Source organism: Dermacentor albipictus, chromosome 7 (assembly GCF_038994185.2).
Source record: "Dermacentor albipictus isolate Rhodes 1998 colony chromosome 7, USDA_Dalb.pri_finalv2, whole genome shotgun sequence".
Taxonomy (NCBI): Eukaryota; Metazoa; Arthropoda; class Arachnida; order Ixodida; family Ixodidae; genus Dermacentor; species Dermacentor albipictus.
The window spans coordinates 2,528,949-2,641,220 of NC_091827.1; the positions used below are offsets into that span (position 1 = coordinate 2,528,949).

Sequence of the window (112,272 nt, forward strand, 5' to 3'; positions counted from 1 at the left end):
GAATAATACAGGTCTTCGATATCTATACTAAAAGCTGCACAATCACCAGGATTTTCCTCTCTCAAATACTGAACTGAACATGCGGACTGAACAAAAACTGAACAAATACTGAACATGCGGACTTCCTATGGAGGATGAAACTTCCGGAGCTTCAACAAAGTAAGAGGAAACACCTTTCTAATAATTCACCGTCAAACAATGTACTGGTTCTTGGAGACGCCATCGTAAGTGATAACCATAGAAGAACCCTTGCTTTAGGTCCTAAGCACTGTTTTAAGCCTAACATAAAACCCGTTGACGTTTTAAGCATACCGCGCTGCATAACCAGGTTCGTCCCAAAAAAAGAACGCTCGCGCTATATTTCGGATTGCATTGCTAGCATTAAGCAATCAAATTCTCAATTTAAGACGTCTGACTGTCCGACCGTTATTTGATTACCTTGTGGAGCATAAACTTAGACCAGTAATATCTGACAAGGAAGGTCATTTCGTAATTATGCCAGATGACATGTTTTCGGAAAAAGCTATTTCAGCCATAGAAAAGAATTTGCAGCCAGTAAAACTCAAGCCTTCGGTAGTTAAGCAACGTGCGGTTGACCTCTTGTCAAGGCATAATCTTGATAGGCTTGTCTGTAATGTCAAGAAAGCTAAATACCTCACCTTAGAACTGTTTTTCGCGGCCAAGACCCATAAACAAGAAATTCCTTTTCGTGCAATAGTGTCAGAGAAAGGGACGTGGCAGGTTTGTGTCGCTAGTTACCTACAGAACTGCCTAGCTTCACTAGTTTTTTCAGACCCCTTTTGCTTACGTAATTCTCAGGCACTAGTTAAGTATTTGAGAGAGGAAAATCCTGGTGATTGTACAGCTTTTAGTATGGATATCGAAGACCTGTATTATTCCTTGCCGCATGACGGGTTGCTAAATTCCGTAAATGAGTGCATTACAGAACAAGTGCAAGAGTCGGCTTTTATTGACAGGTGCGGTGTTTCCACGGGAGCTTTTCTAGAAATTCTTTCAATGAACTTGTAGTCGACGCTGATTGGGTGGAGAGATGGCGTTTTTCTGCAGAAATCAGGCATTTGTATTGGTTCAAAGGTTGCCCCTATTCTTAGCAACATTTACCTGGGTAAGGTTGACAACTGCTTAGAGAAAGCCTTAGGTGATAGCGTTATCAAGATATTTAGTTACGTTGATGATTACCTGATTTTCTGCAATAGGGAATAATTAGATTCCGCTGCTACCTTAGTAAGTGAGCAATTTAAACTTTATGGGGGAGGATTAAAGTTTACCACGGAATTTCCTCAGCAACGCGTAATTCAGTTTCTTGACATTTCCTTGATCTTGGAACAAAATCATGTTTGTTGGCAGTACTCCCCAAGATCTTCGAAGCCATTGCTAAACTTTCAATCCAAGCATTCTAAATTAGTAAAAAACAGAATTGCCATGTCGTGCCTTAAGTCTTCCCTCACCAGATCCTGCATGCTCAAAATGAGCGCCAGTTTTAATGCGCAGGTCCGGCGCCTATTAGAAGCAGGTTATCCTAGTGTAGAGGTGGCCACTGTGGCTGAGCGCCTAAAGAAGTCAGTTTCGAGAGGGACGGACGTGATTACAGAAAGCAGTAATAGCAAAAAAAGAGTAGTGGCTATTCCGTATATTCATTCAGTGTCACACAGGCTTAAAAAAGTTGCTAGTAGATATGATGTTAATGTTGCTTTCACTGCTCCCAATAAGCGCTAGGTAAGATATGCGCTGCCGTACAGAATAGAAAGGAGCGGGTAAAAGGCAAAAAACGAACAGATATTTGTCCAGTGAAGCACAATAAGAACAACAGTTTTACTGACTGTCGTATGGGTGTGGTTTATAAGATTCCCCTTAGCTGTGGCCAGTTCTACGTAGGGCAAACGGGACGGTGAATCAATCAGAGGCTAATGGAACATAAAAGGTCGTTAACCAGTGGATCGCCTTCTAATCTTTCGCTACATTGCCGAGATTGTAACTGCACGCCAGAGTTAGATGAATGCGCGATATTGTACAGGCATAAGAATAAAGATACGCGTCTTATGGTAGAGGCATGGCATATCTATAATGGTGGAAGTGCGTGCGTGAGTCAGCCTTCGATTACTTTACATAAAGAAGAGATTAAGTGCCTTAACAGTTATCTCTCACGTAGACCGGCACGTGTACCCGATTGACACGTGGTGTTATCATTCCTGAGCATCCGCAGATGAGTTTTGTGTCTTCTTTCTTTTTTCGCCTCAGTGCTCCCTTCAGTTGATAGTCGGCGTTCGTGTTGTCCAATTCTCTACCCTTATGTCCTGTCTGCACGCCTCGCTTCTATTTTGTACAATAAACTTTCAAATGTGCCAGTTTCTCGCAAACGATTTTGACATGCAACACGCTAGCCAATCCCTGCCCAAAGGTGATACAGCCAGTCAAGCGGAATTAAGTAAATACTTTTAGGCACCACACGTTGCAATTACAGAAAGTTTAACTTGTCCAAATGTGGCCTGAATAATTACGGGCTATCATACACACTTAGTAGCATTCTAACAGATACGTGGTCAGAACGCGTAGTGAATAAATATACAATCCAGCCATGCTCTCGCTGATTAAAACAGTGCTGCCCCCTCACAGCGGCACCTGTCAATACCTACAGAAGCACAAAGATCAAACTTTCTTTTAATTGACGTTTAGGACGTAAACTACAAAGGAACCTTTTTTCTGTGCCTGACAATTTTTTCGCCATTGTAGTTTGCGCCCTAAACATCAATAAAAGCTTAAACCAACTACCCCAGCAACAGGTAGCGATAATATAAAACATGAGTAGGTTTTAAGTATCTTCGTCTCGTGAAAGCCTTTTTACCAGCCATTTCTGGAGTGCATTGTTCTTCTCTGGGAAGCCAGAAAGCATGATTAGTTGAAAGTCTCCTTAAATTTTAGGCCCAGAATGCTTTGAAGATGTTGTGGGCGAAGCAAAATTTTGGACATTTACCCAATTTAATGGGGATTCCGATTTATGTAAGCTTGAATTGCCCGAGCCAACAGTGCCATTTTTCCTGCTGAGTACACCAAAGTTTGGATATTTACCCGATTTAACAGGGATTCTGATTTACGTGAGCTTGAATTGTCCAGAGCCAACAGTGACATTTTTCTTAGTGAGTACACCACTTAGGAGATGTGCTGCAATGTCTTCAAAAGGCGAAGACTACAGAAAAAGGCTGATGAACTCTAAGGCCTTGCTTGTGATTGGTTATCTGTACCATTCATGTTTCTCTGGCGAATGATGTAGACAACCAATCCATCCATTGAACCTGACAAATCAAACTGATGTGCCATGTACCTGGACTACCAGCGCATGTGAGGCTATCGGCTTCTCTGGCAACAGGCAGAAAGTATTCCTAATTTCTAAAGCAGACTTCACGCATAGTGGACCCATTTCAGTCAGCTAGATACAAGCACAAACCGCTCTGAAAGCAGCCAGAAGACCGTCAGTATACAAGGTCTTCTCTGAATAGGCGAAAATGTGAATATGATGTAACAAGAAAGATTGAACAGTAGACATACTGCCGCCAATGAGACTTGAAAGCCAACTGCAATGAAAAGTGTATAAAAAGCCTAGTTGAATATATAGAGCAGACTCCGTGTAAAATTTAACGTTTGAATTAGGAGTGAATGCATTACAAAAAGTCTGCAAAATTTAAAAAGCCACCACTATCGCTTGGCAGAAGTGATGCACAACCCAGAACATTGGGTAGCAGCACAGCTCTTCACCACGACCTTGGAGATTAGGTGGTGCCTGCAACACACCGAAAATCTAAAAAATGATGTGCATGAATTTGCGTCACAACCACGAGATGTGCACACAATCTGCTTAGGTGCTACAGAAAAGCTGTTAACCCTTTGAGGGCTTTTGCCTTACATGTATGGCGCCACTGATTTGTCCTACATGATTTATCCTGCATGGCACTCACATGTACGGCACCAATCTTATGCTTGACATTTCACGCACATATGGCATTCCTGGTTGCTGCGAGGTGCTCTATGAAGTTGTTAAAGTAATTTGAAATTGCGTTCCTGCTCGCTGGGGCGTACAACTCAGCTTGTTTATTGATCATTCCCTGCTACTGGAAACTAAACTGCAATTAAGAACATTTACAATGGAGGAACGGTTCTTTTGAAAAAAATTATACCTTTAAAGGTTTAATGACACAATCACCAGCCCTAGAGTTCTGCCAAGATTGCAGCAATATAGCATGCACTATTCATTCAAAATGGCACATTGTATGCTAGCACCCTAACCTGAATGCACAAGCACACAGCCTCGTGTAGTCGCAAGCGGCCACTTCTCTGCAGTGTGGGGAGCTGTGTGTGCCACTTTCAGACTCACAAAGCACACTCTTGCATTAGAAACCACCGGATGTTACTCAGTCAGGAGTGGCTAAATGTTACGTTGGCCATACAAGAGCGTTTCCGAAATTTTTTCGATTATGGGGTTTTACATGCCAAAACAACGATCTGATTATGAGGATTGCCATAGTGGGAAACTCCGGAAATTTGGATTAGCTGGAATTATGTAATGTGTACCTAAATCTAAGTACACAGGTGTTTTTCACATTTCGCCCCTATCGAAATGCGGCCACCGTGGCAAGGATATAAGAGCACTTTTGTCCTCTTGATCAATGCTCAGTGGTGCCCAACAATGGAGGCTATTCCACAATACCGAGGTGCTGTTCTTTGAAATCGCAATGTAAAATGAGAATTGAAGATCTTGCGCTGGATCTCTGCAAGGCGACACTAAACAGGAAGCAAATGCTGGTGTAGTTACAAGTTACGTGCCTTTCCACATTGCCCTCATTTATGCTCTGATTTAGGTAAATCCAAGAGCACAATTTCCTCAGAAGTGGCTGATTACGGAAACACCAGAATGCTGTGAACAAGTGTGTGGTATTATGAGTCCACCAACACCCATTCACTGAGGCGGCCCATGGTGGTGAGGTAGCTGCCGGTAGCCTCCGAGAGATGGCGGTTGCAGCTGGCGTAGCAGAGACGCGCGTGGTGGGCCGTCACCCGTGACGGCAACGTTTTCCGCGAAAGCCGAGTTGTCGTAGGCTCCTGCAGCCGGCAGGGAGGCCCCCACCAGGATGCCCTTGGAAGGCAGGAGAGCTGCAGGCAAGCCGGCACGATGGCCTGTGTGTACAACAAGGGAGCAGTCCAAACATTACTAAGAGAAGGTGATTAAGAGGAAGCTTTAGCTTGGCTATCTAAATACATAGAAACAGAGAACTTCATGAGGCTTGTTGCATTTAAACGAAAAACTTAGAATATAGCCAAAAAAAAAAAATACTCAACAGGAAAACGCGCGATCCTAAATAACTAAAAAGTTTGGCAGGTTCAACTGTAGCTGACATGCACATAATGGGAAGCTTTGTGCAAATCGTTAGAGCACGACATGCACAGCGAGTGTGGCATGAGCGGCACGAGACGCATGTCGTCATTTCTGTGGCTTCCACAACCTTACGTTTGGGCTTTTTAAATTCAGCCCGGGTCAGCAGTTTCTCCGGGCGAAGCATTCTGGCAGGAAGTTTTGACTTGGGTGAGAATCGTTGCGGCACGAGATGCCGATGCATGTCAAGATGACGTGACAGCCCGAGCAGCCAAGACCCGCTTTTTTGTTTGCCTATTGTGTAGACAGTGATGACAGGAAACAGAAATGAAATTGAGTTGGTGGGAAACCCTGGAACACGATGTCACCAGAGTGAAACGTGACACACACTTTGCACCGTCTGCAGCCAAGAACAGCGATGCATTAGGGTTATTAAAAGCGTACAGTATGTTTCCAACGGCACTTCACCGCACGCACTGTGGAACAGATAGGTGAAGATGCTTATCGCGATAGGGTGGGCAGTGACAGCTGTGTACGAGACGTGCGATAACCTGTGAGGGTACATGCTCGTGGCGGAAGAGGAAACTGATCGCATACCAGCATACGCATGTGACACGGGCGGCTACTGCCGAGAAGCTCCCGAGAAGCACGTGCCTTGCACCTTTTCCTGTTTACGCATTATCTAGTGGCCATAAAACATATCATACAATCGCACTTTGACTAAGTATTGAACGTTGGTGCCAAAAGATTGCATTTTTCAGGAACTTGCGGACACTTTGAGGGTCAATATCACTCGCAAAATGCGACCCCCCCCCCTACCAGAATCGATTTCATTTATTGCAGATTTAAAATTTTCAGAGTGATCTATTTTGCAAAATATCAAAATATTTTTTGAGTGACCGTAAAGTGACACATTTTTTTTCTTCCATATGTAAACATGCATTGTTTATTCATGAATACACATGGGCTAGCATAAATACTTATAGTCAGAATAAAAAGGTAGACACACTGGAATAGACATACTTGAGTCTGCATTGAAGAAATAGCTGCTTGACTCGGGCGCAGAAGAACTGGCACACATGTCCATAGCGTAATTGAGCTGTCTATGTGAGCGCAAACGAAAAAGCTCGATGGCAGTGCGCCCACCAGAAAAACCAAACAATTCAGAAACTTGTAATCCTTTGTCTCACTGCCAACAAGGCGCGATCAGTTTTTGCGAGTCCCAAGAAAAGAAATGTAGCCATGGCAGCGTCATTCGTGTATGGCGGCTTCCATTTATATGCACTAGCGCACGCATGTGAACAGATGTGATTGCACCCCTGTGAGCAATAAACGAGCGGGCATTTAGCGCTGAATTTTTCACATTATAAACCAGATAAACACCAATATCTGCAAGCACAACCAATGGAAAGAGCCCGCAAGATGAAACCAAAACTGACTACTGTGCGCCTGCACACGCGCGAGTGCTTGAGCGGTTGTCAGCATAAAGATGTGCCAAGAAAAACCAAGAGGCTAAGGAGTGAAAAAGAGAATTCCTTGTATCCACACAGGATGGCAGCATTTGCTGATCAACAGACAGTTGAAAAATTGGCATGGTTTTCAAACATACAGACGGCGTCGTAAACATAAGGCATCAACCATTTGGAACTTGTTCACGGCACCATATTTAAAGGGTCCTGAAATGGAATGGACACATTTTGTAGATACGTATGGTACAGCTACATAAAAAGTCATTCAGGGCACTAAGTTGGACTAGTTGGTTATGAGCATTATGAGACATGGCATATGTAGGAGATTAGCAGACGACGAAGAAAAAGAATGGAATGTTGGCTGCTGCCTCCGTGCCTGGCACCAAGAAGTGTGCGCACCTTTATTACCATCATGATACCTTTTGTGTTCATCTCTCGCCATTAAGAGGCTTTGTTGGGAGTCTCGCAGTTCCGTTTTTACTGGCGACACGACCTGTAAGTGGCCGGCGTTCTACAACATATGGTGCCGAAACTCGGGACAACGAGCGGATGCCAACGACGTGGACAACGAGCTATGGCACCAACGAGTTTCTTCTAGAAACTGTAGCTGGAGCATCCTGATCCTAATTGGAACCAGCTACCTTACGAGCAAGTAAGCCGCAATCATCATGAAACATGGACCGCCTGAAAGCGGAATGCTCTGCTAGACGAACCCAATGAACGAAAATCATGAATGAGGCGATGACGCTGTTGGAGAGCGGCTGCAACGACCGCACGGCGTTCACCAAGGTTATAGGCAAGCTTGTCGCCAGCCGTGACGAGCGTCGGAAGATGAATGCCGAGCTTGAGGACGCGATTCCCGTCAAGGGTCTTGAAAGAGAGTACAAGTCTGCAGCACATTATGATGACCAGATGCTTGAGACCCTGATACGCCTCCGGGGCCAGCTAGCAGATCTCAGCGATGGAGGCACGGTGCAGACTCTTGCCTTGATGACGCTCAATATGCCACCTGCCCCAATGACAGTTGCATCACACAGCTTTGGACCTCGTCTCCCAATGCTGACCAGCAAGCCTTTCCATGGGGACGTGTGTCAATGGACGTTGTTTTGGGAGCAATTCAATAGCGCGGTCCACGTGAATACAACTCTGCGCACGACTGATAAATTCCATTACCTCCGCAACTACCTGGTATGGGAAACAGCAGTGGCCATTGCCAGAATGCCAACGACTGAAGTGTGTTATGAGTGCCATCCAGCTGCTAAAGCAAAGGTTCTGGGACAGGAGCCGGATTGTACAGCATCATTTCAGAGCACTCCGCAAACTGCAGCCCGTGACGTCTCCATCGGATACGAGGGAGTTGTGCAGGCTGTACAACGGAGTCCAGCTGAATGTGCGCGGCCTCAATGTCCTAGAAGTTCCAACTAGCAGCGTCGCGGTGTTCCATCGCCTTAGCTTTCTCTAGAATGACGCACAAGGCACGGCATCTTCTGCTTCAGGGGAGGCAACCACAACGTCTTGCAAGAAAACTCGAGCAGCTCTTGCGATATACACAGGTAGAGCTCGAAACAAGAGAGCAGTGTGCTCCATCGGCATCCTCCTTCAAAGGCGGCGGGTCCCACAGTAAGAATGTGCCATCGTCATCAGACCTCTATGCATCGGAAGAATCGAAACAAATGTGCAACGAATGTTTCTTTTGCAAATCTACAAGACGTGCACCCAAGGCATGCAGCGCTACCTTGACCATATCAGAGAAAAAGAACTGGCTGGCTCAAACTATGCGGTGCTACCAATGTACTATAAAGGGTCACTGCGCAAACGAGTGCCAGCGGAAGTTCGTGTGCGCGGCATGCAAAGCCAGGCATGCTTCAACAATGTGCGCCCAGTTTATTGAGCGACAAGGGGCTAGAAGTGACATAACGTCATATCTGATTCTACCAAGCCAATGAAGGCAGAGAGTCCGCGGTCGATTGCCGTTACAAGCTTCAATTTGACGAGGCCATTAATCTACAGACTTTTCGTTCTTGGATCATCAGTTTCAACGAGATGTCTTATATCAGAGGCATCTTCGACGGAGGCAGTCAATGCATGTCCATTAAGGAGGACCTGGTGGCGCGGTTGGGACTAAAAATAATTAGAGAGACATGCCTAGAGGTGAACACGCTTGCGTCAGACGCTCCCTCTCGTGTGAGAAATTGCAATGTCGTCAAAGTTCGTCTACATAGTCAATTTGATGACAGCGAGCGCATCATTGAAGCGATAGCCTTGCCAGTAATTTACCACGACATCCCTGCCACGGCTATGGAATGTTCCTTCGCAGCAAAATTACGCGAGCAAAGTTACCGGCTGGTAGACGATCAAACTGTACCTCGAGGATGTGGCGAGAAAGGCATTAGCCTGCTCATAGGATCTGATCAACTGTGGAACATCTTGAGCGGTGACATCATACTCAGCACGGAAGTACGAGGATTAGTTGTGGTCAAAACTACTCTTGGCTGGACGCTACAAGGTCCCATCATGAAAACGAGCTTCATCAACGAAACATCCGAAGTGATGATCTGCGTCCTTTAAGTGCAAGCTGGAGAAACTAAAGAATTAGACCAAAGCACACTGAAGTCCTTTTGGACGTTGGATGCTATGAGAATTGCACCAAAGGAAGCAACTCATAAGCACGCAGACATGTTGGATGTTTTCCAACGCAAAATTGCAAAGATTGGAAAGCAGTACCAAGTAGCTGTGCCGTGTAAAGAACCGAATATTGAGCTGCTACAAGACAACTACAGCATCGCACTTAATCGTTTACGAAATCTGGTTAAGCGCATCTCGAAGCCCGAACGATTGCTTGAGAGACAGAATACGGCGATTCTTCAGTACATTGTTTCCAGCCATGCTGAAGATGTACTTGACAAGGAATCGATAGATGGCCCAGCGTACTACATGCCACACAGGGAGGTTATTCGTGAGGACTCACTCACAACCAAGCTCCGTGTTGTTTTTGATGCGTCATCTCACGCCAAAAAAGAGAGACGTCTGAACAGTTGCCTTGAAATTGGCCCGAACCTAAACCCGGACTTACTGCAGGTTCTCCTCCAGTTCAGATGGTACCTAGTGCCCAAGACAGCAGACATCGAGAAGGCGTTCCTGCAAGTGGAGATACGAAAAGAGGACTGTGACCTGTTCAGATTTTTGTGGTTTGACAAAAGGCCTGCTGTTCCTTTCAAGGAAGAAGCGGTAGAGGTTTGGCATACGATCAGAGTACCCTTTGGATCTACAGCAAGTTCATTCATGCTTACGGCTACTATACAGCATCACTTGAAGACACAAGTTCATCCCGAAAAAAGGGCCGTAGCACAGCTACTTCTGAAACCCATCTACGTCGATGACCTCATATTCGGAGCAAATGACTTAGAAGCAGCGGCAACTCTTTACAAGTGCACGAAAGAGCTGATGGATGATGCTGGCATGCCTTTAAGAAACTAAAGCTCAAGCCTATGAGAACGCCGGACATCAAGAGAGAGTGTTAGGGATGGGTTGGTCGAAAGCAACTGACGCCTTCATCTACAACCCAGAGACCACCTTTACTTTCTTGGAGAAGGCGAAGGACACTAAGCATTTTGTTCTCCAGACAGTGTTGAGGATCTACGACCCATTAGGATTTCTCGCACCATACGTAGTGTGAGAAAAAATTCTGTTTCAGCGGTAATGGGTTTCGAAAGTCGACTGGAATGAAGATCTTCCTAATCACATTGTGGAAAAATGGCACGACTGGAGGAACGAGTTCATCCATTTATCGAAAGTCAACGTTCCCCGTCACCTCATGAGCAGAGTTGCAGAACCGCGTGACCTCCAGCTACACATTTTCATCGACGCAAGCACAAAAGCTTACGGAGCTTGGGCATACCTTCGTGTAGAAGATGTGAATGGGAGCGTGGCTAGCCATCTGATTGTAGCCAAGTCAAGGATAGCCCCACTGAAAGCTCTATCCTTGCCGACATTAGAGCTAATGGTTGCATTAACAGGAAGCAGGCTGTTAAAATATATAGTGGAAACCTGCGGAGATGTAATGCCAAGACCGCAATGTTTTCTTTGGACTGATGCAAGCATAATGCTTGGCTGGTTACAGCAAGCGCCTTTGACTTTAGACGTCTTTGTGAAGAACCGAATCATAGAAATGCTGTCTATTACTTCGGAGTGTAGCTGGCGGCATTGTCCAGGAGAAACCGATTCTGCTGATATGCTGACCCGAGGTGTTTCCTTAGACGCACTGGCTACCGAGGTAGACTGCTGGCAAGGACCAGCTTGGCTGAGTAAGGACTTGGAAAAATGCTAGACACTGCTAGACACCACGAAGTTCAGTTCACTGCACAAGCTTCTCCGTGTCACAGCATGGGTGCAGCGCTTTGTCTCCAACGTTAAGTGCAAGATTAAAAAAGCGGGAGTTATCTCTGCTGAAGAAATATTGGCAGCTGAGAGATATTGGATCCGGCAAGTTCAAACTGAATCGTTTCCTGAAGAGAGGAGTTGGCTGCTGGAAAGGCAAGGTCTGCCCAGTAATTCATGGGTAGCACAACTACACCCATTTCTCTACAAGAACGGGCTTCTACATGTCGGGGGAAGATTACAGAACCTCACACACAGCTGAGACGTCAAGCATCCATTGCTACTTCCAAGTCGACAACGTTTCACCGAGCTGGTATTTGCGGATGCCCATCGTCAAGTCATGCATGGAGGAGTAACGACGACGATACACAATGTACGTGAACTATTCTGGTTCCCAAAAGCATGACAAGCGGCAAAGAAAGCAATTAATCGATGCCTGCTATGCGTCCGTTTTCGTACGAAACCCACTGTGACGCCATACCCGCCGCTTCCAGTCTACCAGGTCGAAAGTACAAAATCTTACAACACTATAGGACTTGATTTTGTCGGGCCATTGTACGTGAAGTCATCCGAGAGCTCCGACAGGAAAATGTACATTGTACTTTTCACACGTGCAGTAACAAGAGCATCGTATTTGGAACTGGCCTCGGAGATGTCTTCACTAGCGTTCCTGTTGGCATTCCGGCGTTTCATTGCAAGAAGGGGACTCCGAAGTACCATTTATTCCAACAATACCTTAACCTTTAAGAGAATGTCGCGGGACCTACAAAAAATATGTGAAGTACTACGACTACTTCCAGGCTTACACTGCGAACCAAATAATTCAGTGGAAGTTCATTGTCGAAGCAGCCCCATGGTGGGGAGGCTGTTGGGAACGGTTGGTTGGAACCTTCGCAAGGTTTTAGGTCAAGTTGTCTGTGCGTAGAACTATTATTACTGAAGTTGAAGCGGCGCTCAATTCACGGCCTCTAACGTATTTTGATAATCAGGCAGGTGAGCCTGTAGCCCTCAGGCCAGCCTATTTCCTAGTGGGCCAGCAACTTAAGACATTATTAGAAGGAAAGATATTGTGAGACCTAGTAATCAGCCATGATCGCAATGACTATCAGCAACGCTTTCAACATCGACAAAAAATGATGAATGACTTCTTGAAGCAATGGAAACGTAAATATTTGCTGCGACTACCATCAACTCATCGCTCACCCACGCATCAATCAAGAAATTTAAAGGTCAGTGACATCGTAATAGTCAACATTCCTAACACGCCCAAAGTTATTCTGGCCACTAGCCCCGGTTCAAACCACCTCAAGCAACGTCCATTGCAAGCGTTCTATTGCAGAGCCAAGCGTGTCCGGCATTACGGTAAATGTAGGCGAGCTGGACATTTTGACGGATGGTCGGAGGCGTTAACTAAAGCCCCTCTGTGCTACTATTGCTGTGATGAAGGGGCTTTGGTGGCGCAAAGCTTCACCAGCCAAACTCAGAACAAATATTGCTGTAAGCAAGTGTAAAACATTTTAAACGTATAGAAAGGCAGTGTTCACAATGATGCTGCTGCCAAAAATTTACACGAGCAGCGAAGTAGAATACGCTTGCCTACTGCTATATTCTGGTTGGGCTCTGTGCAGCCAGGTAGCTGCATCCTACAAGCCTCTTTTGCATTTTTTGCCCATCTGGCAGAATGACCAGTTTCGCCCCGCATTTACTGAAATATCTGACATGCTACAACTGTGGTGGTAATCCATCGGCGTGAAGTGACTGCTGCAAACGCGTAATGCTGCCTCCGATTGGAAACCGACAGCCTGATGCGCTGCAGCCACTCCACTTGCCTGTGACCCTGCACAGGGAAAAGATGTTGCAGCTTGACATGTCGCCAATTGCTAGGTATGCAGCCCACAGCGCCACAAAGGCGATTCATGGTCTTCATGAAAAGAAACCCCAAAACCAACACTGACCGTGCAGGTCACGTCAAAACGAAGCGTGTTGTGACAAAAGCAGACGACACTTGCTGTGTGCCAAAAGTGCTTGAGTGTAGTGATAAAGTGTCACTGTGTATTCTCTTTCTGTTACTTTTCTTTATAGAAACAAATTCTAACATTCCAGCAATTACGAACATTTGTTCACCATAAAGTAGGAAAAAATTATCGATGGTGCTTCCTGGATAACTAATCAAATAGCTTGCCCAATTGACACCGATTGCACCAACTATGTAAATTGTAAGGGAGCGGCTGAAAACTCAGGGGAGTGGCACCGCAGTGACTGGTAACAACATACATTTTTAAAACCTTACAATAAATTAGACGCTTTAAGCACAGCACTTGAAGGGACACTAAAAGCAAATACTAAGTCGATGTGGACTGTTTAAATACCCCTCCAGGAACTTTGCAATGTTTGTTTCATGCCAAGAAGAGGTTTAGTTTATGAGAAAATTGCATCTGAAGGGTCCGAATACCTTTATCGCAATTCAGATCTCCCGCCACTCAGATGAAGAGTGGCAATGTTGCATACGCCATCCCCGCCCTTTGCTGCCGTCGGCAAGTAAGACAACGCAAGACAGATGGCGGTACGGTTCCTTGCGCAAAATGCAAGTGCGGGGCGCCATAAAGAAACCACGCTAAGACAGAGTGGTGGGTCAACTGGCGTAGACTGTTCGGGCATCCCGTGACATCATATGGAAGTGGAATTCTCTGCTAATTGCAGTTTGTGTTTTGCGAGCCAGCAAAACCAGTGCAGCACTATGTGATAATGAAACTGCTGAAACGAGAAAGCGTGGGCGGCGTAGAGTTGAGCAAAAACAAAACCTTTCGACTGCCCGCGTCGCTGTCAAGGGTAATATCAAATAGTTCTTCTTTTCTAAAAATAAAATAGAACTGGACAAGTAGTATTTTCTTTCGTCTTATAATGCAATACAATGATGTTATTATAATGAGTGGTTGAAAACTAGTGACAGAACTTATGTGAAGAGTGCTTTCATCATCATCAGTACTTGAATGTACCGGGGAGGTCTAATTGTGTCCTGCATTTACCTCAATTTCTGAGTTACTAAGGCTCTGTTAGCGATAATATTGATGCCCTAGATATTCTCGAGCACTAATCTATTACTTTAGCTTGACTTTACATTTGCCTTTAGTGTCCCTTTAAATGTGTCACTTAAGGTGGCGGTCCCATTCCGGCAGCATGCGCTCCGCATTTTAGTGATTGTTTGCGGACGCACCGTGCTTTCTGCGCTCATTGAACGGATGTGAATTATACTGCGTTAGAAAGTTTCCTTTCTGCACTTTACAATGACACCAAGTATCATCACTTGGCCTGAAGCGTTACCTGATGGCACTCAAAACAGTGCGATCAGAAAACGGTGTTTTTGTTGTACTAGCCTCTGTTGCACCGTATTTCCGGCAAAACTGTGCAACATAACAAAATTAAGTTTGCTGTTCCTTTAAATGAAAGGTTATACAAGGTTTCTATTAAGAGATATTGTGTGTAAAGCAATTAGAAATTTATATAGGCCCTAATAAAAATTGGCAAAACAATAGAAGCTTATGAATGAATATCTTTTTTCCTTTTCAATGCAGAACAACAAAATTTAGTGATTTTCTTAGGTTACAGTGCATTTATCTATGTGAAGTTGTTTTGTGTTCTGATGAGCAGTTCATGAGTTATTACTTCAAATTGGCAATTTGTGGCTATACTTGGTCATGCATTACAGAAGAAGAGGCAAAACTATTCAAGCTTAAAATCCACAATTCTATAAAGAGAAAGTTGTCTTATGTTGATTAAGGAATCTACTACAAGACAGCAAGCAGTGATTTAACTAATTTTTCTGCTAGCCAGGTATGTGCAAACTGACATTCTTTTTCATGTACATGCTAATTCACAAGTGCTGCACATTAGTAGAGCCATACAATGTCTTGTAATTAGTAGCACTTACTACTTTTACTGAGCAGACCTCGAAATAAAAGATTTTCAATAAATAATAAATCTCATGGGCATTTCTTGCTGGTGGCGCCATCTGTGCAAAAAAAAATATCAAGCTCTTTCACATCAGTTCCAACATTTGTCAAATGTGGCGCCCCTAAACATTACAAAGCGGGCAAAATGCGGGTGGATTTTTTCTCCAGATTTGAGTGTTTGGTTCAGTCTAGTTGCTATGCCTACCCCACATTCCTTCAAGCACACGTGTCCGCAACCAGGCCTTCAACATGGTCCTAAGGCAGCTCACTCAATCGTGGCTGTTGGGAGAAAAAGAAACAAAGAAAGTGCCGTACACGTATGACGCGTCATGACAGCTGCCAGCTAGCCAGTAGGTTAGGCTATTGTGCCATTGAATCCAGGAGAATTGCAGATAAAGAAAGATTCCAGAAATTTCATGGGAGCTTAATTTTGTCCACAATTGACTGTGGAAAGGTTTTTGAAGTGCACACAGAACTTGCAATCGCCTCCTCTTAGTTCCCAGGCTCATACGGTGATACCTGGAAACTTGTTTTCCCCACGGGGTGAAGTGCGATGTGTTTGGTAGAGTATCTGTTTACCTTGTTCTAAGCGATGCTGGTTGAACGATAGAATTAACACCAAACAATGAGCGAGCCTTTATTTCCCCAACTGCAGCGAAAAGTGCAGATGGCTGTGTGACTTGTAGCCTTACAAGCTGCGTACAACAAACCGAATGTCACTCGTTCCAAAGCTGTCGCGGCGCCAGTTGCCACGACAACTGGTGCACCGATGCTGTAATCAGAACACTCACCTGTTCGGCCTGTCATTTATTTCAGGTTTAAAAGCAGAAAAGTGACTAAGGCCATACTGCGCCAGCCACAATATATTAAAAGATCAAATTTTAAAGCAGCGAAAGCTACGTTACTTCAAAGTCTGTGCAAAAAGCCAGCTTCATCTAAAAAGTTCAACAAGTCAGTGAAAGACACTAGCGGATCATCTCCCAATATTGAGGCAAGGTGTAAAGGTATGTGTACGTTATAGAGATTCTGTAAACGCTTCCGTCTCTGCATTTCAATATGTGGACATGTCATAATAGTGCGCATTACTGTAGGTTCATGGCACTTCTCGCAGGTTGGCAGGTTTTCGTTTCGACGTACAAAATTGTGCGTCAGGTGTGAATGCCCAATTCAAAGATGACATAGGATCACCTCATAGTAGCGTTGCTGGTGACTGCATGACTTCCATTTGCCAAGCAGAGGTTTCGTTGCGTGTAACTTGTTATTTGTACAAGAATCCCAATCTAGTTACCACTTTGATACCAGGGCCTTACGAATCGCTTGAATACTTTTATGGAAGTGTTGTGTGCGTTATGCCTTTGTGCGCTGCCACGGACGCACACATACCTGTTACTTCGTTCCCTGGTATCCCAATATGGCTGGGACCCAGCAGAATCATATGGTTCTTCCGTATTTATTATAGGCCACCATGTTTAGGATATTGCTAAGCAGAGGTTCATAGGCGGAGTTTAAGTTTAGAGGTCTAAGTGCACTTAATGAGTCAGTATAAATGATAGCATTCTTCTATTTGTCGGTGGTAATTTATTTAACTGCCGTCCATATCGCATAAACTTTGACAGTAAAGACTGAAGCAAAATCATTTATTCGAATGCTATTTTCTCAATTTTTTGTTACAGTTTCGATACCCACGTATTCTTGTGTTTTAGAACCATCTGTATAAAATTATGCCCGATTTTCACATTTGTCTTGAATGGCACAGAACTCGCATGATATTGTTACGTACGAAGACGCAGACGAAAAGCTATATATGAGCATATTTACAAGGGAATACGCCGCATTTGGCCAAGAGGCAACAGCCCGCGCTAGCCTCTAATCGTCGTCGTCGTCTTCTCACTGCTCGGCTCTTCGTCATTGTAAACACTAATCCGTAGCACTACCCCCGGCGGCAAAAGCGCCGTCCCGGAGCGACTACAGGCCGGACTCGGAAGCAGTGTAGTAGGCCTTGAGCCTACTGACGTGCAAGACATCACTAGATGCCAGAGTAGAGGACGAGGTTGAACACACAGGAGCAATTTCGTACGTCACAGGTGTCACCTGGCGCAGCACGCGGTAGGGCCCTTTGTATTGCGAAAGGAGCTTTTCTGAAAGTCCGACGTGACGAGAGGGTGACCGCAAGAGCACGAGCGCACCAGGCAAACACTGTACGTCACGGTGGCGGGCGTTGTACTGACGCTGCTGAGTGGTTTGCAAGGCCGTCAGTTGAGCACGGGCAAGCTGGCGTGCATGGTCAGCGAGGGCGATGGCGTCGCGCGCATACTCGCTTGTTGAGATCGCAGCAGGAAGTGCCGTGTCAAGGGGCAAGGTCAGTTCGCGACCGTACGGTAGGTAAAATGGAGAAAATCCGGTGGTGTCGTACTGGGAAGAACTGTGCACAAATGTGACGTAATGAAGGGCAATGTTCCAGTCGTGGTGGTCCTTGGAAACGTACTTGGACAGCGTATCGGTAAGAGTACGGTTTAACCGCTCTGTCAGGCCACTGATTTGAGGATGGTATGAGGTAGTCAGCTTGTGTTGAGCTGACAATGTCGGTGATAACTTTCGAGAGGAAGTTATGACCACGGTCAGTAAGCAGCTGTCGCGGGGCGCCATGAAGTAAGATAATGTCACGCAAGAGAAAGTCCGCGACGTCAGTGGCACAACTGGTAGGGAGAGCCTGCGTGAGAGAACATCGGGTGGCGTAATCAGTTGCGACGGAGAGTGATGTAGGTCGTCGAAGTGGCAGCAGGTGTCGGAGCCGGCGGAGTCGAGTTGTCGTCGCCGGAAGCCATGAAGGAAGGCTCGACGTACCGTCCACTGCGAAGCTCCGTGACGAGGTACAGGAATCGTCCACCTCCACCAGATATGTTACGTAGGAAGATGCAGACAAAAAGCTATATATGAGTATATTTACAAGGGAATATGCTGCACTTGGCCAAGAGGCAACAGCCCGCGCTAGCCTCTAATCGTCGTCGTCGTCTTCTCACTGCTCGCCTCTTCGTCATTATAAACACTGTTCCTTAGCAATATGTTCTTGTGGGCTCTTTTTTTCTTTAGATGAGTTAGTGTCCAGTCAAATAATGTGTAGAATCGCACCATGGGGCCATTGTTCGTGGCCTCTCAGCAACCTGCAGGACCTCATGAGGAATTTCATAGGTCTGAAAATATTCCTTGTGCCTAGGATAAGTGGCCGAATCATGTTCGGTTTGTTCGTGTAGTGTACGCATAATTTACACTGTGTTACGATGTTGTAGCATATATGTTGTGGTGATTAATGAATTCTCAGTACATCGGAAAGTGTAAGTAGTGCCCTACGGTCCTGTAAGGAAGGCTCATTGCAGTCGACGTATACTTTGACAGGCAATGTTCTGTAAGCACCGCTTGCCCATCGTAGACCGATTATGAACTGGATCAAGTCGCTTAATGTAGGACTGCCTAGCTGCACCATAAGCTACATTACCGTAGTCGAGGATGCTACGTACAAGGGACCGGTATATATATAGTAGACATGTTCGGTAAGATCCCCAGTGCAAGTGCTATAACACCTTAATTAAAGATACTTAGTGCTTTATTTGCTTTAATTTTGGTTGTGTTAATGTGGTCCAGGAAGTTCAGTTTTGTGTCAAAAGTTACGCCTAAAGATAGTGCTACGGGGTAGTATTCCCAATGACGAAGAGCCGAGAAGGAAGAAGACGAAGACGACGTTTGGAAGCTAGCGCGGGCTGTTGCCTCTTGGTCAACTGCGGCGTATTGCCTTGTAAATATACTTGTAAATAGCTTTTTGTCGGTGTCTTCCTACGTAACATATTTGGTGGAGGTGCGGGGTAAGAAGGTGCGGGACGGGGTGGAATCGAAGATGCCGGGTGGGGATCAGGGCGATGGGTGGTTTGTGTAACCAAATGGCACATAACAGAACGAAGCCTCAATGCATGCAGCAATCGCACAGATTCGCAGTGACCAACTGCGCGTCTGCATGCATGTTCACGCATAATGTTTCACTTTCACTGGGAGCATTTTCGTAGTGTGCTGTGAGCTTTAGGCCGCAGAATATGAGCATTTGACAGTCCACAAGCAACCATTGTTGCGTGGACGTTATCAGAGCTGTTCAAAAACAATTTCGTTTTAACAAGGGACTTCAACGCCTACGCAGCGACTGTGATATGCTGTCGCGGTGATTCAATAATTAATTTTTTTTTTTTCTGCTAAACTCTTGGATGTTTCAATATTATTTCTAAAGTTGCATCGCACTGTATGCACTCAGCAGGCGATTTCGCGCTGCTGTTTTTTCGTAATCCAGTGCATTAATTCATAACACAAACATGACCATATGCCATGTCTTTGTTTAATGTGTTTCTTACCACTCCATTTCGATTCCAGTAAACTCGCCAGTGCCTAGCATCAACAGGTTCATAGACCAAACCATCGTGACATTAGCCAGGCAGGGAGCGCGGGAGAATGTCTCAGTGCGTGTTTTCTGCTACTCGCCAAACATCGCGCACTCCCGGCGCCGTAGCAGAAATATTCATGGTAGGCGTTGTAACAGCGCACCCAAGACAAGGACAACAGAAGGAATAAAACGACGACACAGTGCTGACTCTCAACTGATTTTTATTGAAGATATGTCTAACATATATATATAGGAGCTATTTGATAACCATGACATGCACAAGATACAGATATGCGTCTAGGCAACTGTGACAAACTGACACATAATCAAAATTGACATAGGTAATGCAGTTCCTTGCCATAAAAAGTTATAGACGGTTCACTGATACACACTTTGTCCCTTATCTTTATGTTGTGAGCTTCGGCGATTTCCCTTGTCAATTGGCTTGCGTGTTTAAAAATGACACTAGTTTCTTTTTAAATTAAGGGCGACAACCACACGACTTGCAATGCTCTGGGAGATGAATTGGCGCAACCCCTGCTTTTTCCGATCAGGTAACTTGTTTACTGGATGCTGGTTACTTCGAAGCGATCATTTCATCTTTGAGTGAAAGTATGGTTTGCGGCGTCAACAGCATAAATGACCAAGATATTCAAACTAAATTATAAGAAAAAAGAATAAACGCAGTTGTATCGTATGAACACAAGCTAGCGCACGGGCTTAAGAATGTTGGTTCAAGGTACAAAATTGATGTTCGTTTTTCTGTGAAACATAAGATAGGTCGCATATGCCCATTACTTGATAATTTGCTGAAGGAAAAGCAAGTGAAGGGAAAATGCACTGTCAAACATGTGAACAGATACATCAATTGTGCTAAGCAGGTTGCCTATGACATTCCATTATCTTGTGGTTGAGAGTACGTGGGAAAACGAAGCGATGTGTGAATGTTCGACTTCGGGAGCATGAGCTACCTCTTCAAGGGGTTGCGCCAATTTATCTCCCGGAGCATTGCTAGTCGCGCGGTTGTCGCCTTGAATTTTAAAAAACTAGTGTCATTTTTAAACACGCAAGCCAATTGACAAGGGAAATCGCCGAAGCTCACAATATAAAGATTAGGGAGAAAGCGTGTATCAGTGAACCGTCTATCACTCTTTATGACAAGGAACTGCATTACCTATGTCAATTTTGATTATGTGTCAGTTTGTCACAGTTGCCTCGATGCATATCTGTAACTTGTGCATGTCATGGTTATCAAATGGCTCCTATATATATATGTTAGACATATCTTCAATAAAAATCAGTTGGGAGTCAGCGCTGCGCCGTCGTTTTATCCCTTCTGTAGCCCTTGTCTTGGGTGCGCTGTTACAACCCTTACCGTGAATCCCAACCAACTGGCCCAACTTGCTGTTGTGATGCAGAAATATTCCTTGCGTATGCGCCTGCTGCATACCCGAGTTGTAGCCGATGGCTGTTTGCCGGTTCTAGGTTTCACGAGCCAAGCTTCATGCAGCTTCTTGTCCTGGGACTACGTGTGAATAAGGCTGACACCAGGCTCCGTTGTGTACGTCGAGCACTGCGGCACCGAGCAGTAGCCTACCATGCTGCACGCCTCCAAAGGCAGCCACTACCTATTATAGTACTTTCACATGTTGTCAAGCAGACACCTCAGGGTGTCTACCAAGTTGACATTTTCAAATTCCCTGAGTTTTCCAGGTTTTCCCTGAGTGCCTTTGCAAAATTCCTTGAGTGACGTAGAACTATGTTTTATGTCAAGACGGGCTGAAACCATATCGCCCAATGCTGTCGCTTTCTAGTAAGCATATAAAAAAATTAAAAAAAGAACGACTTAGTCGAATTTGAATACTAAGCAGTAGTGTTTATGTTATTCAAAAAGAGAATAGAAGGGAGGTGTTAGCAAAATGCACAGCAAATAACGTCTTCGAATAAAAATGCAAATCGACTTGGAGATTCTCAAGTACGAATAAAAAGGAGAGGCATAAGGAAGCAAATATTTTCGAATATGAGCTATTTCTATCAACTGATAGCAATCTCACTGGTATGAGGTCGAACGTTGTCACAATTGAGATTCCCTCTCAACAGCTTGTAAGTCAACCTCAACTGTCCTGACATACTCTCAGCCCGCGCACGACGCCTCAGTGTTTTGTTTCACTGCGTTAAAGAGTTTATATTGGTTTGGATGAGGGACACCTGCATCTCGGCAGCAGCCAACACTTTGTTTTGTTGAGCTCAAGCTCCTTCAAAACAGCAGCAGCGCGCTTCCTTTCCCGTTCATTCCTCAATGTGTAGGTCCTTTTTGTTCTTATCCTCCTTCCACCATTCGTTCGCCCCACGGACCATTCGAAGCACCTTCTTGGTCAGGTGCACAGTCCACGTCCAATTTTTCGAACTCCCTAGGGCGGCGAAAACGTCCGAAAAATCGGCCAGTTGGAAAAAATAAATGCGTGTCATTTACTGCTGTTAAGGTCTCAAACCGCAACATGCACATTTGAAAATGCTCTGAAGGCCTGTCGGTAAACGTACTAGGTATATCGGTGCTTGTACTGTGACAGGAAATACCGGGTGCACGCGTGTATAATTACGGAATACATACTGTTTCCCATGGCAATAGCCCCTTCCCTCGCTTGTTATGCTTCACTGCAATACTTTTTCGTATGCTTCACCAAGTAATATTTCTGTAGAGAGGCGAAGCTGACTTTCGGGAACCAGCATTATAATACGCCCCGTGCTTACGAAGCTTCTAAGCCAATCGTGAGGACCACAAAGGCAGAGTCCGTGCCACTGCTGACAGCAGCGAATAATTTCAATAAAAAACACGACACCCAACGGCAAGAAGCTTTATAGCGAACATCGAAGCAGCTAGGCGTCGCGTTGCCGCAGTGATGGCTACGGCTGCCAGTGGATCTGCATGCGAGAGCGCCGGTTCGAGGCGGGGAGGTAATCAAAATGGCAGAAGTGGTGGCTTTGACTAATGCCGTTTCGGACATGCAGTCACGGTAAAACGACCGGAAAATCGGACGGCGAAGAGTTCTTGCGTCCGAAATTTCAGACGTTCTGATACATTGACTCTATGGGGTACGTGGTGGCGCCGTGAAGCCATCCAAATTATTGGGACTCTGGGAAATCGGACTTTGACTGTACACTGGTAACTCCTCCAGCCGACAACAGGGCGTCAAGGACGATAAATTACAATTCCTGTCTGTTACACGAGCCAGCATTATCGCAAATTTTGACCCTTTCAATAAAATTGCAGCTAATTTTCCCTTAGAGAAGCACAAATTCCCTGAGTTTTCCCTGAGTTTTTCCAGACTACTCAAAGTCCCTGAGAATTCCCGGTTTTCCCGGTTGGTAGACACCCTGCACCTAAGGCGGGAGAGCCTCGCCACTTAATCAGAACCGCAGCGCAGGTGGAACTTTAAAATTTTGTTTTCAGATCACTTCGGCGCTTCCGAAGCAGCCGACGCGGCCGCTGTGTCCACATGATCTCTCGTGCCACGTCATGCCGATCGTGGCACCAGCTTTTCCAGTGGTGGAGCTCGGCCCCACTGATGCTTGAGATAGGTGTGCCAGCATTGTGTAGTGGATACGGTCAAGACCTGTTCCTGTTTTTTTACTGGCAGAAAGAACTCTGTTCAATTCCTGTATTGTGAGGAGGTTGTAATACAATTCATTTGAAGCCCCAGTGGTAGGCAGGCCCTGTTTCTCCGCTGACTCTTTATAATTGAACAATATATTTGAGTAGTTTGCTGAGCTGGAGATGTTGTAGAAGTGTTCGCCTAATAGGTTGGCCTAGTCTTGTAGTATTGTTTGTATGCCTGGACATATAAGTAGTTGTATCGTGTACGATGAGTACGCTCCTTTAAATTTCTTCGCCTGGTCCCACATTTGTTTTGATGCGACTGTACTATTAACTGAAGATATGTGTTTTTGCCATGATGATTTCTTCGCCTGTCTTCAAATAAATCATGCTTTGTTCTTGGCCTGTCTAAAGTTTAAAAGGTTGCTATAGGTGGGGTACCGCCCTAGGATTCCCCAGGACTTATTTTGTTTGTTTTTAGCTTCAGTACGCTCGTATGTTCACCAGGGATTTAGCTTTTTGTGCACAATACCGGATGACAGGGGTATTGCCTTTTCTGCAGCTGAGATTATGACCTCAGTGAATTTCAGTTTCGCATTCTCCATAAAAACCGACCAGTCAGCGAGCCGTAATTTCCACCAGCATGGCCTAGTGACTAAGGTTGATGGTGATTTTATTTACTTTATTTGAAATACTGCCAGTCTCTGGTTGAGACCTGAGCAGTGGTGATGATAAGAGTTTAATGGCTGTGGGTAAATGATCACTGTCATATGACGTGTCGAGGTCTTCCCATTTAACATCATTAAAAGAGATGGCAAGCAAAAAGCTAAATCTAAACAACTAAAAGTGCGGGAAATTGGTGAAAAGTAGGTCGGTGCACCTGAATTTAAAGAGCACATATCATTTGACAGAATAAAATCTTCAACAAGTTGCTCTCTTTGGTCAGGTTTGACGCTGCTCCAAAGAGTACAATGAGCATTAAAATCCCCTACTAAAACAAATGGCTCTTACAATTGACATGTTAAATTTTCTAAGTGTTTAGTAGTAAAATGGGTGTGAGGTGGAATATACAGTGAGCAAATGGTGGTGGTATTGTGAGACAGAATGGTGACGGCTAAGGCCTCGAAAGATGTATTCAATTAGACATTTCAGGTGGGAATGTTGCCCTGCACGACTATAGCAGCTCCTCCTGACAAATGGCTCGAACATTCGCGGTCCCTTTGGACAACAGTGAAACTTTTGAGAATGGGACTATATTTTTAAACCGAGATTCGTTTCCTGAAGACATACTACAACTGGCGAAAATATGTTGATGATGTCTTTGATGTCACCTATATTGTTTATGAGACCTCTGCTATTCCAGTGTACAATGAAAGCCATGATTATGAAATTACAAATGTACTGATGCGTGTGAACTTAAAAATTAAAGGTGACATGCGATAGGGAAAAATACAAGTTTGATGGACAATAACCATTCAGGTTACCTGCCCCCTTTTCGGCACAGTTACAAGGAGCTCGTCCTTCTTAGTGCACTCAGAAGAATGCTGTTCCTTTGGTGTCAATGACGCCGGGATTTTGGGATCGACCTCCATCGCCTTCTCTAAGGCGCTGTATGGTCGAGAGCCAGGCGCCGAGACATGTGTCTCGGGCCTTGGCGTTTGGTTTAGTCTTGGAACTTGTGGAATAGCTGCCTGCAGGGCCGTCTTGGATGATGGTGGAGCAGCACTAGCTGCTGCCACCAAGGGTGTGGATGGAATTGCTATGGGACCACTGACTGTGACTCCCGTAGACTCCCAAGATGAATGTGGTACTGCCCCCTGCCGTGCCACATTGGCATAACTTGTTTGAGGCAAGAATGAAAGCTTCTTCCTCATTTCGAAAAATGAGGTCTTCTTTTTTACTGGGAGGGCAATCTTCACAGTAAATCCTCCTTCTTCCTAGAGGGACATGATTGTGAATATGCTGGATGATCCCTTTTGCAGATTACACAGCGTGGGGGAGCGTTACAGTTTTCAGACGGGTGGTCGTTGGCACTGCACTTTGCGCATGTTTCTTTGCCTCTACATGACTGTGATGCATGGCCGAACCTCTGGCACTTGAAGCATCGCCTTGGGTTTGGTATGTATGGTGTCACGTTGATTTTCAAATATCCTACGTCAAGTGAACTGGGCACAGTACTCGTACCAAAAGTGAGTATTGCATGTTTTGTGGGGATCTGTTGGTCATTTTGCTGGAGTGTTATTCTGTGTATCTTAATGATGTTTTGCTCTTGGAAACCTTCAAGAAGCTTTTCGTCACTAAGGTTCAGGAAATCTTCAGATATTACTCCCCTGCTTGTGTTGAGTGAGCAATGTGCAGAGATCGTCACATTAATGTCACTGATACTGGTGCGTTCAGCGAGCTTTTCAAACTGATCTTTCTTTGTCAGTTCGAGGAGGAGGTCTCTGCTTGCCATCTTTGAGGCTTTGTACTTAGGTCCAATCGTGTCTACTAGGCGTTTGGATACTAGGAAAGGTGACAACCTTTTAACAATCCACCTTTTGCGATGCCAAACTGCGCATGTGCAGCGCCATAGCGGCTGAGGGCCGAAGCAATTTGGCAGGCGCACGGGCACGCGGCCGGACTCGGCTCTCCTCCAAGTGAGTGGAGTACGGCCGTGGCAGGCGCTGCACTTGCCAGTAAAATAGGGCGCCAGCCGTTTCTCTTAGACTCTTACAGACTGGCACATATCTGTGTCTTACTGTTCTACATGGTTTACCACGACGTATATCGTGACGACGCCTGCCCGTCCAGCGGGCAGGCCTCCGCTCTAGCACATATGCTCCGGGAGTGCGGGTCAAAATACCCCAAGTTCAGCAAAGAGGAGCGGTAACATGATCTTGGCTTCTAGCGCGAAGTAAAAGACAGACACAGGAAGGAGCAGACAGGGCCGTGTTTACCGTGTCCGTGACCGTGTCCGTGTTTTACTTCGCGCTAGAAGCCAAGATCATGTTACCATACCAATTCGCCCAACTGTCTATCCTTTTGCAAGGAGGAGCGGGACTCGCTTCTGCGTCCCCCGCTTGCCTTTACGTAGCCCCGCTCTAGACAAGCAAATCCTGGCTGTCCGTGACCAGGCTGGTGGGCTAGACCTGCCAGTCCCGACGTGGGAATAGCCGGGTGCGCGTCAAGTTTGTGTCCTCGCCAGAATTCCAATAAAGTTCTTTCACTCACTTGTCAGCGTTGCCATTCTCGCTGCCGCATGCATGGAATGCCTTTTGAACATTATTGCTATCGAAATTGGGCACGATGCCACTGTCGTGTCTTGTTTACGGTTGCACCTCCCGTGACCATTCCAGCAGGGCAATGTGGATTTTCTGATTTCCGCCGGTAAAACGCGATCGACAGCGCCGTGAAGCCTGGATTAGAGCTGCACTTTGTGACAGGTATGTATTGGCATGTGCAGTTTACCTCTCTGCTTTTGTCATTGTTGACTCATACGAATAATCTCCACAAAGACGCAAATGTATGTTTGAGCTAGCAAGGCAAACGATCTCTAAGCTCGCGCGACCTTGCTGAGTGAAAAGTGAAGTGTTCTTCTTTTTCTTATGGTCTCTGTGCGTCTGTCGCTATAATGCCATCATTTCGCAACTTCACACCGTGCACACTTGCAGCTTTATAAATGCTCCGCGAATGCTCGTGATGTCGGCGTAGTTATCTGTCGGAGCCAAGCTCACCTGCACTTCCGGGCTGACGTGGGAAACAGTGTGCATTGTGGAAGTAGCTCATAGTGCTAGTTGGCAATTGTTGCTAATTATTGTTTCATCATTCTTGTCAGCAGCAAGTAATATTTACTTGCAGAAGGCTTTTATGTTCGTTTAGCGAATCGGGATGTAGTACGGTACGCACTAAGGCTCATTTTCCTGTGCGGCATTGTCTGGAGTCGAGTGGTGCGTCTTACTGTGTAACTGACACATTTCAGGGGCGCCTTCGCTGTTACCCAGACATCAGGACTTGATACTAACACGTGTACTTGTTTATCTTTTTCGGGTGACCGCTTTTCACCGTCAAACAAATGTTATTGCTCAGCGTGGGACGCCCCCGCATGTAATGGAAGTTTCTCGAATGTTATAGATCGTTCTATCCACTGTCTGTCGTCGCCGAACCTTGTGCAATCTGATTTCATATATGCGCGCCGTAAATGGTGTAGAAGTTTCTGGAAGGCATGCAGGCACCAGCGATTACTCTCGAACGTTCGATGGCTCGTGTATAAAAGCCGACATGCTTGACCATGCTTGACCGGCAGACCAGAATTTCGGTGATTGCGAACTGTGTATGCTGCTATCATTGTGCTTTAAATGTTGCCTGTTTTTGTGGGCACAGGTTTGGCCAATAAAAGTTAGTTTCGTCATTCACAGTATTGCTACTGTGTTCTTTGCCGTCCCTACTACATGAGAATACTGACGCTGTTTGTGTACACGCACCAGTAAAAAAAACAAACAAACAAACAAACAAAAAAACCGACATGGTCGGCCGCTATGTTCATACCGTGGCGTGGTCTAAGAGGAAGACAGGCACCCCAGAAACAGGGGGTATCACTGATTTTGGTCATTCTGACCATTTTTTTTTAAATTTTTTTAGATGTACACACACTTTATGTGGGTAAATAACACGCAACTTAGCATTCTGTTGGCCTCCCCACTGCCTGTGTATGTATGGATGCCTAGCACATGGCACACCACAAAGCAAGACATGCAGTGGTGAAACGTGATATTCGCCCTAAGAACTACACCTCACGCCCCATTCGAGTCATGCTTTTTTGTGCGTGCTCATACTGTTTTATTAGTTATTCACTTTACGCTACAGGTGCAGCGGTTTCGGGCATAGGATGACCTTGTAAAGCGCTGCCGAAGCTCTTCTTCCAGCCATTCGTCATGCTGAAGAAACCTCTGGGTTAAAGCATTCACCAGCGGGCTCGATCACTAGCTGTTGGTCACAAAATATGATGGCACGCACACATTGTTTCGGTCTTGTCTCACACGTTGCTTGTTGGGTCGCGAGTCTCGCATGGGGTGGCTGTCGCGGCGCCTGCCAAATTGTTTCGCTAGCCACTGCACGATGGCGCCACAATGCATTGCAGAAGGCAGATTGTGTGGCCTCCACTGTGAAGGACGTCATACTTTGGGAAGGTCTGATTGTTTTGCTTCAAAAAGAATTGGAATGTTGCTTCGGTGCACCCTCTTTTCAGAGGGTGATCTTGAAGGGGGGAAAAGCGTTTGCCATGTAATCCTTGGGAAATTCAGCAGCAATGGAGGCCACCCACTACTGAGCCTAACAAGGGGACACTACAAGGTTGAAATAATACCTGCAGATGCAGCTAAGGAGAATACCGCAGCTAAAAATTAATATATATATACATACCCAAGACTGGATATATTACACACGGTTAACTCTTGCCACCAGGAAATTCGGAATTAATAAGTGAAAAGAAGACAGGAAAGATGGAAAGCGAGAGAAAGATGAACGTTGGAGGGAGACAGAGACGAGAAAGGCAATTACCGATTTCCCCCAGGTGGGTCAATCCGAGGGTGCCATCTACATGAAGCCGAGGCCAAAGGGGCATTTTGGTTCTGCCGAGGGGCCTTAAAGGCCCAAGCACTCAGCATCGACTCAACTGCCGGCATCCCCTTTTCTCCAGGCACGGCTAAGTCGCACACAGCTAAATGTGGGAGCGTCCAACCCTTGTGTACTTGAGTATGTGGTGTTGCAACACACTAAACACCTGCCTGTGCAGACACCACTGCGAGGTTGGCCTGTCAGCGGACCTGCTTAGAGAACTTTGTTGACCCACTATTTCATTGCTCAACCAATGCGTTCTCTAGAAAGATGCCTGCAACGTCACTCGCTTACCCATAGTAGCCGTCGTGCCTTGAGTTGCGGTCAGTTGTCAAGAGATGGCGCCACCTACTCCCCTATCTCCGCCAAGGGGGGTGGTGTGGTCTGGTAGCGCGGCGGTAGTGGCGGCCGCGCTGCCATGCAATGATGTGCGCATGTGTTGCAACCGACCAACGCAAAGATCGCTAGCTACCACCTCAAGTGTAAAGGAGGAAAAGGGGAAAGGTAAGGGCAGCAGGTTTTCGGCGCACGCGGCAGGCATCTTTTTAAAGGAGGCATTGGTTCAACACACCGCGATCATAAGCGGTGAATCGACCCCCAGTAATATGAAAAAAGTTTTAAGCCAGACACGCCTATGGAAAGTGAAGCGGAAACCTACTGTTGACATCTACCTTGATTGAAATTTCTACTCTCGAAATCTACCTCGATATAACAAACTTCAATGCGTCGTGTCGGCATTCATCTGCTCCTGGCCCTGACGGGATCTCATACTCGTCTCTGTCTCACCTTGGCAGGGCTGGTCGCACTGCACTGCTCAATTATTACAACGACATATGGGTCTCCGGTATTGTTCCGCAGCAGTGGAAGATCAGCCGCCTGGTTGTTCTCTTGAAGCCCAGAAAGACTCCTTATGAGCTTACCTCATACCGCCCAGTTGCATTAGCCAGCTGTGTTGGCAAAGTTATGGAACGAATGGTCCTGGCGAGGCTCGAATGGTTTCTGGAAAGAAATGATCTTTATCCGAACATGATGACCGGTTTTCGGCGGGGTCATTCTTCAATTGACAGCGTCATTGACCTCGTTACGACAGTGGAACATGAAAAACGTCAATGCCGACTCGTCGCCGCTGTTTTCTTAGATATCAAAGGGGCCTATGACAACATCCTTCATGAAGCCATTCTCGATGCCCTAGATGACTTGGGTATTGGCGGCCGGCTCTACCTGTGGATTGTGAGCTACCTCAGCGGCCGTTTCCATGTTTACATGTCCACGCCTGACGGAGACACTAACCGTCATCAGGTATGCCGTGGAGTTCCTCAGGGAGGAGTTCACAGCCCAACATTATTTAATGTGGCACTGATTGGCCTGGTGGGTGAGCTTCCACCTCACATCCACATCGGTGCATATGCAGATGACATCTGCATCTGGGCTTCTGGTACAACACGCCCACAACTACGTGCGAAATTACAATGGGCTGTGTCATCTACTTCACGATACATATGGCGTCAGGGTTTGCGCTTAGCTGCCGAAAAATGTGCTGTGGTTGCATTCACGCGCAAATCCGTCTGCCGCTACCCAATCTCCATTAACGGTATCATAATGCCTTATGTCTCCCACCACAGATTCTTGGGCATTATCATTGACCGCGATTTGTCATGAACGAGGCATGTTAATATGTTGAAGCAAAAACTTAATCTGTTTTGCCATGTTCTTCGCTTCGCAACAGGCATGAAATGGGGCCCCACGGAAGGCTCATTACTAAGACTTTATCAGTCTCTTTTCGTGGGCTACATTCGATACAGCCTTCCGATACTCTCAAACTTGAGCATTTCCTGCTTACGGACATTAGAGAGCGTCCAAGCGCAGGCACTCAAAATATGCCTCGGGTTGCCATGGTGTGCCTCCAACAAAGGCACAATTGAGGAAGCCCACGTATGTCCATTACCGATATACCTGTCCCACGAACCACTTCGTGTGTATTTACGCTTACTGACACGACACCATTGCCATCCATTGACGTCGGTTCTACATGAGCGACCGGACAGCAGTTTCACAAGTGCACTCCACTGCCATCTACCCCACATAACAACAGGCTATGCCCTTCCATATCACCCCGTCAAACCACCATGGGTGATGGTTCAACCTTCCGTATGCGTACATGTCCCCAGCATACTAAAGAAATCATTGGTTCCCGTCAGTGGACTACAACAACTTGCTCTCGCGTACATCTGGTCAGAATACCAGACATATGTTCATGTGTACACAGACGGCTCCGTGTCACCTAAGGCATCGACAGCAGCTGTGGTGATACCAGCCCAACAGATGACTCGAGGTTTCATACTAGACCATAATTCAACATCAACCGCTGCAGAGCTTGTGGCTATTCGGGAAGTGATTCGCCACATCTGCGGGGAAAGACCTCAAGAGTGGTGCATTTTCACGGACTCAAAACCCGCGCTGCAAATTTTGGGATGCTTCCTGCGCCACACCGCATATCAGGTTCTGGCCCTGCAGATCACCGAGCTGCTTTCATACGCTCAAGAAAAACACCACCGCATATTGTTCCAATGGATCCCGGGACACTGTGGGCTCAACGGTAATGAGATGGCCGATGCTGCAGCAAGGCGCGCCCTCAGCAATGGCCTGCGAACTGTAGTGCCATTCTCCAGACCGGACATCACATGCCTCCTGTCGGAATTAATGAGGAGTGCAACGAGGAGATACTGGGCCCAGCCAGACGCTCGTCACGTCCGCCTTAAAAGCCTGGATCCCGATATGAAATTTCCTATTCTGCGTGGAATTCCACGCCCTCATACATGCCTGATACACAGACTGCGATTAGGCGTCGCCTTCACGCGCAAATATTTGCACATTATTGGACGGACAGACTCCCCGGACTGTTCAGTGTGTGGCACTGTAGAGACTATAGAACATGTGCTCGTGGTGTGCCCTGAGTATGCGCGAGAAAGACTGACATTGGCAGGTTAATTGAGACATTTACACAATGGACCACTGTCGGAGGACCTCTTGCTAGGCGCGTGGCCACAGAGTTGGCAGACGACAGAGACAATGCGTGCACTTTCACGTTTCCTAGGTGACACGGGCCTGGACTCACGCCTGTGATACCAGTTGTGTAATGTGTCATTCACCTCGTTCCTCCTATTATCATCCCCCATTGTGACCCTTTTTCTTCCCCTCTTCCCCTTCCCTTACGTAGAGTAGCAGGCCAGATGCTCCATTATCCGGCCGACCTCTCTACATTTTCCATTCATTAAACTACTTCTTCAATAGAAAATAATTCTCGATAAGATTTTTGTCCATAGAGCATGATCTATTTAGAACCACAATATAACAAAGTGTGTTTACACACAATTTCAATATAGTGAAATTTTAGTGTCGCCATGAAGGAGCACCAAGACAATGAATAGAAATTTTGGTGGACGCTGATGGTCAAACAGTTTAATTACGTGTGACTGCTTGCAAACACACCTCTCAAATCGTGCCACAACCACCAAAGCAGAGCAGCATCATACTTCGTATAAAGTCCATGTGCAATAATATCTTATCGTGCTCTGTGTGCTGTATGCTTAAAGGCCAGAATACATAGAGCGAATATGCGACGAATAGTCGGCGTTCGTCGCCCGGCGGCGCACGCGCGACGCGCGGCGGCGGAAAAATTGTCGTTCGCCGCCGATCTAGCTGGCGCAGAAAAGTTCGTCGGGCGTCGACGATACCGGAAGTGGCAAACGAGCGGCGCCCCAAAGCGAGCCAATCGGGCCTCACTGTCCGCCGCGACTTCCGACTAGGCTTCTCACCCAGTGTTGCCACATCGCGTAGCATCGCCGCTTTCTTTACACTACATCGGCACAGGAATGCCTCAAACACATAAAAAATACTAGAAATAATTTCTAAACAAAATTTTACGCGTTTTAGAGTGTTGCGCAATTCAAAAGCGATAATAGTTGTCGTTAAAGTTTTTTTTTGTGTGTCATGTGTTTCACTACAGCGCATTTGCCTCGTCTAGCCACACTGATAACAACGCCGCGAATCGCCGGCGGCGGCCGCCGTGTCTTCGCTCCATGTAGCGCAGCCCGACGAACATACGGCGTTACGCGGCGGCAGATTTTTTGCCGACCGAACTTCGTCGTGAAAGTTCGCTCCATGTATTCTGGCCTTTAGATGGGAGTGCAAGTGTGTGAGGCGGAGCCTAGAAGGATGGTGGCTTTATGAGCACCGTCTTGTAGCACAAGCAAGGGGAAAGGGGAGAAATGTGAGGGGGGGGAGCAGGTTGACATGTGACTGCACACACAGCCTGCACGCCCTGTTTTAGAGGTAAGCTGCTGCGTGTGAGAAGTGCTGAGAAGGCGTGGCATCGTGTGAGCTGTGTTCCCACGCGCTCAGTACTGGAGGTTGCATAATCTTGAAGCATTCACTCCCCGCTGCCGGCACTTTTCATGATAGAGTCATACCACTGTGGCCAACACTATCATTCAAGGGGGCTGAGTTGACGCAAAAGCGTGGCTGGCTTCGCGTCATACCACCCATGCAAAAATACCTTCGACACGGCATGAAACTGCCTTTCGACACCAAATCTCAAATTCAACCATATTGAATTTCTTTCTCATTCAAATTTCTTTTTCCATACTGCTCGTTCATTTGAAATTTTTGCAGCCCCTTTCATGTAAGCAAAATCCATCGGCGACTGTATTTATTTGTATAAAAGGTTCAATTTCAATGTATCAAGTCTTAACTGTACTCATGTCTATGACCCTAAGGGTTAACTGGTTAAAAAGAAGCATAACTGTAGCATAACTGTATTGCGCCATTTTTTTTGTTCTAAACTGCAAACGATGCTGGGAAATTGTACGAAATGAGGTTGTATCAATGAGGTTCCACTGTATTATAAGCCGCTCTGAATACCACTACTTTATGAGCAGCACATTTACAAAACCCTTGCAAACAATGTAAAAATATTCCATACACTGTAAACTCAGATTTAAATTTGTTCACTTGTGATGCTGTAACAGATGCAGTTTACCAAACTGCAATATCTGTTTTTGTTGAAGAGTATTCAATTTGTAAACTTTTTGATTCAATTTTATTGAAACATATTAATTTTGGGATATATTTGTAAACGATTACAGGCCCTAAATCAAAATTCTGCTTCCTAGGGTTACTACAATTTAACTTTTTCTCTCAAGTGCAAGAAATTTCATTCAAATTGGCCCAGCAGTTGTTTCACAAAAGCATTGCTGTTTTTCATGTTGTACATATCTGAATAGGCAAATGGGAGCTGGCCCAGAGTTGAACCTTCCTTCTAAAGAAAGACACTTGTAGCACTGCGAGGATGTGTAGGTGACACCGTGATGATTGCATCTGCACTCATGTAAGCGAAGAGAAGGGCGTAAATTTTAATGAAAGCCTGGGTGGCCTTTTTCTCCTTGGAGTATAAAGTCTCCCTGCCGTAGGGTTGAGAGTACATGCATGGTACTTGCACATTACGCGTGTAGCACCTGCAGCTTACAAATAGACAGCAATCGCATCGCTGCTGTATCTTGACCAGTCACAGCTGTGTTATGACACGACTTGCAGAAAGCAGCTCCTGGGGCAGAGCTATTCATTGCACCTTCCCTCTGCCCAGATGCCGCCATTATTGATGAGAATGTTAGAAAATATGGGCTCCGAGTCACCACCAGCCCCAGGCATCTGCAACTCATGCTTGGGTAGGCATGCGAGACTTCTTCGATCAGACCACTAATAAACTTCCCTTGAGGCCCTATGTATAGGAATCTAGACAAGGTGGGAGGTTGCCAACCAGATGGATACACTGGGCATCGGAGCTCGCTCATTTCGAGCACAAGCCATTGCTGGTCCTGATGTTCTGTGCCACAGTCAAGCTGGGTTCGTACATGCATGTTTGTTAAACACAGCCAAGGACAAGCTCAACTAATTATTTTTCCTCCAATGCTATGAACGAGCTGGCTTCTTACGAGTGGTTTCGTAGATGACAGCACACAATCCATGGAGCAATGCAAGCAAAAGTGAGTTTATTCTGCGTAGGAAGTAAAACATGTTGACAAATGGGTCCTTAAAAATAATTATGGCATTTTTAGTCAGAATTGGGGATACTAGAGCGGCATAAAGGGATTAAGCCCCACAGTCTGATATCCAGAGTTTGAAACCGGCCTTTGAAAATGGATATAATTGAACTCTGCTCGCGTGCATTTATTCACTTTTAAAACTGTACGTACTTCCCTGCACAGCTCACCTGGAGAGGAGCGGCCTGGCTGCCACCGCTTTTTCTTGGACAGAACCAGCAGCACGACAGAACCGAGCACTGTGGCCGAGCCAGCCACCAAAACTACAGCCAGGGGCCAGGCCTTGTCTCCTTCGCCACCTGCATGATCGGTACAATGCCCAGAACCAAGAGAGCAATCTGTTCATATCTTTTGACTGCCACTGCCATTACTCAGCAGTCTGCATTTTTATGCATGTAGAGTAAAGGCTCAATAAAACATCATAGATACAACAAATTATCAGGTATAAAAAAAAAGTGAATCTAAAATTTAGTTTTTTAGCCTTTATTTTGATTGGTATTCTACTGCCATGGTGCAAATTTTGCGACAGTATCAGTTAAAGCAAAGAAAACACAAAGAAATCCTGGTAATTCAAAATCTCTCATTTCGAATTGACAGATAATTCAAACTGATCGGTTGGCCATCATTATCATCATCATTTATTGTTCAGGCCCCATGCATAATGGGGGGGAGCATGTACACCCGCAATCACAGCAGTTATGAAAACAACAAAAAAGGAGACAATATATATAAACATGTCAGGGGCGCAAACTGTATGGTCGTTGAAGGCATAGCGAACGTAAGGCATGGCAGAGGTGTGAGTAATTATTTCTGGAAATAGGCTTTCAGTAGGGGATTAAAATTTTGTGGATCAGACTCATTAACTCCCGATTCTGCCAGCTATGTCCACTGATGGGCAAGAACAATTTATTAAATGTGATGGTAGTACCATGTAGGCCGATGTACACTAGTGGGATGTTGCGCCAACTGAGAAATGAATCCTGTCCGGCTAGCAAGTGTCTTCGCAAGTGGTTGGCAAGCCACGCAGCCTGCTCTTTGTATCTTCCCTGTCACCGGTGGTGATGCTGTGGTGGACGATGACGAGGTGGAGGCTGCGCAAAAATGTTGCAACGAGCATATTGCCACATCACCCCCAACATGGAGTGGAAAAACCTCAGGGCTTGTGAAAATTCGTGAAGCGTACTCAATGTGCATGACGTGTAGTAACTGGAGTGGGCTACAATGTTGGGTATTGCGGCTGGACACCTGAGGGTGCACTGGGGTTCCTGGTTCGTCAGATGTATGCTGGCTTCAGCTGGTCAATAGAAACGTGGATGTCCGTCCCGTTCATGTGCATGGTGGAATTTTTGTCATCGCTATGGACAAACCAGTAGGGTCCGCTATAAGGTGGCTGGAAAGGCCTGCGGGCTGTGTCGACGTGGAGGAAAGCATGTGTGCATGTTGCCCAGTCCTTAAAAACGAAAGGCATAGGCTTGCAGTGATGTGCTGAAAGTGACGGGTCGAAGCCGGTGATGGTGCATCAGAGCCGGGCAATGAAATCAGTGGGATCTGGTGTGGCAGTGTTGAATGGTAGCATGGCAAGAAATTCGCCAGGGAGAGGAAGTGGTTCCCTGTAAACAAGCTCTGCGGGCTTGAAGGTAGTGCAAAGATCGAGTGCGACAGCTGGAATAGCCTCGACCCAGGCTGAGTTCAGGTGACATATGACGGTTGCTTTGAATTGTCGGTGGAAGTGCCCGGTCAACCCACTGGTACAGAGGCGGTAAGTGGTGGTCCTCAAGTGCTCAAACCCGATGGTGAGCCCAAGAAGTCTGAAAAGTTGCGATTCAAACTGTCGTCCTTGATCAGTTGTGACGCCGCGAGGGGAGATCCAGCCGGTGAAGAAGGCCGAGGCGATGTCTTCCGCGGTGATTCTCTTGAGGGGCCATGCTTCAGGCCAGTGAGTATATTGATCTACGGCTGTGAGGCAGCAGCGATAAGGTCCGGCTGGGGGGGGAGGGGAACAGTCCTATGACATCAACGTGGTGTTGAAACCGACCAGCAGAAGGCTGAGGGAATGCTCCAAGCAGTGAAATAACATGCCTGGTAACCTTGGCGGGTTGGCATTGAAGGCAGGAGTGTGCCCAGGTGCGGTAGTCATGCTGCATAGAAGGACAGACGTAGCGGTAAGCCACAAGATGTGCAGTGATGCGGATGCCGGGATGGCTCAGGTTGTGCCGCTGGTTGAAGAGGCCACGGCGATGAGATGGGGGCACGTATGGTCTAGTTTGGCCCGTGGACATGTCACAGCGGATAGCGGTTGTCGACCCAGGTACGGGGACTTGTTGCAGCTGTAGCAAGGACCTGCCCTTAAGGAGTTCCTGCAGTTCGGTGTCTGTTATTTGAGCACCAGCGAGGACGTCAGCTGTTATCGGCAGAGAGCTGATACCTGACACACATGAAAGTCCGCCAGCAACCACGTTACCTTTCCCGCTGACATGCTGGATGTCAGTGGTAAACTTGGCAATGAACAACAGCTGGTTCTGGCTGGACCGGCAAAAGTTTGTCACGGCATTGAGAAAAGGCACCGGGGGCACGACATCGTTTTAGACATGGAGCATTCACCGATGCTTCTGTTCCAGGTGCACCTACTTCTGCTGGCCCTGCCGTTGTCTACCGCATCATGTACTACTCAGGAAGCAGTCAGCACGCCAGCAACTAACCGCTCCGTGGAATGCCCGACATCGCCAAAGTTGGGATTCTTTCCGGCCTGCTGCTGGCAACCAGGAATATCAAGACGACATGCCGGCACTATCAGCACGGGATACGCAGCTTATAAGCAATCATTCGGCGCCGCCCGGCTGGTGCACGACATCGTTTTAGACATGGAGCATTCACCGATGCTTCTGTTCCAGGTGCACCTACTTCTGCTGGCCCTGCCGTTGTCTACCGCATCATGTACTACTCAGGAAGCAGTCAGCACGCCAGCAACTAACCGCTCCGTGGAATGCCCGACATCGCCAAAGTTGGGATTCTTTCCGGCCTGCTGCTGGCAACCAGGAATATCAAGACGACATGCCGGCACTATCAGCACGGGATACGCAGCTTATAAGCAATCATTCGGCGCCGCCCGGCTGGTGCACGACATCGTTTTAGACATGGAGCATTCACCGATGCTTCTGTTCCAGGTTAGTTACCTGAATGGTTGTTCTTGCCTGAAGAGCAGCAATCGCTGTCTTTTTGTGGTGTCGTGCCCCAGCGAGCTGCCACTTGCTATCAAACGCTGTAAAAACTTGTTGTGCTTGTTCTTATGTCGGGTACGCTTACTTCTTTCTGGAGACGTCGAATCAAATCCTGGTCCTGTTGACCTAGCTACCATTTTGGAAGCGTTGCGACGTATCGAAACTGGTCAAGATGAAATTCGAAATGACCTGCGAGCCCTTAAAAGTTGGCAGGCATCTGTCGATGGTCAACTGAAACAGTTATCCGTTAGGCTTCAGACTGTTGAAGGTGATCTCGAATCGATTAAAAGTTTTGGCAATAGGTCATCATCCGAGTCTCCTGAAGAATGCCATGCTATCTCGAGGCAGCTTAAAACAATAGAGATGCGTTGCGAGGATGCCGAAAACAGACTTCGGCGGTGTAATTTACTCTTCTTTGGCATCCCTGATGATCGAAACGAATCATGGCCATCATCCGAATCTAAAGTTATAAACTTGTGCAGTGAACACCTTGGCATCACCATAGAACCCACCAAAATAGAACGCGCACACCGCCTTGGCCAGTTCAACAGAGAGAAGAACAGGCCAATAATTGCTAAATTTACGTTTTTTAAAGATAAACAAAGCATAATAGAAAATGGCTACAAATTCAAAGGCACGGAATTCGCTGTTCGCGAAGATTTTTCGCTCCAAACACGCATCGCCCGACGCAAGCTCATTGCCTTCGCGAAAACCAAGGGCGTACCGTTGAAGTTAACCTTCGACAAACTGCGAGTAGATAACACTACTTACAGGTATGACTCGCTGTCCGATACCGTGGTACCAATTTCGAGATAGCTAGAACTTAACCCGATAACATGCGCGTCTGACAACCCCTCTGCTGCGCAACATACACACACCAAGCCTTCGTACCTAGCTTTATCATTTACTAACATTCGTAGTATAATTTCTAAACGCACCGAAATCGTATCGTACTTGGAAAATAGTAACTGTGATATTTTGGCCCTAACGGAAACTTGGCTCTGTGACGGCGTGAATGACAGCGAAGTTTTTCCTGATACGGAGGACTATGTCATTTATCGCCGAGACAGACATAATCGAAGGGGAGGTGGTGTCTTACTGGCAATAAAGAAGCACATCACTTCGTTTATAGTACCGATACCCTCCGCTATTGAGATAGTGTGGGTTTGTGTAACATCGACACTATCAAAGTCACTTTACGGAGTGTGTTACAGGCCTCCTGACAGCACTGATAACTTTGTTTCTAACTTGCGTGAGAGCCTTACTGCTGTTCATTCTAAATTCCCTAAAGCTGATATATTCATTCTTGGCGATTTTAATTTCCCGGACATAGATTGGCCTAACTTGAGAGGCAATTCGCGTGCATCTAATGACTTTGTCCAACTCATCCTTGATTTTTCTTTTGAGCAACTAGTCCTCCAACCAACGCGCATTACTAACGTCTTAGACCTTGTTCTAACAACAGCACCTAATCGAGTTAGCACCATTTCCATCACTGATGGGTTCAGTGACCACTCGTTATTAGAATTTACAGTTCGCACACCTTCATGTACACGTAATCTAACAGCAAAACGAATATTTGACTATAAAAGAGCAGACTATAATGCCATTAACCGAGATTTACAAAGCTTTTCATCTAGATTTATCGCAACATTTTCTCAACGATCAGTCAACAAAAATTGGTGCCTGTTTAAAGAACAACTACTAGGTTTAGCAAATAAATACATACCTCAGATCTCATTTCGCACCAACAGCTCCAAACCATGGTTTAATAAAACTTTGAATGCATTAAAAAACAAAAAGAAACGTTTATACAGGGCAGCCAAAAGCGTCAACACGTTAGGTTCGTGGAATAAACATAAAGCCTGCGAAAAAGCCTACTGCAGTTCCCTTCGTCGTGCAAAACATAAATTCTTTTCCGATGACCTTCAGTCAATGATAAAAAATAATCCTAAAAAATTTTGGAAAACGATATCTCCTTCAAACAGCACTGACACTCCCACTCTCGTGGATAGCACTGGTCTTCCCATACCGCGAGAGCGCTGCGCATCTGTATTTAACAACTACTTTCTTTCCACGTTCACAAAGGAAGACCTTTCCAATATGCCAAAGATGGCAGACTCTGATTACCAATATATGACTCCTATTACCATAACAGCCGCTGGAATCGCTACTTTGATTAATAATCTCAAATTATCGAGTAGTTCCGGATTTGATGGCATCAACACGAAAATCCTAAAGAATACAGTAGTCCCTTCCAGTACAATCCTTAGTCATATATTTCAGCAGTCACTGTCAACAGGGGAGCTGCCGAATGATTGGAAAGTTGGCAAAATCATACCCATTTTCAAGTCAGGTGACAAGAGCGATGTGAGTAATTACCGTCCAATATCACTAACCAGCGTTCCCTGCAAGTTACTCGAACACATCATTTTTACTAATGTCGTTCATCACTTAGAACGTAATAACTTCTTTTTTAAACATCAGCATGGATTCAGAAAAGGCCTTTCATGTGAGACACAACTAATTGAATTCACTACGGATCTTTTTCAAAATATGGACGACAATGCTCAGACTGACTCAATATTCATCGACTTCTCTAAAGCATTTGATCGCGTGGCTCACTGTCGCCTCATTTCTAAACTCTCATGCTTAAACCTTGACGACCTAACAATTTCTTGGATAAGAAACTTTTTGTCTTTTCGAAAGCAGTCCACTGTCATTGACCAGTACTCTTCCCCTTTCAGTAACGTAACATCAGGCGTACCTCAGGGAAGTGTCCTTGGACCCTTACTCTTCCTGATTTTCATCAATGACTTGCCATTAAACATTACATCCAGTGTTCGACTATTCGCAGATGACTGCGTTATCTACCGTCAAATCCGCTCCCCCGCTGATCATATTGCTCTTCAACGTGACCTTCAATGTGTCACTAACTGGTGTATGGATTGGCAAATGACCCTAAACACTAACAAATGCAAACTGATGACATTTACTCGCAAAAAGTCCTACTCCATTTTCAGTTACTCACTCGACAATAGTATTGTCGCTCGCACGTCTTCATACAAGTACCTTGGAATTATTCTAACACCTAGCCTTTCATGGTCATCCCACATTGAGAAAATAACGGCTAAAGCATCGCGCACTCTCGGATATTTAAAACGTAACCTTCGCAGCGCTCCTTCCCCCACAAGAAAGATAGCCTACCAAACATTAGTGCAACCGCAGCTCGAATTCGCAGCTTCTATATGGTCACCTCATCAGGCATATCTAATCCATCTTCTCGAGTCGATCCAAAACCGTGCTGCACGTTTCATTGCCAGAGATTATAGCCCATTTTCGAGCGTAACTAACATCAAGCTGTCGTTGTCGCTTTCATCTTTGGAATCGCGCAGGAATATAGCATTACTTTGTCTTCTGCACAAAATCATGCATAATGTACGCCCATCTACTTTACCACTCGTTCGTCCCTCCCGCACATCTAGACGCCTGCATAATCATCTCAGTTTCCAACGCATCTTCGGTCACACCAACGCATTCAACTGCTCAGCTTTGCCACGTGCGATTGCACTGTGGAATGGTCTTCCTGATAACCTCGCTGACATTAATGACCCATTAACCTTCAGACAAAAAATCACTGCATATTTGGCTAGTACTTAGCTAAAAACTAGTATCTGTTCAATTTTGTTACTTTTAACTTCATTGTTATTTATTTATGTAAGCATTTGTTCTAAGGTTGTTTGCTTTACTGTATAATGAAGAGCTAACACCTGTTCGTTTACCTTTCCTGCTTTTTATCTTTGTTTACTTTGTGTTCTTTGTTTATTATTTGATTCTCTTTTTTTTGTTCATACTTATGTAACAAAAGCTATGTTTTTGCTCCGCATTTGTTATCTGTACCGCCCCCCTCACGCAATACTCCTTCTGGAGCCTGTGAGGTATATGAAATAAATAAATAAAATAAATAAATAGGTCAGGTTAGAGGTTTGTGGTCGGTATAAATGGTGCAGTGCTGTGCTTCAAGAATCTGGTGGAAGTGCTGAAGTGCTTTGTATATGGTGAGAAGCGCTCTGAAGTAAGCTGGCCAGTTCCTTTGGGCGGAAGTCGTAGTTGGTGGAGCTGGTTGTCGAAAGGGACGCCTTCCGAGTGGAGAGTTTCTTGGAGAAGAAAGCCAAGGGATGCCAGGTGGTGTCTACGCATTGTATAAGGGAGGCGCCAACAACGAAGCTGGAGGAGCCTGTGAAGAGTCCCAAGGGAGCATCTGGCACGGGATGAAAGAGAAGCGTGGTGTTGCACAGAGCCACTTTGCATTCTTCAAGAAGTTTCCCTAAAGCTGATGTCCTGGTGACGGGTTGGTTTCCTCGTAGACCAGCCAAGGCATCATGGAGAGAAGCCTGGTAGTCAGCTGCGTGCAGCACGAAGCGCCTGTAGAAGTTAAGCATGCCGAGCAAACGGTGGAGGTCTTTAGCAGTGGAGCATTGAGGATAATTTTGCAGGTCTAAGATGCAGTGAGACAACAGTCGAATTCCTCTGATGAAATTTCATGGTCGAGGAAGGTGACAATGGGGGCGTCGAGAGTGCTCTTTTGGGTATTGACTAGTAGGTCTTGTTAATCAAGGCACTGGAAAACTAGATGAAGGTGTCCATGGTGTCCTTCGGCGTTTCAGGAGAAGACCAATATATCATTAGATAGACAAAGAAGCCAAGACTGCGGACGACTTCGTCGATGAAACGTTGAAAGGTTTGTCCAGCGTTCCTCAGGGCAAAGCTTATGAAGGGAAACCTTAACAAGGCAAAGGAGGTAATGATCGCGGTTTTTGGGATGTCTTCCGGATTGACGGTTATCTGCATGTAGGCCTTCACCAAGCCTAGCATAGAGAAGATGTGGCGGCGACGTATGCGATGGGCAAAGTCCTGCATGTGGTGGATGGGATGTATGCGGCTGTCGGGGATGGTATGGGCATTAAGAGCGCAGTAGTCCCCACAGGGTCGCCCGCCTTTGGTCTTCTTCAGGACAAGGTGAAGTGGCCAGGCCCCTAGGCCATTGGAGCAGTGGGCAATCCCTTCCAGAGCATGGCTTACAGGCGCGGCAGAAAACCAGAGGGCCCGGAGTGTTCCTGATGTAGTGTACAGTTGTGTGTTGCACATCCCATGGCAGCTCGCTGAGACGTGTCAAACCGGAAAATTCTGCAAGGATGACGTGGCACAGTGAAGGATTCTCCACACTAAGTATGTCTATGCTAGGCTGGTGGACGGTCTTGTGCTGGCATGGGGAAGTAAGTCCTATTGTCATGATGATGAGTTGGTCATGGTGACAGTCCTGGAGGAGGTTGTGGTGTGCCAAGAAGTCTGAGCTAGCTCGATGATTGGCTCGATGACATCGGCGAGAATGAAATTCCAATGGAGGTCTTGGCATAGGGTTTTTAGTTGGACGTGCAGATGGAGCGAGCCGTAGGTCTTGATGGTGGACTAATTCACAGCGGTGAGCTCAAAAGACGTAGATAGACAGGGACCTTGAAGATGAGCTCATAGATAGCAGCAAATGTCGGAGCCGCAGTTGACAAGGAACCACTGCCTTGTGATTTGATCGGTCACGAAGATGGTGGCCTCCAGGTTGGCAGCTCACAGCCACATCTACGAGCTGCCGTTGGCGTTTCCCTTATGTCCAGTGGAGCAGGGTGGTCAACATTGTTGGGCTCTGTCCCCGAAGTGTTAATGCTAGTAGCATCGGCCAGTGTCACCAGGCTGCTGCGATCAGCCAGCGTTAGGGTCACGGCTCTGTGAGCAGTAGCGGGGGCACGTCGTTGGGCGTTGATCAAGGCGCTGTTGAATGGAGCTGAGCTGTTGGGTGATACTTTCGATTGGGTGTGCAAGTTCTCTGGTATCTAATGGAGCAGCGACAGCCTGGATGGTGGGAGACAGCGGCAGCAAAGAGGCCTCAATGACGCGATCAGCGGTCTCGGCAAGCTGGTCTAGAGGAGCATAAGCTGAGCCTGCAGAATGACCTGGATGTCTGGTGGCAGTCGTTGAAGCCATAGTGTTCGCAGCAGAGAATCGTGGAATTGCGTGTTGCTCATGAGAGCACGCACGTGGTGGAGGAACTGCGAACATTTGCGCTCGACGAGTTGTGCGGACAGAATAAGTTGCCGCGGTCTTCCGAGAGCAACAGGCAGCAGGCGAGTTCAGTCTTGAGGTGCTAATATAGGTTGGCCGCTGGTAGGTTGGCAAGGATATCCCGGACCTCGTTGGCATAACGGCTGCCTAGGTGGGTGACGAAGTAATTTTAGCGCATTCATCTTTGGTGATGCGCACTAGGGAGAACTGGGCCTCGACTTGTGCGAACCATACCTCAGGCGAGGCCACCCAAAATGGCGGGACCTTGATGGCAACATGGCAGATACTAAGCGGAGCAGCGTCTGGGATGCTGACTGCAAGGGTTCTGACGTCTTCAGCCGAGCCGGTAGGCACGGCCGGTGTTGTATTGGTGTCGCCAGGATGCTGTTGCATGGGATCATTGAGTCGGTGCTGCTGCTCCTGAAGCTGCTGCTGTTGCTTTTGGGTCATCTCCTATTGGATCTGAAGCTACCTCTGGAGTAGTTTTATCTGTTGTTGAAGGGCCTCCTGGTCATCCATGGCAATGCATAATGTCTGTCGTCTGGGTCACCATTGTGGGATGTTGCGTCAACTGAGGAACGCAACCCAACATAGAAAAAGTGCAGCAGTAGCAGGTGATCATACCAGCACTTTGAGTGTCTGGTTAGCAAGTGTCTTTTTCAAGCCACGCAGCCTGCTTTTTGTATCTTCCCTGTCACAGGCGGTGACGCTGCGGTGGCGGCGTTTGTTATCGGTGATGCACTGCAGCTTGCAGCTGGACATGCTGGACACGTTCAACATGGAGTCATTTCTCGTGCACCTAGCCCCACCCAGTGGTTAGTCCAGGCACTGCCACTTTTAGAAAAGGTACAAACTTTCCTGCTCTGGTGATGTGATTTTTAACAAACCTTTTTGCAAACTAATGTGCGTGTGTTGTAGCGAAAAAGTTCATGGCTGCCGCGATCGAGATTTAAAAAAATGCTGCTCGTGATTACGCTGCACTAACATCAAATTTCTGCTATCAAAAGAACCGAAGCAAATCAAATGTCAAATCATGTTGTCGGCTTTGTTATCTGACAGTGCTGAGCAGTGATAATTACACGAAAATGACACCAGCTGTTCACTAGCAAGCTTTGGTTTGGAGTCCGGTATTTTTCTTCCACCAAAGCAAATTTCTGAAAATTCACCACATGCCAAACATGTGAACCTGGCATTTCCAGCCAATTTCCAAGAGCGTCGGTTTCGCTTCTCTGTCCCGGTGAAGGGCGCATTCAGGGCTCCCATGGTGGTAGCGTCCCGCTTGCAACTATGCTGCACCCGCACCTGAATTAAGAGATGAGGGCTCGAGCGCAAGTTCGGAAATGACAGCACCTCAGAGTCAAGCTCTGAAGGCGACAATGTTTTGAGTCAGCCTGCAACATCTGCAGCTGTTCACCGGTGAGTTTCGTTTACAGCCTTGAGCGGCCTCCTTCATCATACGCACTTATCTGTCTATCTCTGTGCATGAGCTGAGAGCTATACTGGTTATCTGCAAGGTCCGTACTTCAGTTGGTCAGGATGTGCAGGCACCGGCTGCAAAGAAAATTCAGTTTACACCAAGAAGGCCACCCAGAGCATATCTCGGCCCAGCATTACGGAGCAGTGCAAGACAGTTTACGACGGTGTAGGATTTTTTTTCGCTCTTCTTTAGAGCGGACTTGATAAAGGCGCTCTGTTAAAGTACAAACAAATATGTTTGGATAGATACCCTGGAGTTGCACTGCTATGCTGAGAGAGATGGGTCCTGGAAAGAGGTGACTCCAGACAAGTTACTGAAGTTCACTGGACTTGTAATTTATATGGGCAATGCATACATGCCGCACATCCATATAATATACTGGAATGGTAGTAAGCTTCTTTCAGGGCTTCTTCCATTAAATATTATACCAAGACGGTTTTCAGCACTGCTGCGCTTCCCAAGTGTGACTGATCCGGAGGCAACCACTGTAGCTTCGTGCAGCAAGCTGCACCAGATATTATAGCTTCTGCCACATGTGAATACATAAGCAGAACATTTTCAGCCTGCCCGGAGCCTCTATTTGAACGAAGGATTATTGAAAGCAAAAGGCAGATCAGGTATTAGGCAATACGTGCTGAATAAAAGTGTAGAGTGAGGTTATAAATTGTTATTGGTACTTGTTGTTGGTACTTGTTGATTCACAAAGTGGCTATTTTGTTCAATTTTATCTGTATGCAGGCAAACTTCAACCAGCTATTGGCAGTGGATCAGCATTTGATGTGGTTATGCAGCTGTGGAACAAATACCTTGATCAAAAATATGTCCTCTACATGGATAAAATTTACACATCTGCGTCCCTTGTCATTCACCTGCTAGAGCACAAAACCCTCACCTGTGGCCCAACACACAAAGATCTTCAGGAATTCCCATTTGAAGTGAATGATGCCATGTAGGAAAAAAGGCAAAGAGAGTTGATGGGCAGTGGAAGGACAAGAGAATTGTCCACATGATGCCTACAGTGCACACTGCCGACAACATGCTGCAACCACAAGAGAAGACAAAAGAGGTGGCGTGTGGAGTATAATTTCAATTGACTATTACACTGGGAAGCTTGGTGTGGATAAATTCGATCAGCTCATTGCATCCTGCAACATTTTGATGAAATGCCTAAGGCGGTGGAAAACACTCTTCTTTCATTGCAGTGACATTGCAGTGGTGAACTGTTTCATAATATTGTTATCTAGATATTGTGAGTATAGAAAGAGTGTATTTACAATATATATACAAAACGAGTAAGAGTAGTTAAGATGGCTGACCAGCAACAACACGCAGCAGCCAGTGTCCCACGATTTTCTTCCTCTCTCTTCTTTCATCTTTCCATAACAGGACCCCCGGGTGGTGAAGCGCCGTCTCGGCGCATTGTAGGCAAAGAATTGCGAGCGAAGTATGGCTTCAGCCGCGAAATGTGTACGACATCAACAGGCGTCGGACTTTAGATACATCCCAACTGTAGCGGCGAAATCTCGTAATTTACATCGATAACTTGAAAGAGGACTTCACAAGGCCCTATGTAGCGAGAGAGAAGCTTCTGGGAGAGGCCAACCCGACTACATGGTGACCAAAGGAGCATCCAAGCACCAGGTGCGAACTTAACATCACAATGGCGCCGGTCATAACGCTCTTTCTGCATATGCTGCAAGGCTAATAAATGAGACTGGGCGACTTGATGTGCCCTGTGAGCACGATCGATGACTTCACAGGCATACTGAGTTGCAACACGTGGCACAGAAGGGAGGATGGAACTAACAGCATCATCTTCCCTCGGATTGCGGACATAAAACCTAGACAAACCATTTCCACACTTAGTGGGCTTGGCGGCACGTCAGTGATGGGCCATCCTAACCGACTTCACTTCTTCACTATGCAGGTAACAAATTACTACTGCCTTTACGCTAAATCAACTGGTTACCGAACATTACTCATGCTGCCGAGCCCACAGCGCTCTCTTTGTATAGTATTTGACTGTGCTCGCATGCTACTGAAATTACTTTTGTTAGCAAGAAATATTGAGACTAATACTGGACCTGGAAATGATGCAACTGTACTTGCCGCTGACGTGCTTGATGTTCTGAAGGCGTTGCAAATCGAGCAGTCAGCCATGCTAGAGCAGTTAATTCAATGAGGTCAATCCTTGCTTATCGTGAAAAGAACGTTCAGCAACCTTAGCACTTTCAAATGTAAAGTCACCAATAAGTAACATAGAAAGTGTTGCTAATAACAGCACTGCTCAAGTAACGGCTGACTGACCGCAATAACGAGACGGAAAACAGATCCCGAAGGTGTAACCCGATTTTTTATGGGCTTAGCGATGCACGAAATGAGTTCTGGCGTGTTTCTGAGGAATTGAGCACTGCCACAAAAGCCTGGGCATAATTATCCACAGTTGTGATGCAGAACATGCCCACAGCCTTGGAACTTTATGGAGGGGGAATGCAGACCAATAACAGTAAAATTTGGCCACATTAAGGATAAGGAAAGTATCCTTTTCTCAAGCCGTAAGCTGAAGGGCACCGAATACGGCATTAGTGAAGATTTCTTCCCGGAAATTCGCCTGGCCCGAGGACATCTAATCGAATTTGGAAAAGCACAATAATCTTTGTTTAAGATGGCACTCATCTCTGGCCAAAAAACCGTCGTTTATGATCACACTAAACAGTCGGTTGTCAAACGCCAATCCTAGCAGCAAGTGCAAAAGCCACTGAGGCCGACTCAGCATATTAAGCACAATCTATCACTGCTCTACATTAACATCCACAGCCTGATACCTAAATGGGATTCATTATGCAGCCTCATTTCCTCGTCATACAGTAACATTTTATTACTAATGGAAACATCGTTAAATTCCACAACACTTGATTGCAAAATCCTTCCCGATCTATCAGAGTTTGACATTTCGCGCAAATAGCGGTTGCGGTGGAACCCATGGTGGCAGTGTGGCTATTGCTACCCCTCGCCAGTTTAAGTGTTTTTCTGTAAACGTAAGAATGCCTTCATATACGATTTGGACGTGCTGCCACACCACTTCACCGCATACACTTATCAGCTGTTGTTATCGTTCACTTAGCACTGATAACTTCTTTCTTTCATTTTTTTCATGACTCCTGTTAGAACTAACAACTGCTTGTCCTAGCAGCCCCAGCTTGTTACTTGGGGGCTTCAACTTTCGAACTATAGATTGGAGTATGGTTGCGTGGCCGTGTGGTGTAACACAAAAAAACACGACTAACAAATTTATAAACACTTGCTTGCTCCTCAGTCCCTCGCAGTAGGTAACTAAACCTACGAAAATAACTCAACACTCGTCAAATATCCTAGACAAGACCTCACATCCCGGTAATATGTTTCCTCTTATGTACGTCAGTGGTCTTAGCGATCCCACCGTCATCCATGCCACGTTTCCTTGCAACATACTCAAAAATACAATATCAAAGAAAGTACTAACACTATATGATAAAGCCATTATTCCAGAATTAATCTTGAACTTTTTGTCTTTTACAAATAACTTGCCCTTATGTATCAGCAGCGGTCGACCGAGAATAAATGGGCACTTTTCAAAACAGAAATACTGCATTTTAATAAGTCTTTACATTTCGACTATAACAATAAATTAAAGAGCATGTTCCCACTGGTTCAACACTACTTTAAAGCGCTTGAACAATAAGAAAAAAAGACTATTTTGCGTAGCCAAATCTTCAGGTTCTCTTTTGGCCTGGGAAAAATATAATGAAGCCACTAAACAATACAATTCATTAAAAGCACACACAAAACGTGATTTCTTTTCTACTACTGTCCCAAACATGCACTCTAATCCGCGGTGTTTTTGGAAAGCGATAAAACCTGACAATAATAGCTCTATCATCTGCTCTATCATTTGACATCTGCTCTATGTGATAACTCTGGCTCACTCATCTCTGGCCAGGCTGTGGAACCGAAACCAAACCGAAAACTAGAACTGAACCCGTATCTTTCCACTACTTTATAACTGAACCCAAACCAGAACAAATTGAAGGAACTGTTCCAAACTGGTTCCGCGAACGGAGATTTCGAGCAGAGCAGTCTGGTAAAGAGAGAACTTTATTTGCTTGAAGCATTGTTGAGAAAAACAGGAGACGCTGCTGAGAGATAATGTGACAGCATATCAGGATGTGCAGATCCACGCTCTGCACATCCTGATAGAACCATCATAAGTTGTTATAAACAAGTTGATTTTTATCAGGTTATCAGTCTCTTATGGTCACTGTTTGTCACAAAAAATCAGCACGCATATTGAGAAGCCTACGTGGCTCGAAAAAGCACATTGGCGCGCAACGTGGATCAGAGAAATCGACTCGCAGCCCGGGGAGAGCTTGTAGCCTTTTAAACAGTGTTAAGTGGATCCATCCCTGCTTTTTCTCGCAGGCGGTGGCACCACATAGGAGTGAATAGACTCAAACGTTCTGGAACTTGTTTATGCGCCTGAACAATAGCGATGTGCATCCTGGCGGGAGAACGCTGTGGTACAGTGGATGCTACGTGTATGTGCGCCACTGCTTTCTCATGAAGTGATGAAAAGACATGGCGCGTTGTATAAAATAAGGACGATTAGGGCTGTCAACCAGCTTGTGCTTAAGTCCTAACTTTTAATTAGCACTGAGGAAATGCTTCCACTTGACTCCTTGATCAAGGCCACTGTTGGTAGCCACGGACCTGCAGGGAGCGCGCCTGTTCTAAGCACGGCCACATCGTGAACCTCCACACATTGGACTGACACAGTGTGTGGTGTCATGCTTGCCTCTCTCGTGTAGCAGTGCACTATTGTTGCGAGATCTCTGTGTATTGTAGCCTCTGTGTGTTGTATTGCATGCATTGCATTGTATTGGAGAACATTGTGTGTATGTTGTTACGAGTGAAGTGAAATTGCTCTGTATCATCTCTCTGCTGCAAGTAGCTAGTTTTTGTTTGTGAACATTTGACTCCGATCCATTCTCTGGCTTGCAATCAGCGAATGATGGGCACCAAACCAGCAGCCCTCTTTGTCACTTGGTAAATTGATTTCAGCTGAGCTTGTCACGCTAAGTCGAGGTCATCTCCTGAGAGACCGGAATCGCTACTCCCACACGCTCTAAGGGTGTCTGGGAGTGCTCCACTAGAGCACAAACTGTGACACCGTTGGAAACGTTACCCCTCGCCATTTATAAGTGAAGGAGTACTTGCCATGTACTTTAGTTTTGTTTTGTTTTCCCGGGCACAAGGTTGCCCCCAACTTAGGTTGAAGTCTCAAAACTGTTTTGTGTATTTGTAAACTTTTCTCATTCCCTATATGACCCCTTATAGCATAGAAGTGTGGGTATAGATGTCACTTCTTTTGGCTGTGTCTCACTTCTCTGCTGCGAAGTCACCCTAACCAGAGCAGAAGCTCAAAAGTGGTTGGCTGCTGATTTTTTTCAGCTGCATCATGGCAGTCATACAGTGCAGAAGTGTAAGGTGTACATGCCCGCTGTTTTGTGTGCGAATTGAACCGCTACTTTTTCCAGTGTGCACGAATGCCCTCTCTGTTGGCATTTTATAGCATTAAAAGAAGGCCAAATCACCACCTGAGCCAGTCCACTCGTCAGGCAGGCTGCCAAACGTTCGATTGAATCTGAGCCGTCATTGCCGCATCTGCTCTTCATACCTCATCTGGGAGAGTGAACTATTGATGCAATTGTGCCACTGTACATTACATTCTCACCTTTCGCATTCTTTTGGACGTTTGGGCTATGCTGGGGCGATTGAACTGATTTTTGTAATTGTAATCACTTGTTTTAATCGCATTTTTATGTGCGTCTTGCGGAGCTTTTAATGACTAATTATTACTGTAAATGAAACGGTTTCCTCGGTAATTATTTCCTTTATACATTTTAATTTTAATATTTATGTTGTTAATCTAACGTCATTGTTGTCCCATTACTCTCACTGAAGATGAACCTCTTAATACTTGCAGACCCCACCCCCCTTCCCGCGCTCCCCATCTAATATTTTCTAAGGGAAGCTGCATTTGCCTCCATGCTTACAGCGAGAAATTTGAAGTGCATTGTTCAAGTAGGCTTTTTTGCATATAACAGAATGAACCGGTTTCTTCAATTCTCAATGGAAGCAGCGATGACTCTTTGTCAAAGCATGTTTTCGAGTGAAGAGCGAGGGAGGGATGTCTAGCAAGATACCTCTGCATTTTAATTGCTGCTTTTCGCGCACTCTTCGCTTCAAGTAGCGGTTTTTTTCGGGTCCTAGGCATTTGTACTCTCCTTTTCATAGTACACTATTGCACTATGTCACAATTTTTAAGTGAGCTAATAGACCTTGTTGCAGTCCATACTTTAACCATAACGACAAGAAAAGAAATCAAACTACGGACATTACAAAAGCACCTGCTTAAATATCTTTGTTTTTGTGAGGTAAACAAAAAGAACAGACCGAACACATTGTTTTAATACTGCCTGTAGGGCTCCATAATCAGAACCCATAACTCATGCCTTGCACCTATTTTAGACCCTGCAAAACCTTTTTTTCTTTTTGCTCGCACACATAATATTTGAGGTCTTACGCACAAGTGTTTCTACAAAGGTAGCCACACAATGACTAAGTATTCCAGTATTTTATTCTTGTGTGCAGCCGATGCTGCTTTTTCCGAATCTGGGTCGCTTCAGTCGTCAACCAGTCCACAAGCATTTCCAGTTTGATGTCAAGAAAGGACAGTCTATATGTCAGATTGGAGAATGTCAGACTAGGTTATCCGGACAGCATGCTGCTAACCTTGAATGTCACGTGCAGTGGCACCACAGCGCAGCATACCAAGCGCACTAGTCCTGGAGATGACGTTGTGTAGCAGCATCTGGCAGTGAGCAGGTTCTTGGACCATGGGAGAGCAAGGAAATGAAGCAGACACAACTCCCGCATGCATTGCAGGTGAGCGCAGGTGTGAGCGCAAACATAACCGGAGAAGCCATAATGAATGTTTGCGTCGAATCGGTCACTACGAACGGTCGACCATTTCACATGGTTAACGGCTCTGGGTTTAAAAAAATCATTGACCCTATATTGCAGGGCCTTAAGAAAAGAATGACTGTGAGCACCGAGAGTGTTTGCTTACGAGTGGCTCAAGAAGCAAAAAAAAGCAAGAAAGTTGATTTCACACTCACTTCAAGATCATGTTGTTTTGCTAAAAATTGTCAGTGCTACACACCTTGGTCAAGCAATCCTTGGCATCAACATACAATTTATTGAAGATGGCAGGATCCACCTGCAGACACTGGCTATGAAAGAACTTTTTGAGTGGCACACCGCGAAAAACTTAAGGCGGAGTTCTTGGTGTACTCTGAATATGGAGTAGCTCTGGGCCAAGTGTACAGTGTAAGAACGGACAATGGAGCGAATATGGTTAGAACGGTTGCTCTTTTAGCAGAGCCAGTGCCTGAAGAAGAAGACGTGCGGCACGTGTCACAGTCCGAGGATGAAGAATGGGGAAACGCCAGATGGGAATTTAAGCAACTGGCCCTGTCTAAGTGAACTGGAAAGAGACCTCACGTTTTTGGATGATGGACCACTCCTTCGAGGGATGAGGTGCGCTGTTCACACATTGCAACTTGCAGTGCACGATGTGCTGAAACGTTCAGCAGCAAAGGACCTTGTTATCAAAAAGCACGGAGTGAAAGAAATGCGGGCACCAGCGGTGATGGCCCTCCTCCGCAAGCTAAAATTGAAGAAACCAATTTTGGACTGTCTGACACGGTAGATGTTGACAAGCGCCATGCTTAAACGGCAGCTGGAATTCCGAGGATTCCGCAACGACTTTTTTTAGTTATGGTGAGCTCTCTCCTACAGAAGAATAATGACAGGGCATAGATAACGTGGTGGCTGCACTGGATCCTGCTGAGAAAGCCACTGTTGAACTACAAAGGGAGTAGCTCATGATAAGCGATTTTTACGGCACCTGGCTTAAATGACGCCTAGAGCTTTCTAAAATGGCTCCCTCAATAGCCAGCAACATGGCAATTGCCATGAAAAGTCGTGAGGAGTTGATGCTAGGCTGCGACCTTTCCTGTGCAGCTATTTGGCTAGATCCTCACTACCACGTAACGTTGACTAGCGAGGAAAGGTGCCGAGCAAAACAGCATCTGGTGACCCCATGGAGGTAGCTTCGTGGGATTGTCGATCAAGTACAATTAATAGCGGCAGCAGAATTTCCCTTTAGGAGCTTATGAGCCGAGGATAAGCCTGAGGCCTTCCTTATGGGTAGAGGACTGCCTGCAACTGGCTAGCAACAGTTCACTCAAAGTCGAAGAAGTAGACAGCCTACTCGATGCCTTCGAGGAGGTGCCTAGAATGAGCAAGGATTATAATGCAGCGGACTATTGGGAGAAGGAAAAGTTGCAGCGCCCAGACCTGTATTCACTTGCCTGCACTCACTTGTGTCCAGACCTGTATTCACTTGTGTCGACGCCGTCCAGGTGGACGGCGTCGACACCTTGCCCCTGGTTGCCTCTGGCGACGAGGATGGGATCCTCGTGACACTGGCGACGAAGATGGCGACGAGTACTCGCGGATTGTCCCTCGCCACCGCGAGCGGCGAAACACCGCCTACCGTTGCTGTCGCCATGCCGCTGTATGGAAGGCTCGAGCCGTTCGAGGGAGAGGGGTCCGCCTGGCAAATTTACGAGGAGCAAGTCCACGTGTTCTTCCGGGCAAACGACACACCCGAGGCCAAACAGCGGGACATTTTCCTGGCCAGCTGCGGGACCCACGTCTTCAGCCTCCTGCTCGACCTTCTCAAGCCAGCCACGCCGCACGTTAAGACGCTGGATGAGCTGCTTGCCATACTGCGCTCTCATTTTAATCCAGCACCGTCCACACTACTGGAGCGTTTCCTCTTCAATAACCGGAGTCGCCGGGAAGGAGAGACCCTCGGACAATTCGTTGCTGCGCTACGAGGGTTAGCAAGTGCCTGCGCCTTTGGGGACCAACTGGACTCGCTGCTCCGGGACCGTTTCGTCTGCGGAATCAACAACCCAGCCATGCAGACGCGACTCCTGGAGCTTTCCAACCCGTCGCTGGACGACGCCATGAAGGCAGCGCTGGCAATGGAAGCTGCCGCCAAGGATGCCGGCGAGATTTCCTGTGCGACAGGCTCACCGTCGGCGGAAGCGGCAGTCAACAACTTCGCGACAAAGGGCAGTACCTGCGGTCGCTGTGGTGGTGCCCACTCCCCTTTACAGTGCCAGTTCTCTCAAGCAAAATGCTTTACGTGCGGGAAAACTGGGCACCTGGAACGTGTATGCCGAAGGGGGAGGACGAACAGCAAGCAGCAGCCTGATTCAAGCCCAGGTACAACACAAGCCCGCGGCCAGGGTAGCCGTCGCAAGGGTACGCGGCGGAGGCATGCGGCAGCAAGCTCAAGTTCTTCCTCGGCCAGGCTCCACGTCGTGGCCGAGGACCCGCCGATTTTCGACATGTGGCACACAGGCTTTGTACCATCGTCTGTGCCGCCATACATGCTGACCGTTGAAATCTGCGGGCACCCCATTTCCATGGAGCTGGACACAGGGGCGAGCGTGTCTGTAATGGCCGGGATGCTCTTCAAGCGTACTTTCCCCGGCGTGTCCGTCGAGGCTTCGGGCGTGATGCTGCGCAGCTCCTCCACGGCAACTCTTTCAGGGTCAGGCACAGGTCAGCGTTCGCTTTGGGGACAGGGAGGCAACCCTTCCTCTTTACTTAACGAAGGGGTCGTCGCCGACGCTGCTGGGCCGAAACTGCATTCATGCATTGGGCATTCGTCTGCCAGAGTACCCGGAAGCCAGCCTGCATGTGGTGCAGAGCTGCCAAATCTGCCAGGAGCATCAGCGAGCCTCGGGACCTGGCCAGCACCCCCGACTGCCACTTCTCAGTTCCAGCCCGCAGGAAGACTAGCGGCAGCACCAGTCGCTTCCAGTGGAGTACCACTCACCTCGGAGGCGGCAATCGTAGCCAGTGGTGCGGCACCCGTTGGACCGGTGTCGAGCCAGCACCACTTGCAAGGCCGACCACTACGGACCCTCCGGATGGAGCAAGGCTGGCTCAGGCAGCACCTGGCGTTGCCACACCCCGACACATCAACACCGGTGCCCAGGCGGAGTACTCGACGACGGAGGCCACCAGACCGTTACTCGCCTGGATAGCAGGCACCGTCGACCCAGCTAGGGTGGAGGCAGAGCGTCATATTGTGAACATTGACGCTTGTTTTTCATTTAACAAACAAACTAGGGGTAAGGGGGTGTAGCAAGTATGTGACGCCCCCGCGGGCATAATCTTGGTTCGCCCGCCAAGATTGGTGGCCTGGTAAAGCTCGGCAGGCAACATTGGTCACCGCACCACAATAAACACCAACGAGCACGGCTGCTCGCCAGTCAGACATCGTTCAGCACCACCACGCTGCGGAGCGTCCGTCTATCGGAGGGTGTCACAAGCACTCCCTTGTTCACGACCCGGGGTGGATCGTGACAGTAGCATTTGCAGTACTGCCCACACCAGTTGGCATTAAGAGCGCATTTTCAGGGCTAAAGCACATCCGGTCTAGTCATCGAACGAGGTTGAATCCAACAACACTTGACGACGTTCTTTTCCTTCGCTCTTCCTATTCTGCCAAATAAAAATTTGTAGCATTGACCGATCACAGAATAAAATGTTTGGAAGTATAAAAGGTGTGGCATTATGCTTATTGGTAATTGTACAAGCCAACATTGCACTCTAACCTAAGAGTGGTTGCGGAAGAAAATGCATTGGAAGGTTGTTCTTAGAGCTTGAAAAAATCAGCACAGCATAAAATTGAAAAAGGTAATACCCACAAGATAATTATGCCGTACATCCTACAAAATTCTGCAGGAAATTTTTACTGCAAGAAATGCCCATTAATATATGTGCAAGATATGCAATGTGCCCACTCGAAGTAGAGGGAATGCACACAACTGATAAAGGTAAAGCACTCGGTGACTATGCGAATAAGTTTTGTTAAAGCCCTTGTATTTGGCTAAATGGGGTTGTTTATTTTCCTTAAGAGAGCTTTAAAAATGCTGAATATGGATAGAATGCAGCATGAGTGTCAATACTGAATTATTGCGCTGGTTGCTTTTATATCTTAGGTTTCCTAGCTGCTTTATTCCCGAGCATAAGTAAACCATTAGCAGCTCTTCAAAATTGTAATTTCTAGTTTTTATTATGGTGCTGTACCTTGCGTCTGAAGATATTTTTACCCCTGACTCGACAGCACAACCACATATTATGCATAGTCTGTAGTTCCACAATGCATCAGGTGCTCTTCTTATTTAGCCTGAATTTAAAGTAAAGTTGTCCGTATATACCATCAGTTTGCATTAGATAATGCCCATCTTCCCCAATTTTCCTTTGCATTTAGAATAAATTAAGTTAGAACGTCTATTCCAAGGCAACATATCATGCATTATTTTTCATGGTTTCTAAGTGCATGGTGTTTAACATTATGTAACACTTTAAAAAAATTAAATTATGGGGTTTTACGTGCCAAAACCACTTTCTGATTATGAGGCATGCCGTAGTGGAGGACTCCGCAAATTTTGACCACCTGGGGTTCTTTAACGTGCACCTAAATCTAAGTACACGAGTGTTTTCACATTTCGCCCCCATCGAAATGCAGCCGCCGTGGCCGGGATTCGATCCCGCGACCTGCCCCTGCCCCCTTGTGAAGGACTTCAAGGACATCATCAACAATAAATCCATATATCTTTTACTTATGCTGCTTGAATAAGCCATTATGTACAAACAGCAGTGAGACACAAGCACTCGCAGTCCTCTATGTCACCGGCACTTCTTGTGCAGCGACACTGTGTCCTTTGTTTACTGCTCTAAAAGAGCATGATAATAAATAAAAACAACTTTGGGGCCTTCTTAACTCCACTTTTGAAGCGCATGCAACAGTACTTGCATATCATCTTAAATCTGCTCAACCTTAAAATTAAGGGGCACCTGGATTAAAGTAGATTAATGTGGATCAGTGGGTAGGCTGGGGTGGATTAGCGAGATGAGTGGGTGAGCTAAAGTGAATTAGCAGGATGGGTGTGTTGATTAATTTGGATTAGAGGAATTAGCAGCCCAGTTAAGATGGATTAGTGTATTGGACCAACCTCGATATTTTGGGGGTCTTTGGCATTTGCAAATATTGAAGCGCTATCCCTCTCGACCAGTCAGAAAATTTAGTTGTGCACAAGAAAGACGGAAAGTTTTTAGGTGACGACAACCTACATGCTATAAAACGTCCTTCTTTATGCACGTATTGCACTGTTGTGTTGTTTCTAGAATAAGATTGACATCTCGCACTGAAGTTAATAAATATTTGCCTAATGCATATTTTCTAACCATCCAAGCGTTTCCGAAACAAGTATTTATATGAGGAGGAAGCAACTAAACTGGAAAAAAAAGAAAAAGAGGGGCGATCAACTGGATTGATGCGAAGGAAATCTGATAGCATTCTTCAATAACTTCTCTTCCTTTGTGCTACTGTTCTGCAGCATTGGAGTACTAGCAACCACTACCACTGCTTGTGACTTCACTAAGCTACTATCTCTACTAGAACCCAGTCATTGCCACTAAAGTGTCATTAGAATGTTGCGGTGTTTCCCTACACTGACTCACCACAGCTGTTCCTTCCTTCTAGCCGGACTGTTAGCAGCTGGAAAGTGCGTAGAATGAAATCCTTCTAAATGTCACCTGCCACACTTGACAGGTGGAGGCTGACGCTGACAGTTTGACTTCTAGAACTGCTAATGCTCTCGTGTTAAAGCTAAAACGCCGTTGACAAATAGGTCACATCTTTAGAAGACGGCTTGCAGTCGCATTCATTGCAATGCAGTGACAATAGACTGTCTCTGGCTTGTTCTTGAACCTTGTTTGAGTGTTTGCGCATGTAGCCAGTGATGCATCGCCCTGCTTGACCGATGTAGGAAAGCTTGCACGAAATAGGAATCTTATAAACCACACATTCACAACAGTCAACAACAAACCTCCGCCTGCGCTGCTTTTTGCTACTTCTTTTTTTGTTCTCGGTCACCCAACTGACTTGGCGGCACAGGCTACCAACTTGTTTCTGGCAGTGAACAACAACCTAAAGCCTGCCCTGCTGACAACCTTTCCGAGATTACACACAACCTGGTGCACATATGGGATAAACGCAACCATTTGCTGTGAGTGATTTTTCAGACTGAGCGGCTGCCGATTGCCTTTTTGTAAGGCTTGTTGACCATAGGTCACATTTAAAGATGTGACCTATTTGTCAAAATACTGCGATGACTGTGCACATCTTATTTCTGAAGCCTTTCAGATTCACAATAGCGGCAAAGCATGTGTAAGCCTCCCCTCCCATTTCTCTCCTTCTGAAGGAGATAGCCTTCCTATCTCATTGATTGCAATTTATTGCCCCTGCACATTTAGAATTTTCTGTTGCTTTTGTGCTTTGAGATAACGGTAGAGTACCGTATTTACTCACATAATGATTGCACTTGCGTAATGATTGCACCCCTGAATTTTGACGTCAAAATTAGATTTTTTTTCTTTCCTGTGTAATGATTGCACCTTGAACTTGTCGCAGCAATATGTCGTGTGCCAAGTCTAGGTAATGATGATTGCGCTGACCATCTGTCGAATGCTACGCGAACGACTCTTGAAGGCATACCAAGCGGTCTGCACGCACCCAACGTTTTTAAGCAGATGCCCCATTTCATTCCTTTCATCACTTTCCGCACTTTCATGATAATAAAAAAAAAGCTACAACCAAACTTGCCTCAGCTTTATTATTTGTAGGCTTCATAATGGTTTTGGTCAACAACAATAATGACACGTGTATTTATATTTATCAGGCGACCAGGTTTCGCCGCCTAACAAATCTTATCGCACAATGAGGATAGCAATAGGGGCTTGTTGGTACGGCATATCTTATTTTGTTATAGCGCAAGCTTGACAAGGACAAAAGAAGACACATCAGACACACACAGCGCTACTTTCAACAACAGGTTTATTTCTCGTTCTCGTCGCTATATATACACCCTCGACCCGTCATACACCACGTGTAACATTTTTGGAAAAATAAACAAAAGATATAAACTGGGAACCACACGTAGGCAGTTTCTTGATTCACATATTCAAAGACATGTACACGTTCAACGCGAACAAAGATAATTCAGCTCTTTTGATGATAATGAAATGGAAGTTTTACTGACGCATGCATCGCCGAATGTTGCTATGTGTCTGGCTTCTATTATCAAGCGCGTCATTTCACACCTGCTTCTACTCATGATCACTGTTTCTTTAAATCTTGGTCTGCACTTGCATCTCTGGCAATGGATGGCAAGAAAGCCGTCAGCGGCCACGTTGTTAACTTTGTTACTATGTTCTCGTAGCCTGTCATTTATGCATCTACCTGTTGTTGAAAGTAGCGCTGTGTGTGTCTGATGTGTCTTCTTTTGTCCTTGTCAAGCTTGCGCTATAACAAAATAACTTATCGCACAGCGCGGGACGCGCTTGCATGTATCCGAAGTTTCTGGAAAGTTATCGATGCTTCTACCCACAGTGTGTTATCGCCGAACCTTGTGTTATCTGATTTATTCGCCTGACGCGAATGATGTAGAATTTTATGGAAGGCACGCGGGTTCCAAAGATAAGTCTGGAAAATTCGACGACTCTGTATAAAAGCCGACGCGCTTGACCCGCTGATCAGATTTTCGACGATCGCCGACTGTGTTCGCCGCTATCGTTGTGCTTTAAGTGTAGCCTGTTTTGTGGGCACAGGTTCACCCAATAAAAGCTAGTTTTTGTCTTTCACAGTACTGCTACTGTGTTCTTTAACGTCACTACCACGTGACATCTGGTGGACATGCTAGCAATGTACGTCGACGTCGAACACAAGACCTGGGATGCCGTCCTGCCGTACGTAACCTTCGCTTACAACACGGCGGTGCAAGAAACAACACAGATCACGCCGTTTAAGCTGGTTTACGGCAGGAATCCGACGACGACGCTCGACGCCATGCTGCCGCACGTCACTGACGAGGAAAATGTTGACGTTGCTAGCTATCTCCAGCGCGCCGAAGAAGCCCGACAGCTCGCCCGCCTACGGATCAAGAACCAACAGAGGACCGACAGCCGATACTACAACCTCCGACGACGCTTTGTTGAGTACCAGCCCCGCGACCGTGTTTGGGTTTGGACACCGATACGCCGACGAGGACTCAGTGAGAAACTACTCCGACGCTATTTCGGACCCTACAAGGTCATCCGACGTATTGGCGCTATGGACTATGAGGTCGTGCCAGACGGCATTTCGCATTCACAGCGGCGCCGCGCACGATCTGAAGTGGTCCACGTGGTGCGCCTTAAACCCTTTCACGGACGCTGACGAAATTCCTTATTTTTTGTTGTTGTTTTCTTTGCTACGGGTGTTTTTATTTCGCTTGTATGTAGCATCGGGTCGATGCTTTTTAAGAAGGGGGTATTGACACGTGTATTTATATTTATCGGGCGACCAGGTTTCGCCGCCTAACAAATCTTATCGCACAGCGCGGGACGCGCTTGCATGTATCCGAAGTTTCTGGAAAGTTATCGATGCTTCTATCTACAGTCTGTTATCGCTGAACCTTGTGTTATCTGATTTATTCGCCTGACGCGAATGATGTAGAATTTTATGGAAGGCACGCGGGTTCCAAAGATAAGTCTGGAAAATTCGACGACTCTGTATAAAAGCCGACGCGCTTGACCCGCTGATCAGATTTTCGACGATCGCCGACTGTGTTCGCCGCTATCGTTGTGCTTTAAGTGTAGCCTGTTTTGTGGGCACAGGTTCGCCCAATAAAAGCTAGTTTTGTCTTTCACAGTACTGCTACTGTGTTCTTTAACGTCACTACCACGTGACAATAACATAAAGGGCGCCTTCCAAGTCTTCTCCTCTGCACCTGTGGGCACGCAACAAATCGCGAGCGGCAACGATAGTGGCCAAGTTTACACTGATACGTTAGAAGTGTACCCTATTCATACGCCGACGCTTGCAACACAGCTAAGATATTCGCCCACCCTTAGCGGAAACGTGCCGTGTTAGAATAGCAGTGAAGACAAATACCACAGTTTCCGCACCATGCCATCCATATGTTTCTATGTCACTGAAGTACTAAAACGCCAAACAGACGACACAAGAAGAGACACGGACAAGCGCTTCTTGTGTCTTTTTGGCGCTTTAGTACTTCAGTAACATGCACCAACTAGCCCAACAAAAAGTTCTGCTTGAGTTTCTATGTCACTGGCAGCTAGGCGCGCCCACCTCTGTTTTTGTCCCCTCAAAGTGGACATGGCTATGTTATTGTCGCAAGCTTGCTGATATCAACAATATTATTCATTACTGATACGGAAGAAACTGTTTCAATGTGCGTAATGTACTCATGAGAAGAAAAATAATTGCATTCGGCGTTTGGTTTGCTCCGCCGGCCACCATTTTTGTTTTGGCATCCCGCACTGACAGCAGCAGCTGGGCAGCCGCCTGCTTTGCCATCCTGCAGCAAATGCGGGATGAAAAAAGAAAATGTTTCTTTTCGTGGGAAACTTAACCCGCGTAATGATTGCACCCCTGAATTTGCATCATTTCTTTTTAAAAAAAAGTGCAATCATTATGCGAGTAAATATGGTATATATGTGCTGACTGAAAGAATAAAGACACTTGGTTGTTAGTCAGCACTGTGGTCTGTGCCACTCTCTTCGTCTTGTTGTTTGGCGCTGTTTTCAGCCCGTTTGAACCCATTTGAACCGGTTCGAACTGAAACGGAATGGTGCTTGGGTACCGAACCTGGAAATGAATCTGAAAAGCTTGAACCCGAACCCAAATTGAACCTGAAAACATTCCGGTTCGACACCCTGCTTCCGACTCAGATGTTCCTGATGCCTTGAACCTTGCATTTTATTCAATGGTTACAAAAGGATCTGCCAATGAACTTGCAGATTTACCATTTCCCGATTTTCCACCATCGAAAGGTATTGATTTTAGGCAAGAAGGCATCGTTAAGGTTATAGATAGCCTGAAGCGCTCACCATTCTATGGGACCGACAGAATCAATGCCGAAGTGTTAAAAATGCGAAGTATGTGTGTAGTTCAATCCTCTGTATCATTTTTCAGCACAGCAATCACTTGACAGAGGCACTGTTGAAAGAGACTGGAAAACAGGGCAGGTCATTCTAGTCTTCCAAGAAAGCTGATCAGCCTCCCCCAGATAACTACCGTCCCATTTCACTCACCAGCGTATGCTCCAAAATCATGGAATACGTCATCTACTCTCATGTTGCTAACTTCCTAACTTCAGCGAAGTTCTTTCAAACTAATCAACATGGCTTCCAGAGAGATCACTCATGCGAAATGCAGTTAACTTTATTTATTCATGATATTCATTTAAACCTCGACTGTAACATTCCAACTGACACCCCAGATTTCAAAGAAACTTCTAATAAGGTTCTACATGCTCGTTGTTTGCTAAAATTATCACGCCTAAACATCCAGCCACTTGTCCTTAACTGGATCCAGTGTTTTTTAACTAACCAAAAACAGTTTGTATATGCTAATCTTACATCTTCTGTTTGCTCCATTCTGTCTGGTGCACCTCAGGGCACTGTTCTTGGGCCGCTCCTATTTTTAATCTACATGAATGACTTGCCACTCACTGTAACCTCTGTAATAAGTCTTTTTGCTGATGGTTATGTCCTGTACCACCCTGTAAATAACCTCGCTGACGTCTCTTTCTTTGGGGCGGATCTCTTTCACATTCAAGACTGGTGTGCTACATGGCTCAAGTCCCCGAACATTAGTAAGACTGTACACAGTTCATTCCATCGTCGACCTTACTACATCCCCCCTGCCTGCAAGATTACAAGCTTGGATTACAACTGGATTAATAACTGTACCATATCTACCACCAACTCTTACAAGTACTTAGGAATTCACCTCTCCGACGATTTGTCTTGGACAAATCACATAAGCCATATAATCAATTCAGCTAACAAAATTCTTGGTTATCTTCGCCATAATCTTTTCATCAACTTGTCAAACCAGTTGCTTATAAAACGCTTGTGTGACCACAACTTGAATATGCATGTGCTATCTTTGACCCTTACCAAACTAATCTCACTAAAGCCCTTGAACCTGTTCACAACTGCGCTGCTCGATTAATTTATTCAGATTACTCATATCACACTAGCCTTTCATCACTAAAATCTAAACTAGACCTATCGCCTCTTGCCTCTCATCATCGCATCTCTCGCCTATGCCTCTATTACAGGTTTTTTTTACTCCATACCTTGCGACGGGCAGCTGATCCAGCTGGCTCATCATGTTCGTCGAACAGGCCGTCCAAACTTGGTAATCCCGCCACGAGCCCGCACCACTACGTTCCTGCAGTCATTCTTTGTCCAAACTGCCCGAGACTGAAATGGCCTTCCAAGACAAACTGCACGCATCTTTTGACTCATCTTTGCAATGCAATCATCATCATTCCCATTTTTTATGTGCCGATCCCTCATGTAATGTCCTACTGCATACCTGCCAACCTGGCGAGATCAAAAGCCGGGATACTTTTTATTCGCGCCAAAGTAGGGAGGGTTGCATTCACTGTTTCAACTTCCGGTGGAACCGAGGGGGGAGGGGGGGGGGGAGGTGTTTTGTTCAAACTTTCAGGCAGTGTTCGATGAGTCCTTTTCCAAGGATCTTGTAGTAGCAGACTTTGCTCATTTCAAAAATTTGTCGGAGTAGCCTTGCTCAAAACATGGTCCAGACTGACGGCCCTTCACTAGCAGCAGTTGTTAGAGGGTTGTGTTGCACATTAATGAGAGGAATTCAGTCCTAGTTTTTCACGCTGTGCTAAAAATCCTCTCCCACTCTGCCTTGCTATGCTGTATCATGAATAAATCGAGCAACACCCTAGCAACTCGGTGAAACATGTTTTCCATTAGTGTTTTTCATTTTTCCAACCATTGACCACTGCACATCCCACCTTTCTTCATTCAGAATGTCCTCTTGAAGATTGTAAGCCAGTAGTGTAGCAAACTCAGCTTCAAGAGCATCTAAAGCGTCTTCAGCAGATTCATTGGAATCTCTGGGCAGCAGCTAAGAGAAACTCTGAATAAAGAAACGAAGACTCGAGAGCGATGCATGTGAAATAAATTTCAGGTTGGCCACCTCCACATTCGTCAGAGTTGCGTTTCAGAGTTTCGTCCACATCCATAACGCTTCGCCTAGTCACATTTCAGAAACATTTTCCATAGGAGAGGCCCCAACGTGGTCGCTGACACTAAGGGGTAGGTTGTGTTCGACAAGGAATCCCGTGAACAGGCACTCCATACGTACAACACTGTCGTTGCAGTTGCTCCAGAGAAAGTTCCCTATGTTGTCTTGCTGCTTAGCGGTGCAAACATAGCTTTGATGCTTTGCCATGGAAACGTGCAGTTTCAAGTTGTCTTTGCCACTGTGAGACACGCTGACGTCGCATCCACACGTGCAAAATGCAAAATGTTCTCCTTTTCTTGATGTGAAAAAGCACGGAAATTCAGAAGTATAAGATCGCAAAAACTTCTGCAAATACCTTTTCTTGGGCTTTTATAGCGTCATGGCATCAAGCACATGAGGGTTGTAACTATACACTGTGCACCGCACACACACGGCCTAGCCAACATTAATCATACACACAAGCAGCAGCAACAAGATGTACCATGGAGGAAGGCATGCATGAAATGCAAGAGCTACATTGGCTCTCGCTCTGGTCGGCTTACTAGGCACTGTAGTTGGCTGCTTAGTCGATGATACCAATGGTGCTAGTGCAGCCGTTGTTGGTGACGCTGACGATTTCGATGTGGCTGTAGATTCCGCGGTGCCGGTTTCGCAAAAACCATTATTGCGCAAACAGAGATAACTTTTCGGGAGATATAAGACAGTGATCGTACAATCGGAAAGTTCAGTAAAAAATCGGGAGTCTCCTGGGTGAATTGGGGGGATGGCAGGTATGCTATTGAGACCCTTGAGGTATCAATAAAACAAACAAGCCCTCAGTGCCAAATGGCTGACAAGAGTGGGTGGTCCTGCATCACGACCGGCCATCGGAATACCATCGGGCAGTCATGGCACTGGCGTCACAGTGCTAGCGTTTCTCCGTGTCCACGCCCCCCCATCACTATGTTTTGAGCTCCTTGGCCCACAAACCATCGCAGCCTTACTTGGCCACCCAAAGCAGGCCGCAGATGGGCGGGAAATGATGGCCACACCATGAGTGCTGTAGAAGTGCCCGCATAATTGCTATCCCAGTAATAAGTAGTTCTACCCGGAACAGCTACAGAGGTCCAGTAGAAAAAATCATGAGCCATTCCACTCTGTGAAGGTGGATGACCAGGGAAGGTGTTTAGCACACGGCACAGAGGTGACAGAATTTTGAACAAAGGTACAAACATATTTATTTTCCTGATCGGTATGCACACACACTTTCGTATCACCTCTGTAATTAAATGCATCCGTCACGTATGACAATGTCATGAATGGCTACTACAGTACCTGCTTAAGCAAAGGTTCATACCACTGTAAATAAAAAAAAATTATGTGGCCTTCCCATTATGATGACAGAAGAGAAATGGAATTCTGTGCTGGAATGATGAGCGCCAACGGAGCCAGCTGTGGAAGAAGACGTCGATGCTCGAGCCAATGCTGATGATGATCGCTATTAGTGATGATGATGACAATAGTTTCCTCTTGCCAACAAATGGCTCATACCCCCTTAAGCAAGGAGCAGCAACGGAACCAACTGTGGAAGGTGACGACAACGACCAACATGTGAGCAGTGGCAAGAGTGCGTTCACACAGTTGTGCCAAGGGGGCCAACGAGCTAGTTCGCGGGTTGTTCACGGATGACAGAAATGCCCTAGCCATATACAGCTTCACTGTCAAAAGCAGTCAGGCTTGCCTCACCTGAGCTAGGCCCCATGAGCCACCAGCCGGAGGACTCCGCAGAGCCGTTGAATGTGCTCGTATGATGGTGGGTAGGGTGGTGGCAGTGGCGGCTGTGGTTGCCACCACAGATGGGGCCGGCCCAGCTGGGGAATGATGGAAGGCGTGGCGGGGGTGGCATCTCCAGAATGGCTGATGGCGGAGGGCCCAGGGAGTGCCCTGTGGCACAGTGCAGGCAGCTGGCACGCATGCCATGCCCACCCAGCACTACCAGCCACACCACCATCTGGAAACCATTCCAGCAAACACTGATTGGCAAAGACACCGATGAGGAATACAAGGCTGAGATGTATTATGGCACGCCTCACTTGCCCATACCTGTGAAACTTTAAGTTTGAAAAACACTACAGTAAAAGCTTCCCCAAGAAATCAGGACCCATTCCACCGTGTGAAGGTAGTTGGACTGCGAAGCTGTGGGGGGACCACCACCTACAATATGACGACGAGACAAACAGTAAAATTTTGGCAAACATTTGCTTTCATAACAATCGCCAACAATACTTTGTGGTCACTATGATATATGGATAAATTTTCAGTTTTAACCACTCAAACGCTCTTTGAGTGGACACGCTCCATGTGATGATGATGAAAAACTTTATCCCTCTTTAAAGGGAAGGAGGCAATGGAATAGAGGGTGGGGGGAGGAACTACTTGAAGTAGGCCTCCTTTATCCTCTCAGCCCACTCCAGAATGGCCTCCTGAAGATCGGGCCTGGAGCTGCGCAAGGCAGCCTCCCACTGCTCCTCACTAGATATTAATTGCTTGAGGAAAGGGGGAAGGAGGTGCTTAGGGCACCCCCACATGATGTGGTTTAAGTCTGCTTTGGGAGAGACACAGAATTTACAAGAGGGAGAAAGGTAAATGGCGGGATGAATGCTGTGGAGGAGGTAAGGGGACAAAAAGGTGAAAGTCTGCAGCTGTCGCCACAGAACTTCACACCTACGCGGGGATTTGCTATGTATGGTTGTTGGCTGAGTGGCATCGGTGAAGCACATCAAGGCAAACTCGTCGGCGACGAACTGGAGAAACCATCTGTTTTGTGGCTTGACAATGTCCACATTAAGATCATCGACAACAATCACCGGTGTGGTGTGGTCGCTTGCCAGTGCCGAAACGTGCATTCACATGAAGCACTCAATGTTCGATCTGGGCGCTGCATACACGGGCTCGCTTATAGGGGTGGTGTGAGCCATTGATGATCGCAGTTTTCGACATGTTGTTCTCTATGATGCATTTTTTGCTTGCTTAGAGGGGGCATGAGCCATTCCCGATTTCGGTAGCTTTTGCTCGTACTTTTCTGTCTGTGGACATGATTGTGCTGTTGGGGGGTAGCGGTAAACAGCTTCGCTCAAATACAAAATATTGGTTAGAAATGCTAAAATTTTAGTAAAAAATGTGCTGAAATTGTTGTTTAACTCAAGGTGTTGATTACTTGATCTGTAGGGACACTGTGAACAGGCACTCCCCTCTGTAACCACAGCTATGATGAGATGCCCCAAACAAAGGAATTATCTATGAAGTTCATTTATGAAGTGGGTTTGCTGCAGGTATGCATCCGAATAATGTAGCTCTACATATCAGAGCAACTGTATATTTTAAAATCAATTCTGCCCTAAACTGGGTGCAAACAAAACATAGTAAGATCATTGGCATCTGTACAACAATCATATGCTTATAATGAGTGCAGAACTAGTATATGTGTAATGGGACTAGGTTATAATGATGTTTAACATATTTTGTTGTATGTGGGCCATTTCACTGCAGGAAAAATTCTGGAAACTTGTTAGGTTGAGCCTTGCTTGGTTCTTTTCAAATGCAATGTAGTCCTCCTTCATTGACATGCAATTAACTAGACCCGAGTAAATGCTGTCAAAGTTTGCAACATTGCTGACATTGCAGTGAAGTGCTGCAGGAGGTACAGGATGGCATCACCACTGATCACCACTGCAGGCATCACTGTTAAACACATCTTTTGTTCCTGCTTTTTCATCTCTGGCTTACCCAGCCTAAGCAGAAAGGAACAAGTTCATTATTTTGTATGTTTCATCATCATCATTATAAGTAGAGGTGGGCTAATGTCAACTTTTTTCAAATACAAATAGTATGTATCTAATATAGAATAGTCAAATGCAGATGCACAAATGTAAAGCAGGAGACCATATTTCGGTATAGTCAAGTACCATGCTTGTGAAAAAAAGAGGCATCTCTCTATCAGAGACAATGAGGATCAGTTGTTTCAAACATAATGTTACTAATTGTCATAAAAAGCTGCAGAAATAGCCTCTGACCATCTTTAGAATCAGATTGCAAGCAAGTCTTCCAAGAATATATAGCTGCTGATTAAATGGTTGCCACTAACTAAATAGTTACTGAAAAAAGATCAGAAGTTGTGAAAAAAAGAAGAAAAAGCTGCTGTAAGACTTGTGTGCTGGCATTACATGTACAAGGGCTCATTGTATGGAAAATATCACTGATTATAGCATAAAAGATGGAACTACACGACTAGACTGGCAAATACACTAAGTGAAAGACTACAAGCGTAAATCACAGATTATCATGTACACAGGCTTGCACTGCGAAACAAAAACAGAAAACGCTTAATTAACCTTTTTGTTGCTGCTCTGCTTCGAAAACATTTGCCGTCTTATCACTTCTGATAACTTCCAATACATTGTTTAGCAGATCGAGAACAGGAACCAGACTTAAACAAGCAATTGTTGCAAAATATCTAAGTCAGTTTTGATATTCAAAAATACCAAATAGTTCACTTTCAAATATAAATAGTTAGCACATATTTTATTCGTATCTCAAAGTTGGGATATGCACCCACCCTTAACTATTAACTAATGCTCATGCTGATACATGAGCAAAAATATAAAGTGCAAATTTTAGATTTGCTTCGGTATATCCATGTCAAGGTTTGAATGTACTTTTAAATCTGTGACAACACTAACATATTGGTGCACAGGCTTCGGCACAAACCTTCGCTCACCACAACAGAGGATCAAAATAGTAGTTGCTCAACACGTACACAAAGACATTTTGAGCTACCTTAAGATGTGTCAACTTAAAATATCATGTCACACACGAAAAGCATAATCTATAACTGCTTTGCACGATGCAGGAAAAATAATTGTTGGGCTGAGTGCGTGCAGCACATTCCTCGAACATAATGTGATGAACTAACTGCCTATAATAGGAGCAACACATAAATCTTATCTGTAAAGGTTGTGTGCTATCATTAGACTAGAAATATCATGATTGCAAGCACAGCTAGTCTGCAATTATTCTCGGTAGAACACATTCACTACTAAATCTCAAAAAAAAAAAACAAGGAAGGAAGAAAGAAAGAAGGAAAGAAGGACAGTCTTACACTGCACAGTTCCCTACAGTACCACCGCTGTTGACGATGACAAATTTTGGTATGAGAAAGTGGAAGGCGTTCTTTCTTGTAGTGTGTGTCCTTTTGTGCTCCGAAGTAAGTGATCAACAGGGATTGCCAACTAGCCTAGTTAGGTAACGAAATTCTGGTCGCAGGTTCGACTCTCGGCCGTGCAGGGCCAAAATGCCAAATCGCCCGTGTGCATGGATAAAGGGGGTGACCCCAGTGGTGAACATTAACCCTGTATTATACTGCGCATCAGTTGCGACCAGTCAAGTTGAGTGTGCAAAACTGAGCACGCAAAGTGTTCCTTGCGTTCAAATACTTGGCGGTTATCATTCGTACCAAGTGATTCGTTTTATGACGCTGCAGCTGTTGGACACAGACTCCCAAAACTTTCATACAGGCGGAAGTAGGTGGTGTCGGACTCTGATCCCCCCGCCTGCCTAACCCGAGTAACCGAGTACTGCGGAGAAAGGTATCGAAAAGGTTGGATGTTTAGAGCGCGCTATGCCAGCGCAAGCTAAAATAATCCGCCGCAAGTGTTGGCCCACAAGACGCGTCGTCAAGCAATTCTGGGCTGCAGAGAAACAAGACGCTGAACAACATCCGAATTTGAAAGATGTGTGAGAACGTTGTTTGCTCTCAAGAAAATGTTATGGCCACGGGCCTGCTACATGATATCGAAGAGAGCATTGACGGCACCAACCAAACACAGGTCAGCCGAATCGGTTGGCTATAAATCTGGCGGCACAATGAAGAAACTGGCTTACGCGCAATCGTTAAGGTGTTCGAAACCGGAAAGCCACTAATGACCTCACCTTCAACAACATCCACTGAAGCCAAAACATCATGGCCATGGTTTCAAGGAGTCGTCGACATCACGCCGAAGAAGCGAATCACCGTCAACCTTGTCGTCTGCTACTTTTCCTTGAATGCAAGGGCTACATCGCCGCAGATGGTATCACAAACTGTGCACGAGTAAACGAAAGCAATGGATTAAATGTGAAGTAATGAAGTGCTTATACTTGGAAGCATGCGAGATCCACCAAGGGCTGGAGCGGGCGGAGGAACAGTTGTGATTGGTTGCTTCTGTCACGTGATGCAAACGTGCGTCCAGTCAACGCCTCCTTTAAAAAGATGCCTGCCGCGTGCGCCGAAAACCTGCTGCCCTTACCTTTCCCTCCTTCCTCCGTTCCGCGTGAGGCGGTAGCGAGCGATCCTTGCGGTGGTCGCTTGCAACACATGCGCGCATGCGCACATCACCCCATGGAAGCGCGGCCGGCGCGGCCGCCGCTACCGCCGCGACACCACACCGCCCCAGCCCCCTTGGCGGAGATAGGGCTGTAGGTAGCGCCATCTCTTGACAACCGACCGCAACTCAAAGCGCGACGGCTACAATGGGTAAGCGAGCGACGCCGCAGGCATCTTTCTAGAGGAGGCGTTGGTCCAGTGGGTACACCAAGAGCGGGCGCGAGAGAGAAAATCTGGGGGCTTTTGGTCCTTGCTTACCAAAATTAGCTATGAGGCCTGGTGATGGATGGATGGATGGATGAAAAACTTTATTAGGGTACTTTAGGGCGCGCACTAGCGCGCAGCGGGCCGCTCCCACGTCGGGACAGGCCGAGACTCTCCGCCGCGTCGCGGGCCCGTTGGACAGCCCATAACTGTTCATCGAAGTTGGGGCTGTGTAGGACCGCATCCCAACGTGAAGAAGTGTTGTTTTATCGCTGTGTAACGCGGGACATCGCCAGAGCATGTGAGGTACATTCGCTAAATCATTGCATAGTGCACATGCATTTGTTGTCTGAATTTCGGGGTACACTTTGTGAAGAAGTAGGGGGTTTGGGTAAGCCCCCGTCTGTAGAAGCCTTAGTGTCAAAGCTTGAGGTCTATTGAGTTTGCAATGTGGGAGGGGGTAGATCCTCCGAGCCAAATAAAAGTGCTTAGTAATTTCGGTGTAGGAGGAAGGAGAGTCCCGATTTTCAGTACCCCCAGCGTACGTCACGCTGCCCGGTAGCTACGCGGTTGATGATCCCTCGCGCAGCTCCGTGTGCCGACTCGTTGAGGTTGGGCGGGGCACCCTCGATCTGTCCCATGTGGGCTGGAAACCAGATCAATGTGTGTGGCTTGATCTCCTTGCTTCCTAGTATCCTTAGGGCCAGCTCGGATACATGGTTCCTTTGGCAAATGCCCTAACAGCTGATATGGAGTCACTGTAGATTGATGTCCTCTTGTCGTCCAATAAGGCCATCGCTATTGCAGCCTGCTCTGCGATCTCAGAGGACGTCGTCCGAATCGAGATTGCGTTTGTTATTTGCCTTTCATGGTCTACGCTAACTACAGCGAAGGCCTGTCCGTCGGCGTAGCGCGCTGCGTCTACGAAACTGTTCTCCGAAGCCGGTTCACGAGCCTTTTCCAGGAGAGCCTTCGCGCGCGCCCGACGTCTTCCCACGTTGTGCTCTGGATGGACGTTTCGTGGGATCGGGGCGACAATGATGCGGTCCCGCTGCTCTCGAGGGATGCTACAGAACTTTGTTTTGATTACTGTGGGGGGAACGCCCAGCGCCTGTAACATGTGTCTTCCAGCTTGTGTGGTAGATAGCCTGACGAACTGGGCCCTCTCCTGTGCTTCCGCTATTTCCTCTAGCGTGTTATGCATGCCAAGTTGAAGTAAGCGTTCCGTGTGAGTGTATATGGGGAGGCCGAGAGCTCTCTTGATTGCCTTCCTGATTAATGCGTTGAGCTTATCCCGCTCCGATCTTTGCCAGTTGTGCATAGCCGCGACGTAAGTGAAATGACACATTACGAACGCATGTACCAATCTCGCGAGGTTATCTTCTCCAAGGCCTTGCTGCCGGTTGGCCACTCTTCTGATCAGTCTGATGGCATTGTCCGTCTTCTTAGTGAGTCGCAGCACTGTCTGGTTGTTTGAACCATTCGACTCTACCATCATGCCGAGAATCCGGATAGCATCCACCCTCGGAATATATCCTCCGTCGTTTGTGCGCAGTTTTATGTCGCATTCGGCGAGTGGTTTCCACCCCTTTGGTTTCGGGCCTCTGCGCTTGGGTCGATAAAGTAGCAGTTCCGACTTGTGCGTTGAGCACCGAAGGCCCGTGGACTCAAGGTATCTCTCGATACCATCAATCGCCTCTTGCAGGGCCGTCTCTACCTGTCCGTCACTACCTCCCGTACACCAGATGGTAACGTCGTCTGCGTATATGGTATGACTGATACCGTCGATAACAGAGGGTGTCCTGGATAGCCCAATCATGACGAGGTTAAAGAGGGTTGGGGATATGACTGCCCCTTGTGGCGTCCCCTTAGACCCCAGCTTGATCATGTCTGAAGTCAGGTCCCCGATCTTAAGGGTGGCTTCTCTGTTTGACAGGAAAGATCTTGTGTAGGAATGAAAGTGCTTCCCCAGGTTAAGACTCGAGATTGTGTTCAAAACGAACGAGTGAAGAACGTTATCGAAGGCCTTTTCCAGATCTAGACCTAGTATGGCTCTCGTGTCCCGCGTATTACAGTCAATAATGTGATGCTTGATGAGCTTCATCGCGTCCTGCGTCGACAGTCCGACCCTGAAGCCGATCATGTTGTGTGGGTAAATGTCGTGGTCCTCCAGGTAGCGTGAAAGCCTGTTTAGGATTGCGTGCTCAGCAACCTTCCCCACGCACCATGTGAGCTAAATTGGGCGGAGGTTATCGAGGCTGGGCGGCTTGCCTGGCTTGGGGATGAGAATGGTGTTGGCCGATTTCCACATTTCCGGGACTTTACCGCTGCTCCATGTTTGGTTAATGATGGCCGTTAGGTATTCGATGGACTTTTCGTCCAGGTTCCGTAGAGCTTTGTTTGTGATCTTGTCCGGACCCGGAGCCGATCTGCCGTTGAGGGCATGGAGCGCCTGCCTGATCTCCTCAATCCCGAATTCTGCGTCGAGCTCAGGGTTGTCGGAGCCTTCGTAGTCAGGGGAAGGTGGTGTAGGGCCCGATGCGACTGATAGGTACTTCTTCACTAGTTTAGATAAAATTTCATTGCTCGAATATTCTCGCTTTGCTGTGTGTAGGGTGCGCGCCAGTGTGTTGCGTTGGTTGGTTTTAGTGTTTGTCTCGTCGAGGAGATGCTTCAGGAGGTTCCAGGTGCCCCCGTTGCGCAGCTGCCCGTCGATCGAGTTACACACCTCATACCATTGTTGTTTAGAGAGGGCTCTGCAGTGTTCCCCTCAGGCCTGGTGAGGGGCCCTTTAATAGCAATTGCACTTATTTATTTTATTTTTATTTATTTATTTGATACCTTCTTCGCCTTTGCAGGCATTACAGCAGGGGGATACATAAAAGTAAGTATCATATTTTAGACCAATAACAAAAAAACTAATTACACAAAGCGCGGTAAAGATCATCATTAGAGACAATGGATACAATCATAGGCGATAGATCATCCCACTCTCATACAGATCTAACAAAACATGAATAGCGCAAGACGTCACATTTAAAGAAAAATTAATTTACTTTGAGGCTGTGGTCCCTTCTGTGGGATATGTAGGACGGCGCTTGGATGTACTTCTCCTTATCGATTCCAGTTTTGGAATGGTAGATATTATGAAAAAATTTCAACCTGAGGTTTCGTCGCATCTCACGCCTTAATATCTCACCAAATCCCTTACTCGGCACGACGGTGAGAGTTTCGTCGACGCCGCCGAATATCCCCACGGTACCCGCTTTGCAGCCGTCACCACGCGTGAAGGCTCTCTCCACCATGCTATCAGCCTAGTAACCCCACACGCTGAGGAAGCTGAAGAAGTGGCCATCGCGCTAGCCATACTAGACCCAACATATGCCATACCATCGTCTCTGACTCCCGCTCCGCCGTTATAAACTATATCAACGGTCGTATTTCACACCAAGCCTTGCGCATCTTGCAACAAGCGCCCCGCTCAACCGACCATCAGGTTACACTCGTCTGGTTCCCGGCTCATGTAGGCACCGTCCACCCGCACCTCCCAAACCTCAACGAGGTTACCCACTCCCTAGCGCGAGGCTATAGTTAACCGCGCGGGAGAAGGGGAGGCTGCCCCTACCGGTAGGGATCGCCTGACACGCTACAATGATCTTCTGATGTCCTTCTACTTAGGGCGTAGAACCTTCCCCGGCCCACACAACAAACTATCCCGAGCGCAGGCTACAACTTTCCGCCTGCTACAAACCAATACTTACCCCTCGTTACAACTTTGCAACAAGATCTACCCAGACATTTACCCCAATCCCACGTGCCATATCTGCAAGACACAGGCAGCCACACTTCCACACATGCTTTGGGACTGTACACACCAATACCCCGACACTAACCCCACGACCCTCTCGTCGAGATGGCACGCTGCCCTGCGTAGCCCCAACCTTGACGACCAACCCTGGGCGACCCAGCAGGCCTGCGAGGCGGCGAAGAGGCAACACCTCGACGTCCCCACGTGGGAGGCCTAGGCCCAGCCACCATCTCTTGCTGGTTTCAATAAAGTTTATTCAGTCAGTCAGTCAGGTTTCGTCTACGATATTTCAAGTCCTCCCATAATGCTTTCTCTCATACTAAGTTGACGATCCCAATTGCCAAAAACGAATCGCACTGCCCTATTCTGTATTTTTTTTTCAGGCGTATCGGCCAGCTCTTTGGTATACGGATCCCAGCAAACACATGTGTACTCTAACAATAAGTGCATATGAATGAAATACAGTTGTTCTTTTAAATTGGATGGAAGTTCGCTGAAATTTCGTCTTAAACTCAAAACACGTGCAGCCTTTTATTTGGTGAACGTGCCTATAGTCCACCTCAAATCACTCGATCGTTAAATAAGCTCCTAGATATTTATGTTCCCTGGCCGTGCTTAAAGTAGCGTTATGTACGGTATACGTATTCAACTGGTATGAACGTTTCCTTGTAAAGGTGAAGTGAACACACTTTTTAGCATTCAACGACATTTCTGAATGCATGGCACGCCAGGATGCTATTACATTCAAATCATGCTGCAGGTATTCGGAATATCACGTTCATTCTCTATAGTCCTGTAAACTACACAGTCATTCGCGAACATTTATATTGTGTGACCTCGAAGAATTGTTCACTGAAAAAGTGACGGCCTTATATGAGTTTATCCAAGACCTCATATAGTACGTGGCAGTTCCATTTCACAGCCTGAGTCCTCTTGCACGACCAAGAATCTGGCGTCTCTCGTTGGTGTAATATCTTTCTTCATAAAATTGCTTTGTACGCACTTCGCTATGACTAATACTGCTTCGCCTTTCCGGAGAAACTGCAACACCCCTCTCTCTCTCTCTCTCTCTCTTTGAGCTGCGCATGACTGCTGTTGATTCTCACCGGAGGTACAGGTGATTCTCACTTCGAGGGAATCTGGCTTGGCCTCATTTCGGTTACGGAGTCGATTATACAGGGTGTCCCAACTATCATGCACCAAGAATTAAAGAAAGAGCAATTGCGTTACTCGAACAAAACGTAGTGCGCATATTGTGTCCAGTACAGTGGAGCAGCCGCCAGTAACTTTTTCGTTACTGAGATTTAATTAGGTAATTATAATTAATTATCTAACTGGAAGTATTCAAAATTATCAAAGTGTCAATGAGGCATTTGTAGGTTCCTCCAAATGACATCTAACTGTAGTGTCATAGATTTCAAAATAAATACTATATATACTAATATGAAACTCTAGCTATGTGTAGTGTCTTCAGCGAGGTAATAATCGACGTACTAAGCATTTCGTAGTACTGACATGGCGTTCCTGCAGGGACTACCGCGATAGAACCGTGAAACGGAGAAGCGCGGTTGCAACACCGAACTGTTAAGTGAGACCTGCACGATCGAGTCGACGTAGAAGAGGCGAGTAGAAGCAATGTTCACTGCATGGTGTTATAGATAGCCCGCAGCGGATGTGGATAAGTGGGATGAAAAGACCAGGGAGGTGTACCAAATGAAGAAAATATATGCAGCATTTATTAGCTACACTGAACCATTAGGTCCAATGCCCGGCCTTTCAAAACAGCGGCTGGTTTTGGATTTATTGTTCAAATACCTGTCAGAAATTGGTTTAATAGGGAAGCTTTTTTTTTTTAAGACGGTACATTACCCTAACTTTACCCGCCATGTCACCTGTAAATATTACTGTCAGGTGCACTTGGGCATTTCATATTTATTTTTATTCTCTTTTTTTTCTCATTTTAATCCCATTCCCCATACAGAGTGGCATGCCAGCGATTGTACACGCGCCGGCAAAAACCTCTGTTGTTTTTCTAATAAAGAGTCTCGCTGAACCGCGGTCATCCGGCGACGGAGGTCCTGGCGCCACCCGAAAGGCATGTGCGACGAGAGCTCCGTGCCTCTCGTTGCTGCCTCTCGCTGCAACGCCGCTTCGCTGGCGTTGCAGCAAGAGGCAGCGCGCAGGTGAATTCGCTCGCTGCTGTAACCACTACTTTGTCAGCGATTGTCTACGGGAGGAACGAAGGGACGGTTTTTCCGTTGTTACCCGGTAAGGATATAAATGCTTACGCATTTAAAACCATCAGATTTCAGTGTGCACAATTATGATCTATGAATTCGTAGGCGCCGTTGAACATCAGGTGCTGCCTAGAGGATCGATGTGTTTGAATAGGTCTCCTTCCGCAGCTACGCAGTACTGAGCTCACTTTATCACATCTTCTGTGGCTTTCTTGATGACTGACGCTGGAATTTACGTCATACATCCGTTATCCTTGCCCTGAGCTCATCTGACGTTCGTCTCGATCATGTAAACAGTATCTTTCACATAACCCCCCAAAAAGAAATCGAGTGGAGAGAGGCCAGGTGACGTAGCCGGCCAATTTCCAGGCCCGGGCCTTCAAATATACTGCGCGTTACAAGTCGCATCCATCCAGTTTCTTGCTCGGCTGTTGCTGTTAAGAACGGCCAGCTGCAGTGCAAGTTTGCCACCCCGTTACAACTATGGCGGAAACATTCCGGGAGCGTCGCCGCCAACTTCTAGCCACAGCGTGACTAAATCGACTTTGTGTCGGGGAAGAATATAGGCATCCCCCACTCTCCGTCGCTTCAGCTAGGATGCGTTCGATGAAGCAGGCTTTGTGCTGAAACTGCCACCAACCTCTAGCCTCATCGCCGTTGTGACGGAATGAGTTCGGCGGGCCAACTATTGTTCCCAAACTCCCCAACGCGCTACCCGGAACGGCTCCGAGTTATACGGGGCCCCTCTGACGTCGGCTCCGGACATTCGAACGTGTGTGCATTTGTGTGTGTTGGCCGTCCTGCGGGGAGGCGGCTAGTTTGCGATGACGAAACGAACGTTCGCATCACCTTGTATCGGGAGAGGACCGAGTGTTTAAAAACCGCTGTTGTGCGGCTGCTCAGGACACTCTCTCTCAAGCAGTCATGCTAGACTGATGTACTCTCTCAAACAGTCATGTTAGACTGATATAAATACTGTAAATAAACCCATATTCCTCGTTCTCGATGAGAAGCAGTCCTTCCCTTCATCAACGTCCTCAGCGTGGATAAGTTGGACGACGACATATGGGCCAGCTACTTTCTAATTCATTCCGGACTCCAATCTTGACAACGGATCACGAGCGATGGGATTGATCCCCCAATCCTGACATTGTGTGCTGGAGCCCCGTCTTGTTGATAACACAGAAGTGCAAGACGTGGCAGCGGGACTTTACTAGCTGAGAAACTCATCCGCCACTTCTTCAAGGATTTTGGCCACGTAACGCTGTCCAGTCAGTGTGTGATTGAGGAAGATGGGACCCACTCTAGAGTAGGTGAAGGAGTACGTTTATACCTAGGTCAATTATTTACAGGAAACCCTGATCATGAGAAGGAAATTATAAAAATTGGTTGGATCGCATACGGCAGACGTCAGCTCCTGACTGGAAGCTTACCATTACCATTGAAAAGGAAGGTATGCAATCAGTGCATTTTACCAGTGCTGGCATATGGGGCAAAGACTTGGAGACTGACAGAGAAGTTTGAGAACAAGTTAAGGACCGCGCAAAGAGCGATGGAACGACGAATGCTAGGCACAGCGTTAAGAGACAGAAAGAGAGCGGCTTGGACCAGGGAGCAAACGGGTATATCTGATATTCTAATTGACATTAAGAGAAAAAAAATGTAGCTGGGCAGGTCGTTTAATGCGCAGGTTAGACAACCATTGGGCCATTAGGGCTACAGAATGAATACCAAGAAAAGGGAAACGCAGTCGAGGACGGCAGAAGACTAGGTGGAGCGATGAAGTTAGGAAATTCGCGGGCGCTTGTTCGAGTCGGTTGGCGCAAGTCAGGGCTAATTGGAGATCGCAGGGAGGGGCCTTCGTCCTGCAGTGGACATAAAATAGGCTGCTGCTGCTTATGATGATGACCTGGCCATTTCTGCAAAAATTGGCTTCATTTGCGCACATAACGTTGCTCAAGAAGTCCAGTGACTCATCGGCTTTTGTGAGGACCTAATTCGAGAAATCTAGGCGTTTCTACAGGTACCTATCATCCGAGCATTGGTGCAGGTGGCACGGATGAAAGGCCGCGGAGTCATTTAGAATCCTCCAAACTGATGACTTGGAACTTGCCACCTGGCAGTCACGTACCGCACCCTAGCATGAGGATTTGAAGCCATAAATGTTTCATGCGTAGGCCAGGACTCAAAGATGGAGTACTCCGCCGCTGTCTCTGGAAGCTGCTCTGAGGTTTTCATGATTTCTAATGATAGTCGATGCGTTTGGTCTGCCGCCACACTTCCATGACTGATATACAGGGTGTCCCCACTAACTTTAGCCAGAGCAGAGTCCTTCCATTGCCATCTGAGTTTAAAATATGCCGATGCACTAGCTCTAAAACGACGAGACCATATGCAGGTTGATCACTATTGTATGTAATAAGTCACTATTTTTATGCGAAGCATATTACGAGAGCTCAACCCAGCTCCTCAGGCGCGGCGGTGTCGCCTTGAAACCACGTGACACCGTGACGTCACGACAGAGGAGAAGTGGCTTTGGCTCAACTCTTGCAAGATGGGCTGGGTGGGAATCGAACCAGGGTCTCCGGAGTGTGAGACGGAGACGCTACCACTGAGCCACGAGTACGATGCTTCAAAGCGGTACAAAAGCGCCTCTAGTGAATGCGGTGTTGCCTTAGAAACGAGCTGTTTCTAAGGCTCAGGCGTGCGTCGCTTGCTCAGGCACACATTTCGTTGCCGCGCCGAACGCTGCGTTGCTCGACGCTCACCGCGTCCAATGCGGGGCGTCCAAGGCGAAGCAGAGTAACGCATGAGTTGTTTCTTCGTCTAGCCGAACCAAATATAGCCAAGCAACAGCAGTTCACCAAGCTAAACAGTGGTTCAACAACTAAAATAAAGGCTAGTATGCTTCGCATCCTGGGCTTAACCTTACCTAAGCCACAGCCATTTTTTTGCATTCTGCTTATTTGCATAATTAGTAGTCAAGATTAATGAACCAACTTTTGAAGCAACAATGCTAGGCAAAAGATTCCAATGAGAAAGTTGTGGAGCGCTTTGCAACATATCCGATTAAACAATTTGTAACTTTCTATCTACTATGCATTAGTGTTTTTCTGCTTATTGCGATGCACGCGAAATACAGAAAAATACCACGTGACATGCCCGCTTGCATGTTGTGATTGTAGCGCTCTCAAACGTTTCTCGTACAAACGAACATAGCATCTAGCAGGGTATCGTTTTAGCCTTGTTTCATGTCTCAAATTTATTGTCATTGCTTTCTCTCTGCAGCCAAATTAACTGTACATTACTTCAAGCTCACATTCCATGACTGCTATAAATCGCTTCATCCAAGCCTTGTTCCTCTTGCAGTGAGAAAGGTAGAATGTCATACGAACAGTGATAGCTTGCACAGAACTTAAAATGCAACCTCAGAGTGAAGACAGGTGCTCCAAAAGAAAAAAATCCATATACTCGGAACAACAAAAATGGAAAAAAAGATGCAGACTGTATTTAATACACACTACTTTGTGGCAACACTGCAAGTGTCTTGACAGTCACATGGGATAGTGCAGCGCAGATACCAGTCAATAAAAACATAATAAAGGCGAACTGACAGTCAAGGTACCTTAAATATTTTTTAAAAATAAATTATACTAATTCAGCCAATAGACGCAAAAGTAATTTAAGGTTCACCAGATTGGTGGGTAGGCTTCTTACATTTCACACAGGAACATTGAAAAGGGTCCCTCAGTACTAAATTCCTTAACTTTGAAATTGCACGTTTCGTTTAGCTAATGTGTGAAGGTCATATATTTTTTGCGCTTGAAATAGCATGCAGTGCCCATCAGATTTTTGAACCACATTACAAGTTCAATTTTTATGAAATGTTGCACATGTATGCTTATGAGCTGCTGATGGTTTTAACTTCCTTGTGGCTTCCCTTGAGGCAGCATCATAAGCTTCTGCCCTTTACAATTATCATTGTACAAAAGAGGCCTCAGCTTCACTGCACAGCTATGTTTTTGAGCAGCATATATTTTATGTCTTTATTACTTGCTGTTTACGTACGTTTTAAATAGCGCGCCCCCTTTGCGTGCGGCAAGACGCAGCATGCTACCAATATGTGGCCTCACATTTGAACTGGCGAAGCTGCGCAACGCGCATAGGAAATGAATATCAGTTTCCTCTATTTGATTACGCTACGAGGGTTTCGTATGCCCTATCAACATCCCCTGTCAACGCCGCTATCCCCTCACCTTTTCCGAAGCCTGCCGGCAACTTCGGCGCTCACAAAATTGGCCGCGTCACCCCCCCCCCCCTCCCCCAATTTGTTGAAGCTTCCCTGGATCCTCCGTGGGAATGCCTATGAACTTTCGACCCATTTTTCTAAATAATTGGCATCACAATGGCTAGGAGCGTATAGCTTGGCAACATCAAGTGCTAGCCATATTTAAGATGTCTAAGCTGCAGCTTGACATATAGCTCCAGCTGCTTCTACCTTGTTCAAGCTGTATCAAGCTCGCTAGCAGCCAACTTGTGCTTCCTGGAATCGTGACAGAGGTGCTAAACTTTAATTGAATTATAGGGCTGTGCGTAATTCAATTCATGAATGCAGCTTTATGCGCACCAGACGAGGACAGAGACAAAGACACACAAGCGCAGGCTTACATCTGTTGTAAATCTGCGCTCGAGTGTATTTGCCTCTTCTTTGCCCTCGTCTTATGCACATAAAGCTGTATTCATGTATTACCAACACGCCCTAATAGTCACCGTAGTAATTTCAGCTATTTATCTCAATATCGTGTGCATACATTCGCGGCCCCGTTTCGCTGCGAAGACGCTCTTTCGGGCCGCACGCTCCGTCCTCTCCGCGAGTCCGATCGAAGAGCAGCCTAAACCCTGCGCGGCAGCAGATGCCCTCCCACCACCACGTGTTAATGTTTTCGTCCGCTTTTCCGCACGCCCGACACCGCACATCACTCACGTGCACTGTTTATGCTTCGAAGGCGCACAAGTGTACGGAGCGCACCAGCTCTTGTTTCAAAGAGCAACCTACTCCCGAGGGAATTGTCATATAGGTGCACCAAGCCAATAGAGTTCTTATGACATCGGTACACAGCCACCGTCGACTTTGCTGCCATATTTCGTATATCCAACGTGTTTCTTCTTCATCTTGTACTCGTTGCCGCGCAATCCGCCGGGGCGCATACACGGCGCTGACAAGTGATCGAATACACGCCGCGCCCACCGCTCTCGAACCATGTCGAGCAGGCGGCCACGGTATGCGATTTTGCTGACCGCCTTCCGAGCCTCAAAGCGTTGGCCACCGCACCATGGCAGCCGAGAGCTATCCGGCGTCGCTGGCGTCGCTCCACGCCACTCCCGCGTGGGCGCCGAGAGGCAAAGCACAGCATTTGCAAACGTTAGCGCCGGTACATGGACGATTTTCCATAGGTCGCGGACCATCACAAACCGGTTGCAAGACATCGGCGGCGAAGGATGCACTGCGCCCGGAGTGCTTTCTGGCGGAGGATGTCCTCTGGGTGGCCCCAGAGCTCCAGTTCACTTGATGTCAGGACTCCCAAGTATCTGTATACGTCGAGCACACCATCAGAACCTCGTCTCCCAGCCTTATATCGCCCTCATCCATGCCTGGGTCCGCGAGGGGGACTATTGCAGATTTTTTTTGCAGTTAAAGCAGGAGCCCAAGGCGATTTATCTCTGCCTGACAGATGTTAATGCGCGTCTGTAGGTCCTGCGGGCACTCTGCCATCAATACAAGATCGTCAGCAAAGGCGGGATCAGGTAGTCTACACCTCTCATCCATGCCCATTGTACTAAGTTTTAGCTGGAAACCGAGACCACAGCTTAGAAGTTTGCGTTCTAGCAGAGTCCTTCCAAAAAAAAAAAAAAAAACTGGCTGTGGATTAGCTAAGGTTAAGCCCAGGATGCGAAGCATACTAGCCTTTATTTTAACGCGACAGCGTTAAAAAGCTCGTGTCGCAGAAAAGCCGGTGTCGTCGGCGTCGGCTCAGGCGTGCGGCGCTTGCTCAGGCGCACATTTCATTGTCGCGCCGAACGCTGCGTTGCTCGACGCTCACCGCGTCCGATGCGGGGCGCGTAGTCGCTGCGCCGTAGCAAAGCCACATAGAAACAGTCTCTGTAGCACGCCGCAACCTTCGCTTCTCGTTCCAACGAGCAGCTCTGTCTCCAGGAGGCATCTCACCTCGTGAGTGTCAAGCAAAGGCAAGCGCAGCTAATTATATACCGCCGCGACGCCGCGAGCGACGGCGCGAGTTGGAGCCCCGTTTCTCCTCTGTCGTGACGTCACGGAGTCACGTGGTATTGAAGGCGACACCGCCGCGCCTGAGGAGCTGGGTTGAGCTCTAGTAATATGCTTCGCATAAAAAAGAAAGAATGGAAGGACACTGGTTCTAGGTTGGCCACATACAGGATATATAGCAGTGGGGATAGAGGACATCCCTGGTGTAGTTCCAGTGTGCTAGATAGGGGCAGTGTGTTCAGACGGCGGAGCGCGCCACGCACCGGTTTGAAGCCGGGAGCGTAGACAGGTCCCAGATGTATGCGGCGGCGCTGCAGTCGCACGGGCTGTACGGACGCGTTCTCCGTGTGTTGAGGCAAGGTTGAGGCCAGTTGCAGCGTGCTTTGCCATGTGCTTGCTCTGAAGGGCTCTGACGGAATTCCTCAGTTTCTGTCTCGTTGGGAGTCACATGCAAAAGGGTTGCCATTTGTTGGGCGTGTTGGTAGACTGACTTGGAAAGGATATTTAGCGCCAGCGAACAGGACAGAAAAGAAACGACAATGCGCTAACTTCAACTTGATTTTCAGTAAACACCCGCCTATTTAACTGTGCATGGGTTAAATAGGTGGGTAGTTCCTGAAAATCAAGTTGTTGAAGTTAGCGCATTGTGGTGTCGTCTCCCTTATGTCCTTGTTTGCTGGCGCTAAACATGCTTTCCACTGCAAAAGGACTTTGTGGCTTGAGCCAGCCGACGGCAGATAGGCTCCGTGTGACATTGTGCAGCACTTTGGCTCTGTTAGAATACTTGGAAGGAGAGGGTTTTAAATACTTATTGACATCTAGGCTAATCCAATAAAAGTTGGAGAACTTCTTGTGAAGTAGTCGTGCGGATCCAACGATCACCCAACGCCGTCTCAATTTTTGATTGTTGTGAATTGCCTTTCTATATATTGGCGAAGGCAATGCAAACAGGGAACACAGAAGTCAGTAAATATTTGGTATCGTTACTTCACTCACCTGATAATTCTGACAAGGAAGGGGACGTTGCGTAACAATTGACGAGTTAGTTTAAGCTGGAAATCTGACGCTGGTAGAGCAAAGGCTAAACAATACTCCGGCAGAGCACCGGGCTTATGTGGAGGAAAGGAGCGATGACCGCCTCATCCATTATATATGGCAGGGTATGTCGCGCAAAATTTTTTTTATTCGCAAGAAATGTGAGGACTGCCACTCTCTTCTTTTGCAGAACTCTAGTCTCAGTAGAAGTCTCAAAATTCACGAAATTTGTGACAGGGGAGGGTTGCTGTATCCCTCCAAGCTGCTTTTCGAAGCACTAAAGGAACTTGAGGGAATATATTTACAACCTTCTTCAGCAAAAAGGAGCATTGCAGCGACAGCATAGCTTATGTCATGATTCTAGTGAAAGCTTTAAATTTAGCTATAGGCTGAAAATTACATGCTGATAATTTCACATCAACAGTTTTGCGTTTTTATGTCCTAACAAGGCTGCACTTTTACGTTAAAGGTGTTAATCAGTGAAGAGAAGCACGACGAAAAAAGAAATTGCCCTTTAAAGTTAGCTATACTGTTCTTAGCAGGCTGGTGCAACATATGTGTGGTGACCCTTCTTTGTGTTTTTCGTCTGAATGCACAACTTTTTCTGGTGCATTCAAAAAGCTAATTTTGTGAATATAATTAAAAATGAATTAAGTAATTTATTTGCGCATGTAATAAGATCATGTATAATGAGGCACTATAGGCACAGTCTAGTAGCACTGGCAGTAGATGAACGCTGATCACGCGCACAGCCGAGCGCCTTCTTCGTCTTCACCACAATGGCCCCCGGGAGAGAAGAGGAGCCATCCTGGCAAGTTACGGCGTAGGTAGGATGAGGGGGTCATAGTACGGCTTAAGTCGGTTGACATGAACCGTGTCACGCCCGCGATGCCTATGGTCGGGTGAAGGTGTCACAGGTTCTACAACATAGGTGACAGCGGAGGTACGGTCTATGACGCGGTATGGGCCATCATAGCGTGCAAGGAGTTTGGTCGAAAGGCCAGGGCTGTGAGGCGGGACCCACAACCAAACAAGGGAACCAGTCGGGAAAACTGGTGTAAGCGCGTCACTGTTACGCCGCAGCTTTTGACGACCTTGAGCAGCGGTCGTAAGGGTTCGCGCGAGCTGCCTACAGTCCTCGGCGTATTTGGCGGCTTCAGACACAGGCGTGCATTCGGAAGCGTCGGGTCGGTATGGGAGCATTGTGTCCATAGTACACGAGGGCTCTCGTCCATACAGCAGAAAAAAGGGCGAAAAACCAGTGGTAGCTTGTGTGGCCGTATTATAGGCATACGTGACGAACGGCAAAACAGTGTCCCAGTTACTGTGATCCGAGGCGAAGTGCAGCGGTGGCGTAGAGGTAGAACACCCGCCTCGCGTGCAAGAGGTCCGTGGTTCGAATCCCGGTGCCGGCAATTTTCCACCGGATATAAAAAAAAGATCCGCGTGTTGATAAAATTGCATAAAACAGGCCTGGAGTGTGGCCTGATCCCGGTGACCAGAACCGGTAACGCACTCCCTCACCAGAGCAGGATTCGCCACCCTGGTGCAGTACTTGGCCAAAACCTCCTATATGAACAACACAATCAAACCTCGGCCCTCAGTCCCCAGCAGCTGTGAAGCAACTGACCACGGCGGCGGTCAGACCTGCGACGCAGGAGAGGGTGCTAAGAATCCCTGGCTCCGGACAGGCCGCCATTGGAATATGAACCTGGCAACGTTTAACGCTAGAACGTTATCTAGTGAGGCGAGTATAGCAGTGCTATTGGAGGAATTAGAGGGCAGTAAATGGGATATAATAGGGCTCAGTGAAGTTAGGAGGCCAAAAGAAGCATATACAGTGCTAAAAAGCGGGCACGTCATGTGCTACCGGGGCTTAGCGGAGAGAAGAGAACTAGGCGTCGGATTCCTGATTAATAAGAATATAGCTGGTAACATAGAGGAATTCTATAGCAATAACCAGAGAGTGGCAGGTATTGTTGTGAAACTTAATAAGAGGTACAAAATGAAAATTGTACAGGTCTACGCCCCTACATCCAGTCATGATGACCAGGAAGTCGAAAGCTTCTATGAAGACGTGGAATCGGCGATGGGTAGAGTGAAAACTAAATACACTATACTAATGGGCGACTTTAATGCCAAGGTAGGCAAGAAGCAGGCTGGAGACAAGGCAGTGGGGGAATATGGCATAGGCACTAGGAATAGCAGGGGAGAGTTATTAGTAGAGTTTGCGGAACAGAATAATATGAGGATAATGAATACCTTCTTCCGCAAGCGCGATAGCCGAAAGTGGACGTGGAGGAGCCCGAACGGCGAGACCAGAAATCAAATAGACCTCATACTCTGCGCTAACCCTGGCATCATACAAGATGTGGACGTGCTCGGCAAGGTGCGCTAAAGTGACCATAGGATGGTAAGAACTCGCATTAGCCTAGACATGAGGAGGCTTGTGCGGAAATGTGCGGAATATAACCAACCCTTGTATATAGCTCTCCAATGCTATTCACAGCCCGTTTACAGGAGGTATTCAGAGACCTGGATTGGGAAGAATTGGGGATAAAAGTGAGTGGAGAATACCTTAGTAACTTGAGATTCGCTGATGATATTGCCTTGCTTAGTAACTCAGGGGACCAACTGCAATGCATGCTCACTGACCTGGAAAGGCAAAGCAGAAGAGTGGGTCAAAAAATTGATCTGCAGAAAACTAAAGTAATGGTTAACAGTCTCGGAAGAGAACAGCAATTTACAATAGGCAGCGAGGCACTGGAAGTCGTAAGAGAATACATCTACTTAGGGCAGGTGACTGCGGATCCGGATCATGAGACGGAAATAATCAGAAGAATAAGAATGGGCTGGGGTGCGTTTGGCAGGCATTCTCAGATCATGAGGGGCACGAGGGGATCATGAGGGGCACGCCACCGCATCGCAACTCGTCATGCAGACGCCCTTTTTTCATCTGCTGCAGGCAATCTGGATATGGGGCCCCGCCACTTCATGCTCCAACACCGAAAGCTCAGGCTTTTTTGGGCCACTCGACGTCAACGAAATTGCTTGGCTGCCAGCTGGCGACGACTACATCGACAACGACCATATCGACCTGCATCCGCTGCTTCCAGCGGTGGACCAGTCTGCCATCTGGCAACCCGGCACAAGCGCGGGAATCCGGCACCTACATAAGCCGCTGTACCACTGGAGTCATTTGGGGCACGCCACCGCATCGCAACTCGTCATGCAGACGCCCTTTTTTCATCTGCTGCAGGCAATCTGGATATGGGGCCCCGCCACTTCATGCTCCAACACCGAAAGCTCAGGCTTTTTTGGGCCACTCGACGTCAACGAAATTGCTTGGCTGCCAGTTGGCGACGACTACATCGACAACGACCACATCGACCTGCATCCGCTGCTTCCAGCGGTGGACCAGTCTGCCATCTGGCAACCCGGCACAAGCGCGGGAATCCGGCACCTACATAAGCCGCTGTACCACTGGAGTCATTTGGGGCACGCCACCGCATCGCAACTCGTCATGCAGACGCCTTTTTTTCATCTGCTGCAGGCAATCTGGATATGGGGCCCCACCACTTCATGCTCCAACACCGAAAGCTCAGGCTTTTTTGGGCCACTCGACGTCAACGAAATTGCTTGGCTGCCAGCTGGCGACGACTACATCGACAACGACCACATCGACCTGCATCCGCTGCTTCCAGCGGTGGACCAGTCTGCCATCTGGCAACCCGGCACAAGCGCGGGAATCCGGCACCTACATAAGCCGCTGTACCACTGGAGTCATTTGGGGCACGCCACCGCATCGCAACTCGTCATGCAGACGCCCTTTCTTCATCTGCTGCAGGTTAGTTATCTTCCCTGTGCCACGTACTGTCGCTCTAGCAACCCATTTCTGCTAGCGGTGTCGTGCCCCAAAGACGCCATCGAGTGTTGTCAAAGGATGCTGTGTATCGCTTGCTTCCACTTGCTCAACGCCCACCTTATTTCTCTTCTTGTTTTATCTGGTGATGTCGAACTAAACCCCGGCCCTAACGGAAACGATGCTCCGCCGTCTTTGGAGACAATTTACCAAGCCATATCTCGTATTGAATCCGCTCAGAGCACCGTACTTGCCGAGCTTGCCTTGATCCGGTCCGCACAAACGAACATTGAAGACTCGGTGCATCGTCTTTCAGCGCGCGTCGAAATACTCGAAAAAACTATCGAAACACACCCAGAAAAAGCAGCTGCGTCCGTAACAAACACCGACTTGGCCCAGCTTGCTTCAGACGTTAAAGCACTGACAAACAAGTGCGACGACGCTGAAAACCGCTTGCGACTCACAAACATATTGTTCCTAGGACTTCAGGACGAACTCGGCGAAAGCTGGGACCAGTCTGAGGCCCACATTACTTCCTTCTGTTCCGAACACCTGGGTATTTCAATTGGTAGCCAAGATATTGAACGTGCACACCGCCTAGGTCGTTTCCAGTTAGGTAAAAACCGCCCAATAATAGTTAAGCTTGCACACTTCAAAGATAAATCAAGAATTCTAATTGCAGGACAGAAACTTAAAGAAACCCCATTTTCAGTTCGTGAGGATTACTCGGCTAAAGTTCGGCTAGCCCGGAAAAAGCTTTTTTCTTATGCCCAACAAACTAACGCTTCATTTAAGATCCGCTTTGATAAGTTGGTTATCGGCAGAAAACTTTTCACTTACAACGCCGAAACAGATGCCGTTGTAGAACTTCATTCATAGCGGTTAACGCGGGTGCCGTGCGACACTTCCCTGCCACAGGTCCAGCTGTCAGAATGCCTGCGCACAGCTAAAACTAACAAAATTTCTGTCCTACTGACAAATATAAGAAGCTACCTGCCAAAAAAAGAAACAGTTGAGGCCATCCTCGAAGACCATAGAACTGACATCGCTCTATTTACTGAATCTTGGCTAACACCTGATATTAACGATTCAGAATTGCTCCACAGCAAACAGTCCTTTCATATCTACAGGCGAGATCGAGTAGATCGCCGGGGAGGCGGCATTCTTGCTCTCGTGAATTCAACTTATTCATCCACTTTACTCGAGATAAGCAGCCATAGCGAAATAATGTGTCTGGAAATTTGCCTTCCCTCTTGTACCAATATACTAATTGTATGTTATCGAGCACCTGACACGGATCATTCCTTTATTACGGACCTTCACTCTGTAGTTCAAGACTTGCAATCCCGTTTTCCTCATGCCAATCTGATACTTTGCGGTGATTTTAACTACCCGGACATCGACTGGGAGGCTCTTACTGCGTCATCTCGCCAATCTAAAGATTTCCTTGAAATGGTCCTGACTTCAAACCTTTCCCAAGCAGTAAACAAGCCAACACGAGGCTCAAATATTCTTGACCTCATTCTTGTATCCAGTCCTGAGCTAATCCAATCATTTTCATGTTGCAGTGGGCTGAGTGACCACAATCTCTTGTTCTTTAATCTGACGATTGAAGTCTCCCCCCGTCAAGCGTCCATCAAATACATCCGTGATTACAGTAAGGCTGACTTCGCGAGCATAAACTCCGACCTGGAACACTTTTTCACCACCTTTCAAGCGTCCATGGCCAGGGGCGTAGCCAGGGGGGGGGGGGGGGGGGGCTTATGGGGCTTCAGCCCCCCCAGAAATTTTTACGTGCTGTCCATGCACCGCCGACCAAAGCGACTCCCGGCGCCGGAAATCACTCTGGATTTTGTCTAGAATGTCTTTTTGACGCTCGAAAAGACATTTAACAGCGAAGATTGCGAACTCGGGCTGGATTTCGTGGCAAGCCCGTACACCGGCAGTCATATAACGCCAAGCAGTCCCATCCGAGGACAAAGTTTCAAGGGCGCTTTGTTGGTGAGCGGGCTCGCCGCGGCATCTCGCTGAGGCCACGGAATCTATGGAGCGCATGGATATCAATTGCGATACTTTATGGGTATAAATCTCATAAGCTCTTGATGTGAAACGTGCATTGACATTTCCAAAGTTGTGCTTTAAATTTTCAATTGCGGAACTTTGTGGGTTTAATGTTGTTATAAACATTTGACGCCAAAAGTCCATTGACTTTTCTAAAGTCTTACATCGGAACATACAACGAGACAAGCCAAATCAACACACTAGCAGACCAGTTGACAAAGCACACAGCGAGGTCCGATGAGACGATGCGTTGGGTTGGTTCATTTGTGCCGTCATGTCACATAAAAAATATCAACATTTTTTTTAACCTACGTCAGAACATCCATGTCAAGACACTAAAGCCAGCCAAAGTAACTACGTTCTTATTTATTTTTTCTACTTTGACTTTTATTCGCCGAGGACACATTGAGCCTCTTCAATTTTTTTGTTCTCGCTACCCTACCCGCGGCTGCCAGAGCGAGCCATAGGGCATATGTTTTTCTCGTATGGCCCCGACCACCGTGCGTTGCACTTCGGTGGGCGTTCGGTTTGCTCTGGCCGAGTGGATTTTCACCTGACAGAGTTTTGGAAGCTTTCTGGCTAGCAGACGAGAAAAAAAGAAACAAAGGTCGCTCACCGCCATCACTGCGGGGACTCGAAGGATTGCACCGCGTTCCTTGAGCGGAACCTTCCCGGAAAGTCTTGTTTCGCCGGTGTAGGATACTGAGCAGTATGCGTATGGTTCTCAGTGGGTCAATCATCCCATGTTTTCTTCGGTATTAATTCCGTAGCCCCATTAGGTGCCCGGTGTAGGCAACATACTTTCCTATGCGTTCTTTTTTCTATTTCGGTGCCTCCGCCCCACAGAAAAAAAATACATTGTTGTGGCGCAGCGAATTGTCGCATGGTGAAAGTTCGATTTTGATACTTCTTTTGCGTTAAGTAATGGGCGACGGGACGCTTCAGTTTCCGGATACGTTTATTATATTATTGCAAAAGCTATTATATGGACACGCCAGGCGCATTCCTGCCATCGCCGTCGCCCTCATGTTTCGTATAAAGTCCAAGGGTGACAAAATCGTGACCACGCGCTGCATGCTGTATGTGCGAGTGAAAGCGTAGGAGGGGAGGTGGAATGGGTGAGCCGACGATGGTGGCTCAGTCTTGTGTGCGCAAAGGAGAAAAGCGGGGAGCAAGCGCGCCGCCTTCCGTCGCTCGCAATACATCGGGGGGAGTGGATGGAATGGGGGCGGAATCTAGGATTCTGTGAATCTATGATTGTGCAACATGGTTATTTGCCTTGTTTTACGCATTACATACAGTTAATTTTTCTTACATACATAGACTCATTGGAGACTTATACTTATACTTAAATATCTTGTTGCCAGGTTTTGTGTATACATGAAGTAAACTTTGTTTCCAGTGACACTTTTTTGTCCTTTATCAAGCCGTATTTTCGCATTTGTATATCCCATTGTATCTTTGCATTTCTAATGTACGAGGGTGAGCCAAATGAAAATGCGCCTACCCTAACCGCGCAATAATGGTTCGGTTCATTATCTGCGAGGCATGCGCGTAGGAGAACGGCATGTCCCATTTACAAAAGTGACACGCAGGTGTGAAGATAACTGTTCTTTAATGCTCTCATACACTGGGTTGAATATGGTTGCGTCGCATAATGGACACTTCAAAAGTTGAACAGCTCGGTGTCGCGAAGTTTTTGATAGCAAAAGGTGTTTCCAAAACAGAAATTAATCGCCGTATGGCTGCCGTTTACGCTGAACACGGCATTTCATTGAGCACTGTGAAGCGTTGGAGCAAACGGTTTAAAGGACGTTGTAAAGACATTCCAAGACCGGGCCAAAACCATCGTGCAATCACCCCCCACACAATTTCAAAGGTTCATGAGCTGATGAAACAAGAAGGGAGCATAAGCATCGATGAACTGGCAGACCGTCTGAACATCAGTCACGGTTCGGTTCACGCCATAATTTATGAGCTTCTCGGTTATCGGCTCTTTGGTGCGCAATGGATCCCCAAGATTTTGATCCATCGCGAGAAGACGGAGAAGTTTCGCGCTGCCTTGACTCATCTGATCGGGTATCATAATGAGGATGACGACTTCTTGTTTGCATTTATGATCGGGGACGAACCTTGATGCCACTACTACGAGCCTGAAACACGACGGCAAAGCTTACAGTGGAAACATTCGAATTTACCACGCCCAAAGAACGCAAAGGCCATCATCTCCGCTGGAAAGGTGCTGTTGACTTTTTTTTCGGTCGTCAGGGTCCATTACTGATAGAATTTGCTAAATCTTGAGAGGCTATCTATTGTTTCCAATATTGTGAAACGCCAGAGCGGCAGTGTGTCGCAATCAAGAACGAACAACGTGGAAAATTGACGAATGGGGTCATCTTGTTCCACGACAATGCCTGTCCCCCCGTCGCTTATGTGGTTAATACAAAACTGGCAAAATTCAAGTGGGAAACGCTTCAGCATCTGACAGCTCAGACCTATCACCTTGCGACTTCTACATTTTGGGGCAGCCGAAAAAACAGCTCAAGGGAACCAGATACAGACTTTTTGAAGCAGCAACCCAAGGAGTTTTATAAGACGGGAATCACGCGACTCTTTAGTCAATGGGACAAATGTCTAAATTCTCATGAAGGCTACTTTTAAATAAAGTACCCCGTTGTTGGCTCACATTCATTTGACTTGCCCTCGTATATCTTGCAGAATTCCTGCTTTTTATACGTGCCCTCTGTTGCGACTATGATTTCGGTGCAATTACTCACGATACACGACCGGTGACAGTTGCTCTTGCGTAATACAATAAAACAAATTACAGCGTCATTGAGATTTTTTCACTGGCCACTGCATATATACTAGAATGTAAGCACGGTTCTTGAATGACAAAGTTTCGTTAACATATTTGTCCTCAACTTGCTCAGTTCATTGCCTTTTAATTTTTCATATCAGTGGCATGCACTGCTTTTGTGGTTTCGAACTGATGTAGTTCTAAAGTTCGTGTGATATTTTCTTTACTTAGATAGGCAAAAATATGGAAGCATTGATACCAGTTATTTTGGGCAAAATTTTTGGCACATACGAGTATATTCTTTTATGAAAAAATACATATTTTGTTGTTTTGACTATGTGTAGCGTTCAAGAATTCGTTTGCAGCATCTTTGGCAATGACAATGCAGTTATTATTCATGGATTTGATCCCTTGACAAATTGTTTAAGAGGAAGCTTTAGCTCGGGCCCAATCCGACGCGGCCTATTCAAATAATTGTAAAATGCAGAAACGCTTTTCTTAGATAATCCTGCTAATCGCTTTTGTTGAAATCCGTTGCATTTGAGAGAGAAAGTTAAATCCTAGTTCTGTTGGAAACACAACTTCGATTTAGGGCCTGAATTTTGTTTAAAATATTTTGAAAAATTCGAAAGTTTGAAAAAATAGAAGCACGACGTTTACAAACTAATAGCTATGCATGAAGAACAGACATTGTGGTTCTGTAAACGGCATCTATTATAACAGTCAAAGCGGACAAGTTTGCTATGTCAATTTGTATCTTACGTGAATTGGTTACGTTGTGTACAAGGGTTCGGCACAAGCAGTAATTCCACAATACTAAATTTTTTTTAGATTCATGTGTAACATATCCATTTTGTCCGCTGTAGATGTACTATTAGATGCAATTCACAGAATTGTGATATCATTTTTCATTGTTGAGTCACGGAGTTTTAAACTTGATAGTTTCGTTTTCTGAAAATTTTTGATTTGGCCAATTTTTAATAAATAATTGACCACCTAAATGCAAAATTTGAAACCAGTAGTCACTAGAATTAAACTTTTTCGTTTAAATGCAACAAACCTCCTCAAATTTGGCGAAGTGGTTGCAGGGAAAAACGAATTCCCCTTATACATGTATTTAAATAGGAGCACCCGAGCTAAAGCTTCCTGGGACAAACTTTCTGGCTACGCCAGTGGCCCCATATATATATATATATATATATATATATATATATATATATATATATATATATATATATATATATGTATATGTATATGTATATATGTATATGTATATGTATATATGTATATATGTATATATGTATATATGTATATGTATATATGTATATGTATATATGTATATATGTATATGTATATATATATGTATATATATATGTATATATATATGTATATATATATGTATATATATATATATATATATATATATATATATATATATATATATATATATATATATATATATATATATATATATATATATATATATATATATATATATATATATATAATGTATGCATGGGGCCAGTGGCGTAGCCCCCCCCGAACAAAATTTCTGGCTACGCCACTGGCGGCTGGAGCAGGTGTTAAAGTTCGGCTGCGAAGTTCCAGGGTGAGGTCGGGGAGTGCAGCACCTTCCACCAAATGTAATAGGATGATTCATTACAAGGCACTAGGCACAGCCTAGTAGCACTGGCAGTAGGCGAACGCTGATCACGCGCACAGCCGACACAAGAGCGCCTTCTTCGTCTTCCTCTTCACCACAGCGCACATTAATTCCGCTGTATGTCTCCGTTGTTTGGGTAGCAATGTACTTGCGCTGTTTTTCTGTGTTTCGGCATGCAGTGTGTAGTTTTGCAGAGATCCCTTTTACTTGGCGTCATTCTTACCTGTTTTATTCGTTCCATAGAAATGTAGGATGTCGGTGTGTCTCATACTCGCACATGAGCCTGACGTTCGGGAACACAATTAATGATGTAAATAAAGGAAATTCGCGAATAAAGTGTGCAAATGTAGTTGCAGGGCGCTCGCAAAACCGAATGAAAGAACGAGGGACAAATGTTTGTCGCGAAAGAAGGTAAATGACAAGCAGGGACGCTCTTTGGCTTTGGGCTATGTACGTACATATTGTTTTGCCTTCTCTCCTACAACAGCGGCTGAGGAACTAAGCGCTTGACGTTGGGTCGCGGATGCCGCGGCCGCTTTTTTATGAATGCGAACCGAAAAAGAAAATGTGCGCACCTGGAATCCGAGTTAGTTTAAATCAATTCGATGTCCTTTACTACGGCGTTATTTGCAGCCGACTTTTCCGTTCGAAAAATTTCTAGTTACGTGACAGCGTGGCTCCAAACAAATTTAACGGATTTACGCCGCTACTTCGGTGTCTGCAAAACTTTGCTGTCATGCAGGTTAACAAATGCGTCTAATGGGCGTTGAGATGCGCTCGGAGTGCGCATACAGTTCATCTCTTATATGAAGTGAGTTTCGGGGATGCATCTTAACACCCGCCGATAGGCAGGTTGCGAACGTAGTTCCCGCGCCTACTAGGGCGCCCCTCGCGGCGGCGAGCGCGGAACCGGCAGGATACGACCTGCCCGCTTGGGTTCGGAAAGCCTGCATGTGCACTGTTTCGCGCGTAGCTGTTGCCTTTTCTGAGCAATGCCGAAGTGCAACCCGAGCTGTTGAGTAGTGGGCTACAACAGCACGTACACCAACTCACGAGGAACAAAGTTTTACAGGTTTCCAAGCCGACCGTATGAAGCATGACGGCGTCAACACTGGATAGCGCTCGTCCGACGGCATAAGCTGTTTTATGTTCTGGCGTTATGCCAACTGCGTTATAACGCTGAATTCTTTGCTTTTACAGCAATGATGGCAGCAACGCGACACCTGCAGTCAGTGGCGTAGCTAGGTCTAGCTTCTGTCCCCCCCCCCTTCCCCGGGTTTATTCTAGGAAGGCGAGGATATCAACAATTTCCGTGTGTCTCCAGACGTATATGACACCCCCCCCCCCCTCTGGCCCCTTGCTGCCCCCCCACTGCCCCCCCCCCGTTGCTACACCACTGCCTGCAGTGCGTACCAGGATATGCAGCAAACAAAGTAGTTTGTTCCCACACTGTACCGCAGTAAAGCTGTGGAACTCTTTCCCAATCCTGTTCCATTCAAACAGCGGTAGGGCTTGCCGAGAAATTTGAGGAGGGGTTGCAGCCGGCTGAGCTGGCATACACCCTTCTGCGCCCAGCATATCAACGAAGGGGCAGTTGAGATCGCCAAAATTTTTGACAACGTGGTTTATTGGAACCTCCTTTGCACGCACTGAAAAATCGCAAGATAAAAGTATCGCACTTCCAGTAACTTGGGCGAAAATATTTTCCCAGCGTAGTCTAACACACCTGGTAAGTTCATCCCCTTTTTTGTGTTTTGGGAGAGCAACGTTAGAATACCTCTGGTAGGTCGTACGAGTCGTTCGTACGCCCCACGTTCTTGGATGAGATGTTTTGAATTCGTATTTGCCGTCCTGTATATACAGGGAAACTACCGCGGCGTCCTTGCACTTCCCTGCGATGCCAGCACGGCAATCGCAGCTCCCCGCTAGGATTTGTCTGCGGTCGCCGACCTTCAAGAATCAATGTCGCCTGTAATTTCACGCGTCCACACCGTAGATAACGAAGTAACTTACGCTGAGCTTCACGCATCTCGCTAGTGCATTATTTTTCGTTTGCGGAATAAACCTAGCAGTCACTTCCGATCAGAGCGAGTTCAACACTTCCCTCACGTCGTAGACGTGCCCCACTTCAAATAGACGACTTCCTTTCTCTAAATTCTTTTCACGAAAATAGCTATGAAGATATTGTAATTACCGTAATTGTAATTACTATTGTACTATTGTAATTGTAATTAATATTGTAATTACCGAAACCCGGTTCAAATTAATATCGGCACGCTGTTTCGCGCCATCACTACCGTTTGACAGGACGCCAAACACGCAGCGCGGGCTGCTGACGCCGCGAGTAATCCTACCACATTCGCGCAACTATTCGTCAGATGGCGCTAGGGGTTGGAAAGACAGGGCGCCGCCTAGCACTTGCAACGTGCCCATGATTTGCACGTCTATTTGATTGCGACAGCGTTGGCGCTGCGTCGTACGTTCCGTAGCCCATGTTCTTACAGCGCCATCTCGTGCTATCTACATGAAGCGCCTCAGCGGCGAGGGCTTCCTGAACACACTGCCCCTATTCTAGTACACTGTAGCGTAGTCCCTTCGTCACCTTGACAGGTGCAGATAGTGCATCCCCAAAGTTAGCAATGGCAATGTTGTTTCTGTACAGGCGCTGCACTATAGATAGTAATGTAGCCGGGATTTCCATTGCAGACAGGCAGTCAAAAAGTGCAGCGTGTGGTACATTGTAGCGGACGGATGGTTGGATAAATGTTATGAGGGTCCCCTTTGGGACGGGGCGGTGCGTTGCGCCACCAAGCTCTTGCTACTATGCTGCCTAATATCCTACCTAGGTTAACCAATGGAAAAAAAAAAACACTACGTACTACCACGTCCAAATTTTCTGATCCCCTATTGCGAACTGTGCTTTTGTACGTCTCCGTCTTTTGTCGTTTCCCTACTTTTCTTCCACCAATCCTCCAATCGCCTTTTACTAATGTCCATTGCGGACCTGTTTGCTTTACCAGCGATGGATGGATGGATGGAAGGGAGGAGCGTCCCCTTTGAAACGGGGCGATGGCAGTTGCCACCATGCTCAGATTTTTATTTTGCCTTTTATTTTTATCTGTGTTGTGTGTTATTGAATTTCTCGATTTTCTTTAAATACGTCTTCCTACCCTTTTAACCTTAAATGTCACCTCTCTGCTTTTGAGCCACCAATCCTCCAATCGCCTTTTGCTAATTTCCACCGCACATTTATTTACATGACTATCATTATCTCTGAACCCTAGGGCCTCAGGAAGGGTGACTGTGGCCGCATCGACATCGGTATTGATACCATCACATTTTAGTATGAGGTGTTCCATTGTTTCTACGTATTTACCACACACAGTACATGTGTCTTCTTCTTCGTTAAATTTCTTTTTATAGCTCCGCGTTCTAAGACATCCTGATCTAGCTTCAAAGAGTAGGGCACTGCCTCTTGAGTTATCATGAAACGCTTCCTTCCTAATCTGTTGTTTCCAGTATCGATATAGTTCTACACTATGCTTCTTTTTCATTGAATTTATCCAATTTTTACCTTCCGCATTTTTAACCTGTCGTTTAATGCTCTGTCCTTTTTCGTCCTCGTGTCTGGCGTACTTCCTGGTTAGCTTCCTAGTTCTTTTCCGCCATTGTGAGTCAACGCTCTTTCTGAATAGGTATTTAAACACCTTAGCTGCCCACCTGTTATCATCCAATTTCCTCAGACGTTTTTCGTATAGGATTTTACTCTGAGCTTCCCTTGCTTCGAATGATGCCCAGCCCATATCTCCCTCTACTGCTTCGTTTGTGGTTTTCCCGTGGGCACCTAGTGCTAACCTTCCCACAGCTCTCTGATTTACTTCTAGTCTCGACTGAACCTCTGCCGTTAAACAAAGGACCGCATTCCCGAAAGTAAGCCCCGGCACCATTACTCCCTTCCAAATGCCTCTCAGTACCTCATACCTGTTGTAACCCCACAATGCCTTATGTTTCATTACCCCGGCATCTATTCGCCCTTTTGCTATTAGAGACTGTTCGTGCTTTTCCGTGTACATCTGCCCTTTGTTTATCCATACCCCGAGATACTTGTATTCGGCCACTCGGGGTATTTCGTGGCCTTGTATTGTAAGCTCCTGATCAGTTGTATCGTTGATAAACATCCCACGGGACTTAGCTACACTAAAACTGAAAACTAAACTGTCTCCTTCGTCCCCACAGTAATTAACCAGAGTTTGCAAATCTTCCTGCCTATCTGCTAACAGTACAATATCGTCCGCATACATTAAACCCGGTAGTCGTTGCTCAACAACCTTTTCGCCTAATCTGTATGACAGATTATACCCTAGATTGCTTCGTTGTAACCTTCTTTCCATGCTTATCATATAAAGCATGAACAGCAGCGGCGATAGAGGACAACCTTCCTTAATCCTTTGTGAACCTCGACAGTTGTCGTACTCTTGATTCCTTCCCATGTTATTTCTACATTATTTTCTCGATATAGTTCCTGTAGAAAATCAATTACCTCATTACCGATACCTTCAGCTTTTAATATGTTCCACAGGAGTTCCCTGTTCACATTGTCGTATGCACCACTTATGTCCAGGAAGGCTAAATACAGAGGTCTATTTTCCGCCTTAGCTATTTCTATGCACTGGGTAAGCACGAACATGCTATCATCTAAGCGCCTACCACTTCTGAACCCGTTCTGAAGTTCTCCAAGTATTCTATTACTTTCTACCCATGACTGCATTTTTAATTTCACCGCCTGCATCGCCAGCCTATATATAACTGATGTTATCATAATTGATCGGAAAGATTTTATGTTCTTCTTATCACCTTTCCCTTTATAAATCAAATTCATTTTACTCCGTTTCCAGCTGTGCGGAATTTGCTTATTTGTTATGACTGCCTCCAATGCTTTTATCAGCGTTTCCTTGCTCCTTGGGCCAAGTTCATTAATTAACTTGATTGGCATTTCGTCTATCCCCGCGGACGTGCATTTGTCAATTCTAAGCTGTTTTCTATTATACTATTCTGTATTGCTCCCTCACTTGGGGCGATTACCCTATCGTCTTTCCTAAATGACTCTGCTATAACTGAACCAATGTAGTTCACAGCGTCATCTCCCTCTAAACAATTTCCTTCGGCATCGGGAATCTGTTCCTCTTTTCTGTGATTAGCTTTACCCAGCCAGCTTATATGGTTCCAGAATTTTCTTGACCCCCCTTTAGTTGCATCGCGAACTTCAGCCAGCCAGCGATCAGAGGACTGCTTTATTTTAGTCTGGACGAGGACCTGCATTTGTTGTTTCTTTTGTCGATAATATTCCCATTTTTGGCCTATTTCCTCTTCAGATGACTGCACCCTCTTTGCTTCTCTGTGTTCCCGAGATGCCCACCGTCGTTGTTCGATGGCCTCTCTAATTTCCTTATTCCACCAACTTCGTGGCTTCCCCTTTCCTCTCCAGCGGTTTACTCCTTTTACCTCTTTTATGTTTGTACTAATGAGTAGTTCTAACTGATTATAATCCCACCTTTCCATGGGATGTTTCTTTATTGCTTCCTCTATGCCAGCCGCTATTTGCGCGTCATTTACTTTTGCGTACTCTTTTTGGCTTCCCTGTATTTCTCTTTTGAGTAGGGCTCCCAACTGTAGACTAATACGCTTATGATCACTTCCGAGGCTGTACTTCCCCTCTTCGTCTATTTCCATTATTGCTAGCTTGCTATACAATCCCTGCGACATTAAGCAGTAGTCAATGGTCGTTTGTCTGTTACGGGACTCCCACGCAATTTGTCCCTCACACTTAGTTTCTCTATTTACTATAACTAGGTTGTGTCGTTCACAGAAGTCTAGCATCAACTTCCCATTACAATCTGTGTATCCATCCAGATCCTCGATGTGGCCATTCATGTCACCCAGCAGACAAATATCGGCACCTTCTCCAAACTGCTTTATATCGTCATCGAGACACTTCACTAGATCTTTGTTCTGTTGCCTGTATTTGTCCCCTGTCCCCAAATAAACTACTCCTAGCCATGCCTTTTTACCGGCAATTGTACCTGATACCCAGACATGTTCTTTGCAAGTTAACTTTATTCTTTGCCAATTTGTTCCTTGGTGTATGAGTATACCTACTCCTCCTCCCTTCCTCTCCGTTGTTGTACTATTGCTCCCTTCCCAGACGTAGCCTTCAATAAGCGGTGGGTCTTCTAGATCCCTGAGGTGTGTTTCGCATAGCGCGTATACACCTACTTCTTCGTCCTTTAACTGCTGCTCTATTTCTAACCACCTCGCTCTCTTTCTACCGCTTTGCATGTTTATGTACCTGATCGTGGTGTTCAATTTATTTGTAGTTTTCTTCCTGGACCTCCTAGTGGCCATTTTATTGGCGTCAGCCTCTATTGTTGCACTTTCTACACTGTTTCTACCTACCCCTACGCCCTGAGGCGCAGTGGACCCCCTAAAAAAGCTACTGCCCGACCTGCCAGGCGCCAGCCGATCTCGGCTCCTAGCCTTCCATTAAAGTGGATGCCATCTCGTGTAAAGCCTCCGCCAAAGCCTGCTCTATGCACTTCTCTGTTTATGTCTGCCACTTCAAATCCTTTCTCCTGGCCTAGCTTTCTTATTTCACAATTTACAGCCACAACGTCCTTGGCAATAAATAATTGCTCCGTTCCTTCCTTGCACCTCCGGCACTGTGCATACCACGATCTGGACTTGCTGTGCTATCGCCCTTAAATCGTCAACTCCCTCCGCTAATCTTTCCACTACTTTTGCAGCTTCACCATTCAACACATTATTTAGCCCCGCCACTACCACTACCAAATTGCGCTCTGCAACATTCTCAGAAAGCTCGTTTTTTGTTTCTCTCAGTACTGCGTCCATTGTCCTGCCTGACAACGTCCCGACTGCTACCCGCTTATCACCCTTTGCACGCTCCATTATAGCTCTTTTGCACCTCCTCATATTTGAATCACCACCGATAAGTACTAGGGCATTCTTTTCCTCCCTCCTAACTTCCAGGTTGTGTTTATCATTGGCTATGAGCTCATTCCTTGGGGTTAGCTTGTTCCCCTCCTCTCCTCGCGCTCGCTGGCGCCCCTGTGGCTGCAGCGTCGCCTCCCGCGGGGCGTGTTGCGCTGCTTCGCTGTAACTACGCCGATTCACCGGCGGCGAGCTGACTACCGCTTGCTCTGCCACCTTGCCCCCGACTTCGCATGCAGGGTCTACCCTACTTTCTGTGCTTTTGCCCCCGGCTTGGTGTCCCGACCCATCATTCTCCGCTGCGCACGTCTCAAGCGCATCGAGACGCCTATGCAGTTCTGCTCTCCTTTCCTTCTCTTCTCCAAGCTCGGCCACGGTTCTTACTAATTGCGCGGCCTGCACCGCTTCCACCTTGACCAACTCGGCGACTTTCGCCTGCAAAGCTAACCGCCTCTCCCGCTCCTCCCTCAGGTCTGCTTTCAGCTCCTCGAACTTGGCTGCCCAATTTCCTTCCAGTTTTTGGACTGCTTCCCTGACCCCTTCGCACAGCCTGCACGTAAAGCTAGACTCCTCCGCGTCTGCTAAGCTCTGGAAACTGGTCTCGTCGAGGGAGCAACAGCGCAGGCACTCGTCGCACTGCACTTGCTCCGCGTCCCCAGCGGCCTTCCCTTTCTTTGGTTTCATCGCTAGGCCTACGTCCTTAGGCTCAACGAGCACGTCCGCCAAATCACTTCGAAGAGCTAGCTGAGATAGTTAAATAGGCCTATCAAATAGGTCCCGCCTAGCACCTAGGCCTATCGAGGGAAACCGCCAGACCTAGACAAAGCCGGTGCGTTTACCACGCTTACCACGAATTCAAAATTCGCGCTCCTGCTCCATGCAAAATAAAACACTTCAAAAACATCAGCTAATAAGAAGAAAAAAGAGTGCTTAGCTACGAACGAAGTCGCTGAAGCCTCGACACAGGAGCGTCCGCACGCCCAATTACTATTTAAATGCAAAAAACAGCAAATAAAAACAGAAGCAAGCTCAAAGCATGCACAAAAACTTATGATTTCATCGTCGCCACGGACCCCGAAAAGCACGTCCATCCGCCACAAAATCCAAATCCGCAATCAGCCCCAATGCGCGCATGGCGCGCCACCTGTCGGGGCAGCGCCGTACATTGAGAGGAGGGGATCTTCTGTGTTTGCCGCAAGATGGCTCTGCGTGTGCGGTAAGCGCAGAACAAATGTAGCGGAAACGTACTTCGCTACTCGTGTAAATGCGACTTCTGTAAGTTACATGCTCATAATTACCGATATACACCGCAGTATAACTTTCTACGGCACGTTTTTATGGCAACACCGCGTTCACTAGAAGCGCGTTTGTACCGCTTTCAAGCCTCGAACTCGTGGCTGAGTGGTAAAATAAAGAAAAAAAAACTCGTGGCTGAGTGGCAGCGTCTCCGTCTCACACTCCGGAGACCCTGGTTCGATTCCCACCCAGCCCATCTTGGAAGTTGCTTTTTATTTATGAAGTGCCTGCCGTGATTTATCGCTCACGGCCAACGCCGCGGACGCCGACACCAACGCCGACGACACCGGCTTTTCTGCGACACGACCTCCTTAACGCTATCGCGTTAAAAGAAGCGGACCGCGCGGCGCGTTCGCGGGCATCCAAGCACTGTCACCGACGGATACGCAACACGAAGCCCTTCCAGTATACATCAGATTTCCCTGCATTGCCACCGGGGACACACCGTCCCCGTCAACAGGACACAAGAGTCACTATAAGTGACAAGACCCCAGACACCCCCATCGCTACTTCCAACCGGTTTTCCGTGCTTGGCCAGACGAGTCGCAGCCGGAGTCGCAGTCGCAGCCACAGCCGCGGCCGCAACCGCAGCCGAAGTCGCAGTGCCAAACAAACCATCACAAAAAAATCTCCAAATGGAAGCCCGCCGTCTAAGGCCGCCAAGCGATCTACTACTCCGGAGCCGAAACGTCCCAGAAATGACAAGAGCCAGCCAGCCTCTGATAACGGTGAGCCAGTCCGTCCAAACCTACGTATACTAATTCCTCACAATCCTCACCTAACACTTCACAGTCAACCCGTTCTATTTTACGGACTCAGTCCTTCATTACTCGTACTCTCAAGCTCTTCAGCGCCCTATGACACCATCTACAACACCATCGCACATGCCGGACCAAAGAAGCATGCGCCTTGAACGAGCGGTCCAGGTTTTAACGGCTAAACTAGACAGCCTCGCGAATGAAGTTGCAGTGATTCGCACGGTACAGGCTGAAATGCAATATCTAAAACAACAAATTGCACGCACTGATGTCGTCGTTCAACAGCTAGTAGCCAACGCGCAAATATTCGCGCGTGCACAGACATCCACGCAGTCCAAGGTCGATGAGCCCTCCGGCTCGGCAAATCCGTAATATGGCAGGCCCTAATCGACTTTTAGTAATATGGCAATGGAATTGCAGGAGCCTTCGAAGGAAGAAGACTCTCTTACAACAATTCATCTGCCGAGAAGCGCAGAAACCAGATATCATTTTAATTCAAGAAGCTTGCGGGACTTATATCATTACTGGGATATGAACACTTTACCCAAGGAAGTATTACTAAACGAGACAAAAGGGCTCCACAGGGTGTGACCGTTCCCATTACCACTGTAACATACGTGGCCAAACATATTCCAGCTATACAAATCGATACTGATTCCATAAACAATTCGACTCAGGAGCACGTTACTGTCCAATGCCGCTTCGGCAGCCGTGACGTTCTAATTATCAATGCATAGTGGGTCCCAAGGCTCGACTGTCCTTCTCTGAAATGGTTGGACACGTACACAAAGCTGCATAAGGACAAAGACATCATTATAGCTGGGGATTTCAATACACATAACATATCATGGGGCTACCAGCGCACAACTAAAGCAGGGCACCGCCTCGAAAGAAAAATGCAAGATAACAAGTATACGTTTCTTAATGACACAACCGAGCCCACGCGCCAAGGAAACAGTGTCGAACGTGACTCTAACCCCGACATAAGCTGGTACCGCGGAATCGGGAATGTAACCATGGGCGAATCTCCACGAAAGTCTTGGAAGTGACCATTACATCATTGAAGTTACTCTAAGCGTTCCTCGCTCTAAGGCTCGCCTTGCTAACGCAGCTTCTAGAACACAACTTACTGACTGGCACCGATTCCGATCAGACCTAGACAGGGCCGACGAACAGCCGGACCTACATTCATGGGTGAAGTATATTAGCGAGACGAGGAAAAAATACACCAAAACGATTGCGCGTACTGCTGAAAACCCACACATAGACTCTCATCTGCTTAACTTATGGGATAAAAGACACAGGATAGTGCAGAATTGAAAGAAACATAAACAGAATCATAGCCTTTGCAAACTTATTGAGCAAATTACAGTATAGAAGCACAAGAATACGCGCAAAAACTTTGCACCGAGAACTGGCTAGAAACATGTGACAAGCTCAACGGCCGCCTACATACTGCGAGAGTGTGGAATATCTTAAGATCACTTTTGGGCCAAGGAAAACCACGACACACCATGGACAAGATAATGATGAGCTCTGGCCAGACACGCGAAGAAATAACTGATGAAATTCGTCAGACGTTCTATCCCTTGGACCAAAATGCAGAACAACTTCCGGATTACCCAACTGAGTCATTCGAAGAGAGTACAACAGGCATAAACAGCCTGTTTACTTTAGCTGAGCTACATACGGCTCTATCTTCGCTGAAACGAAACACAACGCGTGGCAAAGATGGGATTACTTACAGTACACTTCGTAACTTACCCTCTTCTCAGTTAGAACAACTTTTAGAATACATCAACAATATTTGGGAATCCGGAATCCTTCCAGAGGAATGGAAAACGGCAATAATAATACCAATCCCGAAACCCGGCAAACCGGCCAACTGTATCACAAACCTACGTCCTATATCTTTAACGTCGTGTGTAAGCAAACTGATGGAACGCATGGCCCTTAACCGGCTCAACTGGCACTTAGAAAACAGCAGTGCTTTTCTTTACACAATGACAGGCTTTAGATCACATGTTAGCACTCAGGATACCATGCTTCGTATCTCGGAAGATGTGTATCAATATCACAGTCTCGTACAAACCAGAGTAATCGCAGGTGTAGATATACACAAGGCGTTCGACCACGTGAAACACTCCGCTATCCTCAAGAACCTCTTGACCTTACGAACCGGCGCCCGCCTCTACAATTATATTAAAGATTTTCTTACCGGTCGCTCTATACAAATTCAAATCAATGGAGAGCTGTCAGCGCCATACCCTCTGAGTATAGGAGTCCATCAAGGCTCAATCCTATCACCCACCCTCTTCAATTTTGCTTTGCTCGATCTGCCTGCCCGGCTCTCTTCCATCGCACTGCTCGAACACAACATTTATGCAGACGATATTACTATATGGTGTTGCAAGGGGTCCCTAGGTGAACAGGAGCACACCATCCAGTCAGGCTTAGATACCATTCACGAATACGTTAACGGTATTGGGCTTAAGTGTTCTCCAACAAAATCTGAGTACATAGTAGTAACTAATCAAATAGGCCGCCGCGCCGAAGAGCAGCACCAAAGCATCAGTCTCCATATCGAACACAATGAAATACCGCGCCGATCTAACATCAAAATACTGGGCTTCATCCTTCAGGATGACGGTAGAGCTGAAGTATGGTTGGAAAAAACGATCCGGCAACTAAACCAGATATACCACATGTTATCTAGAGTAACACGTAAACACAGAGGACTAAAGGAGCAAGAACTTCGAAGGATTATTGAAGCGCTTATCTACTCCAGTGTGCTCTACCAACTTCCATATCAATCTCTCACTAAGACCCAGCACTCCAAATTAGAAACGGCGCTCCGCAAATATACGAGATTAGCATTAAGAGTACCCCGATTCGCCGCAAACGACCTTGTGGCCGCCACTGGGCTTTTCAACACACTTGATGAACGCATTACAATTTGCAGACTAGCGCAAATTCAAAGGCTTCAAACATACCCACAAGGGCGCAAACTGCTCGAACATCAAGGATACCAGACACGTGCCCTACCGCCTTTTCCACCGTTGTATTCACCACCATGGGACTCACTACCCAGATTCACGGTCCTACCCATACCACAACATATGCAGCCGCACAAACACGAAGCTCGCCGCTCCCAGTTAGTCCAACGAATAAATAGGGAAAACCCACTACCAGGCACTACGTATTATTATACGGACGCTAGTCACTCGGAGGATAGATGTCTAACTGCAGTAGTCGGACCTGACTACGAGCATGTTAACGCACACATAGGAGTCCCCTACCCATCTGACGCAGAGGCTCTTGTTATTCTCAAAGCAGTCACCCGGCCTCATCATCCTACCCAACGCATCTTAATTCGCACCGATAGCCAAGATGCATGCCGCATGTTTCGCGACAACTTGCTACCTGAGCATATATACACAGCCTACTTCAATGTCACTTGGATGCACACCCTTCGCTCTGTGTTACCTTGCAGTGGATACCTGGGCACCAAGGCATGGGGGGGAACTCCAGAGCTCATGAGCTCACCCGCGTAGTTAGTTTTCCGGGTCCCCCGTGCCTATGGCCATCCGAATTTAACCCAAGGGAACACAGAAAGACTTTGCACAAGGAGCGCACATCACTTTTAAAGCAACTTCGCACCAATGCCGTCGCCTTTATTACTCCCCCTGCTAACCTCTCGCGAGAAGACAGCGCTATTCTCCGAAGACTTCAAACAAACTCAATAGTGACTCCTCTTTTCCGTCACTATATTCAAGGCCTACCTGGGCCACCGAAATGCCCGAACTGCATGGAATATCCGTCCCTAGAGCATTGTCTATGGCATTGCCCTCACACTCAACCCAAACTGCAGTCAGCCCTCTCTAACATTCCCACTAACATCAAGCCACGGTCATGGACGGACTGGCTCACTCCACCACCCCATGCAACTAACATTCTCCTGCCGGTGCTTATCCAGCACGTCAGAGACGTGTTGGATGAGGACTGGTAGCTGACCGACCAGGGTTGAGCGCCGGACGCTGGCGTAAAAATAAAAGTTTTCTCTCTCTCTCGAAAAATAATATTGAAAGGTCAAAGAATTTAAAAGAAAAAAAAAGAATATTGAATCGTCGCCACGGCACATCACAGTCCCCGTAGGCGTCGAAGTCTCTACAATGAAATTATTTTTGAACAGCTCTGATAGCGCCCACGCAACAATGGTTGCTTCTATACTGTCAAATGCTCATATTCTGCGGCCTAAAGCTCATGGCACGGTGCGAAAACGCGCGCGCGGAGAAAGCGAAACAGTGCGCGGACAAGCATGCAGACGCGCAGTCGGTCGCTGCGAATCTGCGCGATCGCTGCATTGAGGCTTCGTTCTATTACGCTCCATTTAGTTATAGAAACACTATAAGAACATATTTCACATAGTTTGCTCTCAGCGTTTACCTACCTTTCACGCAAGAAGCCGGTTCGGGAGACTCCATCGCGGCGACCGCGTGCAGTGGCGTTCACTGTACGTATTCGGTAAAGAGATAGCGTCTGTAAACGATTGTGTGCTTTCAGTTTGCCCAAGATTATTATTTAGACAGTAAGAAACTTCTCTAGTTTCGAAAGTATTTACAGAAATGTCCGGGAGAGCTCGCGCGTGGTGTTTTCAGTGAGCGCTGACAGCATTGTTCTTGTGCATTCTCTTTATGTTACTTTCTTTTTATAAAAACAAATGATCTAACATTCCAACTATTACGAGGATTATTTGTTCACCACGAAGTTGAAAAAATTATCAATCACGCGGCCTGGTCAGCCAATCGGATAGCTCACCCCACTGACGTCATATGGGTGATTTCCGTCATATAGGGAGGGGCGGCTTAAGATTCCGCCGAGCAGCGTGCTGCGATCGGCAGCGATGTGCAGTTTTAAAACCTTATAATAAATTACACGCTTTATGCATAGCACTTAGATGTGTCAATTAATGACCAGAAGGACCTACTCTAACGACTCAGTACGTTTGTAGAAAATCGTCAAAATCGTTTCAGGGTCCCTTTAAGTGCTCGCGCATGCGGTCATTGATGCAACGCCCCGTTTGGCCGATATAAAAACGCTTGCATGAAAGGGCGATCTTGTACACCACACAGTCACAACATGTCACCAACAAACCTCTGTCTGTGCTGTTTTTTACAACTTTTTTTGTTGTTATTGCTTACCCTATTGACTTGGTGGCACAGGCTACCTAACTCATTTTTGGCAGTAAACAGCAACCTGACGCCTGCCCTACTGACAACCTTTTTGAGATTGTGCGCAACCTGGTGAACATATGGTATGACCGCAACCATTTGCCTTGAGCGATTCTCGGACAGAGCAGCTGCCGACTGCTTTCCTTTAAGGTTCGCTGCGAGGCTTTCAGCGATGCTGGTCAAAAGTGGTACCGAGAAACCTGCTAGCTTCAGTCTGGCTACTTGCTTTTCGAAGCTTACATCCACTTGGTGGTCACAGACCGGATGAGGGCCGCCTTCATGCAGGATCTTGCTATACCGCGCTTGACTATCTTTGAGTGCGCGGACGAAAATGGAAGAAGGTTCTTATGAGACCGAGGAGCGTAACCCCTACATACATCATTGCTTAAGAAAGTTAGCTCCAAGTCTAAGAAACGAAGCTTGTTGTCTGACGGATGCTCCGTGGTCAATTCGAAAGGATCTAGAACTGTGCGGAACAAGTCAAATATTATAGCAGCAGCAGGCTGCGCGTCAGTGGCGTTAGTATTGTAAAAAATTAGAAAGTCATCGACGTATCGCATCACTTTTACAGTGCTTGTCTGGTTGAGCTTAGTTACAAGATTGCGGTCATAGCTGGCTAATCACTAAGAAGAGGGGTTATACATGAACCATAGAGTTTCATATTAGTATACCTAGAGGCAAATCTGGCGCTGCGATCGTTCAACCATCATGGGAATGATGGGAAGTACAGGCTTCGGATTGGCATTCTATTGACTGGCGAACTAGTCTACAAGTATTTTTTTTTGGCAGTTTTGGTTTCGCTCCAAGCGCAATTGCTATAACCTGCAGTGTGACAGTGCAACGCAAAGCTCTCTCCCTTTGTTATGTTGCTCGGAGTGGCGATAGAGCGCTGGGCCAGCGACTGGGACCATGCTTGTGTCGCGGTGTGGCGTTGAAGCCGTGACGAGAAAGCGGCGGCATCATAAACGTTGAAAGGACATGTTTTGAGCGTTTGGACCTTGGTTGGTTAAGTGTGTTAGGTTGACACTATAGCGTTGCGTGCTTTATGAAACTTCAGAATAGGACAAAGAAGGCACTACTAATACAAGACATATACAGTTGTACTTCTAGTGGCTTGAAAATCAAATTTTATTGAGGGCTTCATTATGTGCTCGTTCATGTGCTCATTGACATGCGTGTTTTAGGACTTTGAGAACACAAACTTACTTGTGGTAGGAAAGATAGCTGCTTCCGAGCTGTAGTCTAGTGTCGCACAATGGGTACCCGCAAAGCCACGCTGTAACGCTTCGGAAGCGGTACGCCAATATAAAATATGATGAAGCATACTCGTAGGAAGCCACTAGCGTCCTAGCTAGCACTGCAGTAGATGTGCTTAAAAGTACTTGAAGACGTTCTGCAATCGTGACAGCCGACGCAACCTTTTCGAAAGAGCAAGAGAGTTCGCAAGTGCCTGTCGTCTGCGAGAAAAGTCTCGCGTTTGCAGCGAGCAGGCGTCGTAGCAGACGACACTTTTAGCATTCCGCTCAAGGGCGCAACGCTTTGTCACAATACAACATTTTTATTTCCAGAAATACTTGGTGAGTATTTTTATGTAAGTATATGCACGGTTGTTTTGCTGTTACAAAAATGAATAAATAATTATTCTTTGGCGTTAAATTGAGAACAGAATCGCACAAGTATGCATACCCTGGTGTGTCCTGGTGACAAACCATAGTAAACCATACCTTCATCTCAAATTCATACAAAGTTTACGTAGCGTGTAGTACATTACATAACATACTGCAGGAATAGAATTAGATTTTACGCGATAATATTTGAGTATAGCTTTGTTTACTGCGCCAGAAGCAAACGCCACTAGTCTAAAGATCGAAGTCAATCCGAAGCCTGTACTTCCCATCATTCTTGCATCATTCCCATGTAGGGGCTCTATTCTAGGTTGAGGCAACGCTCATGAGAACCCCCATAGACACTAGCGCCACATTTCCCTCTAGGTTATTTATTTAGAAACTCTATGACATGAACTGATGCACACACGTTTCTTCCGTATAAAAAGCTTATCCTCCATTGAAACGAAAGTGGAAAGCATATAAAACCTTAAAAGCTCTAAAAACTTGCATGCTTGTATACCACATGCATTCTGAAACCTAAGAACACCATATTTGTCAAGGCAATGGCCGACTTCAATGCATACATCTTCTTGAGGCAAGGAGTAATACAAGTCCTTGATGTCCACGGAAAAGGCTCGGAAGTTAGTTCAGCATAAATTCTGTGAGGCGGCGGCGCTCGTTGCCTTTTCAACTTCTGGCGGATGTGGCAGCGGCGGCTGAATGCATCCGCCGGCGCATTATATGCGCGGGCGTCTAGCGGGCTTTATCGCAGGCCTCGGAGACGGTTACGGATACCTTTTCAATCTCAGAGGCCGCAACACTTGATTGCAAGTTACAGGCGTTCGCCATGAGAGGCGATCGTTGCCTTTTCGCGGAGAAGAGAAAAGGGAGAGGGCCCGAAACCGAGCTACCGGACAACGCGGCAGGCATCTAGTAAAGGAGGCATTGGCTTTTCTAATGCACATACGCCAAGCCCGCGACGATAGCACCCGCTTCCCC

The 112,272-nt window shown here is 46.6% G+C and overlaps 1 protein-coding gene across 1 annotated transcript; it reads right to left on the bottom strand.

Annotated features, from left to right (window-relative positions):
* Positions 1–3,644: 3,644 nt before the first annotated feature.
* Positions 3,645–71,258, bottom strand: LOC139047653 (uncharacterized). Its single transcript, XM_070521519.1, has 4 exons — positions 70,991–71,258; positions 66,749–67,013; positions 35,058–35,186; positions 3,645–5,187 (listed from the first exon to the last, which is right to left on the bottom strand). The coding sequence occupies exons 1-4, from the start codon at positions 71,027–71,029 to the stop codon at positions 4,970–4,972; spliced, it is 651 nt and encodes a 216-aa protein (XP_070377620.1). The 5' UTR covers positions 71,030–71,258; the 3' UTR covers positions 3,645–4,969.
* Between the last annotated feature and the right edge of the window lie 41,014 nt (positions 71,259–112,272).

Bases quoted from the DNA above. Each gene is read 5' to 3' on its own strand.
- LOC139047653 (XM_070521519.1), bottom strand. From the start codon at position 71,029: ATGGCCATGATGTTTTGGCTTCAGTGGATGTTGTTGAAG. The intron at 67,014-70,990 runs GTGAGGTCATTA...AATGGTTTCCAG, and splicing joins TTCAGTGGATGTTGTTGAAG to ATGGTGGTGTGGCTGGTAGT. The intron at 5,188-35,057 runs GTGAGCTGTGCA...TTGTACACACAG, and splicing joins GCCAGGCCGCTCCTCTCCAG to GCCATCGTGCCGGCTTGCCT.